General features: G+C 41.1%; 1 protein-coding gene and 2 long non-coding RNA genes across 9 annotated transcripts; all 3 read left to right on the plus strand.

Moving 5' to 3' along the window:
- The first annotated feature begins 134 nt into the window (after nucleotides 1-134).
- LOC123329083 lies at nucleotides 135-2,528 on the plus strand. Of its 2 annotated transcripts, none has more exons than XR_006544229.2 (3): nucleotides 135-270; nucleotides 534-686; nucleotides 2,296-2,528. It is a non-coding gene; the product is annotated as an uncharacterized LOC123329083 (long non-coding RNA). The 2 variants fall into 2 exon arrangements; XR_006544228.2 differs by having other exon boundaries at nucleotides 166-270; nucleotides 546-686.
- A 23,765-nt stretch (nucleotides 2,529-26,293) lies between these two features.
- On the plus strand, nucleotides 26,294-27,917 carry LOC123329226. The gene is made up of 4 exons (XR_006544588.1): nucleotides 26,294-26,424; nucleotides 26,987-27,168; nucleotides 27,419-27,532; nucleotides 27,862-27,917. It is a non-coding gene; the product is annotated as an uncharacterized LOC123329226 (long non-coding RNA).
- A 2,942-nt stretch (nucleotides 27,918-30,859) lies between these two features.
- Nucleotides 30,860-109,575, plus strand: WAC (WW domain containing adaptor with coiled-coil). Of its 6 annotated transcripts, none has more exons than XM_025264255.3 (14): nucleotides 30,860-31,036; nucleotides 31,976-32,012; nucleotides 33,529-33,742; nucleotides 74,962-75,068; nucleotides 79,335-79,450; nucleotides 80,009-80,121; nucleotides 84,490-84,798; nucleotides 96,516-96,761; nucleotides 98,128-98,250; nucleotides 99,068-99,216; nucleotides 104,103-104,221; nucleotides 105,399-105,585; nucleotides 106,760-106,887; nucleotides 108,138-109,575. In XM_025264255.3, the coding sequence occupies exons 3-14, from the start codon at nucleotides 33,604-33,606 to the stop codon at nucleotides 108,205-108,207; spliced, it is 1,806 nt and encodes a 601-aa protein (XP_025120040.1). In that variant the 5' UTR covers nucleotides 30,860-31,036; nucleotides 31,976-32,012; nucleotides 33,529-33,603; the 3' UTR covers nucleotides 108,208-109,575. The 6 variants fall into 6 exon arrangements, with proteins under 6 accessions (XP_025120040.1, XP_025120038.1, XP_025120042.1 ...); XM_025264253.3 differs by having other exon boundaries at nucleotides 30,861-31,036; nucleotides 33,547-33,742; XM_025264252.3 differs by lacking the exon at nucleotides 30,860-31,036 and adding an exon at nucleotides 31,166-31,602 and having other exon boundaries at nucleotides 33,547-33,742.
- The last annotated feature ends 34,604 nt before the right edge of the window (nucleotides 109,576-144,179 follow it).

A 144,179-nucleotide genomic window follows, 5' to 3' on the forward strand; every position in this document is an offset into this window, starting at 1 on the left:
CTGCCTCACCCTTGAATCACTCATATGGGAAAGTCAATCACCTGATCTCTGATAGGGACAACGTGGGGAGAGAATCACAGTGCAGGACTGTGAGTCTACTCCGGCAGCTGGAAGTGGTCCACACAGTGAAGAACGGGGACTCCTGCAACAGCCTGGGGTGAGGGTCGGGGGCATGGCAAGGGAGCCTCCTCCAGTTAGGTTTGAGATAACCACAGCCTAGAATCATCCAGCCACACCGATCCCAGAGTCCTGAACCATAGAAACTGCAAGGTAACAAATGTGTGTTGTTTTAAGCCATTAAATGTGAGGTAATTAGTTAGGCAGTGGCAGGTAACTAATAAGGGATCAATAACTAATAAAGGGGCAATGTTGGGTCAACAGTTTCACAAGTGTCTACTGGGCAGTTCTGCTGGGCAGTTCTGGGCACTGGGGTGACCACAGCAAGCACAGAGGAAACTTCAGGGTGTGAGTTCCATAGACCTTATATCCTCAGGTACCGCGTAACCTGATCTCTGCACACTTGTCTGAGACAGCGTCTGCTTTAGGTGGTGATGACTCCAGGACATTTGAGCACAAAGGGACTCTACAGGGGACTGGGTCGGCAAAATCCTCAAAAAGTCCGGAAAGGAATACTCTGGTGGAACTTTCAGAGCTAACTTCAAGACCAACATCGCAGAACTGGCCCCGTGAGTAAATTGCCTCCTCGGTCACCGTGTGAATCCAAGAGCCAGGGACCTGCCGCCCCACGTAGGTCCTGAGAGTGCAGGGCTTTTGCTGTCGCAGGGGATTGCTTTTGGTGATTCCCACCTCAGAGTGGGGGCCTTCAGCCCACGTCTCGGCTCCTCCCACCTCAGAAATATCAAATGCTTCCAGAAGCAGCAGAAGTGCAGCCTCTGTCTTCCCTCACCTTCTACAAGTAGCATGGGTGTGGCTGTTGGGTGGAGGCTGGGTGTGTACACGGGGGACCCCAGCTGTACACACAGTGGAGTATACGGTCTCCACCTCCTATATCTGCAGAGTAAAGCTTGCTCAGAGAGGCAGAGTAGGGCAGAGTGAGCCAGGCTAGGATCTGTCCTCTCACATGACCTATGGGTGGACAAACGTCCACAGATGCTGGTGAAAAAGTAGGACTAGGGTGGACATGCTGTGTTGATAAGTATCATTTGAAGAGAACTGAAAACAGGGGGCACAGCTATATGGAGTAGATGTTATGTGGCTGGGACTAGATTATGAAATTTGTGTTGTTGTTTTATTTAATACTCACAACAACCTTACAGAATAAGTGTTACTACCCCCACTTTCAGGTGGAGAAAGCAAGGCTCAGCAAGATCAAATAACTTGGACACAGTCCCATGATAGAGGGAGGTTAAAAAAAAAAAATGAACCAGGCATTTCCTTTGGAGCCTAGGGAACAGGATGCTGCATTCTCAGGGCCACAAGACATAATGATGTAGTGATGGGAGAAGTTCTTATCTATTGAGATGTGAGGAAGTCATTTTGGCTTATACATGATTAAACTTAAACTTTATGGTAACTAAAACAGCCTGTTTTGTGGCCCATTAAACATGCACTGTACATCTGCTTTAACCTTTAAAGGAAAGAATGCATTTGAAAATCAGACTGGAGTCACTGTGGTTCAGGCACCCAGCTGGAGCCGGTGACCACTGTGGATGTGATTTCAGGCACTTTCCTGCATTCGTGGGAACTTGAATTTTCTGAACTATATCAGACTCAAGGACATCACCAGCTGTTCTCATAACTGTGTCTGCTGGCAGATGCCAGCTGCAACCTTAGGTCTCAGGGTCTCCTCTTGTAACTACATGACCAATTCAGATCACAACCAATCCTTGCTTAGCAAGCCTCCTTACTTCTTGCAGCTCCAATCTTAATTCTTGATGAACAACTGCTGTGATTTTACAGTTTTTTCCTTTAAAACCTCCCCTGTTTTGTAGCCCAGGAGAACACATTTCAAGGGCTTTTTGAATCTATATCTCTCTGGCTGTAGTCTTCAGTTTGGCATGAATAAGACTCCTTTTCATTTCTATTATAGACCCTTTACTAATGATTTCCATCAACAGTGGGCAAGGCTGCTTGTTGCTGTTATTTTCATCTCTGTTTGAATCCCTCAAAATTCACATGTTGAGGCCCTAACTTCAATGTGATTCTATTTGGAGGTAGGGCCTTTATGGGAGTAATTAAGATTAAATAAGATTGTAAGCTTGGGGCCCTAATTTGATAGGGGTACTTCTTGTATGAAGAGACAAGAGAACTCTCTCTCTCTCACCCCCACCCCAGGAAAGAGCCCTGTGAGGACATAGTGAGAAGGCAGTCCTCTACAAGTCAACAAGAGAGCTCTCACAGCAAACCAACTGCCAGACCTTGATCTTGAACTTCCAGCCTCCAGAACTGTGAGAAAATGAACATCTGTTGTTTAAATTGCCTAGATGATGGTATTATGTTATAACATCTCAAGCAGACAAATACAGTCTCACAGCTATTATTTGCGAAGGTTATAAGAATAAAAGCATGAACTCCAGAACCTAACATTTTGGGTTTGAGCCCCAGCTCTGCTGCTTCCTGGCTTTGTGACCTTATGCAAGTTACCTTTGTGCCTATCAATAAGATTTACCTCCTTTGTAGGGTTATTAAGAGGATGAAATGAGTGAATATTTGTAAAACCTCGCTCATGGTAAATGCTATATAAGTATGTGGCAAATTAATAAGAAATTGGACTTCCCTGATGGTCCAGTGGTTAAGAATCCACTTGCCAATGCAGCCAACACAGGTCTGATCCTTGGTCCAGGAAGATCCCATATGCCAACGAGCAACTAAACCTGTGCACCCAACTATTGAGCCTTCGTGCTTAGAGCCTGTTCCGCAGCAAGAGAAGCCACCACATGAGAAGTCCACGCACCACAACTAGAGAGTAGCTCCCACCGGCTGAAACGAGAGAAGGCCCATGCACAGCGATGAAGATCCAACGCAGCTGAAATAAACAATAAATAAATAAAAGTTTAAAAAATAAGAAACTAAGTCACATGGTATTAGTCAGGAAAATGGTAGACACCTAAGTAGTTTTAGTGAGATTACTACTGAAATCAGGAATTTAGCCTCTGAAGATAAGGAAGATAGGAATGACAGGGATCAGAGAAAAGTTCCCACCAGTCCTTCCTTCCTGAAGTGGGGGGTACTCAGTGCACAGCTGGTAACCACAGGCAACACCCACAGCTGTCTGTGTCTGCAGGTGCACACTGGCTTCTTGGAATAGACATGTGTTTACCTTCCACCCACTAGCATCTCTCGATGCTTCTGTTGGCAGGGGAACGTGGAGGGTGTGGGTTTCAGACTGTCCACAGCCCCTGGGAAAGCTCAGGATGGCAGGACTGGCACCAAGGTCAAACTGATTGGGTTTCAAACTGACTGAAGATTAGAAGTTGGAGGTTTTACTTAACGTCTGATGACTATTATGATTGCTTTGCCTTCATTTCTTATTCAAATATTAAAGGAGCTGTGGCCTGGCATGCTGCAGTTCATGGGGTCGCAAAGAGTCGGACACGACTGAGCTACTGAACTGAATTGAACTGAAAGAGATCTTCTGTTTATAGCTATTATCAATTCCTTAATATAAGACCATAGATTACACTTCTTTTATCCTCAATATCCCTTTGTGCCTCAATAGATTATTGCAAACATAAGATATTAATACCATGAATGCTCAAGAAATGTTTAATTTATTGAAAAAAAACCTTTATAACAAAAAGGACTATAAGCAATACAACTCAAGGCACAACAGAGCAGCCTGAAATTCTTATAGGGGAGACTTGCATTTTTTTCAATTCACTTTTATTAAAAATTTTTTTCAGCAATCGTAGAATTTATTATTACAATGCAGGTTTAAAGAAAAAGCACCTATGGTCTGTCACAAAGACTCAGGAGCCAACTTGATGGGGCTTCCACAGGCTGGGTCCAGGACAATGTGAGCACCCCAATAACTGTGTTAATACATTGTAGGCCATGGGGAAAGTAGTAATCCATGAGTCCATATTAATAGGTAATAACCACAAATAAGTGATAAATAACTGGGGGCTCACTGGTCAAGGTAAAAGGTGTGCTGGAGCTGAAAGTTCACAGTAAAGCCTGGATCAGGGAAGAATCATCAAGATGCTCAATCCAGGCAATTTGGTGAGATGCTTGGTGTCTCCCCCGACAGACTACTTGTTGGTTGAAAGGGAGAAGAAAACAGCAAATCATATGCTGTAGATCAAAATCACCAGTGAGGAACAGAGGACTACCACATGCCTCCAGGAGTGATCCGAGAAGGGTATATTACCCGTGTAGTGTTTCGGTCAAGAAGGTACACCTGCATCTCATCACGAAGAAACTAGGCAAATGCACAGCAAGGAATGTTCTATTTTAAAAAGGGGTGAAGAGCTGCATTCTTCAAACACTTAAAGAAAAGCTACAGAAATGTTCTAGATTAAAAGGTGACTGAAAGAGATATGACAGCTAGATGCAACAACAGACCCCGGATTCAGTTGTGTGCTGGAGGGAATAAATTTTCTATAAAGGACATTATTAACTTAAGAAGACAAGACTGGAACACTGATACCGATGATAGATGGCATGCATGCATGCTCAGTTGCTACGTCGTGCCCAACTTTTTTCAAACCCATGGACTGTAGCTCGCCAGGCTCCTCTGTCCATGGGATTTCCCAAGCAAGAATACTGGAGAGGGTTGCATTTCCTTTTTCAGGGGATCTTACTGACCCACAGATCGAACCTATGTCTCTTATGTCTCCTGCATTGGTAGACAGGTTCTTTACCACTGAGCCACCAGGGAAGCCCAATAATAGATTAAATTAGATAAAAGCATACGTGCACGCTAAGTCGCTTCAGTTGTGTCGGACTCTTTGTGACCCTAGGGACTGCAGCCCGTCAGGCTTCTCTATCCATGGGATTCTCCAAGGCAAGAATACTGGAGTGGGTTACCATGCCCTCCTCCAGGGAATCTTCCCAGTTCAGGGATTGAACCCACATCTCTTATGTCTCCTTCATTGGCAGGCGGGTTCTTTACCACTAGCTCCATCTGGAAGCCCAGATAAAAGCATAGCATGGTGTTAAATTTACTGAAGTCAATAACTGTGAAACTGTTAGGAAGTGATGTTTATGGAGATAAAGAGCTTTAGTGTATGTAACTTACCCCCAAACAATGCAGGGAAAAAATATTAGAGCAAATGATAAACTGAAGGGGGAAAAATACTACTAATAAGGGAACAATTGGATTTTCTTAATACTATTCTTATTCTTTCAACTTTTCCATAAGTGTGGAACTTCCTTGGTGGTCCAGTGGTTAAGAATCTGCCTGCTAATGCAGAGGACCTGGGTTTGACCTCTGATCCAGGAAGATTCCACATGCCTCGGCAACTAAGCACCAACTGTGCAACAAGAGAAGCCGCTGCAATGAAGAGCAGCCCCTACTTGGTGCAACTAGAGAAAGCCCACACACAACAGTGAAGACCCAGTGCAGTCAAAAATAAATAAATAAAAATTTAAAAAGATAAAGTAATTAAGACACAGCATAAATACATCAGTGAAACAAAATGTAAGGTATAGACTCATAAGTGTACAGTCAGCTGATCTTCAATACAAATTTTAAGACAATTCAGTAAGGAAAGTCTTTCCAAACAAAACTTTCCTGTATGTGTGAAATTATTACCACAATTAAAAAAAATGGAAAACTTTTAGTCTATGAAATCATCTTTCACTTTTACCTATTTTAATGTTACAGATTTCAAACACATAGAAAAACATAAAGGCAACTCTAACCAAATCCCATATATGTACTTTTTCCAAAGAGAATTTAACAATAGATAAAGGTCAAGCTGATTCTTGGATATGGTCTGAAAACTTAGTAACTCAGAGAGTAGAAACATTGATGGGTGCCTGTGTTCCTAATATTGATCAGAAACAGCCAAATATTTCTCCTGCAAAGAGAAGTTTATTTGAGATCAGCAGAGAATTGCAATTTGAGGTCTGCAACCATGGGGGACTACATGCAAGTCACTGCACAAAAGGGGAGGAGCCTGATTTTATAGAGGGGAAGGGAAGTCAGATGGGAGGGCCATAGTGAACAAGGAGTTCAGGGCTTGTCATTGGTTGAGTCCCCAGCAGGAAAGAGAGGGAGTCTGTCTTCTTCCTGTGGGGCTCTGCTGTCATCACAGGGCGTGAGAACGCCCCCTGCTGGTCTCAATTCTATTTAATTGGGGTTTCTAACTGTTGATTTTTTTTTAATTTCACTAAAATTTATATTTTTAAAAACTGTTTTAATTGAAGGATAGTTGCTTTACAGAATTTTGTGGTTTTCTGTCATAAGGAGGCCACCTCCAATAATCTGATTATTATTATTATTATTTTTACATCAACAAAAGGGAGCTTGCAAAGTGGTGACTTGGAAAGGACTGCCTCTGTCATCCTTGTGGGCGAGCTTGCCGGGGAGCGGGTGCTCTGTGGACTTTGTTGTGTGGATGAGTGACTGGGTATTGAGGGCACAGCTTGTCCCTCTGAGCCCTGTCCACCCCCAGGCAAGCTTTGACGCGGTGTTATAGTTTCTCCATTCTCACATCACCTCGTCTCCAAGTTCACCCACTGCACGTAGGAGGAGGAGACCTTCTGGCCTCACCTCTTTCCTTGTGGCTCCTCCAATAACTCTTCTAATCTACAGGGCCTTGCTCTAGAGATTTTAAGTTACTCAGAACTGAAATGCTTTTCTGCATGTTTAGGTCAACAGAGTTCATTAGTCAATACAGGTAGTTCACATGCATATTCTTTCATGACTTAAGTCTTCCTCCTTCTAATGAATGATATTTGGACCTGAATTCAGGAAGTACTGCTGCTAAGTCACTTCAGTCGTGTCCGACTCTGTGAGACCCCATAGATGGCAGCCCATCAGGCTCCCCCGTCCCTGGGATTCTCCAGGCAAGAACACTGGAGTGGGTTGCCATTTCCTTCTCCAATGCATGCAAGTGAAAAGTGAAAGTGAAATAGCTCAGTCATGTCCGACTCTTAGCAACCCCGTGGACTGCAGCCTACCAGGCTCCTCCGTCCATGGGGTTTCCAGGCAAGAGTACTGGAGTGGGGTGCCATTGCCTTCTCCATCAGGAAGTACGTTTGGTCCTAAATTGCACATGCAAAACAGAATAGTTAAATAGTGATTTTGTGCAGGTCCTCTGAGAAGCGGATGCCAAGCAGGGATGGGATGGATAAGAGACGTACTGGGGAAACACCAGTGAGGGATGATGGGGAAGGAGCAGGAGGAGGCAGGAGAGCCAGCAGACCCTGAGGCAGGTCTGGCGCCCATGAAGGAGAGAAGGAAGGGAGATGGAGTGGGAGGAGGAATAAAAGTGCTGAGGAACGCCATGGACTGCTCTGTGGTTCTAAGAAAATTTCGACCAATCTGGAAGGGTCTTTTGAGCCAAGGTCATCCATCAGAACAGCCCCTTCCTCCCAGGAGTGATACCCCTAACGTGCCTGGTCACTGGCCAGTGCAGCCTGTAGGAAGATTAACCTGGCTGCCAGCATGTCAGCAGCCACGACTGGAGGCCAATTATACCTCCTGCCCTAGAAAATCTGAGAGGCACATTCTTCTGGCCACAACAGACAGTAATTTGCATGACTTAAAAAAAAAAAAGATTTATTTTTTAAATTTTTATTGATTTATTTTTTGGCTGCACTGGGTCTTTGTTGCTGCACATGGTCTTTCTCTAGTTGCGGTAAGTGCGGGCTACTCTTCCTTGTGGTGGACGGGCTTCTCATTGTGGTGGCTTATCTCGTGGTGCATGCAAGCATGCAGGCTTCAGGAGTTGCAACGACAGGGGCTTCAGTAGATGTGGTGTACAGGCTTAGTTGCTCTGTAGCATGTAAGATCTTCCCAGACCAGGGATGGAACCAATGTTCCCTCTGCATTGCAAGGCAGATTCTTAGCCACTGAACCATCAGGGAAGCCCCGGTAATTTGCATTATTCAGGCTTCGAAACCCTCAGATTCACCTGAAATGGTGGTTTGATGCAAGGCACGTTTGGGACTTAGGCCTTAATCTTCCTGTAAGACTTGCAGTTAGAGCATTGTAAGTGGAGAGCGAATAAAGGATCCACATCTTGCTGAAAACGTTAAGCTACAGCCCTGCTGCAGGGTGACTTCTGCTTTCATTTCAAAATGCAGTAGGTTCATCACTTCCCTCCGGTCTCAGAAAGACAGCAATTCAGGATGTTGGGTGTTGGATGCCAGTTTGACTCTCCAAAACTAGTGGCTGTCATGTTGAAGGCTTACTTAATTGTTTTTATAGACTGATGTATAGACCAAGAGAGCTTCAAATTTGCTTTTGCTGCCATATGAGAAGGGGTTTTCCTGGTGGCTCAGTGGAAAAGAATCCACCTGCAATGCAGGAGAGGCCGGTTTGATCCCTGTGTCGGGAAGATCCCCTGGAGGAGGCAATGGCAACCTACTCCAGTATTCTTGCCTGGAGGGACCCATGGACAGAGGAGCCTGGTGGGTTACAGTCCATGGGGTCCCAAAGAGTCTGACATGACTGAAGAGACTTAGCACACATGATATATGAGAATGGCACCTTCTGAAGGGCCACCTTTGCCTCCATGATCCACGATTCTCAGGATCTCTGCCACCAGTTGGACAAGTAGAGCTGACTTTTGCCCGTAAGGTGATGGTTTAGGAAGCCGGTATTCTCAGGAGGGCTTAGGAGTAGGTACTGGATTCATGGTCACTAATCAGTGATAGTCAAAGGCACAAGCCATGCACTCTCCTAGATGGGCTGGGGAGGGAGAAATGCCCAGTTTGTGGGGGCTGGGGGTAGAGAACCATGGAGAAAAGCAGCAACAAGTTCCCCACCTTCTTAAGGGAAATGTGAGCACTCAGGGGCAGACTGTAAATGGGGAGCCAATCTCCCAGAAATACTGGGGTAAATAGTCAGACTTCAGTAGTTAGAGTCTGATTTAATGTTGGGCTGGTGGTCTGTGGACTTAGGGCTCTTTGTGTAGTTTACAGAGCATCTGACTTAGTCCAGAGTCTGGAACTTTCCTGCTTTGCAGACAGGATTGCTAAGCAGGCCTGGAAGCAAACTCCTAGGGTTTAGAACATCATAACCTCAAGAAGCTAGAAGTATAACTTTATGTACTCACAATTTCAGATGAAAATTTCCCTAATAACACTATGTGATAGAAATAGATATTTCACACATTGAATGTCAATTTACTAAAAAGTAAGAGATTAAAAAAATAAAACACACAGTAGGGACTCCATTATCAACAGGAGACTAAAATAGGATCACAGAATAACTGTAAATTGGCCTGTACTCATGTGTCATCCAAACCACTGAGAAATTCTCAAGTTTTCATTACCTTTTGATAATCTGAGGAGAGTAAACAGTCCTTTCATATCATTGATGTGTTGGCTGCCATCTCCAGGCACAGGATAAGCACTAATGCTTCATCAAGGCTGAATGTAGGCTTCTGCGACATTCAGAAGAGAGTAGGCTTCTGCTATATGCCTGTTCCTTTATAGGAATTTAATCTCTATCTGATGAATTTCACAGTAGAGGCACTTCTTTAAAGATTATTTCTTTAAAGGTACTTAATCCTCTAATTAGCAAGATTAACAGAGATACTTCTAGTTCTAGGAATGCATGATAAGTTTAACAATCTTAATTTTTCTTTAAGCTTTTTTTTTTCCCCCAAAATATGGATCATAAAGTGCATAATGCAGCAACCTTATAGGGTTTTTAAAGGGAAAAAATAAAGCTTTATATTTAACTTACTCTTAAATACATAGGGAAAATTACTAAATCACATAGCTAAGATCAAGTTTAAGGAATTTGGGACTTAGGGGAAATTATACTGTGTTTTGTATATTTTGCCTTCTTCCCTGCCTGTAAAAAAATACTGATGGGATATAATGTAGTTAAAATTAGATTTTGAGGGGAATAGAGATGGGGAAAAGAGACAGAGAAAAGCAGAGGCTTTGAGAGAGAAACAAATAAGAGAAAAGCAGGTGTTGGTTTGGCCCAGAGACTGGGAGGCCACTTTATAGACTCATTTTATTTATGTGTGTCTGGTAGTGCTCAGGGTCCTTGTTTAGTATCAGCTTACTATGAAAGTGAAAGTGGCTCAGTCGTGTCCGACTCTTTGCGAGTCCATGGACTGCACAGTCCATGGAATTCTCCAGGCCAGAATACTGGAGTGGGTAACCTTTCCCTTCTCCAGGGGATCTTCCCAACCCAGGGATTGAACCCAGGTCTCATAGATTGCAGGAAGATCCTTTAGCAGCTGAGCCACCAGGGAAGCCCAAGAATACTGGACTGGGTAGCCTATCCCTTCTTCAGAGGATCTTCCCGACCCAGGGATTGATCCGGGGTTTCCTGCATTGCAGGCAGATTCTTTACCAACTGAGCCATGAGGGAATCCCATCAGCTTACTCTGATACATCCCTTTCTCTAATTCACTGCCTTCTTGAGTTTGGTGCTGGGCTCTCCGATGACTGTTTTGGTGTGTTTTACCCAGAAGTGGCTCTGTGCCCAGCATGTTCTTCTCTAATAAGTCTGACTTGTTCCCAAGGACATCTCTCTGTCATGCTGATTGTTAAGACAATGGATTGTTTATTAACGAGTTAGGAATCATGAAACTGTGTTTCTAGCTGCGTTATCTTAGACAAACCATTTAATCCTTTTGATTCTGATTCCTTGTTGTTGAAATGAAGAGGTTAATCTTTCAGCTTTAAGTGTTTGTCTGTATATTGATCTTCACAACCCAGATAATCACGATGGTGTGATCACTGACGTAGAGCCAGACATCCTGGAATGTGAAGTCAAGTGGGCCTTAGAAAGCATCACTATGAACAAAGCCAGTGGCGGTGATGGAATTCCAGTTGAGCTATTCCAAATCCTGAAAGATGATGCTGTGAAAGTGCTGCACTCAATATGCCAGCAAATTTGGAAAACTCAGCAGTGGCCACAGGACTGGAAAAGGTCCGTTTTCATTCCAATCCCAAAGAAAGGCAATGCCAAAGAATGCTCAAACTACCGCACAATTGCACTCATCTCACACGCTAGTAAAGTAATGCTCAAAATTCTCCAAGCCAGGCTTCAGCAGTATGTGAACCATGAACTTCCTGATGTTCAAGCTGGGTTTAGAAAAGGCAGAGGAACCAGAGATCAAATTGCCAACATCTGCTGGATCATGGAAAAAGGAAGAGAGTTCCAGAAAAACATCTATTTCTGCTTTATTGACTATGCCAAAGCCTTTGACTGTGTGGATCACAATACACTGTGGAAAATTCTGAAAGAGATGGGAATACAAGACCACCTGACCTGCCTCTTGAGAAATTTGTATGCAGGTAAGGAAGCAACAGTTAGAAGTGGACATGGAACAACAGACTGGTTCCAAATAGGAAAAGGAGTTCATCAAGGCTGTATATTGTCACCCTGTTTATTTAACTTATATGCAGAGTACATCATGAGAAATGCTGGGCTGGAAGAAACACAAGCTGGAATCAAGATTGCCAGGAGAAATATCAATCACCTCAGATATGCAGATGACACCACCCTTATGGCAGAAAGTGAAGAGGAACTACAAAGCCTCTTGATGAAAGTGAAAGTGGAGAGTGAAAAAGTTGGCTTAAAGCTCAACATTCAGAAAATGAAGATCATGGCATCAGGTCCCATCACTTTATGGGAAATAGATGGGGAAACAGTGGAAACAGTGTCAGACTTTATTTTTCTGGGCTCCAAAATCACTACAGATGGTGATTGCAGCCATGAAATTAGAAGATGCTTACTCCTTGGAAGGAAAGTTATGACCAACCTAGATAGCATATTCAAAAGCAGAGACATTATTTGCCAACAAAGGTCCGTCTAGTCAAGGCTATAGTTTTTCCTGCGGTCATGTATGGATGTGAGAGTTGGACTGTGAAGAAGGCTGAGCGCCAAAGAATTGATGCTTTTGAACTGTGGTGTTGGAGAAGACTCTTGAGAGTCCCTTGGACTGCAAGGAGATCCAACCAGTCCATTCTGAAGGAGATCAGCCCTGGGATTTCTTTGGAAGGAGTGATGCTAAAGCTGAAACTCCAGTACTTTGGCCACCTCATGCGAAGAGTTGACTCATTGGAAAAGACTCTGATGCTGGGAGGGATTGGGGGCAAGAGGAGAAGGGGTTGACAGAGGATGAGATGGCTGGATGGCATCACTGACTTGATGGACATGAGTCTCAGTGAACTCAGTGAACTCAGTGAATGTTTGGTGATGGACAGGGAGGCCTGGCATGCTGCGATTCATGGGGTCGCAAAGAGTCGGACACGACTGAGCGACTGATCTGATCTGATCTGTATATTTAACCCTGGAGAAGGGAATGGCAATCCACTTCTTGCTTGGAGAATCCCTATGGACAGAGGAGCCTGGCTGGCTACAGTTCATAGGGTCGCGCAGGTCGGATCCAACTGAAGCGACTTAGCATGGCACTATATATTTAACAGTTACCCTTTACAAGTATTTGTTCAAGGTTGATATTTCCACTGGGAGCTGGGCTGATGAGAATAACGTGTAAGTGTAATTAAAAGATTCATTAATTGCCACTACTGTAAAGAGAAGTAAAACGTATTTGTTAGAAGGGGATATTTTCATTTTGGAGTAGGCTGATACGAGTACTTACCCATTGTGGACTCATTCAGACTCAATTCAGAATCCACATATTTTAGTCCTACGCTGCCACTAGTTACTTTTGTTATTTATGAGTCATTTATGAAATGAGTATTCATTATTAGCCAACCTCTTTAGATCACTGGGTATGTTTCTGATAAGAAAACTTTTATAAAATTTAGGAAAATTATTAAGCATTTATTAATGTTTAAGGCTCTATTTCACTAATATATCTTAACTGTGACAAGAGAAATATAAAACATTGAGAATTTAAATATATCTGAAGCTGACTTCTTTTTATTTAGATCACTTTCATGAATTAAGAATCTAAGTCAACATAAATTTCCAGACAGATAAAAAAAGAAATGAAAGAAAATTTGACAGATTGAGAGAGATGTAGGATCTATCGAGGAGGAGAGACACAATTTCAGAAAGAGAATGTAGATAGTAACCAAAGCAACAACGGAGGAAAATGTAAGTTTGATGCAGCCATCATGTGCCAAGCAGAATACATTTTAAGAGACTGATATTTAGTGACATCCTCCTAAAATTTTACAAGAATGACAAAAAACTCTTAGAAGCTTTATGACATAAAGAAAACAAAATAAACAATGAGTTCTAAGGCAAGAGACCCAGGGATTTCCCTTGTTGTCCAGTGGTTAAGAATCCACCTTCCAATGCAGGAGATGCAGGTTCAAGCCCTGGTTGCGGAACTAAGATCCCACGTGCTGCAGGGCAACAGCCCACATGCTGCGACCACTGATCCTGCGTGCCACAACTAAGACATGGCCAAATAAATACATAAATGTTTCTAAAAGTTAAATACTAAGGCACAGGACCCATGGTTCCAAGTTTAAAAAATTTTCCAATTTTTATTGTATTCATTGTCATACACATTTTAGTTCTTGGGTCTATCTTCTCAAATCTTGTCACTCGTCAAACTCCTGTGTTTTCTCATACGTATTGTATATTGTCTCAACTGGAAAACTGGAAATGACTTTTTAGCTTATTAACTTTCTGGTCAAGAACATTCTTTAAACATAGGCTACTGTACTCTTTGTAGAAATACAGATTTAAGGTTTTTAGTAACAGCTCACATGGTCCCTCAGTTCAGTTCAGTTCAGTCATTCAGTCGTGTCCGACTCTTTGCGACCCCATGAATCGCAGCACGCCAGGCCTCCCTGTCCATCACCAACTCCCAGAGTTCACTCAAACTCATGTCCATCGAGTTGGTGATGCCATCCAGCCATCTCATCTTCTGTCGTCCCCTTCTCCTCCTGCCCCCAATCCCTCCCAGCATCAGGGTCTTTTCCAATAAGTCAACTCTTTGCATGAAGTGGTCAAAGTATTGGAGTTTCAGCTTTAGCATCAGTCCTTCCAATGAACACCCAGGACTGATCTCCTTTAGAATGGACTGGTTGGATATACTTGCAGTCCAAGGGACTCTCAAGAGTCTTCTCCAACACCACGGTTCAAAAGCATCATTTCTTTGGCACTCAGCTTTCTTCACAGTCCAACTCTCACATCCATACATGACCACTGGAAAAACCATAGCCTTGACCAGACGGACCTTTGTTGGCTAAGTAATGTCTCTGCTTTTCAATATGCTATCTAGGTTGGTCATAACTTTCCTTCCAAGGAGTAAGCGTCTTTTAATTTCATGGCTGCAATCACCATCTGCAGTGATTTTGGAGCCCCCAAAAATAAAGTCTGCCTGTAAAAAAATACTGATGGAATATAATGTAGTTTTCATTCTTGCCACGTCTTTCCACGACCAGGCCAAGACCAGAGCCATATAGTTAGTTAGCTTAGATACATACAGACCCTGACTGCTACTAAGAGGATTTAAAGCAGCTACTCAATTTCTTGTTCTGTTCTCTTGCGTAGTAGAGAAACACATTCCTCTCCATCTGAGCCCAAAGCCTGGCCTCCAGTCTAAGTAAAAGATGCACTCTTGATGGCCAAATATACCCCTACCCAGTTTAACACTAAAATGTTCTTAACTCCAGTTCCATTTTTCTGAGAATTCGGTGTCAGGCTTCTCTCTTTTAAATGGTAGCTCTTGGGCTCTTAAATCCTTGCAGAAAGCATGGTTGCTCTAAAACCTTAAAAGTATTTTGATTTTTCTCAGGGTTTACCAGCCCATCTCAGTGACACAAGGCTCGTACTCTGATTTTCTTTGAAACCATTGTCTTCTGCATTAAATATTATCATACGCCTATCACCCAATTACCAGGATAGACTGCCAAGTCTATATTTATTTTCAAACAGAAGTTGTGAAGTCTACAACTCTCCTTTTTAAGGTTTTGGCTTTTCCTAATAAGTGCCAACATGTTTATTAAACAAGTCTCCAAATAAAAAAAAACCTTTTCTACATGTCTGCTGCTCTGTAACAAAAATATATGCTAAATTTAAGAAAAATACATGCTATAAAAAGCATATGCTATAAAATGAAGCCTAAATTGACCAATTTTTTATTCTTCCTCAAGTCTTAGTCTTGATACAATCATTCCTCTTTAAAAGCTTCTGTGCTTGCTATCACTGATAGAAAAACAAAGTTGATTTACAAAATATAGCAGAACTTGGCCAAAGTTGAGACAAACTGTTAATATGGAAAGGGAGTTAACAGGGTAACTCCCAAAGAAGGGGACAAGAAAAATGCTCTTTTGAGAAAACAGAGTAGGAAGATTTTATCACAATCTATTTTTTTCTCTCTACCTCTTCCTACTTTGGACTTGAATCACAGTCTTAGAGTTGCAGACAAACATCTAGGAGTATCCCACTCGCAAGACTTTTCGTATTTGTCTGATACAGTATTCATTTTCAAAGTAGACTATAATTTGGGGGCGGTTCGGACTTTTCAGGATTTCTATAACCAGTGATCATGCTGCTGGAAGTTTTTGGTTAAGAGCAGTCCAGTACCTGAGCAGGATCCTATGGGGCATTCCAGGGACAGATCCCCCACTGTGTCCTCTGTCTGCCTCTTGTTTATGGAAAAAACTTTAGTCTCTGAGGCCTTCCTGAGTTCCAAAGAACACATTTAATCAGAGAAGTAAGAAAATGCAGAAACAAAGGAAAACAGTCCAGTAAGACACGATAATGATAGTTTAGCCATTAAAATCAAGGACATTTAGCTCCTCTTCAAGGGCTACAGATAATATTCTGAGCCATATCCTTGAGCTATTTTGCAGGTACTAAAACCCCCACCAGGTAGAAGTTAAATGCATACTGATCACCAGCTTGTAAACACCAGACCAGTTGGAATTGGAAGGTTTCTGATTTTCATTCCTGATTACCTCATCACCAACCAATCAGAAGAATGTTCATGAGCTGATCACATACCCTGAAGCCCTCTTCTTCACTCTGTCCTTAAAGACCCTTCCTTGAAAGCCTTTGGGGAATTTGGGCCTTTTGAGAATTAACTGCCCATTTTCCTTGCTTGGCCCCACATTGGGGCCAAGCTGAAACAGAGGCTGGGAATTTAGAGAACAATCTTGAAAGGAATGACATAGCCTGAGGACATAACATAGACTGATTAGCATCAAACAGATATAAGATGGCAGACAATTGACTTTCACTAGACCTTGAGTCTCAGTGTGCACTCACTGTAACATATCAGCAAGCTAAGTAATAACCCTACAGACATCATGATAGTTTGAAGCCCATAAAGGTCATAAAGGTGGGTCGTGGCCCAATTTCTGAAAACCCCCACCCTTTCCCCAGGTGGTGTCAGTACTAAAGAATCCATCTGCCAATGCAGGAGACCTAAGAGATGGGGGCTCAATCCCTGGGTTGGGAAGGTCCCCTGGAGAAGGGCATGGCAACTCACTCCAGTATTCTTGCCTGGAGAATCTGATGGACAGAGGAGCCTGGCGGGCTATCCATTGGGTTGCAGAGCTGAACATGACTGAAGTGACCTAGCACATAGCCTTCCCCAAGATAGCTGGAATACCCCTCCCACTCACCAGCCTAAGAAATGACCCACCTGTATAAAAACTGACACCCTCCTACTGAGCTGCAGCTCTTGCCTTCTGAGGTGGCCCATACTTTGTGGAATGCGTTTCTCTCTAAATAAATCCACCTCTTACCTATCATTTTGTCTTACACTGTACTCTTTCTGCGATGAAATATCAAGAACCTGAGCTCCATTAAGTCCTCAGAGCAGGTGTGTGATCTCAGTTAAAAGACTTGGTTCAAATTCCAATCTGGGTTTTGCCTGGGTTCAAGTTTCAATCTGAGTTGCACAGTTTCAAAATGCTGCACTTTCCTTCACCAGACCCTGGGGTTTTTATGGCCTGTAGGTGAGTGGACCCAAGTTTGGTTCTGTAACAGTCCCTTTTACTTAAGCTCAACAAAGAAAAATGTGAAAACCAAAGAGGTAAACCTAAGATTTTGTTTTAGCTGATTTGAGGGAAAATGTAAAGCCTCGCCACAAAGTACTTCTCAACAAAGCATGCCTCAGTGAATTTCCTGGTGAAATTCAGGCCAGAGACAGACGCGAGTGAGCCCTGGTTTGCTGCATTGGATTCCCCTAGTGAAGGGTTCTGTCCTCCTTTGGAAGAGCTTTGTTTGGAAGGGATCTGAAGAAGAAAAAGGGAGGAACAGGTTCTGAAGGTTATCTCCGTCCATCAGATTTCTGTGGGAGCCCCTCCAGGGCTGCTGCGCCCAGCACCTGTGGCTTTCTGGAGCTCCTGTGTTGATGGTGCAAGGAAGCTGCTCTTGGTAGGGATTGGTTCTCCTGACTTCCTGAGATCTCAATGGGCTCTAAATCTCTGTAGAGTGTAGGTTTGTCTGTAGGTGCAGGGAGCTCACTGGAACTGATGGAAATAACGGTGTCAGGAAGGGAGGGTGATTAGGAATTCATGGTAGCAGATGGAGCAAGCCTGAAGGAGGAGCTTGCCAAAGGCTTGCACCCATGTTTCTCTTGACAGCCTCCCTTTCTTTTCCTTTGCAGGGTGTGTCTCTTCATCTCTTTTTCTTTTTTCCTATTTCTTCCTTCTTTTGTTATTGACTATTCACAATTTCTTTTCCTTATTGTACTTCTTTTGGTATTGCTTGTGTGCATGCTTAGTCATGTCCAGCTCTTTGTGACCCCATAGACTGTAGCCTGTCCAGCTCCTCTGTCCATGGAATTTTCCAGGCAAGACTACTGGAGTGGGTTGCCATTTCCTTCTCCAGGGGATCTTCCTGGCCCAGGTATTGAACCTGAGTTTCTTGTGTCTCCTGCATTGGCAGGTAGATTCTTTACCACTGCGCCACCTGGGAAGCCCATTTTATAGAATACACTTATTATATTTTTGCTCAGCATAGGTAACTAAACTAAGAAATTTGACTAAGACATTTCACATTTTAATTTCCTTTCCTAAAAGTTATACACTAAGAGCCTCGTGTCAGTGACCTGTGGATGGCTGCTTGTGGTGGAGCAGTTAGTTACTGTTTGACTGCCTGATTTGGTCTCTCAGCCTCTGTTTTGAGAACCCTTTACTGTAAGTCACTTTTGGAAGAAGTGGCTTCTTTCCTTCATGGGAACAAAAGGCTGTAGGACCAGGCAAATAGCAGGCAGAGGAGTATTGAGCCTGTTATTGAGGACTGGATAGTTAGACACTCTTGAGACTTAACGTTGAATCACTGAAGCACTGGGATGAAACAGTTACCAGCTGAGAAGACATTCTTACTGCTGCAAGAACTTTGCTGACAACTTGCTTGCTGACCCTTGAGAGCAACTTGGTTCCTGTTCTTTGTCCAAGTTGGGGGACCCAACTTTCCAGGAATTCTCTAAGCTCTTCTAATAAATTCCATCTTGCTTATTATAGCCAGAGTCGGTTTTTGATCTTCTCAAGAAAGGAAAAAAAAAAAAAAAAAAAATCCAGATTCTATTGCCAGAAATGCTCCAGGATACCAACTCAACAGTGTTCTCTGAGGATCATGAGTCACTCTGGATACTTCAGGGACATATTTACCATTTCTAAATGAATTTTGATATTTAAAGTGAAAATTTAGAAAATTCAGCAAAAAAATAGAAAAAAAAAGTTCTCACCAGTTCAATGCAGCTACTTAAAATTATTTGTAGTTATCTCAAAATCAAAAAGCACATATTTCTACATATCTACCCATCTATTTAAGCATGAATAAGTTAGAAATTCTTTTCTCTTTTCGTCTTTGTTACTTGGTCTTTTTTTCTATCTGTAGCCAGTTCTGTATACAACAGATCTTCCTCAATGTTGGAATATTTCAATTCAACCACAGAAATTTCTATGACATTTCTGCTAAAGACGAGTATTTTGTTTGTTCGGTTTGCAGGAAAATAAAAGTCAGGAATGTGTTCAGGCCATATTGTCTTTTACAGCTCATTTGTAGTGGATGGTAAACACTTAAATTGCCCAGTATGAGATGAGGATTTTGAAGCTTGATTTTGAAGCCCTGGGTTCATTCCTTGCATTTACTTGCTGTGTAATCTGAGGCATATTATGTGATCTTTATGCTTTAGTTTCTCTATTTGCAAAAAGGGGATGAGAATATCTGCCTTCAAGGTGAATGTGAATATTAAAGATAACATATGAAAAATGCCTGGTCATTCATTGTGTGTGGAACCTCTATGGCCCATGTGTCACCTATAGAAAGTAGGCTGTAAACTACAGGTAGTGTTAAATACAAAATGAGAGCAGCCCATTCCAGTTTTTCTCCTCTTACCTATTGCCTTAAATCAGTAATTCTTTTTTTAAAAGTAACTAATATATTTATTTGGGTAACTGGGTTTTAGTTGCAATATGTGGGATCTAGTTCCCTGACCAGGGATTGAACCCAGGCCCCCTGTATTGGGAGTTCGGAGTCTTAGCTACTGGACCACCAGGAAAATCTCACCTTAAATCATAATTCTTTTTTTGAGTACCCCTTGAGACCAAAGGAAGCAATGGGTTCTCTGAAAAAATAAACATCACAAGCCCAGAGTTTTGTATAAAATCTAGTGGGATTCTCAGACTATCTTAAAGCCATTTCATGGACTCAATATTAAGAATTCCTGCTTTAAATCAAGTGGCTCTTTTAAGCTGCCTGTTGTGCCAGGTAGTGTCATAAATACCCATGTTTCCCGGAAGGTGGGATGGGGCTGCAGAAACAGTTCTGGCCCGAGGGCTTTGAGGGGGAAGAACATAGGACTATAATAGGCAGGTGTGAGTTCTGTTTTCTTTCCCATTACGGAAGCTGGAAGTATGAATAAAGGACTTTAAGGTGGAAGAGTTGTAAAATGTAGGCATTCCACATCCCCAATCCCATGTCTCTCCTCTCAGTAGGAGGGCCACCAAGGAGACCCACCTGACCCACACTGGATTAGGAGGGGATGGAGGGATAAATCTGTGTTGTGCAAATTTCCCAAGAAGTCAAAGTGCCTGGAAAGGCAGCTAGTACTGCTTAACCCAACTGATACACCCCCTCTGCTGACAGATAAGGCCTCAGAGAACTTGGATCAACCTGGACCATGTCCATGTTAAGTTGTTGTTTTTCAGTTACTAAGTCATGTCTGACTCTGCGACTCCATGGACTGCAGCACGTCAGGCTTCCCTGTCCTTCACTATCTCTGGGAGTTTGCTCAAAGTCATATCCACTAAGATGGAGATGTTATCTAACCATCTCATGCTCTGTTGCCCTCTTTTCCTTTTGCCTTCAATCTTTCCCAGCACCAGGGTCTTTTGCATTGAGTCGGCTCTTCACATTAAATGGTTAAATTATTGGAGCTTCATCTTTAGCAGAGTTCCAGAGAACAGCAAGGAGATAAGAAGGCCTTCTTCAATGAACAGTGCAAAGAAACAGAGGAAAACAACAGAATGGGAAAGACCAGCAATCTCTTCAAGAAAATTTGAGTTATCAAGAGGACATTTCATGCAAGGATGGGCATAATAAAGGACAGAAATGGTAAGGACCTAACAGAAGCAGAAGAGATTAAGAGGTGGCAAGGATACATAGAACTATACAAAAAAGGTCTTATGACCGGGATAACTATGATGGTAGGTCACTCACCTAGGCATCCTGGAGTGTGAAGTCAAGTGGGCTTTCAGTTCAGTTCAGTCACTCAGTTGTGTCCGACTCTTTGCGACCCCACGAATCGCAGCACACCAGGCCTCCCTGTCCATCATCAACTCCCGGAGTTCACTCAGACTCAAGTCCATCGAGTCAGTGATGCCATCCAGCCATTTCATCCTCTGTGGTCCCCTTCTCCTCTTGCCCCCAATCCCTCCCAGCATCAGAGTCTTTTCCAATGAGTCAACTCTTAGGAAGTATTATAACAAAGCTAGTGGAGGTGATAGAATTCCAGTGAGCTATTTAAAATCCTAAAAGATGATGCTGTTAAAGTGGTGCACTCAGTAAGTCAGCAAATTTGGAAAACTCAGCAGTGGCCATAGGACTGGAAATGGTCATTGTTCACTCCAATCCCAAAGAAAGGCAGTGCCAAATAATGTTCAAACTATAGAACAACTGCACTCATTTTGTGTGCTAGTAAGGTTATGCCCAAAATCCTTCAAGCTAGGCTTCAGCAGTATGTGATCTGAACCCGATGTGTAAGCTGGGTTTAGAAGGGGCAGAGGAAAAAAAGGTTAAATTAAATCTGTATATTAGTAACAATAGGTTTATGAAGTGCTTGTTCAATGGATGTGCACATATCTCACTGTATTTTCACAACTGTAGGAGGGCAGGGATTAGTATACATCTTCTACGGATATAGCAAACTAAAACTCAAAATCTAGTGTCTTGTCCAAACACACTAGTGGAGACTAACACTCTTTCACGATGCTGTACTTTTACAGAAATATGTCTTAGAATGTTACTGCACCTGTAATAAAATCTAATCTAGCAATTCATTCATCCTAGGCTTGTTCTACAAGATATGAAGTGGTTCTATTTAAACTAGATTCTACTTATTAAAGGGTTTGGCTAAAGTGGATGTTATATAGAGAAAGTCTGCTAACTTTCTGGAATTATGTAGTTAGTTCAATTACTGAAAGGTTTCAACAACAACAAAAAAACCACATATACTTGATAAAAATTGTTAATCAAAGCAATATATTATTGAGGAATTTGTTAACAATAATATGAATTTTATATTTTACATTTCTTTTTGTCAAAAACAAAATATTTGCTTCAAAACAAGTGAAAGGTGTATTTTTAAAGAAACCACAAAATTCACATCTTTAATCCTTTATTTTTATGAAATATATTAATTCAGAAAAGCACATAAACATATGTACAGTTTAATGGATTAAAAATAAAGTAAATATACATGCATCCACCATCTAGATCAAGAAATAAGGTACCAGCCCTCTAGAACCAATCATCTTCAATACAAACTTCACTTACTATTAATTCAACATTAATTTCCTGAATTCATTGAACATGAATTTTCCACAAATGCAACAGACACAATAATTGAAAATAAATACAAGAGTCTGTTTGTTAGCAAATTTAAACTAGCAAGGTATTTTGCTTTAGATAACCTATTTCACTTGTCAAGACGTATTATTCTTTCAAAGGAAGTGAACATCATGGTAAAGGTACCAACATCTTTGGGAAGAAAAACTGAAGTGAGCTGTATTGTGTTTTTTTTGTTTTTTTTTTACTGTGGGGACATTATTCAGATTTGAATTTCTTCATCAAATGGAGATGCCATGATCACCCACCCCAAATTAAACAACTTAGAGCACAGTACAACGTAGTTTCAGATCATTTCTTTCCATATTTGAGAGTAGACTTAGACTGAGCTACGAGCAAGAAGAAATCCTGTGTTACAGTGGCTTACCAAAATAGCAGATTATTTTCTCTCACAGAAAAAAAATCTGGCTGTCGGTAGTCTCTCTTGGGCTGATACGCCTGTCCATTGTGCCAGGAAACCATCCTTAGCACACGGCTTCCACTTCACAGCTCAAGATGGCTAGTTAAGTTCCAGCCATCACATCACGTTGTGCCAGAGAAAGTAGAGGTGGAATAGCCCTTTCTCTTGAAGGATTCCCTAAGTTCCATGCACTTCTGCTTATATCCTGCTAGACAGAAGTTATCACAGGGCAACCTCAAGATACAGGGAAATAAGGAAATACAGTCTTCTGGACAGGGACAGTCCCACTAAAAATCAAGCGTTCTCCTAAGAACGAAAAGATACTGGCAGGAAGTCTTTTTTGCCACAGACAGCTTTCATATTTGTAGTGTTCTGTAGGTAAATCTATTCACTATATAAACAGGTCAATATTCAGTCAAATAGGGTATTTCCCTGGTGGTCCTATGGCTAAGATTCTGTGCTCCCAAAGCAGGGGGCTTGGGTTCCATCCCTGCTCAGGGAACTGGATCCCATTTGCCACAACTAAGTGATGGCATTCTGCAAGGAAGATCTCGGGTGCCCCAGCTAAATCCTGGTGAAGCCAAATAAGTAAAAATATACATTTAATATTCCTTCAGACAGGAAAGTCACTTTCCATGCAGAAAAACACCGAATATCGATTTTACAATTTTGCAGATGAAATTTTTCAGATGTTGATGTAAGATGGCTTTTAAAATATATAAATGATGAATATCCCTTTTTCTAAAAGTATACTTCATGATGCAAGAAAGGATGAAAAGTCAGATGAAAAACATTTTAAAAGGAGGGAATTTGGTACCACAGAGTTGCACACTACCTATTTCAAGCAGTCAACACTAATACAAGTTTGGAGCTGTGCTGATGGAGTCATATGGCCCTGCTGCGCTGGGCTGGGCTGCGAGTACAGACACCTGCTCAGAAGTCCCGTGTGCTCCCTGCTGCCATGGGTTTAATGCAGTGGCCTAAATGCACATAATACAGGCCGACAGTGAGCTTAAAAGAATATCCCTACCGAAGTTATCCTATCTAGAAATGAAGCTTAATTAGGAAATACTGGACACTGACATGAGTGATATCACAGTATTTCTCTAAATTCTGCATGAAAAACTGGGTACCATGTTAAATTCTATCCTAAGCTGGCTTACACTATACTTCTCGAAGTGACGTGAAAGTCGCCGAGTTGTGTCCAGCTCTTTGCAAATTCTCCAGGCCAGAATACTGGACTGGGTAGCCATTCCCTTCTCCAGGGTATCTTCCCAACCCAGGGATCAAACCCAGGTCTCCCGCATTGCAGGTGGATTCTTTACCAGCTGAGCCACCAGGGAAGCCCAAGAATACTGAAGTGGGTAGCCTATCCCTTCTCCAGTGGATCTTCCTGACCCAGGAACTGAACTGGGGTCTTCTGCATTGCAGGCATATTCATTACCAGCTGAGGTACCAGGGAAACCCACTATACCTCTTATGATTTCCCCAATCCTGCAATATCCCAGGAGTTCATGGAACAAAATATCTGTATGTGAGTGTTTGGAAGGTTTTGCAGAAATGATATCCTGTAGGGAGAGTGTTGACAGGGGTAGCGACTGCTATCTGCAGGACCTGGAGAAACCTTTAACAAGAAATCATTGCAAACTGCATTAGAGCCTCTAAAGTCCACCAGTCTTTTTTTTTAATTTTTAAAATTTATTAATTAATTTTGGCTGAGCTGGGTCTTTGCTGCTTTGAGCAGGCTTTCTCTAGCTGTGGAAAGCTAGTCTTCGTTGTGGTACGTGGGCTTCTCACTGCAGTGGCTTCTCTGGTTTTGGGCTCTAGAGCCCAGTTGTGGTGCATGGGCTTAGCTGCTTTGAGGCATGTGGGATGTACCTGCATCAGGGATCAAACTTGTGTCCCCTGCATTGGCAGGTGGCTTCTTGATGCAAGAAAGGTCTCCCTTACTGGTTGGATGACTGGCTGTTTTGGGGTAACTTCCTGGTAAAATGGAGTGCTTCCTTTTTGGATCCAGCCTGCTTTACTGTAATCTGAAGTAAAGCCTGGGACTTCCCTGGCAGTCCAGTGGTTAAGACTCTGTGCTTCTACTGCATGGGGGTGTGAGTTTGATCCCTGGTTGGGTAGTTATTGGCATCCCACATGCCTGGATGAAGCCACAAGAAAACCTCCCAAAACCTAACATGGGAAACTTTAAACAATGTTTTTGTCAGACTACAATTTTCATCAGTGAGTATATGTGCTTATATACAAGCAGTGTCATGCAAATTACATTGAATACTATGGTATTGTGAGCAGGGACTGGTCCATAACTTGGGGTCACCCGTGCAGCATGTCTGAGTATCCATTTCACATGAGATGCACAGTATTATGACTCAGGTTGTATTCTAAGTTCTGTGGGTAATTCCTCACACAGTTTTGTTTTTTTTTAAAGATTGTACTGCAGCATGTATATGCCATGTGGTGCTAAGTTATTTACCGAACCTCATTCACTTTTTACAGACAGCCCTTTACCCAATCAAGCCAATTTTGGAGACAAGGAAGCATAATCTTGGAGACTGTGGTAATCCGCACAATGTTACACTGCTAATCAGTCAACCTTGTAGCCAGAGTGCTAGATCATGTCATTCTGATTTCAAAACCACACTCTGAGTCACTACACTGTGTCAAGGCACAGGACAGAAAGGCAAGGAGAGAAAAAAAGAGAAATGAGAAAAGGTAAGTAAAAATTTCAGGGACTATATTTATTTTGTGACGCTTTAAAAATTCTAGCAAAACCTTTTAAAGTCTCTTTTACAACTAGAGGCTTGAGGACATGAGTTTTTTATTCTTCCTCCACGAAGAGGATGGTGTTAAAATCAGGGTCACCGATGCCTTTTGCTGATAGTTCTCCCCTGTAGTGGCTGACATATATTAATTTATTGGTTGAAATACAGATCTCCTGCCCATTTACAAATTTGAGATCTCTCATTAGAAAGGCATGCAAATAATCTACATAAGATTAGCTACATATGCAAATTTATATACATTTTCAAATGTTACCTTTTATAGTATTTTATATTAGGGATAATCCAGCTTTTCCCCATTTAATTTGTGACAGGACTGAATTAATAATCCTGTTTGTTTTAGAGAGCAAGCAGAAATAAAAGTATATACTTTTTCTCTTGAGACTTAACAATATTTTGCTACTTTCTTTGCACATTTTTGTAGTTAAATCTTTCACTCAACAAATATTTATCTCACTCTATCACCTAGAGCCTTCACTCTAGTGAGAGCCAACCATTAAATGAAATACACAAGACATAATAGGGCAAGTGGTATAAAGGGAAACTGAGCAGAGTAAGGAAGAGTAAGAGAGAGTAAGTGGGGTGCTGTTTACATAGTTCTCAGAGTACTGACCTTTTTGAAAGATATCTGAGGAGAGACATAGCATAAGCATAACTGGTGCCAAGGGGAAGGGCACTCAAGCAGGATACTAGAGTAGAGGTCTTGAGACCCAGACATGCTTGGTGTAGTGGAGGAAAGTGGAGGGTCGAGAGGTGGGAGAAGACCGAGCAAGCAAAAAAGTTCTGAATGCGAAACTGGGGATAACGTGGGTGGGAGTGGTTTATGCAGGGCCTTGTACACCATGCTAAGGTTCAAAGTCCACGGCTTTCATTCTGAGATGGGAAGCCATTAGTGGATTTTAAGATAGGCGAGGAGCCAGCAAGGAGACTAAGGAATCATTTAGAAAACAGGAGAGAAACATAAGAGAGCCGAATTCCAGCAGGCAAGAAAAGGAGCTTCACGAGGAAGAGAGTAAGTCATCAGCTATGAGTTATCAAATGCTGCTCACAGGTGAAGTAAGATGAAGACTGAGAAATGAAAAGTGGATTTGAGAACACGGAGGCTCCTGAGGATCCAGAGAGTAAGTTTAAGTGGAGTTTGGGGATCAAGTCTGACTTTCAGGTTTAAGAATGAGTAGCAGACATGCAAGTTTTTCTGTATAGGAGTGGATCAGAGCAATGGGGTCGCATTTGGAGGGAGACATGATCAAGATTTTTTTTCCCCCAGAGGGCGGTTATTAAAATGTTTATAAGTAGACAAAAATGATCAAGTTGAGTGGGGAAACTTTTACAAGAGGACAATTCCAAGAGTAAAATGGAACTCGATGTAAAAGTAGCCATTCTGGTCTTGGATAGGAATTTGGACTGTCCATCCAGTTATGGAGGCTAGTAGTACATTCAGACGGAGGAACGTTGCTAGATGCAAGGGTGGGAGTGGGCCGGAGCTGTTATACATTTCTGATTCCATTTTCTTACAGAAACAAGAAGCAACACAGCAAAGACTCAGGATGTGATGTCAGGTTTGGAAGATGTTAAACAGCTGGGTAGGGTACACAGCTAAGAGAAATTAGGGAGAGGTGAAATTGAGCAGGGCCCAGTCAGGCTCCTGGGCATAGAGGCCTTTCTATTCCCTATTTCTTGTAGGAGAGACTCCAGCCTCCACGACCTTCTCTAAGCTCCAAATGGCAGACTAAGGGAGAAGCATACAAGAAACAATCTGAGGCAAGATTAAAGAGACCATCAAGATTAGGAGACCGTCCACCTGAGATGAAGGGCTTCCCAGGTGGTAAAGAACCCGCCTGCCAATACAAGGAGATATAAGAGACGTGGGTTCTATCCCTGGGTTGGGAAGATTATCCAGCATTCTTGCTTAGCAAGTCCCATGGACAGAGGAGCCTGGTGGGCTCACATCCTAATCTTGTTAGAGACCCCAGCTTTAAACCACTGTTATAAAACCCCAACATCAAGTTCTCTGGGGTTGGGACACAGTTTTTCTAGGCAGAAACCTGGTGTGTTTCCCTTTGCTTGGTGAAGTAATAAAGATATTTTCTTCTTCACCCTAAACTCTGTCTCCAGGATTTGATATGGCACCTGTGCAGAGGCTGAGCTTTCACTAAGATAAAGGGTGAGGAATACTGGCAGCTCATTTTCCTCAAGCATACAGTGAATTCAGCAGGGTATACGGGTCAGGTAGGTAAAGTAGAGGAAGAGAGGAGTCATAACAACAGATAATGGAATTAGATTCTCTTACAGAGGTGAAATTTTTTTTAAAAATGGGTTTAACGTTTAGATATGTACTTTAGTAAATAGTTGATTCTCATCAAGAGGCAGCTGTGTTCTGCAGTCACTGGGAACACTGAACTGCTCCTGGGGAAATAAACACATGGATGGGGTCCTGAGATACTCTGACCACATTTTTGTCAACTGATTCAACTGATAACTTTATGTGTATTTCTGTTTAGGCATGTGGTGGTGGTGGTTTAGTCACTTCCATGTCTGACTCTTTTGCTTCCCCATAGACTGTAGCCCACCAGGCTCCTCTATCCATGGAACTTTCCAGGCAAGAATACTGGAGTGGATGGCCATTTCCTCCTCCAGGGGATCTTCGAGACCCAGGGATCGAACCTGCATCTCCTGCACTGCAGGCAGATTCTTTATTGCTGAGCCACCAGGGAAGCCTCTGTTTAGACATCTTATCTAATATATTGTTGATTCATCAGCACTGACCTCATCATGGGCAAGAGTACTAATGATATACCTAAATCAACCCGATGTAGTACACATTTTCTCCACAAAAAACATCACAGCCGTCTTGTGCTTAGGGGTACTAGATAATAGTTCAGCACTGTGTTTGGGGTGGGAGTGGAGGGGCACTTAAAATAGGAAAATCACCAGTAAAAAACAACAAAAAAATGCTAAAAACATGACTGTGTGTATCATGAAAACCACATTTGTTTACAGTATGAGAGCTGAAATAAGACTGAGTGTTGCTTTTACCCTCATCAGTGCCTATCAGGCAAGTCACATTCTCTACCATGAACGTCCAGAAATACTATGGATATTGATCTGGGGATTACAAATAAATTTTAGTGAGAAAGTGAACTTGCCAATGCAGTATCTGTGAATAACCAGTATGGACTGTACACTGCTAAAGCTGTTTCTCTCTGTAGCTCAGCCCAGTTTGCTGTTTTGATCAAAGGGCGTATAACAGGCTCAGCAGACATCCAATCATTAAACAAGACATTAGTAATAAATTTTGCTGCCAGTTTTCAAGATGTTTGTGCATGAGACTTCTGTACTATTTTCTGTGCTGTTCCAATGTGATGTCTTGTTACAAAAGTGTCAGAAATTGCACTTAAAAGACTCCAGTTTTTCTTTTTTCTTCCATTTCAGTCACTGGCAGTTTTCTTCTTAGTTACTGACAGCATCTGAGGGCTCTAGGTAGGCCTCTATTGGTCCTCCCAAACAGCAATAATCTGACCTTTTGACAAATAAGGCTACCTGATTAAAAAAATTTTTTTTCCATCAGTTGTGATTTCTGGCCCTTTCCCCCTACATCGTCCCATCTCTTGATTAGGTCAGCAATAATGTAACCGGTTAGATACCATTTAAATCAGTTTTTTGAAGGGATCTTGTTTCTTCTGATTTGTTTCCTACCTTGCCTTTTTCTTCCATGTAAATGGCTGTATATTTGGTTTACGTTTATTACTATCCTTTGTAGTTAATGCTGTCTTACAAGAAATAAAACCACCTGAATACTATCACCCTCAAGTAAAGGCTGGGCTTCTCATGGTGGTGATAGTGGTAAAGAACCTGCCTGCCAATGCAGGAGACAAAAAAAACTTATGCTTCCATCCCTGGGTCGGAAAGATCCCCTGGAGAAGGGCATGGCAAGCCACTCCAGTATTCTTGCCTGGAGAATCCCATGGACAGAAGAACCTAGCAGGCTACAGTCCATGGGGTGGCAAAGAGTCTGACACAACTGAGCGACCAATACACACACAGACACCGCCCCTCCCCACCCTTTAACTGGGAGGTAAGCTTGGATTTTTTCACTCTTCCAATATGCTTATTTGTCACTGTGTAGTGGCAGAGTCTGACACCACTGAGCGACCAAAACACACACACACACACACACAGATACACTCCTTAACTGGGAGGGTATACTTGGATTTTCCTCCTCCAAATATGCCCATGTTGCCACTGAGTCTGTAGCAGTCTATAAAATTCAATTTGTAGCAAATCATTTAGCGCTCGGCACACTTTGCCCCGAGGCCTTTATTTGTGCTTCCCTGGTGGCTCAGTTGGTAAAGAATCCACCTGCGAAGCAGGAGACCTGAGCTCCATCCCTCGGTTAGGAAGGTTCCCCTGGAGAAGGAAATGACAACCCACTCCAGTATTCGTGTACCTGGGAAACCCCATGGACAGAGGCGCCTGCTGGGCTACAGTCCATGAGGTCACAAAGAGCCGGACACGACTTAAGGACTAAACCATCACCAACACACCCACACACACACACACACACACGTAAAGCTTAATTGGGGAGTATACTTGGATTTTTTCCCCCTAAATATGCCACTGTGCCTGTAGCAGTCTATAAAATTCAATTTGCAGCAACTCATTAGCACTTCCCAGGTCTTACTGGAACTTCTCTGGTGACTCAGTTGGTGAAGAATCCGCCTGCAATGCAGGAGACTCAAGTTCAATCCCTAGGTTGGGAAGATCCCCAAAGAGAAGGAAATGGCAATTCACTTCTGTATTCTTGCCTGGAAAATCCCATGCACAGAGAGAGGAGCCTGGTGGGCTACAGTCCAAGGGGTCGCAAAGAGTCGGCCACGACTCTGCGGCTAAACCACTACCACCACCACCACCACCACCACCAGGCCTTAGTTCACCTGCGAAAAACTCCAGATGACTGGATCTGAGCGCGGACGAGCTAAAAGAGAGAAAAACGAGAAAAAAAGGAGACGGAGGGGAGGGCGCGGCTGGGGGTGGAAAATATGAGTGTCTCCCTGCATCAGTAGGCTCATCGGGTGTTTCAAAGCAGCGGCGCTCGCCCTTCCTCCGCGGGTCCTCACCTTGGTCTTCGAAGGCGCACGGGATTCGGGCACAAAGCACGGTGATCCTGAACACCACCGGCCCTTTCCCCGCGCTTCCGGGGGTGACTTACTTCTGTGAGGCCGAAGGCCTAGCTCCGAGTCTGCCCGCCGGTCTGAGGCGGGAGCGAGGCCCCGGCTTCGAGGAGAGGGCCTCGCGGGAGCTCGCGCCGCCGCGCACGGAGCGAACACCTGGGCCCACCACCGTCCGCCCGCCGCCCAACCACGGGCTTCCCGGCCGGAGCCCGCAGGGGCAGGGGCGGGGGCGGGGGCGGGGGCGGCGGCCGGCGCGCTCCCCTGCGCGCCCCCCGCCCCCAGCGCCGCCGGGCGCACGCGCAGCAGCGCAGCCGCCCTTATTTAGTCCGCGATGGCTCCTTGCACGCCCCACCGGCCTCCTCCCATAGACGCTGCCCGCCCCGCGCGCCCCGGGGCCCCCGGGACCAGCCTCGGGCGGCTCCCCGAGCCCGACTACCCCTAAACCGGAACGGCGGCGGCCGAAAGGGCGCGTGCGGACCGGTACCGGCGACCGGAAAGAGCGGACGGGTCGCGAGGAGGCGAACCAGGCCGCGGAGGAAGAGGAGGGCCGGGACGAGCCGAGGTTTGCCGAAGGCGGCGTTCCGGCGCGCGCGATGGTGGGAGAGGAGGGGCGTGGCGGAAACTGCCGAGGGTTTCCGAAGGCCGCAGCGGCCGAGTTGCCCGGATGTAGTTGGTGGAGCGGCAGCGGCGGCGGCGGCGGCGGCGGCGGCGGCGGCAGGAGGAGGAGGCGGCGAAGGACCCAGCGGCGGCGGCGGCGGCGGGGGGAGGTGGGGAGGAGGCGGCGGAGCGGGAGGAGGAGAAGGCGGAGGAGGCAGTCGCGCTGTCCGCGGGGCGAGCAGGACGCGTCGTGTTGCCCCCCTCCCCCCCCCCCCCCCCCCGGTTCGCCGCTGCCCGGCCTGAGCTGAGCGTGAGCGTGGTGCGGACGGAGGAGATGGCCCGGGAGCGCCGGCGCCAGTGACGGGGAGGTGCTGAGCGTCGCCGAGGGCGCGCCGGGCCTGCGCCGCCCGCCGCCTGCGCGCCCGCCCGCCGCCGCCGTCTCCCGCGGCCGCTCCCCCCTCCCTGACACACGCTCACAGGCCGGGCATTGATGGTAATGTATGCGAGGAAACAGCAGAGGCTCAGTGATGGGTAAATCGTCTTTTCGTTTCGAGGCGGCGGGGCGGGCGGCGGGGGGGCGCTCCTTCTCATCTGGGCCGGCCGCGCCGCCATTTTTGTTGTTAACCCCGATCCGGAGCGACCGGGAGGGGGAGCGGCCGCGCGGGCGGCGGCGGGCGGAGGGGGGAGTCGAGGGTGGACGGCCGCGGGCGGCGGCGGCCCCTCGCCGGCGGGAGCCCGTGTGAGTGCGTGTGAGCCGTGTGAGAGCGAGAGCGTGTGCGCGCGGCGGGAGGGCGGGCTGCCGGGGGCCGGAGCGCCGCTGGGATTCGGGGCGGGGGGCTTTCTGCGGGCTCCGCGCGGGGGGCCCGTTCTCCTGCCTTAGGTGGCCTTTTCTTCTGTTTTCCAGCTGTCACGACCGGCGGGGGGACGCGCAGCCTTACCAGGTACCACGGGGCGGGCGCGGGCTGCGGGGCTGGCGGGGCCGGCGGGGGAGGGAGGAGCCGCTACTCGAGCGCAGGCTTCACAGGTCGCTGCAGGCCCTTCGGGGCCACAGACGCGAAACCCGCTTGGTGGGGCCGGAAACCCTGCACTCGCTTCCCGGGGCGCTCGCAGGCGAGGGGTGGGGGCTTATTTTGACAGGTGACGGGAGGAAGTTCAAGTTCTTTTTGTGGGGGGGGGTGGGGGTGGGGGGGAAGGGAATAAAAATTGATTTTCGTCCAGGAAGGACCTGACTCGGTTATTCGGGTGTGCGGGACTCGGTAGGACGAGGTGTTAAGTAACTCTGGAATCACCTTCATTTGTTGTTTTGGGGGAACTAAAAGTTAAAGCAGAGGTATCAGAATTAGACGGAAGGGCAGGAAGAAGCCACTAATGGGTTTGCAACTCTTTAAGTGTGTTGTAAACCATTACCCCTTCCCAATTTGTTTTCGGTGCACATAATTGTCTTGAGTGAAAGATGGCGCTTTTCTTTCTGTAGAAATTGAGATCTTTGCGTACTTGGGTAATTCATTGTTATGAAAGGAGTTCTAGGTACATAGTTTTCTATTTGTGACAGCTTCGTGTAACATTGTAAAAAAATTTTTGAAAGAGTTGGCCCCTGTTTTCCTGGGGAGGGAATTTGATTAATTTGCATCTCTGCGGTGACCCTAGAAGTAAATACTTCTTGCATCTGACCACTTAAAGGATAGGAGAGCGGGTTTCCAAGCTAACGGTTGTGTTTCTGGATAGCATGAGTTAAAGTTCTAGTTAAAAATCTAGGTTCCTTGACGGGTAAAACATTGTGCATTACATTTGGATAGGTCAGCGATTAAACTGTTGAATCACACTCTAAAACATGGTTAATTATGCATTTAAGAAGACAGCTATATCATGGTTGTCTTAAATATGTTAAATGTTTTTTGAGGGAGTTCCATTAAATTCCATTAGGATAGGTCAGAAATAAGAGCCTACATTTCTATACCTTAAAATTGTTTCCCATGCCTGCAAGAGTAGTTAAACTAGATCTGAAATGCCTTACTTACTTGAATCCAAGAATTGGAGAAATTCTGATGAGGATTCTCTGAATTCTGATGCTTTTTTGGGGTCAGATTGAAGAAACGTGTTTATGCTTATTTGTATTTGTGTTTAGCATAGTTGCAGAGCAAAAACATTACAGTAGTACTCAGTGAATACTTTAGATTAAACTTTTTAACTCCCAGAAAAGCATGAGTTAATTTGCCAAAGGGTTGATTTCTTGTGTTTACAAGATGATTAATGGAAGGTTTTTTTAAAAAAACATATTTTGGTATGTGTAAGGAGCCTTACAATAACTCGTGTTTAGGTCTTGTGTAAATAACTTAAAGGCAGAATTTAAAAAAATTTCAGTTTTACCAATTCATAAAACTGAATGTAGTTAATAGAGCAAATTTTATGATAGAACTAACTTACGAAATTAAAAGTTTGATTTCTTTTTTATTTTGGGGGGGTGATGTTTTACAGGCACTTAAGTATTCATCGAAGAGTCACCCCAGTAGTGGTGATCACAGACATGAAAAAATGCGAGACGCCGCAGATCCTTCACCACCAAACAAAATGTTGCGGAGATCTGATAGTCCTGAAAACAAATACAGTGACAGCACAGGTCACAGTAAGGCCAAAAACGTGCATATTCACAGAGTTAGAGAGAGGGATGGTGGTGAGTAGCTTTTTTTATTGAAACTTACATTTATTAATAATTCTATGTAAGACAAAAAGTTTGTCATATTTCCAGCTTGCAAATGTTACTAAATGGTTATGTCATCAGAATATTTTGATTCCTAAACAGATTATGTAGAAATAAGATGCTGACCCCAGCATCCACAGCTCGACCCCAGTGGGTGATAATTAGAGGATGCATTTATGAATGTAGCCTACCAGTGCTTTATTAATGGTGAGTGACATGCAGGACATTTCTCCAAGAAAGGAACTTTAAGCTTTTCAACTTTCCAAGATTGCAGTTTGGCTTGGTTAATTTTGAGATCCTTGTTTCTACTTGAATTTATTTTTTAAGGAGTTCAGATGTGTGTTCTTGTGGTAAAGTATGAATTTAAAAATTTAGAAGGTTTTTTGAGACAGTTCGTGGGTTAAAGTCATTTGTGATACAGGAAATTTTTGTTAGGTTTTTTAAGAAAAATACTATTTTTCATATTTTCCAGGGTCTTATTAATGTACCTTTTATATCTACTCAGATACTCACCTTTTTAAAAGTTCATTTCAGTGGTTTTACCCTTCAGCTATTACTTTGCTTCAAGTTTTTTGTGGTAGGAGGCTGAAAATAAATTGTTTTCAGATTTAATGTATCCAAAATTTACCAAAATAATCAGATTTCCTGTCTACATATGGCATTCATTAAGGGACAAACCAATTTTACTAAGTCAGTCATCTCTATTATTCATAAGATCTTAAATTGCATAATAGATAATGTGTTTGAAATAAATACAGCATTTTGATTGTGCTTCTATAAGCTTATAAGGAAACTCAGAGTCCCTCATGGCTTTCTGTCTCTGATTTTCAACTATCTTCAAATCCTGCTGCTTCTTGTTCTCTTTTTGCCTCCTGGGATAGAAATCAGCTATATTCAGTGTGATGAGATATTGGAAAACATTGACCTCCTCTGTATATAATTGCTGGGTTGAGAAAGTTAATAGTGGTCAGAGATTGCATGGGAAAAAAAAAAGATTGCATGGAGTTAGAATATTTGGATGGTTATTGAATGGGAGGGGAATATAGTTCTCTGTTAAATATAGCATAGCTGCATGCTACTTACACATATAAACATATTTGTTTGGAAATAACAGCTGGTGGATTTGGTTAATAAGTGTTAGAATTTTGGGGGCAAAATTGATATTAATCTTCGGGGTAAGTTTTGTGTAGTGTTATGTTTAGCCTGAGATTCTATTACCAGTCACTATTACAGTGAATTTCATTTCAAATGTTAGATCTTAGAAGGCAGTACTGTTTGTACTATATTGTGCTTTGTCTTTTTAAAATTTTGGTGACTGTGACTAAATAGGATGTGGCACCTCATCTCCTTAAAGATAATAAGTATCCCAGGTTCTCTTTTAGTGATTATGATCTGGTTAATCTGTCATCTACCCCCAAATCCAGAAAAGGGTCATTTTAGGTGCTCTAGGAAACTTATGTAAATGCTTTCATGCATTTACAGTGAACTGTGTCTGATTAAGTTCTTTTACAGGTGAAATACTTGCAAGAACATTCTGTTGCTTAATGCTTAAATATTGAGCAAACATTGGGCGTCCACTGTGTGTCAGCAGTTGTGTGGTGTGCCTGGAAGTAATGCTGAGATGTGGTCCTGTCCTTGAAGCTGTTGCTAAAAGCTCTGACTCTGGAGAGCTACTTGTTTTTAGCTTATTGCTTTTTTTTCTGTATTCCCCCCCCCCCCCCCCCCTTCATTTTGATTTTCATTTTCCTTCCTCTTGTTTGCTTTTAGTTTCCTTTTTATTTGCATCTGCTTGCTGATGTTTCTTTAGTTCCATTTGTAAGAAACTTATCTTTCTGATCTAGTCATTTGCTAAGGTAAGCCCCTTTTCTGATTTGCTTTTTAGCTATTTGCTTGTCTTCTTCTGGAGGCTTTTAACTAATACTAACTTCATCTCTGGTCTATACTATCTCTCATATACTTGGCTGCCATATTACTTTACACCACGGAGGAATAATAACAAATACTATAAAATGAGATCTGTATTCTCTGAGTGCAGAGAGCATTTTGATGTTAATTCTGTGTTTTAAAGATGTGAAGTGGTGATTCTTCCTCAGTTAATTCTTAAGATATTTAAGTCATTATACTTTGACTCTAGCTGTTTTTTTCTTAACAATGAGTTTGAAACTAACATTTTAAAGTGAATATGTGTAATTTCATTGTAGGTGTTTGTATTCCCTGATATTTTTATCTTTATAAACTCAATTGTATATGTAGATAAAGATCAAAACCATTATTCAAAGTCAAATGCAAGTGAGCTGGATTCTCTGTGTACTCAGCATGTGTGAGTAACAATATAAGAACAGGTTACTATATTATTGAACTAATATAAAATTGATTTTTATTTTAGGATTTTAAAAAATCTAATGATTTTAGTAAATGCCTAACTCAAGTGTCTATATACCCCCTACCCTACCCTACCCTACACTGCCCCGCCGGGCTTTACTGGCATCTGTCCACATCACAGGTTTTTTTTTAGTTCTTCATGTCACCTTTGATTTCCTTTAAGTGCCAATTTAGAGTAATACATAAAAAGACTTTAAGACATACTAATACTGTAAGAAATCAGAAAGTAGGGATTGAGGATTGTCACTCCCTGCAGAAGATTGAAGTCTGCAGTTTAAAAGGATTTATTCCAACTAAGTTTGTACAGTTAAAGGAATTAGAGACTTTTATCCCGTAGGATTTATGCAAGGGAGTTCAGATTATTTATTGTAACTAAGGGAAATTTTGTGACATAATATTACCTAAAAGTTAATTACTTGGTGGAAAGTTATTTTTACATATATGTGATCAACTTGCAAAATATAATCTTTTGTTTAAAAATAACCAAAAGCAAGAATCTAAGGTACAGTCATTTGATTTTTTTTTTTTTTTTATAGCTTAGGTTGAATTTGTACTTAATGGAATTTTTAAGCTCTTTCCATTTCATAAAAGTATGTTTTTCTTGACTAGTTCTACCGATAATTTTACCAAGTAACTTTCAGGATGATGCTAGTACCATTGAGTTTAAGAATGAAGGGTAGCTTTATAGGAATTATGTAAAGCTGTTCCACAAAAGTTCAGCCTCTTGGGGGTTGTCCCATTTTTCTTATCTTTCCTCTAAGAATTAACTGTTAGAAACATCTTTTGGGGGGAGATAGCTTAGCTCAGTTGGTTAATCGAAATCGAAAAAAATTATTCTTTATTCGTTCCCTGAATTGTGGGAATTAAGTGATTTTCTATAGCTTTTAAAGTTAGTATTCAAATATTTTTGAGTACAAAGGAAAAATTGCCTTAGTGCTTACATTGCTAAATTTTTTTTAAAGTTTTTCACTGCATAATGGAAGTACCCCCGCCTCTTTTGGGGTCATTTACCCATATTTGGAGAAACTGGGAAATTTAATCCAATTTTCAAGCGACAATTACTGTAACATTTGAAGGAATTGTTATTCAGTAGGAAGTATTTGGGGATAACTTGTTTTTATAGTTGTTAAAATATAATTTAGTAATATTTTAGTATTCTTACATTAAATAGACTGATAATTGCATAGTATGACTTTTGTGGTTCTTCGAATAACTTTACACTGGAATAAAATGAAATATGCTTTGCATTTGTTATGTTAGAAAGTACTATAAAAATGAACCGTCTCATTTGATCCTTGCATTGACCCTGGAAGGTAGGTAGAACAAATAATATCCCTGTTTTATAGTTTATAGATGAGGGAATATTTACTTGTGTGAAAGGAACCAATAGTAAGATTGGTCTAGAAACGGGCTTCCCAGATGGCACTAGTGGTGAAGACCCTGCCTGCCAATGCAGGAGACATGAGAGACTTCCTTCTATCCCTGGGTTGGGAAGATCCCCTGGAGGAGGGCATGGCAACCCATTCTTGGTATTCTTAAAGAGGTGGTTATTATGATATAATGGATTTAAGTTCACAGTCAAAACTATTTTGGTATGGTTTACTTTAAGATCTTAAATTTTAAGAAAGAAAGTGAAGTTGCTTAGTTGTGTCCACCTGTTTGCCACCCCATGGACTGTAGCTTGCCAGGCTCCTCCATCCTTGGGATTTTCCAGGCAAGAAGACTGGAGTGGATTGCCTAAGGCAGTATTAATTGAACTGATTCAGTTATGCAAGATGTATTTAAAGTTCTTGGTGAACATGCTTAGGATTTGGGGTTCATAATTCACAGAAAATATGTATTCTAGATGGTCTTTCTGTTACACCTCTTCTTATTCTTTGGCGCAGGATGGTTTGGGTTAAGTTGTGAATCATTTTGTTTCGGTGCTGAAAAGAGTGGAGCTAGCAGTGAGCTGGGGTATCTTCATACCCCACATATGTACCTGGACTCTGCTTCTGGGACCTTATACTAAGTATTGGAGTTGTTGTTTGTCAGTCATTTCAAAACCAGTTTTTTGGGGCTTGAAAATATATCCTACGAAGAGTCTCCTTTTTATGATTTATTTGATGCCTGGTAATTTTGAAAGCCCTTTTATATCTGGTCCCACAACCCTTTGAATTAGGCTGATCAGAATTATTCCTGTTTTACAATGAACATATAATCCAATTATGTAGCCTACTGTTAGCTATTGAAAGTAGAAACAAGTGTTTTTGCTATATGTAGAACCTTATCTCTACCTTACGGTTGTACTCCAACTATAACCACTTGGTTACATCTCAATAAACCCATCAAAAGTTGAAAATTCCGTAAGTTGGGAATGCATTTAATACACCTAACCGACCTTAAATGTTCTGAGAACACTTACATGAGCCTGCAGTTGGACAAAATTACCTAACACGGAGCCTGCTTTATAATAAAGTATTGAATATCTCATGTAACTTTCTACTGTACTGAGAGTGAAAAGCAGAATTGGCTGTAAGTGTAGGAGTTGCTTCCCCTTCTAATTACATGGCTGACGGGGAAGTCCGTCTCCCTGCTGCTGCCGCCCCATCCTTGGTATATCACTAGCCTGGGAAGAGAGCAGAATTCACAATTAGAAGTGTGCTTTCCATTCTGCATGCCTGTTGCTTCCACATCATTGTAAGGCCAAGAGATCCTAAGTTGAACTGTGGTATATACTTAAAATTGCTATTCTCTCCTCTTACCTGGGCTCTTCAAGAGCCTCTCAAGTGGTGTCCCACATCCTTTTTGCTTCATACTGTTATTCACAACACATAGCCAGAGTGGTCCAGATAAAATGCCACTCAGCTTACATCACTCAAGCTCAAGACCCTCCCTTGACCCTCTTACTTACCAATGCCTGTAATAGGCTCTTTGTAAAATCTGGTGTCTGGGTGTTTGGGCTGCTCTGTCCGCGTTGGCCCTCAGGAAATTTGTTCTGGTCTCAAGAGTTCCGCTCCTTGTTTCTGGGATGCTCATCTTTTTGAATGTCCTCCTGATGCTGTCTCATTCCAGTAGGGTGTCAGCTTCAGCACCCCCTCCCCTAGAGGCCCACTTACCCTTCTGATGACTCAAACAGCTCCCTGTCATCCTCTGTCCTGTCTGCTGCTTTGTTCCTTCCTTGTACTTAAAGTGACCTGATGTTATTTATTTCTAGTCATTCTGTTACAGCACATGTTACTGAAAGTTACCATGCCGTGCAAAGTTGCACCCTGGGATTTATAGGGAAAATGTGATAAGGGCACAGTATTCAAAAACATTGTCAATGACACATTAAAAGAGGAACTTTACAAATATTTTGATATAACTTTGTTAAATGGTTAAGGAGTAAACTAACAATATAGTTAATAGCATTTTAGTTTGCTAATGACCTGAAATTAGCTTGTGGAAAGGTTGCAGTTTATGAGTTATTGTGAAATGATGGAAGGAAGGTTATCTGAAGTAACCTTCTGAACATTTTAACCAACTGTGGGTGGATATGACTCCCAACTGGAAGAACTGGGGTAACTGGCAGGTATTTGAGGTGTGTGTCTGTCCTGTGAATGTGTATGTAGCTTGGTCAGCTGGGTGCAGCTGGTGTTTCTCAGCAGATGAAATTGTTTGTAGGTAAGTGGGAAATTTGTGTTACGCTCAGATAGTTTCCTGATAAATCAATAATACTCAAACAAACTAGATTAAAAAAAAAAAAGCAGTGTTATAGCAGAACTGACAGTTGCTTGTCCTCTGGAACACACTCCACCAGAATAGGGAGTGAGTTTCTTAATGATTTTATCCCCTAATATCCCAGTGGCCTAGAACAGTGCTCCACACTATGGAGCGTTTTAGTAAATGGGTAGATGAAAGAATACTGGGTTTGTCATTACGATTTAAGGAAATGAAATTGCGGTTTTCTGGAACAGTGTTCCTCAAACTTGTATGTGTATACGAAACATCTGGGGATCTTGCTGAAATGCATGTTTTAGTTCGTCAATCTAGGGTGGGGCCCAAGGCTCTGCCTTTTTAAGAAGATCCCAGATGTTGCCCATGTTGCTGGTTGCACATGGGTAACAGGGTGCTAGAGCACACTGCCCACTGGAGATAAAATGTGAGCCACAAAGGCAGGTCACCTGTGCAGATTTCTGGTAGCCATGTTGAAGTAAAAGTGAAGTGAGTTTTAGCATATTTTATATAATGTATATAAAATATTCATTTCAGCACATACTTGATTTTTTAAAAACTAAAGATTCCAATTTTTTGCAAAGTCTTTGAAATCTGTTGTTTTGGCGCTTATAGCATAATAAAGTTGGGACCAGCTTCATTTCCTGTGCCTACTTGCCACATGTGGTTAGTGACTACTGAATTGGACAGCAGAGTTCTAGAGAATATGGTCACTCTGTTGACATATTTAGCTTTACACATATTCCTGTTTTTCTAAAATTTTTTATCCGCTTGAGTTCTGAAATAGGACGTTTATGCAAGGCGAGGTTGGAGTTAATGGGCCCTTGGACTGTTTGCTGCTTTTACTAAAATTTTTCTTTGTTCTTACAAATTTATTATAGTAAAACCAGGAAATGCAGAGGGAAAATGACATTGCCTCAAATCCTGTCAGTTTTTATAGGACTCCTTCTTGTGCCATAAAATACCAGAAGAATTCTATACGTAGCCTTTGTCGAGTTTCTATTAAAAATGGTTACATTTTATGGTTTTATTTGACTTATCTTTAGTATATTTTCTCAATGGATTCAATACTGGGTATTGACAGTATCAGTCTGAGAGGCCTGAGGAGGTAAACTTTGAGTTAGTGCTCAGAGAATGTGCATATTTACCTTTCATCCTTAACCAGTGGGTGAAGCCATTTTTCAGTTAATTGTTTAAGGCCAGGCGCTGATACTTGTAGTGGGGTGGTGACTTTAGGCCTGTTACTTAATGTGTGTTTTTGTGTCCGTTCCCTGAGCATTGTTGTGGGGCTGAATGAAAATTATGGTATCTAAAACACTTGTAAAGCATTTAACTGAGTGTTCAGACTGACATAGTGAGTTATTAGGTTTATTCTTATTCCTGTGACTAATTAGGAGTTGGTGTCAGTCAGATCAGCAGCCCCAGGCCTCAAGCTACTCTTGCATTCTTTCTTCTTCCTTAGAAAGGAGCATCCTAGATATTTCACTTGGCAGTTGAGGGAGGAACCTGGTCAGTGAGAGCTGCATGAAGGGGCCTGCACGGCTGTGCTGACTTGCTCCCTGCTCATACCCAGAACTCTGCAGTTGAGAGATTTTTAGGATTGATGAAAGGGGAAACCTAAACACATGTTTATTATGATTACCCCAAATTGGGCTGTCTGTTCAAATCACCTAGGAAGCTTTTAAAGCTGGAAGTTCCTGAGTCCATCTGAATTACCATGAATCAGAGCAATGGAGGAGGATGGAGCGTAGGAAACTGAATTTTTAAAAACAAACACTGGCTTAATTTCATATTTACCAACTGCATATGTAGGGAGAGTACACACAAGAGGAGGATCCTTGGAGAAAATGAGATATTAAGGAATGTGAATTTTATCATTAGGACTCTAGAAGTAGGGTGGTTGTTTGCCAAATCATACTCTGCTTTCTTGAGTTTCAAAGAATTCTCTTCTGTCACCTTCTGTCTGAGTCACAGATAATAGTATAACTTGTATGCACTTACACATTAACTAGTGAAGTTAGCATCCTGTGGTATCTAATGTGGTAGTTAATGCCCTAGAGTAGAACTGGTATGGCCACTAGAGTTTCTCACTAGTATTAGCAGCTCGACAGACCAGTAGGGTCTATTTGGGTAGTATCTGAAGCCACTGCTATTTCTTCAGATGAAATGTCTTTGGCACATCATGTCTCCCCCCAACCCTCACATTCCCATGCCATCAGGCTTTCCTGAGACAGTTCAGTGCTAAACTTGATTTAGTTTTTGTCTATTTGGAAAGTAAAGCCTTTATCCAAGTTGGTATACTCAGATTGACTTCAGGTGTTAGCAAACAGTTTTCTTGAAATTGACCTTTAGGAGTAGGATTGACCCTTGAACAGTATTTTGAGTTGGGATGGCAACAGACCTCCCCCACTCCGCATTGCAATTCTGCGTATTAACTTTATACAGTCCATCATCCTTATCCATGATTCCACATTTCAGATTAAACTAACTTCTGGTCATGTAGTACTATCAATGCATTTATTGAAAAGACATCTATGTGTAAGTTGACCCATGCAGTTCAAACCTCTGTTGGTCAAGGGTCAACTGTAATTGCTTTTTAAACAAAACTTTAAAAATTTAAAGAGGCCACTTAAGTCTTCCATAAACTATGTAATGAAAATTAAAATCATTTAATTTTCATGAGCATGGCTGATGTATTTAGATAATGCTAGTCTTTTGGTTTAATCTCTGATTCCTTCTGAGTTACTTGACAGTATGCCCAAAAGAGCATGGCATTGTATTGGCATCTTCTGAAGGGTTTTGACTAAACTGTATTATATTCAGAACTGGTCCTTTCTGGTAGCCAAAAAGCAACTCTAGTAAAAGATATTATTTTGGAATGTTTGGTCAGATGAGATCATGGTGAATATTTCTGCATTTAATAATACACTTAAGAAGAAAAAGTTTTCTGACTTTTCAAACTTTTTTATAAAGTGTGCGCTGGTTGATTATGGAAACTTTTGTTGAAGCCCTGAGGGAAACATGGGATCTGTGACACAGTAAGATGGGCAGTTAGAAGTGGTGTTTTTGCTGTCCTACAGTCTTTTCTGTGATGATTTGTCCCTGCTGATTGTTAGCTCCTTATTCAGGTTTTAAAGCCTTCTTATTTAATACTGTATTTGTAGAGATTAAGTCTTGTTTATCATGAGATGTTTAAGTTATAAGGAATATTGTTAAGGGTTAAGTCACAAGGCTATTCTTTCTAAAGCTGAAGACTAACCTTAACTTTGTATTTTTGTGTAATTATGGTAGTTCCTTTTTAATATAGCTTAAATGTCAATGTTCCTTATTTTGCAAAAGTAGACCAAGTTACTTGGTCCTTCAAAATCTCCTCTTTGATTTGGGCCAGTTTTATTTATTATTTCCTCGACAATCAGTTTAGTAAGTGACGCTAAAGCTGAAACTCCAGTACTTTGGCCACCTCATGCAAAGAGTTGACTCATTGGAAAAGACTCTGATGCTGGGAGGGATTGGGGGCAGGAGGAGAAGGGGACGACAGAAGATGAGATGGCTGGATGGCATCACTGACTCGATGGATGTGAGTCTGAGTGAACTCCGGGAGTTGGTGATGGACAGGGAGGCCTGGCGTGCTGCGATTCATGGGGTCGCAAAGAGTCGGATACGACTGAGCAACTGAACTGAATACGGACTTTAGAATTGGGGTGTTCTTGATTCTTGGGAAGAACAGATTTTTAAATGTAGCACTCATTTTAGTATTTAAATGTTAAACTATTATTTTTAGTGCAGACATTGATAATTATTACTTAATTTATATATAAGTTGATTTTCATTTTCATTACATAGTGTATGGAAGACTTACGTGGCCTCTTTAAAGCAAGAGAACTACTAGGGGCCCTTATTTGCTAGTTGTTCAGTTGGACTTTGTTAGCTCAGGAATCACATGCTTGTTCACGGCTTTTCCCCATTATGTCCTTGTTCATGGGCACACTGTGTACAGTTACGCTTTTTAAAAAAAATTTATATTTGGCTCTGCTGGGTCTATCTTTGCTGCATGTGGGCTTTCTCTAGTTGTGGAAAGCAGGGGCTACTCTGTAGTTGGAGTGCTTGGGTTTCTTGTTGCGGTGACTTCTCATTGACTTTTCTTCGGTGACTTGGCTCAGGCTCTAAGGTACCTGGGCTTCAGTGGTTGCTGCATGTGAGTTCAGTAGCTGCAGCACATGGGCTTTGTTGCTCCACGGCATGTGGGATCTTCCCAGACTAGCAATGGAACTGGTGTCCCCTGCATTGCAAGGCAGATACTTAATAACTGGACCACCAGGGAAGCCTTACAATTAGGCTTTGAGGTTGTCCTTTTGTGTACTGATTTGGGGCACATTTGCCAGCCTTTGGTTATATAAAGCCTTGTATGGTTAGCACTGCTTGTTGTACTGTAGATTTGAGGTGATTAGGTTTTGGCTTAAGGAGGTAGAAGTAGAATTTAAGAGGGATTGCACTTGATTGTATTTTGAAGGAAAAACATTCTGGTGTCAAATCTAGATAGATCAGTTTGGACATGTATTTGTCATTGGGTGACCCATTACAGTCATGTTTGTGAACTCTTATCAAATTTCTCTAGTAGGGAAACTTCTGAGTCATACTTTGTAAAGTAAAATGGATTGACCTGTAAATTTTCTAAACTTTGCTGCTTTATTCATATTGCATTGATTTTAATGCAGAATTATAGAATGATTTCATTTTAACTCAAGCCTAAATGTGATTTCAGTTTTGATTTTCCTTTTTTTAAAAGCCAAAGTATGTTTAAAAAGTATGCTTTCAAGTTTCTGAATGAATTTTATAAATCTGTATTTTAAAAATTGTTTGACTTTTTGCTATTCCAATTTTATTGGCTTTTTGAAATTAAGATTTTTCCTGTTATCTCAGAATACTTTAATTCTAGTAGAGATTTTTGAAATGTTTGAAAATAATGTATTTTTCTCTTTAGATCTAGTTTAGAACTCTTTAAATCAAGTTCTAAAATGGATGCAGTAGATTACTATTGCTATACTATATCGATTCTATCATATAATACTATGCAGTAGAAACCCTTGTATTTTTAATTTTTACTTGATCTGTTTTTGACAGGTGATAAAGTTTTCCCGTACATGATAGTTGATTGTACTTATTTTTTAAAAGAATTTTTTGCTCTATGTGTTCTATCTTTCTGTACACGTAAAGATTCATCACTTATTTTTTTATGGGTGGTAATCTGAGGCTTTGCATGCTCAAACATGTCTTCATTTTGTTTCTATATATGGAGAAGGATCTTTTTGCTAGATTAAAATCATTTTTCCTTGAATCTTTAAACATTTTATTTTTTGACGCTACTTCTAAATTGATAACTGATCATAGTTGCAAATGAGAAGTTCAAACCTAGTTCTTGTTTATAAGTGGCTTATCCTTTGGGATGCTGTGTCTTTCCCCTGCTCTCCTGTCCAGCTTGAGAATCTTAGGATTTCACCTTCACCAGCCTCTCCCTGTGTGTGGTCTTGTTTGGGTACTTTTGCTAAGGGCTATTTTAGCCTGAGGATAGTCCTTAGAAAGAGTCTTTGCATCCTTTCTCCTCTTCCTGCCACCCTCCCCTACTCTTTAAAGTTATTTCTGATTCATCTCCTTTTGGAATCGGTGTTAGATGTGTTTTGGTTTCATTCTTACCTCTTGCTTGGTAAAAAGTAGATGTTGGGAAAACTTTTTGAGTGAGAACAGAGTACATTATACTCGGGGGAGAAGACTCCCATGACAGGTTCTTCTAGTGCCATGCTGCTGCTGCTGCTAAGTCGCTTCAGTCGTGTCCGACTCTGTGCGACCCCATAGACTGCAGCCCACAGGCTCCCCAGTCCCTGGGATTCTCCAGGCAAGAACACTGGAGTGGGTTGCCATTTCCTTCTCCAGTGCGTGAAAGTGAAGTCACTCAGTCGTGTCCAACTCCCAGCGACCCCATGGACTGTAGCCTACCAGGCTCCTCCGTCCGTGGGATTTTCCAGGCAAGAGTACTGGAGTGGGGTGCCATTGCCTTCTCCATCTAGTGCCATAGTTATACTGAAAGCTGTGTTCATTTTATTCACTTGTTAAAAGTTCTATTTTTTGGATGATTTACTTTTAATTTTTAAATGCCTTCTTATAATTTGATTCAATAGAAACTCTTGAGATTTTATATAATATTTTAGGTTTTTTCCATGTCAAATATATGACCGCAGAAAGTTTTCTGTCTGGGTTTGCTGCCTCTCTTGTATGTTACCGATTTCCTCAGGCATTTGCTGTTTGAAGTTGTCTGTTCATGTTTGAAAGGAGAGTTTAGGTTAGTTAGTCACTGTCCAAAAAAATGTGTAGTTGAAAGTGTTGAATATCTGAGCTGTCCAGTGTGGCAGCTACTGACCACATGTGCCTATTGAGTATTTGAAATGTGGCTAATGCACCGAAGAAGTTTTAATGCTTTTAAATTGAGCCCATTGCTGTTACGGCATTTTCTCTCTGCAGTATTGTGATTTCTCCTTTTGCAATTGCTAATAATCTTTTGGCTGCCAAGTCCACTGAAAACCTTCCAGATGTTCTTAAGACCTTTGAAGTGATTTTGCCTTTCTTACTGATAGCTTCTTGATGTTTAATTTTCTTGGCTTTCCTTTCGTTGCAGCTGGTAGCAGCTCTTCTTGAGCTCCTGAGTCTTATTCACCTGCACTGACATGTCAGTGTTCTTTGCATTGTTCTGTCTTTGCTGCACCCTATCCTTGGATTTCCAGGCTCACAGGGTTTCTTGCTTATTAGGCATATTTCATGTGATGTTCCATGGATTCCTGAAGTCTGTTCTTGAGTATTCCCTGACCTGGGTACTACTTGGGAAGTTATCCTTGATTCCTTTTCCTTTCCTTTCCTCATGTGTTTAGGAGGAATTCTAGACCGCATTACTCTCTTCCTAACTCGTTTTTACAGGTCTGTCTGTTGTCTCTTTCCTTATGCATTGCTGTCTGAGTAAAGACTTGACACTAGAAATATACATACTTAAATTTATGAAATAATATAATAATATACATAAATATAATATTATGTGTTAACAACATGATTGTCCAAATCTGTGAGTTTTCCTCCCTAATTCTTCATACGCTAACTTACCTGGATAGTCTTCCTATGTAGTATACATAGAAGACACTGAAATGAAAAGAAAAGCTTTTACGTTCATGCTGGAAAGCTGGCAACTGAGAATAAATTTTCTGCTTGTAATGGTAGCTAGAAAACTTGAATTAAAAATCATCTGGGAAAAAAATATTCTGAGTCACCGTGGCCAAGAGTCCAAACTTTTCTCAGCCACCCTCTCCTCTCTAGTACAGTTGTGTCCAGTCCTAGAACATCAGATACTGTTGTCCCCCTTGTCTATGTGTTTTATAGCAAAACTGTCCTCTGGTCACTCCACTTGGCAAACCTCTTAATCCTTCAGGATCCCAGTTCTTTATTGTATGAGCCTTCCCTGAACCTTTTTCTCTTAAAGTTCCTGTCCAGTGAATTGTAATTGTTTACATACATGGTTTGCCTACTCTTAAGCTCCTAGAAGGCAGAGACTATGTTTAATTTTATTGTATCAGGGCCTGGCATATAAATGTAGGTGCTCAGTAATGTTACACTTACATGCCATTTGACACATATAGTACATGTGAGAAACAGGTGAATGATGGTAAACTACAGTTTGTTTTCAGGTGCATTTAAGAGTAAATTAATAAGAATTTACTGTTCCAAAATTCTTAAAGTGATTGGATTGAAGTTGCTTTTGTACTGTTTATGAAGGAAACAAATAATTCATTGACGTTTTCAGGAAACTAAACTTTAAACAAATTGTGTACAGTAATTGGTATGTTAATTCCAACACATTATTACCTGTTCTTTAAGTTACCTTGATAGTTAGACTGGTATCAGTTGCTTTATTCTCTTTAATATATTATATTTAATTTGAATAATGACGTTTACATTTTTACAGACTTTATTTATTTTTTATTTTTACTGTTCCTCTTACAAATCATTGTTTCTCAAATCCTTTTAAATTTATGCCCCATTATTTAAGAAGATCTCTTACAGTTTAACTTTCTGTGATATATTACGCAGAATAATAATTTGGTTTTGTTTTTGAGGGGCTTTACTTCCCCCTTTTTTGGTTGTTGGTCTTTTTTCCAAATTTTACTGTATTTGAATATTCAATAATGTTTTTGAAGCTTATTGAAATTAAGAATTTTCCTAGAAATTCTCACATGTGGTGCTCTATATTTTTCACCCTTGAGAATTACTGCTCTAATTATTTTTAATTAGTGATTCATTGTGTTGTGATTTTATTCCTTAAAGTGACTAAAATGTTAACTGAAGATCATTTTGTATCAGCAAAAAAAAAGAATACAGCTATAATATGGCATACTTTAGCTCTTGACAGTAAAATTTTGAGAGAATAATGACTTTTAAAACTCATTTAAAGAATGTAAACTATTTCAATCCAGCAATGGATTGAAAATCAGTTGAAGTCTTCAGGGGTTGAAATCAAGAGCCATAGTAACAGATTGATCTTCATTTCTCTTAAATCCCATTTGGTTTTGATCTGAAACAATACTGACCAAACAAGATTGGCCAATTTTACTTCTACCCTTTTCCCCAGTATTTTCATTGAATTACTAGTTTTTAATAGGCAAATTCTTTAATGATTAAAGAATTAGCCTATTCACTTCAGTAAATATACTCCAAGCTTTCAAAGGAGAAGTTCTTAAGTGCTAGTTTTCATCATTGGAGATGCCTTAAAGGTGAAGGCTTTAAAGGTTCCTATCTGACTTTTTTTTTGGTATATGTGTATTCTAATGTTTATTTTTTTTTTAAATTATCACATTTGTCACCTTGATTTTTTTCTCTCAGTGTTTATTCTTAAGGATATGTGTGGTTTTTGAAAAGCTGTCTTCTGGCTTTCAAGCACTAATTTATGTTGGAACACTGTATCAATATGCTTTCTCCCATATCTAGACTCGTGCTTGGGTGCCTGCTACCTTGCTTCAGTCATGTCCGACCCTTTGTAACTGTTTGGACTGTAACCCTCTGTCCGTGGTATTCTCCAGGCAAGAATACTGGACTGGGTTGCCATTTCCTCCTCCAGGGAATCTTCCTGACCCAGGGATCGAACCCATGTGTCTTAGGTCTCTTGAATTGGGAGAAGGGTTCTTTACCATTAGCACCACCTGACTCAGGATTGATCAAATCAGGCGGAGAAAGTCAGGATTGTTGGTCAGAGTGGTGCTTAAATTTTGGTTTGTTGACTGTCTATTCTTGGACATACTAGATATTATCTCTCTGTAAACCTTTCAGTATCATTAAGATTGGTGTTAGTGGAGGAAGCCAGGGATGCGTGTGGGGAGCTTCTGTTTTGCATTCTGTAGTGTCCCACTCCAGTGTTCTTGCCTGGAGAATCCCAGGGACGGGGGAGCCTGTTGGGCTGCCGTCTATGGGGTTGCACGGAGTCGGACACGACTGATATGACTTAGCAGTGTTATATCAGAAGATCCTTGTTGATTGGCATTTGGGTTTTAATACACATGTCAAAGCATCATGTTAAAGAACTACTACCTAATAAAATTTGAAACCTAAAAAAGAGAAAATGTTTATCATAGAGCCGGAACCCTTTGGATTGAGTATTAACTGGATTTAAACTGCAAAAAAGTTCCTTTGTACTTGGGTGTGTGTATCTTTTAGAATGGCATGCTGTTAGAAGTAGAACCTTGTTAGCTTGGTAACAAGGGTTAAGGTGAGAAAATGTACAGTGAAAAAGAACCAGTCCTGAGGTCTGGATTTGTAGTTTTTGTTTGCTGATTCTTAGCTTTTTGATTATGGGGAAACCTTACAACTTTCTGGATGCTTTCTCTTTCCTTTCCTTTTTTTTAAACAAGATTGAATTAATAATCTACAAGGTACTTTCCAAATAAATGGCTTGAAATGTGTGTAGGAGAGCCTTCTGAATTTTTGTGCTTTAATTTATGCTTTTAAATATTTGCTGTGTGTCCTGCCATTCCATGGTTACCAAAACTCTCTCCCTGCCGGAAGTATAGACTACTTTTGTTTGTAGAGACTACTTTGGAATATTTTTCTCTGATGTTCATTTAATATTTTCATTACTGTTTAGGGCTTCCCAGGTGGCGCTAGTGATAAAGAACCTGCCTGCCAATGCAGGAGATGGAAGAGACACGAGTTTGATCCCTAGGTTGGGAAGATAACCTGGAGGAGGGCATGGCAGTCCATTCCAGTGTTCTTGCCTGCAGAATCCCTGTGGACAGAGGATCCTGGCAGGCTACAGTTCATAGGGTCACAGAGAGTCAGACACAACTGAAGTGACTTAGCATGCACATGCACGCATCACTGTTTATAGCAGGATTGAACAGCATGATAGCTGGAGAAACAAGGTTGAGCGTTTTCAAGACTATTACAAACACAAACCCTGAAGTTTTCACTGTATGGTATATTATTTAAAAGTCAATTTTGTTTATACAAGAAGTGGTTTAGTTTGTAGTCCTGTCATACAGCTTCCAATTTAAGTCTTAAGATGCCTGCCAAATAACAATATTCATTCTTTTGCATTGTCAGGATAAAATCACTGTGACTCTCAAAACATTGAGTATTAATATTTTTTATTTAATCTATTGGCCAAATACCATTTTCTGGTGGGTTTACTTTTTAAAAAGGGAAGAAACACTAATTTCATATTCCAGAAATTCTTGTGTATTCTGAACATACAGCCTTTTCTCATTTTTACTTTATAGAATTATAAAACAAAAGTGTAATGCAATTGCGGAGTGCCATTTAAGGTTGAGGGAAGAGTCTTAGGTTTAAAGTATATAAGTAGAGTGTAAATGTTTATACCTAAATTTGGCAGTTTGTTTTTGGTAAAAATGAGTATTTCAAAATGCACATAATTTAGCATGAGTATTTATAATGCTATGTAGGTAGCTGTGTGATTCAGTGAGGTGTGGGTGAAGTATCCTGATTGTCCATTTACTGGTTATATGGACTTAAGTTCTCTTTGCATCTTGGTTTCCTTTCCTTTGCTCTTGACTTCCTTAATGCTGTTATCCTTCCGTTTCCCCAGTATCCACTTACTAAGTCTCTTAGATTTTACCTCTGAAATAGCTCTCAAAGCCACTCATTTTTTTTTCTAACTGGGATCACGATTCCCTCTTGCCTAAATGAAAGCAGTGGTCTATGACCCCTTCTCTCCCCAGTTCATTATCCACCCTGCTGCCAGAATCGCCTTCTAAGAAAAGCACATTTGCTCATTCTTTATGTAAAAATCTTTCAGTGTCTTCCCAGTGCCCCTAAGATAAAAGTATAAGTGTTTCTGCCGCATGTCTGTTTTTCTAGCCCTCTTCTAGTTGTTTGAAGATAATAACTGGAGTTCTGTCATACATGCTGTCATACATGCTGTGTCTTTTTAGAATACTGTCTCTCCCTGCCTCAGTTTGCCAAGTTCATTCTTTGCTGTTTTTCATCTTCAGTTTAGAGGTTGCTTCTCCAACCTCTCAATCCCCAGTCTGGGTTAGTTAGCAAATCAGATATCCCATAAAACACTTTACTTACGGTGGTAATATCGTAGTGCCCAAACTGAGCTGCTCCTTTTCCCCCCTCAAGCCTGCTTTTCTTGCTGCTCCTAAGTCGCTTCAGTCATGTCTGACTCTGTGCGACCCCATAGATGGCAGCCCACCAGGCTCCCCCATCCCCTGGGTTTCTCCAGGCAAGAACACTGGAGTGGTTGCCATTTCCTTCTCCAATGCATGAAAGTAAAAAGTGAAAGTGAAGTTGCTCAGTCGTGCCTGACTCTTAGCGACCCCATGGACTGCAGCCCACCAGGCTCCTCCGTCCATGGGATTTTCCAGGCAAGAGTACTGGAGTGGGTTGCCATCGCCTTCTCCATCTACATTTTGTTAAGTAGAAACTATAGCCTTTCAGTTAGTCTGACCAATAATCTCGAGCCTCCTAACCAGTCTTTCTCCTTTCCTACCTTCTGACTCTACAGTTTATTAGCCGTGCGGCAACCTTATCATGTTACTCCTTTGCTCAGAACCCTCTCAAATGTCCTCAACAGGGGCCCACCGGCCCATGCGATTTGTAACTCCAGCATTGTCCCCTCTCTGACCTGTCTCTAGATCTTACTGTTCACTTGGAAAGATATACCGCACTGGCTTCCTTGTCTCCTCAAGCATTTCAGGTACATTCCTGCCTCATGGTCTGGGTATCTTCTATCACTTAGCTAGTTGACTTAAAGCTAGTCCATTATTTAGGGTCTACAAAAGGGCTTTTTTGAATAAAAAGTGACCATATACTATAAAATATACTGCCAGTAATTCTAAGTCTTCTCCGTTTTTCAGTCTTCTTCAGAATGTCTCAGAGAAAGCTATATTATGTTTTAGAGAAGCATTCTGTTTTTTTTTTTCATGGTCAGAAACATGTACCATTGTTTTTCACAGTGGTGTTCATGGACCACTTGCCTCAGAATCACTTGAGGTGTTTAAGAATGCCACTCTGTTCCACCTGAGTCAGAAACTCTGGGTGCTGAGACCCGAATGTCAGCAAACCTGCAGGTTGGTGTGCATAAAAGTTTGACAGCCACTGCTCTGTGCTGTATGAATAATGGAGTTACAGTGACTCCCATATTATGTTAGTGGCAGAAAGGTCTGGGTTAAGCTTTAATTAAATTTTTTAAAAAATATTTAAATATATTTAAAACTTTATAAAGAACTATAACTCAAAACTTTGATACTAAGCAAACATGAGCCCTGTAAGTCTGCAGAAATGGCCTTCATTTTTTTCTGGAAGCAAGTGTGACCAACTTTGGGACTGAATAGGATCCAGTTGGAATTGTCAACACTTGCATGCCTTCTAATCCTTGGTAACGTTTTATCTGTAGTGTGTCACACTGAGAACTTTGGGATAATCTTTTGATTCAAACCACAGAAACATACATTCAGTGTGTAAAGATTTTTGCATACCCTGGCTTTCTGGGCTTCCCTTGTGGCTCAGCTGGTAAAGAATCCACTTGCAATGCGGGAGACCTGGGTCCAGTCCCTGGGTTGGCAAGATCCCCTGGAGAAGGGAAAGGCTACCCACTTCAGTATTCCAGCCTGGAGAATTCCATGAACTATTAATATAGTCCATGGGGTTACAAAGAGTCGGACATGACTGAGCAACTTTCACTTCACTTGCTTTCTAGGGAAATGTCTCTCATGTTAGTGCTTTGGTTGCATCAGGCAATTTCAGGTGTTTGTTACAGTGATTGTGAACTGTTTTACATTAGCACTCAGCTTTTGGCCTGGATGTGAATGGGTTATTTTGGGTTGTAGAAGACTGTTTCCTGTCTGCTACCAGTTGTTTTGTTAAATGAAAACTTAGCACTTTTGTCATTATATGAAATGTATAACAGTTTTAAGATGGAGATTGCCCTAAACATTTGAGACTGGTAATTGCTTACTTCTAGTCAAGGTTATTGAACTTGAAACAGTGTTTTCCTAAAAACAAGTAGAAATTTGAGTATACTCTTAGGCATAATTTATCGCGTTTTTAGTGCCAGTTAAAATCACATATTGATGCAGTATAGCAGCAGTGTTATAAAACTGTATAAATGTTACACATCAACATTACCTATATAAAGAATATGAGATTTAGCAAATTTGGTCTTTAGAACTTTATTTTTGTGAAATTATTTTTCTTCATTTTTTTTCCTGCTGCCACCTGCTTTGTTCTCTAATGTTATGTGCAACAATCTACCTTTTATAAATACAAACTGTAAGAAGTTCTATGTAAGCGAACCAACCTAGGTGAGTTCAGTTTTACATTTCTGGCTTTATTGTTGCACTTTACAGTGTCCAAGACAACAGTTACAGGTATTAGTGAAAGCAAGTAAGATAAAGAGTTTGCTTCAGAATCAGTAAGATCTGGTACACTCAAGAAGTTCAGGGACTCCCAAGGTGGGGCTGTCCTGGGGAATAAAGATACTCTTCAAAGAGTAAGACTTGATTTTTATGCAGTGTAGGCTTTTTAGTTGATATCATTGGCAGGCACCTAAAAGTCAAAGGTTGATGAGAAGTGAAAGGTTAGAAGATAGCAGAAAACTGTATAATTAAGAATGTGTAGTTGGAGAAGGCAGTGGCACCCCACTCTAGTACTCTTGCCTGGAAAATCCCATGGACGGTGGAGCCTGGTAGGCTGCAGTCCATGGGGTCGCTAAGAGTCGGACACGACTGAGCAACTTCACTTTCACTTTTCACTTTCATGCATCGGGAGAATCCCAGGGACAGAGGGGCCTGGTAGGAGGCTGTCTGTGGGGTCGCACAGAGTCGGACACAACTGAAGCGACTTAGCAGCAGTAGCAGGAGCAGTTGTACAAATCAATCAAGGTGAATTTGTTGATAAAACAGATGAAATGTGTAAGGTAGCAAACCATTGCAGGAGCATGGTAATTTCCCTGAGGCATTGATAGAGAACGCGTAAATACATTGAGCACCTCCTGTGTGTCTGGCTCTCTGGATATTGCAGATAGTTGACTGTGTCCTGACAAAACTGACACTGTCTTGCGAGAGATAATAAAGTGGTAATATATGAGTCAGAGAAAAGTGCCCCTTGTAGAAAAGTAGAGCTGAAGAAGAGGAAATAAGATGATCTTGGGAAGTAGGGGTTGCTATATGGAAATGTTGGAAGTAGGGAAGGTAATGATTGCTGTATAGTAATGAGAAAGGTGAGCGTATGAATATAGAATGAAAGTGAAGATTGCTCAGTCGTGTCTGACTCGTTGCGACCCCATGGACTATACAGTCCATGCAATTCCCCAGGCCAGAATACTGGAGTGGGTAGCCTTGCCCTTCTCAAGGGGATCTTGCCAACCCAGGTCTCCCACATTGCAGGTGGATCCTTTAGCAGCTGAGACACCAGAGAAGCCCAAGAATACTGGAGTGGGTAACCTGTCCCTTCTCCAGCGGGTCTTCCCTACCCAGGAATTAAACCAGGGTCTCCTGCATTGCAAGTGGATTCTTTACCAACTGAGCTATGAGGGAAGCCCTGTGAATACAGGGAGTGTATTCCAGAAGAGTGTCAGGGCCTTCTGATGAGAGCAATTTAGATGTGTTAGAAAAACAAGGTGGCTAACCTGTTTTCAGAGTGGGGAAGTAATAGGAGATGATCTCAGAGAGGTAGCAAAGGCCAGATCATGGAGGCTTGGAAAAGGATTTAGGCTTTTACTCCGAAAAAGATGAAGAGCCATTGGAGGATATGGAGTCATTTAATCTCTGAATTAGAGAAGCAAGATCACTTAGTGTATAAATTAAAGATTGGCAGTAGATTGGTGCATTAACAGTTCATTGATAATAAGTAGGAATATACACACACACACACACATGCTATTATAGTATCTATACATATTATTTACCGTTTACTTAACTATAGCTGGAGATAACATTGTAGTACCATTTTTTTGGTTAAATAGAAGGATTAATTTTAAATAACTGTCCTCATTTTGATGTTTGTCATGAATTTGACTGTTTTGGTTTGGTTTTGTTTCTTAAAGACACCTGTATACATCTTCTTTTGACAACTACCTGAAAAGTTCACTTTTAACTGGTGCTTGTAATAAAAAATAGTTTAAAACAATTTATTTTTGGATATGTGGATGTGTGTATTTTAATGGTGGGGGGAGGGATGGACTGGATTACAGAACGTGTAGTTTTTTCATTAGGTGGGATGGTGGGTGAAATAATTACAGCTTCAGTAAGGATGAGAGAGTATATGAGGGCAGGGAACAAGGAACTGGGAGCTGATTGTGATCTGTGTTAGGCTGTAGACATTTGTAATGACTTCTGTTTTCTGATAGATTTTTCTAAATGTTTTTTTTTCCCTCAGTTCCTTAAGGGCAATGATGTTAATTGAAAAACTGATACAAATAGAGTAATCTGATCATTTCCAGTGTGCTTTTTGGTCTGGTACATCTTGTTCCTGAACACAGTAGATGCTGAATAATATGATTTAATGAGCAAATAGTTTTGGTTGATAGTTGTTTCTGAATTTGAATATAATTTAAGAATATACTTTTAGAAGATCAGAAAGGTAAGAAAAATTAATAAAATTGACAGTATTTGGGCATTTCATTCTGTCCTTTATTTGAAGAGATTAAACTGATTCAGTATTGGCTCTCCTGTACCAGCTGCACTTGTGTAGATTGCGCTGCTCTAGCAGTGGGTGCTGTGGTACAAAGAAAACAATGTAAAATTAAGACTGTCAGGGCCAGGGCTCTAACCCTTGTCTTCCACACAGTGACTCTGTAGCCTTGGGCTCATTATGTAAAACTTTTCCATTTTTTTGAACTGTAACATAGGCATTTTTACTATTCCCTCAAAGATTTGCTTGAGAATTAAGTGGAGTGATATGCTTGAAATTGAAGGCAAAGGAGAAGGGGTCAACAAGGATGCAATGGTTAGATAGTGTCACTGACACAGTGAACATGAATTTGAGCAAACTCCTGGAAGATAGTGAAGGACAGGGAGGCCTGGTGTGTTGCAGTCCATGGGGCCGCAAAGAGTCGGACACGACTTAGTGACTGAACACCATGCATGAAATCTGTAACAATTCCTGCCGTATACAGGGTAGTCAAAAAATGTTCTTTTTTCTGTTTTATGATAGTATTTGATTCGTGTGTGTGAATGCTCAGTTGTGTCCGACTGTTAGTGATCCCATAGATAATAGCTCACCACGTTCCTCTGTCCATGAGATTTTCCAGGCAAGAATACTGGAGGTTGCCATTTCTTCCTCCAGAGGATCGTCCCAACCCAGGATTCGAACTCGAGTCTCCTACATCTCTTGCATTGGCAGACAGATTCTTTATGCTGAGCCACCTGGGAAGTCTTTTGATATGAGTAAAAATGGGGCGTCCCTGGTGTCTGAGACAGTAAGGAATTTGCCTGCAATGCGGAAGTCTGCCTTTTCTTAATTTTGGCTTATAGCCAAACCATAGTGGTTGTATTCTAGAGATTTTGGAGTTGAAAGAAAGGAGGGAAGTTTTAAATAAGTCTGGGAATTTTTCCACACTTAATGATAATTTAATGATAGCAACACAAGACATATTTTTAAGCAGAACATTTGAACAGGATTTTCTGTCTGAAATGGCATCAAATCTGGAAGTGTTAACAACAACAACAAAAAAAACCTTAAAAATTAAGGAACAAGAACGGGGGAAAGAAAAGTGTTGTGTAGAGTTCATTGACAGAATTGGCTGATGTTGGGGTTGTCTCTAGGAGGCAGAAAGTTTTGATGGTGACTGATTCCAGGAAATGAGAGAAAAGCCATGGAAGTTCAGCGAGTAATCAGGAGTGATTAAACATACATTGGTGGAGATTAGGAAGTTTAGTGGGGAGAGTGAAGGGCAGTGATATTGAAAGAACACCTTCAGCAAGAATGACTTTGATTAGGGCAGTGAGAGAACAAAACCACACCACCCATACTTGTTAACAGGCAGAATAGGAGTGGTCACACTTGGGTTCTAATCCCAAACTATTTGGTTTTGGCTGGCTACCTTAAAAATTTTTATTTATTTATTTATTTATTTGCATAACTATTAGTATACTAAGTGTACCGTCACAACCAGGAAATTGACGTTGGTATAATCCCTAATCGCTCAGATGTCACCGATTTTATTGAGTACATGCACTTTTTGGGTATGTATCTGTTCTGTGCAGTTGTAGCATATGAGTAGGTGAATGTGACGACCGCCATAGTCTGGATATAGAGCAGTTCAGCAGTTTCTTGTGCTACTCTTTTTATAGGCACAGCCACTTCCCTCCTTCCACTCTTTCCTAAGCCCTGGCAATCACTGATGTCTTCTCAATCTATAATTTTGTCATTTCGAAAATGTTATATAAATGGAATCACGATATGTAACTGTGAGATTGACTTTTGTTTTTTTACTCAGCTTATTCCCTTGAGAAGCAAGGGACAGCGTGTCCATGGTGTGTTTCTGTTTTGTTGCTGAGTAGTAGTCTATGGTATAATGTACTCAGTTTGTTTAACCATTCAGTGTTGAAGGACATTTGGGTTCTTTCCAGTTCTGGGCTATTACCAGCATTGCTGTACACTCATGTACATATTTTGGTGTGAAATAACTTTATTTCTCTATTACAAATGCCAGAGTAAATGAATTGCTGCTTAATGACCGTTAATGAATTGCTGCTTAATGACCGTTGCAAGTAGAAAAATCTTGTTGTCACCAATTATCAAGCTATTGCTGTTGTTAGGACTTAATCTTCATTTATTACCCTCTCTTTAATCACATTTTTCTGTAAGTCATTACACAAATATCTGAATTTTTTAAAGGAAAGATGTGTAATTATTGTATGCTAATTTAATGTTTAATATTTGTATCCAGCGTGAAGTGCTGGTAAATGTACCAGATTTGCTTTTCATTTTGCTCAGATAATAACAGACATTTCTTCTAGATGACCTGTGCTACCATTGTCAAAAAACTTAAAGTACAGTTAACAGTGAAGTTACTCTGTATTATTTAATCTGCCTTTGAAGATTTAAGCGACCAGGAGAGGTTGCAGTGCATTTAATCCTTGAACAATGCAAGGCTTTATCCTGGTGTGGTGTGATTTATAGGTGGCCCTTTATCTCCTCGGTTCCTCCAAGTCATCAGATTCAGCCGATCACAGACCCTGTAAGACTGTAGCATTTACTGTTGAAAAATATCCAAGAGTTCAAACCCGCCTTGTTCAAGTGTCAGCTGTAACTGGCAGACCTGTTGTTCTTCAACCTGGTATCTGTCAGGTTGACAGAAAATACTCAAATTATTAAAAGGGGTGAATGCGAATAGGTATTTTTCACTGTTTAAAAAGCACCTCGATTTTTTTGGGGGGGGATACATAAAGTTTGGAAAACTAAGGTTCAGAGAAGAATGATTTCTGTACTGTTAGGTCTTGCACTGCCTTTGACATATCATAAATGTTCAGTAAATGAAACATTTGTTAAATGAATGCTGTGTGTGTGTGTGTGTGTGTGTGTGTGTGTGTATAATGTTGACTGCTTTTAACAACAAAGGGAAAGTTTAAAGAGTGTGTTTTGAGTAAATTATTTGCTGTATGTCATTTGGTGCAAAAAAAAGTATCAAAATAAACACTTTGAAATAAGTGGTGTTGATCCCAGGTATTAAGGAGATGAGTTTAGCTTCATTCAGTGCACACTGCCTGTCTCGAAAGTACAGCTTCTAGCTTCTTCGTTTGTGCATTGGTTATTTTGAATTTTCTTAGGATTGTCTGTGTTAGTCTGCTGACACCATCATCTCCCAAATTAAGACTACCTTAAGTTTTAAATTCTTAAAATATTTGAGTGTCCTCTTTCAGTTGTAACAGTCTACTTGGAAAAATAATTCTCTGGGTCATATCAATTTTTTTTCTCTTAACACATTGTCTTTTCTGTAGAGTTCTGAGATTTGTTGTGTAAGTGACAGGCTTCTGCCTGGATGATTTAAGAATTCTCCTTCCTTTTCTTGTCTGACATAGTTCTAAGATATGTATCCTAACAGACTTGAGAGGAATTGGATGTTGGCTTTTTAGTATTTTTTTGCGGTTGAGCATGGATTTAATTTTCCTTGAAATCATTTGTCAGGACCAGTTTGTTGGATTACTTGTTGGATTTGTTAATTTTTTTCTTGAGTTAATTTTGATAGGTTTTTATGGAGGGCACACGTAGAAAACTTTTGCTGCCTTGCTTCTGGGTTCTTCCTTCCCCAACCAGGGGATGGAACCTGGGCCCTTGGCAGTGAAAGCACAGAGTCCTAACACTACTCATCTGAAAATCTGCTTTTAGTGTAATTTTCATTGTCAAATTTAATGATGTCTGAATCATTTAGTTATTAAAATATCTTATTCCACTCATTGAATTAATGATTTTTAAAATTTTGAAACACTCTCTTAAGATGAATTTTACATGGTTCTTTTTAGATACTGCCTATTCCATTTTAGCATGGATGGGAATTCCAACACCTAGATGGTAAATAGAGAACATAAGTGTTCTTAGGATTACTTACATTATGCAGTGCAATGGGGAATATAATGTTGCTGTTAAAAATGATGTAGAACCACATTTAGTGAAGATGTTCTTGGATATTAAGTAGAAAAATCCACATGTAAGATAGGATGATTCTATGAGTATTAGATCTACATGTGAGAAAAAACCTAGGAGGATACAGTTACCCTTCTTAATGCTTTCCTGTAGCTTCTGATTATAATATTGATATCTGTTCTTGATTTTAGAAAATCAATAGCTATTGCAATTAAAAAATAGTAAAAGACTCAATCGGAAATACGGTTCTTGGGGTATTAAAAGGGTATTGCTTGATGATGGGATGATCATTATGTAAAGACCGTTCCTTATTTGAAGCTTTTCCATCTACTTGCTACAGTTAGTTGTTAACACTTTATTTAAGTCTTTATTTAAGTTTGTCAAATGTTCTCATTATTTGTTGACAGAATGTTTAAAAAAGTTAAAATTTAAGATTCATATTCATGCAAGACTTTTAATATTAAGCTGTTGTGCATTCCTGGACTGAGGTGTGTATATAGATGTGAATCCTCTTCTGGTATTTTTCTTTGATTTTTGTTACTTTTGCCAGGATTTTCTGGTTGGTTACTTGAATGATTGAATCTGATTCTGGAACAGATGATGTACTTTTTCCTTGAAAGTTTGAAACAGTTCCTCAGTAACACTGTAATATCTGAGTCTGGCTAGAGCTGTGATTGGACAGGGTGGGTGTTGAGGAACAGAGAGGGGAACTCAAGGAAGAGGGAAGAGATAACATAGTAATAATCTCTGTAGAAAGCATGTTGTGGTAAAATTGGTATGCAGGTTAAACATTATCAGCAACGTTATCTGTTGCAGCTTGTCTTATCCCTAATCATTCTGAGCTTCTGTTTTTAAGATACCTGGTAGTATTTTGCATGCACCATTTAGATGTTTATAAAACTGGTTTAGGTGATACAGCAGTATTTACTTTTCCCTTTAATGTACAACCATGTCCCAGTTGGAGAAGACCTAGATACAAGGTGGGAGAAGACCTAGATAAAGGTATCCAATCTTAGATCACCAGTACCCCACCCTAAACTGCAGACCTGTCTAAATACAAAGCAGGATAAGCACACAGCAAAAACAGGTGGGGTTTTTAGAGTAAATGCTGTTTGTGTGTATATGGCTGTATTAAGAGACACAGTTCAGTTCAATTCACTCACTCAGTCGTGTCCGACTCTTTGGGACCCCGTGAACCACAGCACACCAGGCCTCCCTGTCCATCACCAACTCCCAGAGTTCACCCAAACCCATGTCCGTTGAGTCGGTGATGCCATCAAAACATCTCATCCTGTGTCGTCCCCTTCTCCTCCTGCCCTCAATCTTACCCAGCATCAGGGTCTTTGCAAATGAGTCAGCTCTTCGAATCAGGTAGCCAAAGTATTGGAGTTTCAGCTTCAACGTCAGTCCTACCAACAAACACCCAGGACTGATCTCCTTTAGGATGGACTGGTTGGATCTCCTTGCAGTCCAAGGGACTCGCAAGAGTCTTCTCCAACACCACAGTTGAAAAGCATCAGTTCTTCGGCGCTCAGCTTTTTTTATAGTCCAACTCTCACATCCATGCATGACCACTGGAAGAACCATAGCCTTGACTAGACGGACCTTTGTTGACAAAGTAATGTCTCTGCTTTTCAATATGCTATCTAGGTTGGTCAAAACTTTCCTTCCAAGGAGTAAGCATCTTTTAAGAGACACAGTACAACAGTATTAAAACTTCTCATCCATAGTGTTTTCCTTGAGGTAACTGCTGTAATATGCTGCCTTTTTTCTTTCATATAGCTTATAGGTTTGGGGAAAGCACTTTTCCTAGGTAATAGAATGGAGGGTGTCAGTTTTAAAGTAAGTTTAAGTCAGACATTTTTAGTGAATGTTTCAGGTCATGAATGTCTTCAAACCTATTTGCTGTGTCATATTTAACAGGTGGACTTTGTATTCCTGCTTATGATACATAGAACTACTATCCAGCCTTTTCGAGAGCTAAACTCTAGGGATTGTCTATGTCATTTCTTTTTAAATTGCACTGTATAGAGCCTAGAGGTTCCAAGAATGTGACTGAGCTATTTACCCTTAATCCCCCACTACCACCATTATAGCAAGAGGCACTCCTGTTTGAGGTATTGGGTTTCCATTCATGTGTCTATTGAGAAACTCAAGCATTGTTGTAGTTACATCAGGGATTGTAGCATGGCATGGCAGCAAGGTTCCTATGCACAGAAAGTTTGTCTCTTTGTGGAAGAGACATAATATAAAGTAGACAAGGAGGGTAACTTCATGTTGTGATTTGTGTTATAAAGAAAATAAATGATAATGGCAGGGAGGAAGGGAGGCCGGTGTAGGAGGTGGTCAGGGAGAGGCCTTTTTAGGGAGTAACGTGAATTGACATCTGAAGGATGAGCAGGCAGCCACATAAGGAAGAAATTCTGTGGCTTGAAGCTGGGAGAGAATACTAGATAACCATTTCTCTAGAAAGAATCCTCTTAATCTTATTCTTTAGTCTTTCATGTTTTCCTTAAAGACATATTTTTAATCTGTATTTTCATGATACACCCAGTACTATTCAAAAGTACCACCAAAAAACCCCCCAAAAGCAAAGATAAAAATCTCCACACACACCCTCTTTGTTTGATTTCCAGGGTCCTTGATGTCTTTAGCTTAATTTAGCTTAATATAGTTTTATCTCATTTGGGAACCACATGTTCCTGTCAAACTAGTTCTGCTCATTGCCCTCTGAACCCTTTCATTCTGTGCTCATATCCTTTTATGCCGTTTGCTCATATTGTTTGCTTTGACAGAATTTTACTCTCCATTTCATAGAGGACATGGCACTTAGTTGAAGATTCCTTTGTTCATCTGTTCATAGATTGAGGAGGTGCCATGAGGCTTCCAAAGTTGAACTCTGCCACTTCTTGTCCAGTTGATTAGAGTCAGGAGATGTAAATACCTGGAGACCTAAAGGCATGCCAGCCCCTGTCTCTTTCTTTTGTTTGCTGTACTGTCTCTCTAAAGGCATCAGCTTGGAAGAAGGGTATTTTAAGTTTTTCAACTGCATTGTCTCCTACTCATGCTTTTAGAGTCTCACGATAATTTTATAAATTTAACTAAAAATGCTTGTTATTTTTCACACTAACCTATATTTTTCTTTCAAAGGAATGCATTTTGTCTTAGACTAGCCAGTCAGCTAATATAAAAATAAGAAAGCATAGGGAGCAATGTGAGATGTGGTTTAATTACACTGCATAAAAATAACTATAAAGGACAGATGTGCTGTGATGGAGGCTTAAAAAAAAATTTTTTTTTAAACTTTTTATTTTGTATTGAGATACAGCCAATTAACAATGTTGTGATAGTTTCAGGTAAAGAGGGAAGGGACTCAGCCATACATATACATGTATCCATTCTCAGTGGGGACTTGTTTTTAGATTGAGGAATCAGGGAGGGGTTTTCTAACAACTTGGCATTTAAACTGGAACTGAAGGATGACCAGGAAGTAGTACACAGACAGCAGTGGGAGATAGTGGTGAGCAGGTAGAGTGTATGAAGGGTCTAGAGTAGGAAAGAGCTGGGCATATGTTCAGAGAAATGAAAGAGGCCAGTGTAGTCAAAGTGTAGTGAGCAATGAAGTTTGAATGGCTTCCCTCTGTACTCATTGAAATTCAGAAACACATGTCATGATCTGAGATACATGTTGAAAAGATTATTTTGATTATTCTGTGGTGAGTGCTTTGAACTGGAGATACGAATGAAAGTGGGAGGGAAGTTAGCTGTTATGGTGAACCCAGTGAATTTCTACTGGAGTCAATAAGAAGAGGTGCTTTTAGTCCAGGATTCAGCCTGCAGGGCCCTGTAGTGCTCACTGCCTGTTTACTCTGTGTGGTATTAAGGCCAGTGCCTGAGATCGCTGAAGAGTTGAGAGTCCTGTGTTGATAATTTTTTTTAGGAATGTAAGTATGAGGCACTGAATCTTGAGGGCATAGGCAGTTTGAAGGCCCTGGACTTTTCATGGTTACCTTGTTAATACAGCCCTCCCAAGAGCTAACAGAGGGAGGATAAAAATCTTACTCTAAAATCTGCATCAGTCGCCTAGTAAAAAGTCAGGTGGCAGAGGTCAAAAGACGTTACTAATATGCATTTCATATTTAGTTGTCATTTTTTGCAGTCTTGCACACCATTGCCTTATTTGACAAGTAGAGGTTACTACAGAAGTTAGGTGACCTCTTCATTTTTATTTAATGAAGTGTAGAGGCAAAATTTTTACTGAAGCCCAGATTGCCTGAATGAGGCCTGACTGAGTACTCTTCACTAAATGAGTGATTCTTAACTTAGTTAGACCCAATGTCCCCACCCTGCAAGAATTTTTAAAAGTTATTTAAAAAAACATTAAGATATAACTCACATTCCACGCAGTTATCACCCCACCCCCTAGGGGGAAAATTTTTTTTCCGTACCTATTAGCATCATTCCCATTTTTCTCCCTGCCCGCTCCATACTGCTGATCTGCTGTCTTAATAGACTGTCCTGTTGTGGACATGTGGTCTTTGTGACTGGCTTCTTTCACTTAGCATGGTGATTTTGAGGTTCGGTTCATATTGTATCAAATATCTGTACTTAATTCCTCCCCCTGCACCAGGTTAAAGTTTATTCACCAACAGTTCTCAGTGCTTTTAAAGTTCATTTAAGTTTTCTGTAAGACAGTATCATGTGCAACTTTTTCCAGATTCATGTGACCACAAGAGATTGTTTATTCAAAGCATTTCATGGAGTAGGATTTGAGAAATGATGGCAGACTTCTAAGCTAGACAAGTAAAAGTCAAATATAAGATATATAAGACTTTGGTATCCTTTTTTTGATGTGTAATTCACATTTACAGCTGTGCAGCCATCACCACAACCAATTTTAGAACGTTTTTATCATTGAGAAAGAAACTGTAGCTGTACCTGCAGCCCCACTCCCCTGTGCTACTGTATGTCAGCAGTCCTTCATCTCCTTTCTGTCTCTATAGAAAGGAATTGGCCTATAGGGACGTTTTATGTAAGTGAAATCCTACAATGTATAGCCTTGTGACTGGCTTGTTCACTTAGCTTAATATTTTCAAGGTTCATTGTGTTTTAACGTGTAGCAATTCTTATTCCTTTTTGTTGAATAATATTCCATAGTATAGACATAGGATGTTTTATTCATTTATTAATCATTTGTGGGGCATTTGGTGTGTTTCTGTCTCTTGGCAGTTCCAAGTAGTGTGCAGTAAACATTTGGGGCCCATGCTTTCATTTTTCTTGGACACATACCTTGAGGTGTAATTGCTGTGTTATATGATAACTCTGTATATAACCTTTTCAGGAACTGTTTTCCAAAGCAGCCGAGTGTTTACTTTTGTAGCAGCAGTGTGTGGGAGAGTGCCAGTTCTCTACATCCTCACCAACACTTGTTAAGTCTGTTTCTCTGACTGTAGCCATCCTGATGGATGTGAAGTTGTATATCATTGCAGCTTTAATTTGTATTTCCTCAATGGCTAATGTTTAGCATCTTTTCATGTACCTTTTGGCCAGAGAGTTCCTACTAGATTTGCAGATACGTTCTCCCATTCTGTGGATTGTCTTCTCGTTTCTTGATGGTGTACCTCGAAGCATGAAGTTTTTTATTTTGACCAAGTCTAATTTTTCTGTTTTTTCTTTTTTGCTTGTGTTTTTGGCAATGAGTATGCCTTTAAGAGTTTTATAGTTTTTGCTCTTATATTAATTTCTGTGATTTATTTTGTATGATGTAAGGAAGGGATACAACTCAGTTTTCCTTGTTGCATGTGCACCTTCTCAAGTGTTTTGTAAACTCCCAGTTTCTAGCCTGTAGACAAGTGTGAGTAATACATACCACCTGCACATGTTAAGAGTAGGAAATAAAAGGGCAGCTTCAAAGGAAATGATGTTAAATGTAATTTGCACAGAGTAGTTGGTATCATGGAGAAGGCAGTGGCAACCTACTCCAGTACTCTTGCCTGGAAAATACCATGGACGGAGGAGCCTGGTGGGCTGCAGTCCATGGGGTCGCTAAGAGTCGGACACGACTGAGTGACCTCACTTTCACTTTTCACTTTCATGCATTGAAGAAGGAAATGGCAACCCACTCCAGTATTCTTGCCTGGAGAATTCCAGGGACTGGGGAGCCTCGTGGGCTGCCGTCTGTGGGGTCGCACAGAGTCAGACACGACTGAAGCGACTTAGCAGCAGCAGCAGTTGGTATCAATGTGCTGAAAATATTTAGCATATTCATTTGTTATAAACATACAGGATAGCAGTACTCTTTTTTAAATAGTCTATATTAATGAAAGGGAGAGCTTTATTAATCAGTGAGAGTTGTATCTCTTATTTATGTCTAAAGTTTAATTATTTTTGGTCCTAACTCATGTCTCCTTGATGCCAGCAGGTGTAGTATATGACATTATTGTTTGTGATGAGATTTTTGTAAGAGTTGAACATTTTGGTAAAAGTTCAAAACAAAACTCAATACAGTACAATGTGTGCAACAGTTACATTTCTAGATAATTCAAGTTGAATAAAGCAGAACCAGGTTCTAGGCTCAGTTAATTAGGAGCTGATTTTTTTCAGATATAAAATGGTTCTTTGAAAAATGTCCTGTGCAGAGTAGTTAAGTCCAGTTAGCTACAGCTTTGACTTTTCATCACCAGGTAGCTCATACACAGTCAGTAAATTGGAGAATGGCATCAGTATAATGAAGTTGTGTTGATTCATACATGAAAAATTTTTTTCTAGGAAATGCAAATCAGAATAGCAGGAATAGGATATAACTTTCAGATAGAAAGGGAAAGCCCTTATCTAGCTGTACAGGCAAGATCTCTAAAGAAAATTCAAAATTTCTAAAGAAAGCTTTCCTCGCTTTGCTTGGCTTCCTCTCTGTGGCAATTTATACTTTTCTGTCCATTTTTTTTGATGGTAACCTTGTTACCCAGAATCCCATTTCCATGTTCTCAACCCCAGTAATTTAATATCCCTTGAAGCAATCTGCAAACATACTGAGCTGCTTATCAGTGTTCAAGTTTTTGTTAGTGCTCCAGTTATGATAAAGTGTAGTTTTGAGTGATTTGCTCCTACCCTATTTTCCCCATAAAACTTCTATTTTTAGTGTGCAATTTTGCAGAATTTAAGGTGTTTCAGGAAAACATTGATTGTTACGCAGAAATGCCCATTACAGGTAAATGAGTTTTTTTGTGCACTCCCCCTGACCTTTAAGCATAAGTCTTTCTCTCTCAAAATATTTATGGCTGCATTGGATCTAAGTTTTGGCACTTAGATTTTTGTTGTGGCAGGTGGGCTTTCTAGTTGTGACGTGCGGATTCAGACCAGGGATGGAGCTCTGTCTTCTTCATTGGAGACCTGGACCACTAAGGAAGTCTGAAATCCCCTTATGTTTAAATATCTGTGGTCTCTGATTCTAACTTATGAGAGGAGGACACTTGGAATAAAGTGTGGCTGGATGCTAATAATATATGTGTGCATGCTCAGTGTGCCTGAGTGTCGTGTGACCCCATGGACTGTAGCCTGCTGGGCTGCTCTGTCCAAGGAATTGCTGAGGAGGGGAATACTGGAGTGGGTTGCCATTCTTCTCCTCCAGGGGATCTTCCCAACCCAGGGATCAAACCCGCGTCTCTTATGTCTCTGGCACTGACAGGCGGGTTCTTTACCACTAGTGCCACCTGGGAAGCCCTGGTCTGGATCCTGACCACCAAAACCATCTTGACAGAGAAAGTGCCTGTAAAAAATTCAAATCTTAAGATCCCATCTCATAGAGTGTGAATCACTGTGAAATTAACTTGGAATTCTACATTTTTTACTAGATTGATATTTGAGGTCCACTGCTGAACCTTATTCAGTCATGCACATTATCTGCTTGTATTAGTTTGAATAGCAGTTTGGGGTGGTGGATGTACTTGTGATCTTCATTTATTATAGGTGTACCTTACATACTCTTCCCAGTTTCTTGAAGAAAGCATTAAGACTTAATTTCTAAGTCTGAGGATGTCGTAGGGAATTCTAGTGGTTACCATGTTCTGAATAAGGACACAATGCCATATTTTGCCCCTGAATAGACTGGAAACTTATTTCATCTTTAGAAAAGCTAGTTGCATTTCCTAGCCTTGTTTGTTTATATAGAATTGTATGTACTTCCCACTTTCCATTTAATATCCAAGTTCCCTTTTCTAAATGGGAGGGCAGTCTAATTGCTTAATGCCCATTTCTTGCTGAGTTAGGTGAGTTTCCCTACATTTTTTGTCCCATTTCCCATGGTACTCTTGGGACTTCATCTTTCTCAGACTGTAGGTTATAGCCTTCTCACTCTTAAGATCTAGCTTCTGAAGTTTAGAGGTTGACAAGTAGGAGGGGTTATTCTGCCCTTTTAAATAGTGAAGATTCTGTCAGGGAGGAGGGCAGCATCTTGCACTATTAACATGAACTGTCTGTCATTTGCCTGGTCCAGGAGTTGGCAGACTTTTTCTTAAAGGGCTGGATAGTAAAAATTCTAGTTTAACGGTCCACACAGTCATTGCCACAATTAAGGGAATAAAAGTAACTGTAGATAATACTTAAATGGCTGGCTGCACCTGTGTTCTGAAAGTCTCGAATACTTGCTTCATCAGACTTTAATTTCTTAAGGTTGGTTTAAATTTGTGTTACTTAAAACAGTTTCATCCCACTTAGTCACAAATTCTGCTTTTCTCAAGGAGATCATTTCTTTTTCTTTGAAGTGGAGAGCCTTTTTCTTGGTAATGTAAAGAAAGCATAAAGGTCATCAGACGTGTAAACAGCTTTTGCTTCCATTACTTTGTTGAGCCAAGCAGCATCTATGAGACAGTCTCACCAGCATATACATATGTATGTCTCTGAATTTAGCACTGAAAGTCTGAGTTCAAGTTTTATGTGTGGCTGTATTTTTCTTTGGATATGTTACCACCCACAGGTCATTTATTCTTTCTCTCGGCCTGAGACTATGCATTATACTGCTATTACCAAAATAAAAAACACTTCTTATCCTGAAACATACAAATCCATCATGGAGTGGGATATAAAAATTTATGGGAGGTTTTAAGATGAAGTACGAGTTTTCAAAGAAATACTGTTTGTAGCACTCCATAGGTAATGGCAGTAGAAAATCATAACCATAATCATTGCTCTGACCTTGCTTTTCTGCCTGCTTGATACTTCAGTTTGGAAAGAACTACATGGAGAAATTAAAAGTCTCAATGGGATGCTCACCACCCCCGCCCACCCCCCCCCCCCCCCCCAAATACTTTGGAAGATAATATAAACTGTAGCTTTTGTAATAGTTACCTTTGGTTCAGCCAATTATAGTCATATTATTCAGAGGTAAATCTTCCCTGCCCTGAGTTCTTAAGTGCATCCTTCTGACCCTAATCTAGAGAGCCTGTTGCCTGCTTTATCATGCTTCCTGTACAACCTCTTACTTATTTTGGGTTCTATTTAAGAATATCAGTTTATTCTTAGTCTTTTGATAAAAGATCTGTGTCTTAATCTTGCTCCTCACTGTTTTAGGGAGCCACACCTTTCTGCTTATGGGATCTTAGTTCCCCAACCAAGGGTTGGAAACCATGCCTTCAGCAGTGAAAGTGCAGAGTCCTAACCACTGGACCACCAGGACATTCCTCCTCACTTCTTTTTTTAAGTTGGTAGTTTTGCTAAGTGTTGTAGATGAATCTGTCTCATAGAATGTGGAATCTAGTCCCTATCAAAAAGCTCCTGTTTCTGAAAATAGCTGTCCTCCTAAAGGCTGATATTTTCTCTGGATTCTATTAAAGTCTTAGACTCGTGTGTCTTGATGCTTATGGTTTTTAATTGTTATGTTGTGCCCTCTGAAAACACTTAACAACAGACCTAAAAGCTATCTAACATGTCATTTGTTCAGAGGTTAAGCGCTTTAGTACTAATTATCACTTTTTTTTGAATTTTCATTGATACGAAGAATAACACTAAAGTGAATTCCTGTGTCTTAAACACAAGAGAGATCAGTAGATTTCATTTCTGATATATCTTAGGCTTATAAAGGACTCTGCCTAACATGTCTGTTACCACATCTTTAGTGTGGCACTATTGTTTCATAGATTTACATCTTGCTCAAGAACGTATGCAAATAAATGTCAGGGCATCTAACCCAGGCTTCTTACAGAAGTACTCTGGGGATCATTTCAGTTGGTAAGATTGGCCATTCTTTCCTTCATTATTGCAACATTTATGGAGATTTCCATGGGATTCTCAACTCATAGGGTATAAATGTGGTGTTCTCTAGGCCATATTACTAGTTCTCTTTCACTTGCATGCAACTGTAAAGCTGAGTTTTTAAAAATAGTTTTTAAGTTTACACCTGAAAAGTACAAATTTTGGTGTAGATTTGAGATTTTCTTTTTAAAAGTCTTAATTTGGATTTTTTTTCTTTTTAACTGAATGTGTTGGGGTCCCCAGATCACCCCCCAGGCTTGGTGATTGTCTTAAGAGGAGTCACAGGACCTAACATTCATTACCACGGCTTTGTCTTAATAACTGCGAAAGAACACAAAGTGACGTCGGCAAAGGGAAAAGGCATGTGGTGCAAAGTCTGGAGGACACCAGGTGCAGGCTTCTGAGAGTCTTGGCCCAGCAGAGAGACACAGCACACCCTTCATTCCTCCAGCAGCGGATTGTGACAACACTGGTGAAATGTTGTGGACTGTGGAAGCTTATTAGAGATTTGGTACCCAAGGTTTTTATTGGATTTGGATTCTTATGCAGGCATCTCTGCCTGATTTGAACCAGAAGTCTGGATTCCCAGTAGGAAAGCAGGTATTCAGCATAAACCATATCGTCTGCAGAAAGGCTTAGGCACAGTGAACCACTCTTAACAGTTGCTGTTGTGGGAACCCTCCTGAACAGTCATTGTGCTAGCCGAGGACCAACTGTGCAAGCAGGCTTTTCTAAGAATAGCAATCTCAGGCTGGCATGTTAACATCCCTGTACACGGAGCTTATCCTTGACTGATTGCTTCTTTCGATTGTGTTTGGTCTTAAAATGTTTATTGAAGAATTTATTTACTGTATTTTTTAAAAAGTTGAGGATGTTTTACATAAATACATACTATCCAACAAGGTACATTTAAACAAGTAGATGAAGAAACCACTAGACATCTTAAGCAGCAGTCTTGTTTTGTTGGGAAATTTTCCTCTCTTGTATCCCTTACATTTTCCTAGGTACATATCTTTTGTCATATCATTAGCTTTATTGGGTCTCTGAGTCTGCTTCTAGCTTCCCCAATAATCTGTGTTCTAGCCAACGTTAAATCTTGGTTATTCCCTTTCCTCTTGCCTTGCTGTACTCATTCTGAGCTCATAATGCTTGTTTTTTACATTACGCTATGCAAGTCTCCTACCTGTCACCTTTCCAATGGAACAGACTTCTTGCTCCACTTCTAAATTCTTAGAATCTGCTGACCATTCCAGTTGAGTATGTGAAACCTTAGGTTGTCTTCTGTCCTAATCCACCTTACCCATTTGGAAGCATACCTTGGGGAGATTGCCATTTTGGTTCCAGACCATTTCAGTCAAGTGAATATTGCAATAAAGTGAGACACAAGTTTTTTTATTTCCCAGTGCATGTAAAAGTTTATATTATACTATAGACTGTTAAGTGTGTAATAGCATTATGTCTTAAAAAATGTACATACCTTAAGTCCAGTACTTTGGCCACCTGATGGAAAGACCCGACTCATTGGAAAAGACCCTGATACGGGGAAAGATTGAAGGGAAAAGGAGAAGGGGACAGCAGAGGATGAGATGGTTAGAGAGCATCACTGACTTTGGTGGACATGATTTGCATAAACTCCAGAATGATAGTAGGGATAGGGGAGCCTGGCATGCTGCAGTCCATGGAGTTGCAAAGAGTCAGACACACCTAAGCGACTGAACAACCACCTTAATTTTAAAATACTTTTATTACTAAAAAAGAATGCTATTTTGTGAGCCTTCAGGAATCCTAATCTTAAGGTCTTGCCTCTATGTTGATGGCTGCTGACAGATTGGGGTGGTGATTACTGAAGGCTGGGCTGGCTGTGGCAATTTCTTTAAGACAGTGCAGTTTGCCGGCTTGGCTCTTTTTTTCACAAATGTTTCTCTAGCATGCAGTCCTGGTTGATAGCATTTTGTGTCTTTCAAAATTGGAGTCAGTGATTTCCAAGCCTGCTGTTGCTTTTACCAGTCAAATTTTTGTAATATTCTAAATCCTTTGTCATTGCAAACAGTCTTCACAACATCTTTACCAGCAGTAGCTTTGCTCTTTAGAAACCTCTTTATTCATCCATGGGAAGCAGCTCCTCATCCATTCAGGTTTTATCATGAGATGCAGCAGTTCAGCCCCATCTGCAGCTCCACTTCTAGTTGTCTTGCTGTTTCCACCACATCTGCAGTTCCTTCCTCCACTGAAGTCTTGACAAGTCTCAGAGTCACCTGTGAGGGTTGGAATGCGCTTCTTCCATACTCCTGTTAATGCTGATATTTTGACCTCTTAACGTGCATGAATCATAAATGTTCTTGCTGGCATCTAGAATGATGAATTCTTTCCAGAGGGTATTTAATTTACTTTACCTAGGTCAGTCAGACTCATGTCTATGGCAATTATAACTTTATGAAATGTATTTCTGAAAAAGAACAGGAAGTTGAAATGACTCCTTGAACCATGGGCTTGCACAGTAGATGTTAGCAGGCATGAAAACAACATGAATCTTGTATGTTTCCGTAAAGCTCTTGGATGACCAGGCAAATTGTCAGTTAGCCCTAGTACTTTGAGAGGAGTCTTTTTTCTTAACAGTGGGCTGAAAACATGTTGTAAACAGATGTGCTGTCATCCAGGCTTTGTTCTATTTATAGGCAGAGAAGATTTAGCATAGTTCTTAAGGGCCCTGGGATTTTCAGGTGGTAAATGAGCATTGGCTTCAACTTCAAGTCACCAGCTGCCTTAGTTCCTGAGAGAGTCAGCCTGTTCTTTTAAGCTTTGATGCCAGGCATTGACGTCTTCTCTCTGTGAAAGTAATAGAAGGCTGTTTCAATCTATGTTGAAAAATTTGTTGTTTAGTGTAGCCACCTTCATGAATGTAAGATTTTAGCTTGATCTCCTGGTGACTTGCTGCAATTTCTACATCAGCACTTGTGGCTTCACTTTGATGTTAGAGAGGCAACTTCTTTGCTTCAGCCTCAGGATCCAACCTCTTGGCCTCAGACTTTTCGCTGCAGTTTTCCTCACCTCTCTCAGCCTTCATAGAATTGAAGAGTGTGTGTGCTCTGCACTAGGCTTTGGCTTAGGGGAATGTTGTGGCTAGTATGTATGATCTTTTCTCCATCTGAACTCAAACTTTATCAACATCAGCAGTAATGCTGTTGTGCTTTCTTCGTGTGTTCACCGGAGTAGCACTTTTAATTTTCCTGCAGGAACTTTCCTCCTGCATTCACATTGGCTAACTGTTGGGTGCAAGAGGCCCAATTTGCTTTCTGTCTTGGCTTTCAGCCTGCCTTCCCCAGTAAGCTTAACCATGTCTAGCTTTTCAGTTAAAGTGAGAGAGATGTGACTCTTCCTTTCACTTGAGCACATAGAGGCCTTTGTAGGGTTATTAACTGGCCTAATTTCAATACTGCGTGTCTCAGGGAAAATGACAGCCCATGGAGAAGGGGAGACATGGGGGAGCAGTCAGAACACACACATTTATCATTTAGGCTTGCCATCTTGTGTGGGTGTCGTTTGTGGTGTTTCAAAACAAATTCAGTAGTAAATCAAAGATCACTCTCCACGGATTGCTGTAACAAAGATAATCACAGTGAACAAATTTGAAATGTTATGAGAATTAACCAAAATGTGACACAGAGATAAGTGAACCAGTGCTGTTGGAAAATAGCACTGATAGATGTAAGATTGACACAAACCTTCAATTTGTACGAAACTCAGTATCTGAAGTTTAGTAAAGCAAAGCCCAATAAAACAAAGGTAGGTCTGTAGTTCTTGTTGATTAAAATAGTTAATTCTTACTAAATTATTCTTATAACCACCCTGATTCTGACTGCTAATTAATTTCCAGGGCCACTGGACCATCTAAATTGCTCTTCCTGCTTCCAGCTTTTGTTCATTATCTTGTAGCCCCCATACCACTTGCTAGTTCATTTTTTGGGACAAGGAGTAGGTGGGAAGTTGAATTATGTTACCTTTATGATGAAAAATTGATGGAATGAGACTGAAATACTAACAGTTAGACTTTGGTAGTGGAGCTTTTTGTATTACTAATCAAGTCTGGATTTTTAGATCTTGGCTTTTCTTAAGATAAAACTGGCATCCCTGATGGTCATGGTTCATAAAATTCATGAGTTACTTTAAAGCAACTGTCCTGTTGTGAGGAGATATGATGTCATTTTCATCATCTTGAAAGCAAGCACCTTTCCTGAAACTTAACTTTTGAAAACTTTATACTGTTTTAGTTAAAATTTGTCAAAACTTTAAAAAGCAAGTGTGGAAACTGTTTAAGAAGTTGAAAAGTAATTGCAAAAACTTAGTAGATAATTGAGGCTTCCCTAGTGGCTCAGATGGTAAAGAATCTACCTGCAATACAGGAAACCCGGGTTTGATCTCTGGGTTGGGTAGATCCCCTGGGGAAGGGAATGGCAACTCAGCCCACTATTCTTGCCTGGAGAATTCCATGGACAGTGGATAATTGGGTAATTGTCACTTTTGTTCTCTCATTAGTGGAACTTTTGGCCTTTTTTCTATGTATGTTGTGTCTTTAATACAACTTTTAATTAAAAAAAAAAACCTACAGTTTGCTAGAAATGATTAAAAATTGAGGTTTACAATGATGAATTAGTGATATATCTGTAGTATGACAGAAGCCCAGTATAAACATCAGCTATGACTTACTTAAAATTGTCTTTGCTTTTTATTTTTTAAAGGGACCAGTTACTCTCCCCAAGAAAATTCACACAACCACAGTGCTCTTCATAGTTCAAATTCACATTCTTCTAATCCAAGCAATAATCCAAGCAAAACTTCAGATGCAGTAAGTATATAAACGTTTGCAGTTTTGTTTTTTGAATATATTGCAAAATTTTTAAAAATCAATGTTGATCTTAAAGTACCTGAACTAATGAGCTAGCTTTAATATTGAAACTGAGGATAGTCTGAATATGCCATCTTGATATTGTTTCATTAACATTCTTTTGTGGAGCAAAATTTACTGTTGTGATACTTGAGATACAAAGAACTTCAGATTATGAAACTTGTGTTTTGACTTGAGCTTTTTTTTCCCATCTTTAAACTTTTGTTTTTAAAATCTATAAGTTGAGTATCTACTATATATTATATACCCTATAAAACATTAGTGATAACAGAGGTCTCAGTCCTGAAAGGCATGAAACCCAGTGAGGGACTGTAGGTTTTTCTAAAAATGAAGTAATTGTTAATGAAGTAGTTTGAACTTTTTAAAGTTAGGATTCAAATGAAAGTTCAATACATTCATGCAAAAATAAGATTTCAACTTTCCAAGCAGATGCTAGATTTTTTATGTATAGAACAAAAAAAAAACGGAGACTGACTGTAGGTCCGTAAACCATTAGATCAGTACATGTTGAGGTCCTGGGGGAGCCCTCAAGAGGGGACTGAGCCTGGATGAAGAGGCTGTGCTGGCCAACAGGCTGACTGTAATCCATGTAGTGGAAGAGATCTGGAATTCGTGTAGCATGGAAAGGAACAGCACCTACAAAGACATAGAAGTGTGAAAAAGCACTTTGTTTGGAGAACACAGGTTTTGCTGGTGTGGAGAAATGGTAGGAGTTCAGGTTACAGAGAGAATGGGGTCAGACACACAGCGTTTTCTGCTTCCCAGGGATCATGGACTGTACGTGAAGGTAGTGGAGAGCTCCTCAAGGGCCTAGTCAGGGAAGTGCTATATTTGCAATTTAAAAACCATCAGATAGCAGTGTGGAAAATCCATTACACGAAGGACAAAAGGACAACTAACTGAAAGGCCAGGGAAGTATTGGTTGAATCCTGCAGCCATTGCCTTGGTTATTCAGGTGGTTTTCGTACCTTAAGTGGTATTGAAAACTCTTGGGGTTTATTATTTTTTGTTTCTTGCTGAATCAGTGTTATTAGTACATTTCCAGAGAAAATTGGGACATCAATAATTTTCATAAAAAACACTGTGCTTAGTTTTAAGTATTAGGTTCTATTCATGAAAACAAATCATACTGGTTATTGCAGCACAGAGAATTTCAAACACAGAAAACAAAAAGTAGCATAGATAGTGATTACCCTTGGGGACTGGAAACAAAAGGAAGAGGTTGGGGGTTATCAGAACCTAATGGCTCAGAGGAGGAGCCCAGCACAGTTCTCTGAGGGATATAATGAAAGTTTCTGATTCTGGATTGAGAGCTAGAAACTGGGATCCGCTGTGGCTGCTTTCTCCTGCCCTTCAGTCCTCTGATATCTGGTATTGGCAGACTCTTAACAGAAAGCCAGCTGGCTAAATAGAAAGTAATTTGCATTGTCCCAGCCTTAGCATCACAGAACATAGAAGGATGGTACTGAGATCCAGACAGCAGCTTGATAAACTTTCACAGGTGTTACCATCACACTGCTTCTGCTGAATCATTTTCACTAAGAAATATACTCAATATTTTACAATGAGTATCCATTTTTGTAAAAAATAGCCCCATTAATTTAACAGTCTAGCACTAACCTCATGTTCCCTTCATCACTGACTATTTAGATTTCGTATTCATCTGCTGTTAGGACAGAGGCGGGCCATGGGGACATTGTTTTGGCGAAAAAAAATTCTTTATTCAGGAAAAATGGTTTCTGATTATCTTGATTTTCAGGAAATAGATTGGCATAATGAAATCAGCATAAATAATGGGTATCAGAAAGTTTGCAACATCCAGATTCTAAAGGGTGTCAGGGGATTTCAGTATGTGAGTGGCAACAGAACAGGGATTAAATGTCATGTGTTTTTAGAATCAAGGTTCCCCTTGCTGTAAATTTCAACTCTGGGTATATAATTAACCTTCAAGTGGTAGTCTTTTTCATCATAATGTACCCAGTGGGCATGGCATTTTTTTTACAAACTGATTTTAATGTTACCTGAGAAGCTGGCTTTTGAACATTAGCAGTCTGAAGTAATCTGAAGGTTACTTTCAAACTATGTCTTAAAATCACTTCTAATGGACTTTTTTTTTGAGTAGTAAAGTAAAATATAAAATCACCATTCATTAATATTTGTGTAATGAAAGAGATGCATCGATGAATATTAGGTAGCCCAGGTTTAAAAAAAAAAGATTATTTTAACCCAGGTTAAATCAAATACCTTATATTTGTCAATTATACCTCAGTAAAGTGGAAAATAATACAATGGGAAAAACATTTAACACCTGCTTTTGCATATCAGCATTTAAATAATTTCCCTGTTTCTTTAAAAGGTTTCTTCCTTAACCTGTTTTGGGGATAGAAATAGGGTGGAGAAGATGAACTTAAATTACTAGTATGTGATTGTAATGCTGTACCCTGGAGCACATTTTGTTAAGTAAGATATTAACTTGTACTAACCTAGGATTTGATAGACCCGTGCTCTTCAAGCTTCTCGTCTGTGAACTTTTAACTCACTGTCCTGCAGGTTGTGCCACAATGGAAATTAGTTGTCATTAAATACACTCTTTAGTTGAGCTATGGTATATGTTTGTTTTTTAAAACAAGACCTTGGGCTCGGGAAGCAGTGTGTTGATGCAAGCTCCTTGTCTCCTCCACGATAGGTCACAGTTTGCATAACCATCACTTTTGAAGAGCACTGGCTTAGACCTTTCTGTTCTACTCTGTGTCCTCTGTCAGCCTTTAGACCAAATCTCCTTCAACCTCTTTAGACCGAACTAGTAAATTTCATGTAATCACCTGCCCAGCAAACCAAATCTTGCAAATACATCCATAGAGGGCTTTATTAGCATAATAATTTAGATCTAGGGGGTGGTAGATGGTAGAGAAGAACCCTTTTGAATTTTGCCTTCTGGATCGGGTTCCTGCAGCCTGGTGAAGCCTTCTCCTGGCTAGAGTCGGGTGGGGTGTTGAGAATTGACTCTCCCCTGATCTCTAGAGATTTGGAAACACTGGGCTGATTTCTAGCAGCTTCACAATTTTGAAATAGCCTGAGAGCAGAATCTGCAGTGTTTCTTCAGCTATGCTCAAAATTGTTGTGACATTTCCAAAATTGGTGTTGATTTAGTGGAAATAATAGGTACCCGGAAACCTGAGTTTTGGTCTTTTCTTCTATCACTCATTAGTTTTGTGATGTATGGACATGTTCTCTCAGCTTGTTCCTATGTGCTGAATTCAAGCTGAATACGCAGTGCATAAGAATTCATTTCCTGAAGTGTTCAAATTGTGTCCCTCTGCACAGTGGTGAGCAAGGAAGAAGGATGAACTCCCAAAGTATAACCCTTGCTTCATTTTAATCTCAAAGCTCCTTGGTAAACAGCTATCAATAAATTCATGTAATACTAGGATTTCTACCAGATTTCCTGGAGCCAGTGCAGGCAATTAAACATTACATTGTTGATATTAGTTCCATGAGAACTGGGCCTTTCAGGTAATTTTTAATTTCATGATAATTTTATAGTGTCTATGAAATGACCAGTAAGAGACTGTATCTGAGAACTAAGACAGACCAATTTTAGTTCTGGGAAAATGAGTGCTGCTGCTGATCCTGTATGTTGTGTGAGACAAGTTCAGTTAATACTTGACATGTCTTGTGTATTGTGAAGCTGGAGCAAATTCATAGCTTTAATATCCTGTGTTTATACTGAAGCTTTCTTGTGTATGCTTTTATCCCCCACTAAGTAACAGAGAATACAAGCAGGTTGTTCTCTGTTACACTGATTACTGTTGTGCCTTAAAGTGTTCAGAACTGATGTGCTTTCATGCCATCAAATCAGTCAGTTGAGTGGATTCTCTGTGTGACTAGACTTCAGCAGTTAAAATTGTGTTAATGGGGGTTTTGTAATGCTTTTCTAAGGTCAGTATGATACTAATTTCATGTCTTTCTTCTTGTACCTAGTAAAGATACCGAACTGTTTAATTTGATACTTTGTCGAGTGTTCCATTGTTACAGTTGAAGGTTTTCTTAGACTAAGAGCTCCTTAAGTGTACATGTAGGCGATTCCATCTCAGATGAGGGCACCTTTGTCTCAGGTCTTTTCCCCTATGTGTGCTTATAAAACCATTTACATTCTTGATATATCAAATGATTAAATTACATTAACATTTTCTAATTTTTTTTAAGCCTTACGATTCTGCAGATGACTGGTCTGAGCATATTAGCTCTTCTGGGAAAAAATACTACTATAATTGTCGAACAGAAGTTTCACAATGGGAAAAACCAAAAGAGTGGCTTGAAAGGTATTTGTGCTTAATTGAACAGTATTTATCATTCTCGATTCTACAGGCTAACATCTTAGGGTGCTAAACATTCTACATTTAGGTTTCTTAGTGTGCTCTTCATCACTTCTCTACTTAATTGAAATGTTGACCATTGTCTGTGTTTTCCATAATTTCTCTTAAAAAACCAAAAAACTAGGACAGATGAGCAGCTGTCCACAAGGTCCTTGTAAACAGTATATTTAATTTTAAAACATATTGATCTACATTTATTCATTTTTTCTATAATTTGTATTCGAAATCTTCATCTTGTAGGACAGTGTTTCCGTCATGTAGAATGTAGAATTATTGTTATTGTGTTGAGCTGTGGGGTTCATGGCATGTAAATAATCAGTGTAATGTTGCCGTCAGTGAGACGCATTACTGTTGTTGCTGTGTCCCAGGTCCCACACCAGTTACATGACATCACTGCCTTGTTCTTTGATGTTCAGTGTACTCTTTCCTTAAGCATTTGACCAGAATGTTGTGTAGATGCATTGTATCTGTTGTAATTTTTATGGGTTTATTTTTTATTTTTAGAGAACAGAGACAAAAAGAAGCAAACAAGATGGCAGTTAATAGCTTCCCAAAAGATAGAGATTACAGAAGAGAGGTGATGCAAGCAACAGCCACTAGTGGGTTTGCCAGTGGAAGTAAGTATTAATTTTTTTCTTTGAACTAATGTAGTGTTTGAAATATTCCAGTAGTTTACGGATATATGTGCATCGCCACTTATAATGTAAAATAGTTAGAAACATAACAGGTTTTTCTTTTATGCTGGATCTGTCCTTGTAACCTACATTATTTTGTTTCTTGAAAAGGGAAAGAGTATATAATAGTACATAGTAGAATGAATACACCTGTGTATTCATCACTACTCATAATGGCTATGATGCCACTGAGTTGGTTAAAAAGTAAAATTTCATGTTGTGGATTGACTTCTTAAAACAGGAGCTGCCGCAACACCCCCCTCCCCCCATTTAAACTGGACACTGCAAACCTTCCTGGATTTCAATCTAATAATTAAATCAAAGGTACACAGATAGTGACATGAAATGCTTGTTTTTGTGTTGCCAGTGAGAAAACTTGTTTACCCTTGTATCTGGAAATGGTTTCATAATGATCATAGATCTGTGTGCTATCTTGGTACTGTGGGCATACCTTCATGTTCTCTTAAGGTCAAATTTTGTCCACGTTGAACAATATGGGTAACATAAATTTATTTTTTTTAATTCAAGTAAAGTTTGAATTTAAAGATTTTACCACATATGTTCTATTCCCAGTGACTTGTCTTGCCCAGAATAAAATTTAAATGCCACATAGAATTCTTAGGCTCTTTATCAAGTTTTGAGAATTTTAAGATGTGTTTTGGAAATTCTTAGACTTAAGCATATTTGAGTTCTCATTCTGTAACTCAAAAAAGTAGGGATATATTTGGTCCCAATAAAGGATATTGAACTTTTGATGGGAAAAATTAACGGTGAAACAGATAATATAGTTCTGTAGGGCTGAATGTTTAAAATGTGTTTCTGGAAACATTAAATTTGTTATTAAATTGTACTTGAGTTTTAGAAAATAAAAATGGTTTAGGGTACTCTAAGAAATTAAGAATATTGTATTTTGATACAGAAGACTTTGGTTGTAGTCTCATTTTACTTAAGTAACTGACTTTTGGTGAATAACTAAAACTGAGTGGCTTTTCCTTCCAGATTAAAAAAATACATGTGCCCAGCTTGTGGTCCTCTTGAATAAATTATGGGTATCCAGGAAGAGTGGCTAGTTGGGTGTAAAGATAACATACTTTAGTTATTAGGGCAGCCCTCTCCACATAAGAGGCTGGTGATTCCCAGAGAGGAAAAGATTACCGTCTAGTGTGTCTGTTCCTCCAAAATAACCTAGGCACTTGTCCTCTCTTGCGGGTAATTAGAGATCTGATAGAAACATTGATAGAAGTGAAAATACAAGTTTTGTCTGCTTAAAAAATATCTTTAAGAAAATAAAACCATAGTTGTATTTTTAAATTATCTCTGTCTTGTTTTTACTTTCGGAAGTGAAGTCAGTTTTTCTTCTTTATGATTTCAGAAGTTAGATGTGTTTGTTACTAAAAATGAAAGAGGGAAAATATTTTAATCTCATGATTCAGGAACACCTGGAGACATAAACTTTTTTTCTAGCTGCATATAATAGTATATAAAAACTACATGTGTATGTATTTTATATCAAAATCAGATTATGTTACTGTTCTTAACCTTTTCTACTCAATAATGTTTCAAGGATGTGTCCCCCCCTCACCCCCAAATTCAAGGATATAGGACTTCCCAGTCGATCCAGTGGTTAAGACTTGTGCTTCCACTGCAGGGAGCAGGGGTTTGATCGCTGGTTGAGGAACTATGATTCTGCATGACTTAAGGCACTGCCAAAAAAAAAAATTTTTTTTTTTTTTTTCCAAACATATGTTTGCTTGTCATTTTATAATTTAACTTTTATTATGTTGACTGCATGCTGTTCCCTTTTTTGGACATGCTCATGTCCGGTAGATAATCCTCTGTCTGTGGAGACTGGTATGGTTTTCAGCTTTTTCCTACAGAAAACAGTGCTGCTATTCCTGTGTTTGCCCACTTAGCTGATAACTTAGTTAAATTCCTAGAAGTCTAGAGGAGGAGAGTGGGTCTGTGTTTGTGTTGAAATGTAGTCATATATTACACTTTTTGAGTTTTAAGTAATGTTTGAGAAAGGGTTTTAGCTGTATTGCTGCTTCTACTTCTGCTTCTACTTCTACTAAGCCTTTGAAGTACTTTGTCTGCCAAAAACTGCTGGGAGAGTTTCCTCTGTGTCTGGTACATTGGTATGCATGTAAGGTAGCACTTAAAGCTTTGTTCTTCCTAACAGCCCACTAAAGAGGTGTGGAGCAGGGAGCAGGGAGCAGGAGGATTGGGAACACTTTACATGTAAAGAGAGAAAGGTAGAAGAAAGGATTTTTAAGAGCATTTTGGGGTTTTGGTTTTTTTGGCAGTGTTGCAAATAATCCACAATTTGACACTGAAGTTGTATAGGTGAAATTTTAAATTTGATATCGCTGCTACTGTAATTGCACTGATGTGGTTGTATTGTGTTTTGTTTGATTTTTAATCTTTAATCTATGCCTCGTAGAGTGATTGCTCTGTGGTTAGAGAAACTTTACCTTGGTATTCAACGGTGACACTACTGACATTCTGGATCAGGTCATTCTTGGTGGATTCTGTCCTCTGTTGTAGAATGTAGAGCTTGTTCCCACCTCCACACATAAGATCCCAGTGGCACTCCTCTCCTCGCCCCAGTTGTGACAACCGTGTTTCCAGACACTTGCTTAGTGTTCCTGTTGTGGGGATGTGCAGATCAAGTCACTTTAACCGTGTTTCGTCTTGAGTTGTGAGTAATAGAAAGCTGTTGGGGCCATAGCATTCTCATTTGCTATGATTTTGCTGCTGTGTCCCCCCCTCACCCCCAAAGTTTACACATGTAAGAAGTATCTTTAATTTTCATCTGAATACTTAATACATTTTGGCTGTAGTCATACAGAACAAAGGGCATTTCCTTCATGAGGAAGGTGACAAGGTTGATGGGAATTGGGCATGTTTTGTTTTTGTTTTTTTTTAAACTGTTAAATCTATCTCTAAAAGCTTGTGGTAGTGTTATTTTCAGGAAGAAACTCTACAATAAACTTTTAAGTTGTATATGCACTCAAATTGATAGTTTACTGATAAGTTAATATCATGGAGCAGATGTTTGTGATCTGCTGTGGCAGCTCAGTCTTTTTCTGGTACAGTAATAAATTCATCTTTTGTAACCCCGATTTTCATTAAGTCTTCAAGTCAGAAGACCTTGTTTTGATAATGACTAAAGTTGTTTTTTTTTTTTCCACAGTATCCAGTACTATACCCAGTACCTTTTGTTTGGCTATAATGTTAGAAGGTGTACATTGCCAACTTGAAAACTGACTTGTAGTTTAAGCATACTTCCTTCTTTGTGCTCTTGTGGCCTCTAGACTTGGAGGAACCATGAATTGGAAAAAAATAACACTGCATTCAACAGGGAGGGCATCCTTTGGTAATCACGTGCTTGAATCTTAAGATGTTTTTCTGCATGGAAGTTGCTTTAATCCTTTAGTTACTGGGGAGACTATTGTAATTTAGGCTGGAGAATTTTTGATAAATATAAATTTTCTTTTAACTGTGATTGTTCAGATTTTCCTTCTTTTGTACTTATTTTGCAGAAGCAAAAGTATTTTGAGTTTAAAATTTATTTTTGTGGCTTTAAGTTGGAAGAGAATCTGTTTTTAACAAGTATATTTTTCTGACTTTGCTGCAGATGTAGGGCTTCTATTTTCAGATAGCATTATCTATACCTTGATTTTATAACTAACTCTGGTATTTGTTAGCATTTTTAAAATATGAGTTGATTCACTTACTGAATGCAGAGTTCTTCACAAATTCAGCCATCCCTAAATGAGGTTGTTTTAGCCCTAGTACCAACAACTTTAGAGCCCACTAGTTAGCTGCTTCAGTATTCAGAAAAATCAGGCTAACAAAGTAATAATTCTTTGCAGTTGAACCACTGTGGATGATACAGTCAATTATTAGAGCCAAGATCCATATTTTAAAAGAATGGATCATTTGCTTTTTCTGTTTTTAAAATATTTTTTTTTGAGTAAAATGTTATAAATCCATATATTGATCTTTAAAAAAATGTTCTGTTTGAACTATGGTGTGGTTCTAAAGAATCCCCCAAAACTAGTAGCCCACTTGAAATCTGAGTATAGAATTAATATTTATAGTCGATCTGAAATTCCTCTTCCAGTATTTGGATGTTTATATGCTAGTGGTAAAACTGCAGACACTAACTGGGCTTGCAGTTTTATAGAAAAGATGTAAGTACAAGTATGTTGCTAAATTAGCTGATGTTAAAGACAGGATTCTAACGTAATCTTTTTTCTTCCCCCTTCCGTCATTCCGACATCTCTTTTTCCGAACTCTGAACTAAAGTGGAAGACAAGCATTCCAGTGATGCCAGTAGTTTGCTCCCACAGAATATTTTGTCTCAGACAAGCAGACACAATGACAGAGACTACAGACTGCCAAGAGCAGAGACTCACAGTAGTTCTACGCCAGTACAGCACCCCATCAAACCAGTGGTTCATCCAACTGCTACCCCAAGCACTGTTCCTTCTAGTCCATTTACGCTACAGTCTGATCACCAGCCAAAGAAATCATTTGATGCTAATGGAGCATCTACTTTATCAAAACTGCCTACACCCACATCTTCTGTCCCTGCTCAGAGAACAGAAAGAAAAGGTATGCCGTTATTACTAGATGCTGCACGTTGAACTGTAGTGTGAGTTTCTGATTATATGACATGATTTCCGCCAGCTTCAGTGAGACTCTGAATTATAAATTCGTTTAAAAAGTCTTTTAGAATGTTACTGCATAGATTAGATCTTGAGTTAGCTGTAATTAGTTTTTTTCTCTTTATTTTTAATCATGGAGCCTCAGAACTGGTTTTGCATTTAACACTTTGAAGTCAAGTGCTTAATTTATAACAGTAATGGATAAAACAACTTACTAAAGCTAAATGAGTGTCCCATCACACTTGTATACAAGTAATTTTGGGTGTTTTGTGATAATTGCCTTCATGATTTACTCTAGAAATTGTCTCAGTATTCACTTAAAATTTAATACGAAGAGAGACATTTAAAAACTTGTCATTTTTCACATAACACGCAACTGTTGGTTTCAGTTTGTGAATTAGACAGCTGAGTTATGGGCCATAAGATAAGGAGTCTTATGTCTGAATTAGGACTTAGTTGAAAGAAGAGGTTAAAATTTGCAACCCAAATTCCAGCTCTGTGCTAATAACCATAGAATGTTCAAAAAAGTTAGAAAAAAAATTGGGAGATGATGGATAATGGGAAGCACGGTGATGGGATAAGCATATTTGTATAGGCCAGTCACAGTCCCAGACTTAACACTGTTTTATGAAACTAAGGAAATTTAAAGGCATTAAGTAAACAGATCACTCTAATGACTAGATTCATTAGCAGATTAGCATCGGTAAACCGTTGAGGAATTTTTCTTTCGTTTGGGTTTAGGAGATGTGACATGGACCTATTAAGTGTTTAAGCTTTTACTGTAATATCTGGCCCACTGTTTCACACTGACTTAATTTGTTGACAAAGGATTTAAGTATTTGGGTTTCTTTCGCTTCTAGTTTCTTCTCCTTTTATGTATGTTGTTTGAACTTCCCCTGTAGCAGTTTTTACATATTATTAAACCATGCTTTATCATATAGTGCATAGTACATAAGCAGGGTATTCCAAATGTTGTCAAATTCCCCAAAGATGGTGTATCAGAATTCATTGTACAAGTTGTATTTGCCCTGATGCAGAACTAAATTTCCAAGAGAATTTCTAAGAGAATTTCTAAGAAAATATGATTTAATGCATTAATTGTTAGTTAGTAGTACTTTCTAAAGGAAGTTTGGTTTTCCAGTTTTGTCAGTTTTATTTTGGTTACAGAACATTTTATTTTTAAAAGCCTTTCTCAGTTTGAAAAAAAAATCCTTTGGCCTTAAAAAAGATCTTTGGTATTTATCTCATTTTACCTCTTGTTCATTTAACAGCCTTTTTTTCAGCTCTTACCTTCATCTTGGAATTCTTTTCTTCCCTGACTTCTAGAATACTGCTGCTCTTTAATTTCCCCACTCTTCTCTTCTTGCTCCTTAAATGTCAATAGAGTTTAGTCTCTTACTGTGTTACTTTTTTTTCCTTCCCCCCTAACATGTTCTCATTTGCTGGCTGGCAATTCTTAGGACTACTTTGTCTACATAAGTAACTCCCAAATCTTTATTTCTAACTCACACACATGTCTGCTTCTTTATCTAAGTAGTTGGTATCCAGAAGTTAATGTGTACCAAATGCCTTCCTTTCCCCTAATTTGTAGGATCTCAGCGATAACACTATCCTCCCAACTACTCCGTGTTCTTTAACATTCTTGCCCTTCTACCCTTACCCATCCATCAACAACTCTTGGATTCTTCCAGATTTTATTCGTGTATGTCCTTCCTCTTGCTACTGCCACTGCCATGAGACTCAGATCATGGCTCTTGAAATAACCTCTGATAACTGCTGTGCTCTGGTAACTGTGTGTGTGTGATAACTGATAACTGTGATAACTTCTACCCAGTCTGTGCACTTAGCATTGACATCATTATACTGGGTTGTGTTCTTTCTTGGCTTAAAGTTTTCTAGTGGTTTTATCCAAAGGATCAAAGTTCATACTCCTCAGTAAGACAATAGCAAGTCCTTGACAGTCTGATTGCATCTGTCTTAACTAGCTTGATCTCCAGTATTTTACTCTTACATTCCCTATATAATTCATCTGCTAAAAACTTATACTTCTTTTTAGATCACATTATGCTCTTTCATGGTTTGATCGTTTGCAGAAAAGGATATATTCTTTGCTCCATTTCTATTCTCTTGAACTCAGGACTTTTTTTTTTTCAGAGCCAGCTATGATGTCCTTCTGTTCTCAGTGTCAGTTAACCTCTCAAACACTTTTCTTTTGGTCTGTTATTGCACTTACCACTTTATTATTTTAGTTCCTTCAATTAGACTGTCCTATGTAGGGTTAGACATTATGATTTATTGCTTTTTGGACTTTTTTCACTCCCTGCCCTCCTTCAAAGCACCATTCCTGAGAAACTTAACATAATAAAAAGTAAACTATACCTAGTTTGGTGCTAAATATTTTGATTACATTTTATTCTTTAAAACAACATTGTGAGGAAAAGAATTGTCTGTTAGCTGTGAAAAGCTTGAACATTGCTGAAGTCTAAACGTATTGTGTAAGATGCGGTTTCTCCAAAATCCATGTTCTTTCCAAAAATTGTACGTCATGAAACAGATTACAAGTCAGTTCATGTTTAAATTCTATACAGTGTCTTTGCTGATCTGACAAACTTTATGTGAGAATTTTACATATAATTTTAAGCTTCTAGAAAGCAACCTGATTACCTTGGAATTGCCTGTGTGTATAAGGAAAATATTTCCCCTTGCATGTGAATTGAAACAATATTATTCCCTTAAATAAATTGTGTAACAATTAGGATCTTTTCAGATTGTTTTCCAGTTAGTCTAAATTTGTAAAAAGGTCCATTAATTTGAAATACTTTTTTTTCCCTCAATTGAGACATCTGTGTTATTTCAGTTAAGCTTCCTGTTGACTCTTCTCATCAACATAGTGATTTCCTTGTTTGGATTTTCCTTAACAAATGATTAAGAGGTTGATGGTTCATGTAAGATGGGTCTTGGTCTTAAGTGCTAATAGTGTAACTAAGCTGTATTTTAAGGGTGTCCGCAATAGAATGCTTTAATAAAGAATACAAGACCAGGATCTCTGTCCTGACCACTTCTATATCCCTAGAATAGGCAGTCGGTATTTGTGATATGTGAATAAATAACTGAAAGAATGGTAATGCGCTGTTGAGGGCGGGCAAGCACCTGCCTTGGTCATGGTTTAAAAATGTATTTGGAGAAGAAGTGTTACATATGTTGTGATCTAATTAAAGAAACCAGAAATAGATTTAGATCTATGTAATGCCAGTGTATCTTCCATTAAAAAGAACGTAAGGCAAATCAGTCTGTGCTTGCTTGAGGGATAGAAGTGTGGAGGACCTATGAAGCTGTTTGGTTTTGCAGAGAAGAATAATTCTGGTGTTAGGTAGAGTGAAACAAGGGTATCAGGTTACCTCCTTATAGATTTATATCTTTGTTATAGTAACATTTGAACATCTGTTGGCAAAATTACTTTATTGGACAACAAAGTACAGAGAAACTCTGTGCTTAAAAAATGCTGAATTTTTACAGATTGGTAGCCCGTTGAACATTCTAAACTGGTCCTGACTCCACCCTCCTTTCCAGATTTGTGAAATGATAAAATAGGCAGGAGACATGGGTCCTTGTTTTTTGATTTGGCCAAACAAATGCCAATGTCAGAAGATATTAAAATTTCTTATTTAATAATTTTGAGTTATAGTTTATTAAAATAAGTTTGAAAAGTAAACAGTAGCTGCAGAAGCAGACCTAGTCAGTGGCCTTAAGTAATTTCTCAGAAAATTTAGCATGTCTACAGTCAGTCACATGCTGGTTCTATAGTCTTGTGCCTCAGCTGGTAAAGAATCCCCTTGCAATGCGAGAGACCTGGGTTCGAACTCTGGGTTGGGAAGATCCCCTGGAGAAGGGAGAGGCTACCCACTCCCATATTCTGGCCTAGAGAATTAATGGATTGTATAGTCCACAGGGTCGCAAAGTGTCGGACATAACTGAGCGACTTTGACTTTCTATAGGCTTAATCTAATAAGAAAGGGATTAGTCATTCTTAATATGAGGTATAAGTTAGTCACCTAAACTTCCTTTTTGTGTTCGATGATGATTGTCGACTGGGTGAAGTTAAAATGAACTCAAAGACTTTCCAGTGTATGTTAAGGCAGTAAGCCCACAGAGGAGGTCATAACTGGTTTTAAGTGGGCCACCATTCAGCCCTTCCTTGCTTTGCTTTAAACTACTTTTAGGGTTACTAAATATTCATATAAAATTAGACCAATTGGCCATAGAGGTACTCAGATATTTGAATAACTGGGGACATTAATGGGGAGGGGTGGTTAGTCTGATTTAGTCAGTGAGTTTACTAAAATTATGTTAATAAAGATGGCATTTTGAATAGTGGGACAGAGGGAATACTGGTGGTGAAAGAATATTAGAAAATATTTGTTTATAACTTGAGAGTCAAGGAAGATCTTTTAAATCAGACTCAAAACACATTTGCCTTAAAAAGTTCATAAAACTCTTTGACAGAGATACAAGAAACAAAGGTTGAAAGCAAATACTGAATTAAGAGAAAATATTTGGAACATATTTAAAACATAGTACGTTAAAGGATACATTAAGAATTCATCAAAGCAGTATGAAAAAAACAATCAGTTGAAAAATGAGCAAAGGATATGAACCAGCAATTATAGAAGAGGAATTTTAAATTGCCTGTCTTGCTTTAGAATAGTTAGAAAAATTTACTCAAAATGGGACAAAGGCCTTAACTTAGGAGATAAAAGCTATAAACCTCTTAGAAGAAAACAAGGTAAAATCTTTATGACAATGGATTTAGTGCTGAGACCTTGGATATGACACTGAAAGCACTGGCAACAGAAGAAAAAATAGATAAATTGGACTTCATCAAAATTAAAAACTGCCTCAAAGGAGGCTCTAGAGTGAAAAGACCACCCATGGAATGGGAGGAAGCATTTGTTAAGTCACATCTGATCAGGGGTTAATATCCTGAATATACAGTCGTATGACTCAACAAGAAAGTGAACAGCCCAGTTCAGAAATGGGCTGCTGCTGCTGCTGCTAAGTCGCTTCAGTCATGTCCGACTCTGTGCAACCCCATAGACGGCAGCCCATCAGGCTCCGCCATCCCTGGGATTCTCCAGGCAGGAACACTGGAGTGGGTGGCCATTTCCTCCTGGGCAAAGGAGTTCAAGACATTTTTCCAGAGAACATAATCTAATGGCCAGTAAGCACATAAAAAGGTGTTCAGCATCATTAGTCAACAGGGAAAGCAAATCAGACCACAGTGAAATATCACTTTATACACATTGAAACACAGCCGCTGTGGAATACAGTTTGGCAGTTCCTCAACGGGTGAAACATAAAATTACCGTAGGATCCTCCAGTGATTCTTGCTTAAGTGTAATCAGGAGAATTGAAAGCCATGGAATCAAATGGATATTTATACACCAAGGATCACAACAGTGCTGTTCACAATAGCCAAATGGTGGAAACAATCCTAGGGTAAACAAAATGTGATATATATATATATATATATATATACACATGCAGTATTACTCAGCCTTAGAAAGTAGTAAGAGTGTGATACACACTGCAGCACGAATACACACTGCAGCATGGATGAACTTTTAAAACCTTACGCTCAGCAACACAAAAGGACAACTATTGTGATCCAGTTCTATGAGGTACCCCAAATGGACAAATTCATGAACACAAACTAGAGCTGTGCCTCCTTAGGGTTTGTGAGATGGGGAGCTATTATTTAATTGTTTGAGCATTTGTTTGGAAAGATGAAAAAGTTCTGCAGGTGAAATTACGATGGTTGTGTGTCAGTGTGAATATACTTAATACTACTGGATTGTAAACCCAGAAATTGTTAAAATGATTAGTTGTATGTTGTATATTTTATCAGCATGAAAGTTCAAAAGAAAGATTACCGATTTGGTATTGGAAATTAAAATATTGTTTTCACTCTTAAGATTAATGACAGTTGGTAAAAGTGTGTAAGATGATTATTGTGGAGGTCACTTAAGTAAAATCTGTTAAGCTTTAAAGTAGGTTTGTCCTTTGTATTATCAGAGATTTCCCTGATTGAATTAAAAACCAAGTTGCAAAAGCATAATTGTTATAAAACATCAATACCATACTTATTTTTATGTACATTTTAAATGCTTAGAAAAGTTATGCACAGACATAAGATTTAAAATTATGAATTATAAAATAAGGAAAGTCACAGATTATATACCAGGTGTTGTTACCTAGCTATTTCATGGGTTTTTTTTCCTTACTATACTTGTACACACTTTGTTTTCCCTTATTTCTCCATGTTGAACCCCGCTGTGTAACCGTTCCTACACAGTGAAACATGCAGGCTGCCCTCGTTGCATCAGTTGTTGGAGCTTTGTTCCTGTGTCCTGTTCAGTATTATTGCAGCAACTGTCAGAACATTGTAGGAAATTGTTTAGTAATGTAGTCAGTATCTTTTATTCTTTAAGTGCAGTATCTCTTTAGAGATCTTTTTGCAGATTGAGGAGTTATTTGGCATACCAGAAAAATATGGGTCAGAAAATTTTGACTTTAATATATGCTGTCATGAGTATTTTGAAAGGGTATCTATAATTAGAAGAGGTGAGTGGATATTACTTAAGCCTTGAAAAGTTAGGTTACATTTAGAAAAGTTGATAACATTTCTATGTGAATGGTCTAGTCTTTGGTAGATTACTCCCTCTACTGGTAAAAATTGGAAATATAAATGATTAATTCATAAAGAGACAGTTTTATCAAAGTGAATATATCCAATTTATTTTTTTTTTTATGTCCAATTTAAAATCAAAGGGTAACATACTTATTTCATGGCTCATAGTAATTACTTGGTTAGAGAATTACAAATGATTGAAATATCAGTTACGAAAGTAACAGTTCATTTTCAATTTGAAATATGGTAGGATGACATTGCTACATTTCCTTAAAAAAGTCAGACACACACACAAAATAAAAATTTTGTTTCCTTTTGTTTTAAAATTAAATATCTTTTTTTTTTTCATAACCAACAAGGTGTGGCAGAATCACCCATAGAACTCTTGCAAGTTTACCATATTCTTGGACTTCCCCACCCCCATTCTGTTCTTTAGAACTGGGGTGGAGCTCTGGTATCTTTTTTTTGTTTTTAAACTTCATGAGTAATTCTGCTAAAGTCATTCTCAAAATCAAACCTTTTAAAAAGATAATTTCTGGCCTTTAGAGAGCTAAAATTAGATACCATTGCTTTGCCAACAACTGAAAAAAATAGGCTTAAAGCAACCTAAAAAATTAATGCTTGGAATCCAAGCTGAAAAGTTTCTCATTTAAAGAATGAGACTAGAGGCTGATGTTAAAAAGCAGAACAACTTTTTGAAGTGGCTTTGTAATGTAAAATGCTGCATTGATTTTCTTACTTAAATTCCTTATTTGTCTTTATTTTTTAAGATTCGAATTAAGTCTAAAGTTATATTTGTTTCTAAGATTACACAGTATTACTTGACTTTATGAAAAATAACATAAAGCAAGCTGGTCATTGTCTGCTTTATCAGTTGTTTTTGGAGATCTTAGGCTTTTCTCCCCCACTTTAAGGTTTGAACCTAGGAAGGTTCACGTGTTTATGTGGAAGAGGACCACACACACTTGAACCTGCGCCTTTCTTGCCGAGTCAGGCATCAGTCAAGAAACATGTGATGCCATTTTGGTGTTCGATCCCATTTTGCTACCAGAGCTACAGAGATAAATACAACAAACTTCTTTTCCTGAAAGAGTCCTTTTTCTGCTAAAAGGGAGAGATAATAAGCTACCTAATAGAAGATGCTGAGTAATACCTGTGCCTAGGGCATTCCAAACGTAGAGGAGCGGCACCCAACCAATAGCTTTCTTCTGTATTTTAGTGATAAGACTACCTTTCAGGGTAGCAGTTTATGTTTTCATGATCATGTATGATCTTTTGTTCTCAGTTATACTTCGAGATTGAGGCAAGTAATATTAAATATGTTAAAGATGTACTTTGGGAGGACATTTGTATAGGTGTGTCTTTTAGGAAGAGTAGGGTGAGTGGAGCTGTTTAAAAAAGTGTGAACATATAGCATGCTGGAAAGTAGCATGTTAAAGACCTACCTGGAAAAAGCATTTTAGCTTTCTTGTCTTTGATCATGCCCCTTCTTCATTATTTCTTCATGTTTGTGCTAAATTTTGTTTTGATTTTGTTTCCTTTTGTTTTAAAGTTAAATATCTTCTTTTTCATAACCAACAAGGTGTGGCAGAATCACCCATAGAACTCTTGCAAGTTTACCATATTCTTGGACTTCCCCACCCCCATTCTGTTCTTTAGAACTGGGGTGGAGCTCTGGTATCTTTTTTTTGTTTTTAAACTTCATGAGTAATTCTGCTAAAGTCATTCTCAAAATCAAACCTTTTAAAAAGAGAATTTCTGGCCTTTAGAGATGTTACTTGCTGAAGGTTCCTATAAATACTGAGTGGTGTCAACTGGTTTCCATACTGTTCATCAATAATCTCTTAAAAAACTGTGAAAGACATGTATCCATAGGATAAACAAACATTTATTTACATTATTACATTATCTCTGTGAGAGTGATATGTATTAGTTTTCTGTTTTGGAGTGTTCTTCTTTTCCTAGAATGAGGAATAACACTGAAGAATTTTCGAGCCCCTGTTAATTTTTCCAGTCTGGATTTAGCAGCACTATAACAAATGTGGAATACCTTCTCCAACTCCTGTCCTTGAAGGCAGAAGAAAACTTAAGTAAAAGCAACAAAAGGGTCATTTCGGAGGGATATAAGTACTGACTTAATTGTTCATAAAGGAAGTAAAAATAGAACTTGTTTCATTCTAAACATCATTAAGATATTTAAACTGTTTATTCCTTAAGCTGAACTTAAGGTATAATGATCTGGAGAAAACGGGTGCTATTGTCTAGAATTGCCTCATGAAATGTAGTAACTTTTCGCAAGAAAGATCTTATTTCCTACAAGTTTCTTTGTACTTGTTTATGATTCCAAACAAATGTTTGAAAGCAAAGCTGAACATGGTAAGCAGTCTGCTGAGACTTACAGACCCTCCTTTAAAATGTGTGCTTTGTAAAATGAAAATATCTGTCTTACAAAAATGAAGATGTGGAGACCGAAATGGATCATAAGAGATCAGCACATACATGAAATGTACTGAAAGCAGCTCTGAGTCTGTATTTTAGAGAGCTATTGTCCCTAGTTCTTTTGACCATTACAGCAGTGTTGTTAAAAGGCTGGTAGAGGAGGTTTGGTTTTTTCTTATTTTGCAATAAGCTTGCTATTAATTCCCAACTTCCTTGGGGCCATGAAGATTAACAAATGTTTAGTTCCTAGAATTGGAATTAAAGATTTGTACTTACTAGGTAGCAATGTGATATTCAAATACAGTGTTCCTGAAACTTTTATATACCATAGTAGCAGTCTTAATTCAGTTGTATAATGTATATGAGCTTGAAAATCTTAAGGAAATGGGTTTATAGGGGGAATTAAAACAGCCTTTCTGCCAGGATTGTAAGAGTGTATGGATATCTTGAATAATCTAGTCTAAACGTCATTACCTTCTGTTTTTAATTCTTTGCTTCATTAAAGTGACTGTATTAATAAAATATGACGATATAAAACTACCAGTTTGTGTTCCTTTTCCTGTTGGTAGACATATGGTTTGTTTCTAGTTTTGTGCTAAATTTTTTTTTTTTAATCACAATACCATTTCAAGAATTATTGAATATTCTAATTTACATACATTAATAGAGTTTCTCTAAGGGTGTATACCTAAGGTGAATTAACTGGGTTATGAATTGCATGTACCTCCAGTTTTTCTAGAGAAGCCAAATTATCTTCCAGTGTAGTTATATGAGTTTAGCTTCCACCTGAGATGCTGTTTCTATTACTCCTTATCAGTATTTGGTATTTGCAGACTTTTGGACATTTTTCTCAATATGAATGTAAAAGAATATTCTGTTGCTTTTTAATATATATTTTCCTGATTATCAATGAAGTTGAGGATCTTTTGTTTTTTAAGCCATTCAGGTTATTCTGTGAATTGTCTTTTCATGTCTTTCATTCCTTTTTCTATTGTTTGTGTTTCTTTGATTTGTAGAAATTCCTTAAAGTATTTTGGTTACCAGTCCTTTGGGTGTAATTATTTTGTTGTCATTTTCTGCATCCTCACATCAAAGTTATTTTTCTGTGTTTTCCTCTACTATTTCTTAAGACTTAAATGTATATATAAAAGTTAAATCTGCCTTAAATTGGTTTTGTTTTAAATTTTCACTAGCTGTGTTTTTTTTCTTAAAGAGTTTTGTGGCTTTTACTAACCCATACCTCTTCAAATGCTACCAAAAATGCTGTTGGGATTTTAATTTCAGTTACCTTAAATCTATGTAAATAATTTGCAATGACAGCTTTCAAATTATGATAATTTTTCATGCATGTTTTATACATTTTTTGTGTACATTGAAACACTGAGGTTGGGATTTTGTGGGAGGGGTTTGTTTTTTTGCTATTAAAAGAATCTTTTTTAGTGCTGATAACCTTCAAATGATATGAATAGAGATAGTTCATTGCCTTCTATATTTAATTCCAGAAGAGGAGTATGTAATTCTAGAACTCAGTTGTTAAGTATAAAAGTTCAGAGTAGGAGTCTCCTCTTATTTGTCACATCCGTAGTCCATTCTGGGGTTGCTCTCCGTCATGCCTATTCTGATTTTCATATTTAAGTAGACTGTTTTCATGGTGATGAACATTTTCACCTTACTTTATGATGCATATAAATTAATTCTTGGAGAATTGTATTGTCCCTTTATATCTTAATGGAACCTTATTTGGAAGTGTAGTCAATACAGGACAGTACCATGGAGGTATTGAGAGTTTGGTTCCAGACTACAACAGTGAAGCAAGTATCACAAATGAATATTTTGACCTCCTGGTGTATATAAAAGTTACCTTTGCATTATACTGTAGTCTGTTAAGTGTGCAATAATAGCATTATGACTAAAATCTGTGATAATCTCTAGAGGGGTGGGATGGGGGTGGGTGGGAGGAACACTCAAGAGGGAGGGGATATGTGTATATAGTATATACATGGTTGATTCACAGTGGTGTACAACAGAAAACACTATTGTAAAGCAATTGTATTCCAGTTTTTAAAAATACGTACCTTAGTTTAAAAAGAATGCTGTTGGGAAAATGTGTGGGTAGACTTGCAATACAGAGTTGCTGTAAAACCTTCGATTATTTGGGGGACATGAAAAAGGCAGTAACTGCGAAATGCAATAAAACAAGATGTGCTTGTACACGTATTTGAGACATTATTACTAACAAGCAGAGGGTTGCTTTGAAACGCAGATACAGGTTTGGTAGCATCACTGCCTTCCCTGGTGACTTTAAACAAGTTACATAGTCTTTTTTGTACAATTTTATCATCTATGAAATCAGAGTGTGACATCTACCTCATATCTAGTCAGCCAACTATTTCCTGAGTCCACTCTGTGGTACCTTGGTAATGAGATTACTTGAGTTAGGTGCCTGGCACATGCATGGATCCTGCTTGTTTGGTGTTGGTTCCAATTTCCAGTATTCAAGTTATGGTTTTCAGCCTTATTGTCTCTTTTGTCTTTAGAATCTACATCAGGAGACAAGTCTGTATCACACTCTTGCACAACTCCTTCCACATCTTCAGCCTCTGGACTGAACCCCACGTCTGCACCTCCAGCATCCGCTTCAGCAATTCCTGTCTCTCCTGTTCCACAGTCACCAATACCTCCATTACTTCAGGACCCAAATCTGCTTAGACAGTTGCTTCCTGCTTTGCAAGCCACGCTGCAACTTAATAATTCTAATGTGGACATATCCAAAATAAATGAAGGTAAATTTTCATGGTAACAGTTTCTCAAAAGTTCATTTGCAGTGTGCAAAATTACATAATTAGTAAAACCCCAGTATAATACGGAATGGTCTTTGTTTCATTTTGAAATTTACGTTGAACTGCATGCTTTAAAATATGATTGAATTAGCAATACTTTAATTTTCTGTATATTCTCCAAGATTTGTCTGTGTACCTGGTAGTTAGCAGAGATAATTATAATTGTTTTGTTAACTTAATGTTTATGGTGATTTTTTTTTTTTTTAATGAAAACAGAAAAAAAGAGTATTTGCTAAAATTGATAGAAACACTTAGTCTCTAACATATTTCAAAAAGCCTCCTGTATAATTTGAAGTATTTTAAATATGCTAATTACTAGGACTAAGCTAAGAGTAGGAATTCAGGTAGTTCTTGAACTACTTAAACATCTATGAGAAGGGAAGTAATGGATATGTTATGCTGTTCTACCTAGTTAAATTGCGTTGTTAATTGCAATTTTGCTTTTCAGTGTACTACTAAAGTATTTAGACAGCCACCTCAAAGAAGTCTGAGTAAAAATGGATATAGTTTGTAAGCCATTCAGACTGAAGTATTAAATCTTAGGAATATCGCAAAATTTTGTTTGCATACATTTTCATATAATATATTTAAAAGTACTATTAAGTGGTTAAGGTCTTCCTTTATCATAAAAATGGAGCTGTCTCAGGCTAGTTGGTCATTAGTCTTCCAGTCTTATTCTTCTCAACATTTCTGTATTCTCTTGTTTGATAGGTAAAGGTTTTACTAGACAAATTAGGACTTTTAAACAGTTTGAAGAAACCATAGCCTAAGAAAATGTTGATAATAAAAGATCTTACACTTCAAAAATACATAGTATTCCAAAGTACCCCGCTTTTTAATATCCATTTTTGAAAGATTGTTGAGGGTAGGTGTTGATGTAGGATTTCAGTGCCCAGCTTATCTAATAAAGCACTTGCATGAAACAGCTGCTGTTTATCCCGTTCATTCCAAGTAATGTACTAAGCACCTTGCCTATGTATGGATAGGTTCCTGGTATAGTCAGAAGTTCCAGTGAGTACTCTGCTGTTTTAAACATCTCAAGGAGTTTTCCTTTAACTGAACACCTAAATTTTACTGGAAAGGAAACTCTACTGTTTTATTGTATAAGCCCCTTCAGTTTCTTTGCCTCTGCCTCAGATCATTCCCCATGTCTAGACCTGTTGTATTATTCCTGTCTTCTAGACTTAATTTGGGAATTCTAGTATGAAACAACTTTTTTTCTGGGTTCTCATTTGAATTTTCAAGTTTTTACTAATACTGCATATGCTGCTGTGTTTTTATTTGATTTTAAGATGTACTGTGTTTCTAGTTCTTACAGCAGCTGTGACACAAGCCTCATTGCAGTCCATAATTCACAAATTTCTTACTGCTGGACCATCTGCTTTCAACATAACTTCTCTGATTTCTCAAGCTGCTCAGCTCTCCACACAAGGTATTTATGTATTTTTAGATACCTCTAGAGTTGTGTCTTTAAGGCAGGCAGGTGGGATTAATAACAGATTTCTTTTAATCTTTGAAGAAAAAGTAGCTGTGATAATTTTGAGTTTTTAACACTGCTTTATACAAGTAGTATTTTTCTTTACCTTTTTAGATGAAACAGGTTTTTCACATTTATCTTATGCTGTATATATATTTAATTCAGTATGTAAGTCGTTAATGAGGTATCCTGCTCCAAAGCTAAAATAAACTATGGTATGCTCTCAATCTTTGTGAATCATTGAATCTGTTTTCTGAGTTGAACTTTGGTTTCAGTTGGTGTTAGATGATTTTTGATCAGAGGATGTGGAAATGCTTTAGTCCTGCCTTGAGTTAGCCAGCCCTCTTCTCCGTGCAGGTGTCTAGTTAGAGGTGACACCAAGGAGCAGATGGGAAATAAAAGGGTCCCTTGATTTATCCCTGAGCCCCAGTGCAGAAAGCTGCTCAAGTGAGCAGGACTGCTGATCAACCAGTGCAGTGAAAAGACTCTTGAGAGACCCTTTGGGTAGTCTCATGGGGTGGGAATCTGAGGGGGACAAGAAGTAAGGCTGAGATCAGGATGCTTTCCCGGCGAGACTGTGTTCAGACTTGGAATGGGTGCTGTACTGGGTGGCTGTTCTCTGATGGGTCATGTGGTCAGTGTGGCCCCAGTGGGTAGAGATGCTGACATTTTCAGATAGGTGTTCTCTTTGGGGTTATGGGGCATGTGCAGAGTTGTAAAGATCTGCCCCATGTCACTTACAGAGGTTTCTGGTTTATTTTACTCTTCACAGCCCAACCATCCAATCAGTCTCCAATGTCTTTAACGTCTGACGCATCATCCCCACGATCGTATGTGTCTCCAAGGATAAGCACACCCCAGACAAACACAGTCCCCATCAAACCTTTGATCAGTACTCCTCCTGTTTCATCACAGCCAAAGGTAAGTTCTGACAAAACGTGGTTCACTGGAGAAGGGAATGGCAAACCAAACCACTTCAGTATTCTTGCCTTGAGAACCCCATAAACAGTATGAAAAGGCAAAAAGATATGACACTGAAAAATGAACTCCCCAGATTGGTAGGTGCCCAATATACTACTGGAGAATGGTGGAGAAATAGCTCCAGAAAGAATGAAGAGACAGAGCAAAAGCAAAAACAGTGCCCAGTTGTGGATGTGACTGGTGATGGAAATAAAGTCTGATGCTGTCAAGAACAATATTGCGTAGGAACCTGGAATGTCAGGTCCATGAATCAAGGTACATTGGAAGTGGTCAAACAGGAGATGGCAAGACTGAACATCAACATTTTAGGAATCAGTGAACTAAAATGGACTGGAATGGACGAATTTAATTCAGATGATCAAAATGTCTACTGCTCTGGGCAAGAATCCCTTAGAAGAAATGGAGTAGCCCTCATAGTCAACAAAAGAGTCTGAAATGCAGTACTTGGGTGCAATCTCATAAATGACAGAATGATTTCTGCTTGTTTATAAGGCAAACCATTCAGTATCACAGTAATTCAAGTCTTTGCCCAACCACTAATGGTAAAGAAGCTGAAGTTGAATGATTCTGTGAGGATCTACAAGACCCTCTAGAACTAACACCAAAATGATGTGCTTTTAGGGGACTGGAATGCAAAAGTAGGAAGTCAGAGATATCTGGAGTAACAGGCAAGTTTGACTTTGGAGTGCAAAATGAAGCAGGGCAAAGGCTGACAGAGTTTTGCCAAGAGAATGCACTGGTGTTAGTAAACACTCTCTTCCAACAACACAAGAGATGACTACACATGGATATTACCAGGTGATCAATACCAAAAATCAGATTGATTATATTCTTTGCAGCAGAAGATAGAGAAGCTCTATACAGTCAGCAAAGACAAGACCGGGAACTGACTATGGCTCAGATCATGAACTCCTTATTGCCAAATTCAGACTTATATTGAAGAGAGTAGGGAAACCACTGAACCATTCAGATATGACCTAAATCAAATCCCTTAGGATTATACAGTGGAAGTGACAAATAGATTCAAGGAATTAGATCTGAAAGAGTGCCTAAGATCAATGGACAGAGGTTTGTGGCATTATACAGAAGGTAGTGATAAAAACATCCCCAAGAAAAAAGAAATGCAAAAAGGCAAAATGGTTGTCTGAGGACTTCTTAAAAAGAGCTGAGAAAAGAAGTGAAAGGCAAAGGAGAAAAAGGAAAGCTATATCCATCTCAATGCAGAGTTCCAAAGAGTAGTAAGGAGAGAGAAGAAAGCCTGCCTCATTGATCAGTGCAAAGAAATAGAAGGAGACAACAGAATAGTAAAGACTAAAGATCTCTTCAAAAAACTTAGAGATACCAAGGGAACATTTCATGCAAAGATGGCCCAATAAAGCACAGAAACAGTATGCTGTGAAAGTGCTGCATTCAATATGCCAGCAAATTGGGAAAACTCGGTGGTGGCCGCATGACTGGAAAAGGTCAATTTCCATTACAATTCCAAAGAAAGGCAATGCCAAAGAATGTTCAAACTACCACACAGGTGCACTCATCTCTCACACCAGCAAAGTAATGCTCAAAATTCTCCAAACTACGCTTCAGCAGTTTGTGACCTGAGAACTTCCAGATGTTCAAGCTGGATTTGGAAAAGGCAGAGAACTGGAGATCAAATTGTTGACATCCATTGGATCATAGAAAAAGCGAGAGAATTCCAGAAAAACATCTACTTCTGCTTTATTGACTATGTCAAAGCCTTTGTGTGGATCACAACAAACTGGAAAGTCTTCCAAGAGATGGGAATACCAGACCACCTTACCTGCCTCCTGAGAAATATGTAGGCAGGTTCAAGAAGCAACAGTTAGAACCAGACATGGAACAACGGACTGGTTCCAAATTGGGAAAGGAATACACCAAGGCTTTATATTGTCACCCTGCTTGTTATAAGAGTAAATTTCACAGAGTACATCATGCAGAATGCCAGGCTGGATGAAGCACAAGCTGGAATCAAGATTGCAGAAGAAATACCAATAACCTCAGATACGCAGATGACACCACCCTTATGGCAGAAAGTGACAAGGAACTAAATAGCCTCTTGATGAAAGTAAGAGAGGAGAGTGAATAAGCTGGCTTAAAACTCAACGTTGAAAATACTAAGATCATGGCATCCAGTCCCGTCACTTCATAGCAAATAGATGGGGAAACAATGGAAACAGTGGCTGACTTTATATTTTTGGGCTCCAAAATCACTGCAGATGGTGACTGCAGCCATGAAATTAAAAGATGCTTGCTCCTTGGAAGAAAAGCTATGACCAACCTAAACAGCATAAGCAGAGATTTTACTTTGCTGACAAAAGTCTGTCTAGTCAGAGCTGTGGTTTTTCCAGTAGTCATGTATGGATTTGAGAGTTGGACTATAAAGAAAGCTGAGCATTGAAGAATTGATGCTTTTGAACTGTGGTGTTGGAGAAGACTCTTGAGTCCCTTGGACCACAAGGAGATCAAACCAGTCAATCCTAAAGGAAATCAGTCCAGAATACTCATTGGAAGGACTGATGCTGAAGCTCCAATACTTTGGCTACCTGATGTGAAGAACTGACTCATTGGAAAAGGCCCTGATCCTGGGAAAGATTGAAGGCAGGAGAATGGGTCAACAGAGGATGAGATGGTTGGATGGCATCACTCTTTCGATGGACATGAGTTTGAACAATCTCCTGGAGTTTGTGATGGACAGGGAAGCCTGGCGTGGGGTTGCAGAGAGTCCACTGAACTGAACTGACTGCAAGGTACATCTCCTCTGAGGGGAATTGGGAAAGAACACACTTGGCTAAAACAAGTTTTCATAGTGTTCTAGACTGTGTATGGAGGAAGAGCCCTTTTTTGGGAGTGAGGTGGTGGGATGCATGGCTGGTGACTGAGAATAGATGCAGGTTAATCTCAGCCAATGGAGGGCTTGGAGGAGTGAGTTGCACCGGTGCCCCTTCTCTGCATTGATGCTGTTTTCTCTTTATTGATTTCATGGATAAAGAAGGTTTATTAATAGTCTTATTTTTGTAGAATTTTTAGACTCCAAGCTGTGAGAGAACATGTTTTCCAGTGATTTCCCCGTACTTTTTTATAGAAATGAGTCAATTTCTGTGGCAAGAGCTTTGTGTCTAATTTTCACATTAGCTACTGTTTGCTTCATTTGATAGAAACTTAACTCTTTCATTAAGTCTGATTTTTACGGTCAAGTCATTTTTAGACCCAGGTCTTTCTGAATATAGAGCCCATTTTATGAAGCTATATTGCTTGTTTGTCCAAATAAAACCTTACGTTGTTGGCTCCTCACAGCACAGTTAGACTGTTGCTAGTCTCTGTTCTTATTGGGCTGTGAACAGGACCTTATGATACTGCTGTCGGATTTTACGTTGCATTCTTTGATTCTTGCTCACAAATTCATAAGCAGTTCCCAGTCATCCTCATTCTGTGCTTTTGTAGCATACCACCAGTAAAACTTGAGGTATTTGGAAGTTGAAATGTATGCGTTTTAACTTTTTTTGAACTCTTACTTAAAACTGTATGGGGAAATTGTTTTTCAAAGCTGTAAAACGGGGCTGTTTGACACTTTCATGGCAAAGAATGCCTTACTTAAATAAAATCATAAGCAGAAGCCTAAAAATAAAAATGTATTGAAATATGGCTTGAAGTGGATGGTAGGCCAGCTCTTAGGTCTTCCTGTTGGTTCATCCCTTCCCGACTTGAGTCATGTTTCTGTGTATGTTTTAGATTGCTGTTTTAAAATTTTAAATTACAGTTGTTTTCTGTGTAGTTGTATTTACTTGTATTTTGACGAGAGAAGAATTAAAATGTGAGTTTCAGCACAAGAGACCTATTCTTAGAGCTTATAACTTACCTTGTGGTATTCTAAGAGCACAGGGAAAGATGGCTGTACACGGCATGAGTGGTTGTGTTGGGTTTACAGTTGATCGTAACATTGTCACTTCAAATCCTGTAGGCAGATGGCTTGTAGTTTTTTGGATTATAAACCTTTCAGATTGTCTTTAAAAGTAAGTGGGCATTTGATCTTATATAAACCTTATTAAAATGTTCTTTATAAAAGAACATGCTTTTGTACATATTTTGGACTTACATTGAAAACTTCTTGTTTTTTGTCACACGTGTGTGTGAAAATATGTGTCCACAGTGGTAACCATGGACCTCTTGGTCTGCCTCTGTAGGGTGCCATCTCTTTGAAGCCCACTGCAGTTAAATTGCATATGGGCCATAGCTCATTCTCTGATAGACAAGTCTATACATTCTCTTCATTTGTGATTGAATTTTAAGCATCTTTTATTTGTATGATGTGGTGTAATATATTTATTTTTATTGATACAGAAGTAATAGTAAATCAGAAAAGATGTTACAGTATATTAGAAAGAAAATGGGGTTTAAAATCAGGAGAACTAGTTTCTTAAGCTGGTTGGCTTAAGTAATTGGCCCTGGGCCATTTTATGAAGAATTTAGATCTAAGCCTCAAAACTTTCTTCTAACTACATGACCTTTGGAAACTCATTTGATTCCTCTTCTTTAAATCTCCATATTTTATATTGTTCAAGATTCCTAACTAGACTTGGAGGGATCTGAAGATTTGGGCCCTAAATGACAATAGTTTACATAATTAAGTGTGGCTGTATCGCTAATACTAATCTTATTGTGAGCATTTAAGACAATTCTTATCTTTAAAAAAAAATCACTGAACAGAATAATTGGGGAGTTTTCATTGGTAGAACTTTTGCTCTTATCTAGTTTCCACTGCTGTTTGTCTGTGTGGTAGAAGCCTGTCTCACCCGATTCTGACATTCCAGGTTAGTACTCCAGTAGTTAAGCAAGGACCAGTTTCACAGTCGGCCACACAGCAGCCTGTAACTGCTGACAAGCAGCAAGGTCATGAACCTGTCTCTCCTCGAAGTCTTCAGCGCTCAAAGTAAGTTGATGTTGTATGTTGAGACAACACTTTTTTCCTTATATTACCATATTATTTGGATATTATATATGCATAGTAGAACTTGACCTTGGAAGAATCCATGGATAGCCTAACATAGTTTTGTGTATTATAAAATTTACAAAGGCAAATCTTACTAGATTGTCTCTAGTAGTGAATCCTGAGTTATTTTGAAGAAAGTCGCTCTCTCTTTAGAATTTTGCTTGATGGAATACAGTGGGAGTAACTATATCTGACACTTCACTTGTAGAGGCACATGATTTTATACTAGTTCATTCATTGGAAATGATAACTTCCCAATAGCAGTTTTAGATTTGAGTTTATTGATAAAGCCAAAAACCTCACATCTGAAACTTGGGTCAGTATTTTCCAGCTGATGTGTGTCAGACCTTCCTTATAGCCTCACCTGTGAACCTTTAGTCTTTAGTGGCTGCAGTATAATTTTAAATATCCTCAGTGATGAAAACCCTTCATCTTTTGGGAGACTTCATTTTTGGAAATAACTGAAATAAATTCAGAGCAAAGTCTGGTGTGAGGCAGCTAGGAAGTCAGCTTTGGGGTGTTACATTCTTTATTCTCACCACCACATATCCAAATCTGGCCCAAACCATACAGGTGAAAAGAAGATAAGAACCTCAGAGTGTTCCCCATTTTTGGTCTTATTTTGCCACTGAACTCATTCATTGTGAGGCAGTTACAATGTCTGTTTTGCTTCACATTATTTCACCCTCTGATTACACACTTTACTCTGATTTTAAACAGTCAAAACCTCTGAACTTTTCACCCTCCATGTCTTCATGTATTTAAGATATATTGATGTGCCTTATATCTGCAACTGTTCTAATGTGACCATTGCTTAGTCACATCCTTATTAGTGTTTGTAGTATACAGAGTCACAGGTTCCACTGTCAAGTTTGGTTGAGTACAGATATTTTAAATTCAGCCCTGACATTACTGTTCAAAGGGCTCTTTTAACCTCAGATGTGTATTAGGAATATGATATAAGTATTCTTTGGATTTGAAATTATACTTATTTAATATAAGTTATTCTTAGGAATTTGGGTATCTTTAAGTTAATGAAAGGTATTGACAGGCAATGTTTAGGATACCTAGAAATCACTTTTAACCATGCTCCACTTTCGGTTATCTTTTCTCATAGCAGCCAGAGAAGCCCGTCACCTGGTCCAAATCACACATCTAGTAGTAATGCATCAAATACAGCAGTTGTACCACAGAACTCCTCTGCCCGACCTCCGTGTTCACTAACACCGACGCTCGCAGCACACTTCAATGAAAATCTCATCAAGCACGTTCAAGGATGGCCTGCAGATCATGCGGAGAAGCAGGTACATCACAGTCACAGCAGGTGTTCTGCCTGTGGTTTGCTGGCAGCTCAATTCCACTTTGAGAAAGTCTAACCCAGACCCTGTGGATTCAAGCCGTCTTTAAAACAACTAATTTCTCATTAGGTTGTCTGTGGTCACTTTGTAAAATATTTGATATGTACTTACAGGATATTTGTGAAGTAACTTTCTGTGGTTTCACATATTTTAATTATCATTATAGCTCCCATTATCAAGTGCTCAGTGTTTAGCTCTGTGCTAAGTGCTTTATATTTATTTGTTCCATTTTCTAAAACTACTGACCAGTGCAGATCATGAGTTTTTTGTTCTACTAATGAGGCTCTTAAGACCAAATGATCTGTACCAAGGTCACTCAGTTACTAGAGTGATACGACTCAAAGCCAGCATGCTTTTCCTACTCAGCCAGCTACTCTGATCCTTTTAGTACAGTTGACCCTTGAACAACTTGGGTAGGGGGGCTGACTCTCCACACAGTCAAAAATCCAAGTATGGTTTATAGTCAGCCCTCCATATCCACAGTCCCTCACCCCCACCCAGATCAGCCAACCGTGGATCGTGTAGGACAGCGGTGTTGATTATTGGAAAAAATCCATGTGTAAGTGGGCCTGCCTGCACATTGTAAACCTCTTGTTCAAGGTTCAGTTAACTACTGAAAGTTAGAAAACACTTGTACTTGGGGATGAAGGACCAACCCTAGCACATTCCAGTTATTGCCACTGGCTGTTTCGTTTTATCAAATGACTAACCATCTGAAATGTTCTGTAAGCTCATGGTCATACATTGTGTATCTCTTGATACAGGGATACAGTAAGGCCCCTTTATCAGTGTTATACCTGAACTTCATTTTAGCTGATCCAGCATTTTTTATTAACCACAAATCATGAGTCCTTCTATCTTAGTGCTGTACTACCATGAGACTGAAAATAGTATCTTCTCAAGAAGCCTGAGGGGTGAAATCTTAAAGGAATACATTTCACCACTAGAGATGGGTTAAAAAAAAAAAAATCATTCCCCGCCACCCCCCCCCCCCCCGCCCAAATCCATGAGCATTTTTGTGGATTTAAAAGAAAATATTTATTCTGTAATCTTGATATAAAGTTACACTATTTTTGTATGTGAATGTGACTTTGTCATGAGATTTTCATTTCTTTTATAGGCATCAAGATTGCGAGAAGAAGCCCATAACATGGGAAGTGTTCATATGTCAGAAATTTGTACTGAATTAAAAAATTTAAGATCTTTAGTCCGAGTATGTGAAATTCAAGCAACTCTGCGAGAGCAAAGGTAAGCTTTTCACTGAAGTAAATTTAAAGTTCTCTTTGATATATCACATTCCATAATACTGTGAACTGTTTCATAATTTAGTAATATTCCTGACGAATGGTAATGGCAACTAGATTTTATTTCTCTTAACCCGTGGTATAAATGCTTTATTATTAAACTTTTTTTTCTTGGATAATGACGGATAATGACTACATAAGGTACTTGTTTTATTTAAAACATGAGATGTTGACAGCCACCAGTTACCAGGAGTCCCTCTTTGGTTGAGAGCAGTGCCCTCTTACTGAGAGTAAATGTCTCAGTTGGCATTCAAACTACTGATTACATTGTCCTTGAAGCATCAGTAGATCCCTTGGAAATTACATGAAGAGTTTAGTTGTCTAGGAAGTTTAATGATGTGTATGTGCTTTCTTTAATTGTTTTCACCTTAACTCTGTCTTGTATTTCTTAATGATGTAGTGTTTTATTCAAGTAGGGTTTCTATATTGTGTTAAATAGTATAGGTTATTTTTTTTTTTTCAATGCCTGTTACAAAATTGAGAACACATTTGAGTGGCTTCACATCCTGTCTGTGTTGAGTCACTGTGTCAGATGTAATCTTGTCATGAAACCACAAATGCCAAGTCATGGTTTATGGTAAACTTGGGAAAGTGAGTTTTTAACCTAACCTTTCAATGACTAAAAAGTCTGGAAACACTTCCTGAATATCAGTTGGGATTTTTTTTTTACTCGAGGATTGCTTCGAAAGTAGTTCTGACATATGTAAAACCTTACTTTGGCTTGCTCGACAGATGTGCAGCTACTGAAACACAGTCACAAACCACGTTTGACCATATAGATATCAAGCAGTAATTGTCACAGTTCACTGAAGAGGAATAGTGTTAACGAAGTTCATAAAGATCTAGTTAGCTGTGGAGTTTGTGTTTTTATATTTTGTTTTAAATATGCACGTCAGCTGGACTTTGCTCCATTTTTATGAACCTACATTTATATTGAGAATTGTTCTTCGTAATTATTGAGAAAGGGTTAGAAAACTAGGAAATATTTTAACTTTTGTCATCCCAATGCTTTAATACTTGTCATATTTTCAAATGGTTATTTTGTCCTAACTAGACTGAACAGTTTTAAATTACTTCATCATAGCTAGTAGTTACTCATTTTCTTTGTAAAGCTACTTTTATAGTTAAAGGTTTGTTTTTTCTGTAAAATTTATAATGACCGCATAGGCTCTAATGCCATCTTTTATTTTTCAGGATACTATTTTTGAGACAACAAATTAAGGAACTCGAAAAGCTAAAAAATCAGAATTCCTTCATGGTGTGAAGATGTGAATAATTGCACATGGTGTTGAGAACAGGAACTGTAAATCTGTTGCCCAGTCTTAACATTTTTGAGCTGCATTTAAGTAGACTTTGGACCGTTAAGCTGGGCAAAGGAAATGACAAGGGGTCGGGGTCTGTGAGATTCACTTCAGGGGAAAGATACAAGATTGATTTGTAAAACCCTTGAAATGTAGATTTCTTGTAGATGTATTCTTCACGTTGTAAATATGTTTTGTAGAGTGAAGCCATGGGAAGCCATGTGTAACAGAGCTTAGACATCCAAAACTAATCAATGCTGAGGTGGCTAAATACCTAGCCTTTTACATGTAAACCTGTCTGCAAAATTAGCTTTTTTAAAGAAAAATTTGGGGGGTTAATTTATCATTCAGAAATCTTGCATTTTCAAAAATTCAGTGCAAGCGCCAGGCGATCTGTGTCTAAGGATGCGATTTTGAACCATATGGGCAGTGTACAAAATATCATGAAACAACTGTTTCCACACTTGCACCTGATCAAGAGCAGTGCTTCTCCATTTGTTTTGCAGAGAAATGTTTTTCATTTCCCGTGTGTTCCATTTCCCTCTGAAATCCTTGATCTGATTTTATCCATTTTTTAAGGCTCCTCTTTTTCTCCTTTCTTAAGGCACTGTTGCTATGGCACTTTTCTATACCCTTTTCATTCCTGTGTACAGTAGCTTAAAATTGCAGTGATTGAACATAACCCACTTGTTTGTATAAATTATTGAAATCCATTTGCACCCTGTAAGAATGGACTTAAAAGTACTGCTGGGCATGTGTGCTGAAAGTACATTGATTGCTCAAATATGAGGAAATGGCCCAATGAACATTGTTGTGGGAGGGAAGAGGAAACAAAGCTAGTCAGATGTGAATTGTATCTGTTGTAATAAACATGTTAAAAGAAACAAATTGTTATTTTTCTTTACCTTCGGTCAATGCATATTAGAATTTGAACTACCTGGGGATTCTTTATCAAAACTATTCTTGTTGAACATTTATACTTCATTGAAATAATTCCTTAAGGGAGGTTTTGTTTAAAGCATATTAACAGGAAAATGTGTATAAGACTATTTAATGAAATAAGAAATTCAACAAGAACAATTAAGTCACTTCCCAAGTGGTTGTCATTTGTTAAAACCCTGGTTTACCTGTCTTGCTATTATGACATTTCATTTTGAAGGATGTTTGTGTTGTAGCTAACTGTTCAAGTCTGGTGCTGACTGCTGTTCTTAGCCATCACAAAATGCTAAATTTGTGTAATTGGAGCTTCCTGCTGTTACCTGGAGACGGTGGGAAAGCTCAGCTTTGTATATTGTTTCCTAAAGTATATTAAAATAAAAAAAGAAACTATTGCTACTATAAAATTACCTTGGCTTTTTTTTTTCTTTGCTAAAATATTGGTCACGTGGCCTTAGCATGACACTGCCAGTATTAAATCAGATCACAAGGGTTTCTTTATGCAGAAAAATCTCCTAATTCAAAATCTTATCCGATTTAGAGACTTTTTTTCCTGTTGAGGCAGATGCATTCATGTGCTTTCAGAACTGCCAGCACCAAGGGCTTATTTTGTGATGTTAGACATTGTTGCTACATTCTGGGATGCAAAAATTCAAAATGCTCTTGTGCTTTAAGCATATTTAAAGTATAGAAGATAATGCTCAGACTTCTTAATACATTTAAAAAGGTAAATTGTGATATTTTCTAAATACAAAAATATTCCAGTGTAATTAAGAATTAAGATCATACTGGAAACTGACTTTTTTTTTTATTGTAACTTGAGGATAAAATGTAAGAAAAGACAAATGTCATAAATTATATCGTCATGAAATGTTAATACCTGTGAGATTGTTAATATTTGCTGGGCTTGATTAGTGCATGTACATGAAATTCGGAAGAGCTTTGTTAAGTTAGAACCCTTACTGATGTAGTCCTGTGTCTTTTCTGGAAAGATGATGGGGTAGGCAGATACGTCCCCATCAGATGGCAGCTTGGCTTGTGGTTTAAGGTAACTTTGAATTTAATTTGCTAATTGTTTATTGATCTGTATCACCTTATTCTTTGGACTTTTAAAAAGTGTTTTTATCCCTAAATTAGGAATTGCTCATATATATATATATACATATATCTGTATATGTGTGTATATATATGAGAAGATGCCTAATTTGAAATTTCCCAGTGAATTTTTAAACAATTAAAAATTTTGTGGAAATATTTTTACACTATTTGATTCACTTATTCTGTAGTGAATTATTTTAAATACTGCACTTTAATACTAATACAGACTTGGTGTCCAGCTACTAACCTTCTTGAGGTAACCAGGGGATATTTATTAAAATGGATACTATACCCCCACAGAATATCCTTCAGTTGTCCTGTTGCCATGGCTTTGAGCATGTATCTCATTTTGTGGACACCCTGGTTCAGAGAATTTGAGAACAGAGATACAAATTGCCCCTAGGAAACCTCAGGATTTTATCTTAAAAGGGACATTAGTAGTGTTGCATTCAACTCTTAAAAAGTGATGTAATAAAATATTCTGTGAAGGTGGGTCTGTTAGAAAGTCTTAGCCTTGAAGAGCCAGCCTCCTGTTTTTCCCTTTGTCTTCTGCTTAACTAATTTGACTAACCTTTAATTTGATAACAGGCTGTACCGCCAGACTTCAAGCACACTGAAAACTCTGTGTCAGCCTTTTCTGAAAGACATTATGCTGCTTTTAATAGCCCAAATGAGTGATTTTTATCTTCCAGATTTTATATATCTGCTTCATAATTGTAAAATCTTGGAAAGGAGGTGCTTAACACTTTGCAAAAGAATTAATTGTTAACCCTTATCAGAAACAATCTGTTCTCTTTAAACACAACCTTTAAGGGATTATTTCAAAGGGGAGGGGGCAGGGGGCGAAGTCATTCACTGCAAACCAGAACTATTGTAGTTCAGGACTTAAAGCTACTGTATTTAGATGTGGGGTTTGAATATACGGATTTCTTTTCAATAACTGTAAATATGGCTATATTCTTGTATTTGTACTGGAGTGTACAAAATGACACTGAAAAGTAATAAATATGTTTTGACTATATTGTGCAGTTATTTCACAACAGTCCGTTTTGAAAGTCAAAGTGCATAAATTACGCACTTGAGGAAAAATACTTAAAATACCAGGTTACTACAAAATTTTTAATAGCAGTTGTGTTCCAGTCATGTTTCATATAATTTCTTAATCACATTTTAATGAAAAATTTGACTTAAAGTTGGGATTCTTTAGATCCTATTCTGATTTGCTGTACCCTTTTCCCTGATTCTGAACTTGGGGAGTGCCCTAAAAATGCAGTCCACCTCAAGAATCCCACTCTTTGGTCGATTTCACCCCGATTATCTCCAGCCCTTGGCTCTTGAGCTTCCAACAAGTGAGTTTAATTCTTGCCTTAACATGGCAAATTTTCTTAAAGACAGGGTGAGGGAGGGGGGATCTTTCATCCTCCACCCTTCCCATTCTCAGTAGCTAACAGCATGGTTGCCCCAGGTGCTCAAGATCCAAATATATTTGCTCTAATGGCATGTGCTCACCCATCACCAAGGACCACAGGTCTGCCTTCATAAGTGTGCTTGACACCTGAGAGCTCCCTGCCCCGAGGTTTCCCACTCCAGCCCAGTCCTCAATCCTCTAAGCCAGAGGCAACCTCACTGTCCTACCTTTTCATCTTGCTTCTAATGCCCGCCACACACACTTGCACAGGCTGTCTGTCTCTCTCTCTCTCACACACACACACGTGCACAGGCTGTCACAGAACAAAATCCAAACGAAACTTTGGCCCTGAGGTTTCCCACTCCACACACACACACACGTGCACAGGCTGTCTATCCTCACACACACACACACACACACACACACACGTGCACAGGCTGTCACAGAACAAAATCCAAACAAAACTTTGGCCCCGAGGTTTCCCACTCCCCACACACAAACACACGCTGTCATGGAACAAAAGGCAAAACTCCTTTGGCTTACATGTTCAAACACCAGTGTCACCATGATCTCATGTCAGGTTTCTCTGCTGTTTCTCCCTTGTTGGCTGCAGTGCCCCTTTCCCCCCACCCCCGTGGTCTTCTCTTCCTCTGTCCACAAAGCCCTGATCCCAGAGGCCAGTACAGCTGGCTGCCCAGTCAGTCTCATCTCAGAGGCCTGCCCTGACCGCACCCCACCCCACCATCCAAATCAGTATCCCTAAGCCTGCATGCAGTTTTCTTCGGAAGTGTCTTGTACAGAGTAAGCACTCCATAAATATTTGTTGAATGAATTATGAGTGTTAAAGGGCTATGGACAGAGTCAATTTACGAAGATAAGATTACTGAGTTTTTTTCTTCAAGTTGTGATTTTGATCCTCACCTTGAGAGACAAGAACAGCAACTAGCTTTTTTTTTCTAAGAAATCACTACTGATTTAGTTATCAAAACCTAACTCCAAACCCATGTTAATTGCTAGTGTTATGAAATGTTTCAAATGATCAGTCAACTGAATCAGTAATAATCAGAGCCTCCTGTAATACATTTGAGGAATAAAGAATCACCTGAGAGGCAAGGTGCTCTTTCTGATGTGATAAGCAGAGGGAGATGGACCGCCAGGAACTGTCTCTGCTGTAGGGCATGACTGCATGACTGATAGGGTTGGGGACTGGGTCCAGGATTCACAAGGTAGGAAGCCTTGATGGGGCCATTTGTTTGGTTTAGATGATGCCTTGACTTCCAACTAGATGCTTGTAACTTTTAGGATGGGTGTAAACCTACTACGTTCTAAGATGTGTCACTGGTAGAAAAATGTCCTTATTACATATACCCATCTTAGAGGACCCTGATGCTGGGAAAGATTGAGGGTAAGAGGAGAAGGAGGCAACAGAGGGTGAGATGGTTGGATAGCATCACCTATTCATAAATAGGAGTCTGAGCAAACTTAGGAAGATTGTGAAGGACAGGGAAGCCTAGCATGGTGCAGTTCACAGGTCGTAAAGAGACAGGCACGACTTAGCAACTGAACAACAGTCCTAGAGGGAAAAAACTGGGATGTGAGAATTCCCTGCTTTTGTGACTGGGTGTACTTTATAAGGGCTTCCCAGGTGGGGATAGTGGTAAAGAGCACACCTGCCAGTGCAGGAGACTTAAGAGACACGGGTTCGATCCCTGGGTCAGGAAGATCCCCTGGAGGAGGGGATCGTAACCCACTCCAGTATTCTTGGCTGGAGAATTCCATGGACAGAGGAGCCTGGCAGGCTAGTCCATAAGGTTGCAGAGTCAGACACAACTAAAGTGACTTAGCATGCACGTACTTCATAACTTAAACTCTGGGAGTTGGTGATGGACAGGGAAGCCTGGCGTGCTGCAGTCTATGGGGTCACAAAGAGTCAGACATGACTGAGGGACTGAACCGAACTGAATTTCATAAACGGGCATCTTTTTCCTGTTTTAATGTGCCTACTGTTTAATTGCCCAGTTTGACCAGCATATGTTGGTGTGAGAAGATTGTAAGTTTTCTCATCCTATTTAGGTAGTTTAGGGTTTTTACCTTAGTGAAAAAGGCAGGATGCAAGAACAAGGTTTTTTGTATTACGTATTCCCATCACCTAGAAAAATCAGCACCTAGAATGTGCTCAAGTATTTTTACATGAATGAATGAAATATACAATTTACGTATTTGCTTTCTAGGATCACTCAAATTTGTATTTAAATATAATGCATTCATTTAAAAATTTTTTAAAATTCATGATTAAAGAAAGATTGAGCATTCTGAAATATCAAGTCAACAAGCCACTTCATTAAATTTCAGGGTTTTTTTTCCACTTTGATACCTTGACATTTATCATGTCTATGAGCTAAAACTGTTAAAGTGATTCTGTGGTTGGAGAAGCTCTAAGTTGTAAAATGCGAATACAGAGTCTCTGGCTCCACCCATATCTCTCTACCTGTTTCACAAGCACAAGTTTGCCAAAGATAGGACGTAAAATACACGACAATGGAATTATAGGATAAGATAGCTGATAAGATATCCCCCAGTGCTTAACCAAAGTATTTGAAGAGCCAAAATATTCCTCCACAAACTTCAAAACAATGAACAAAGCACAAGCCTGTTCTATAATCTTTGAAAGGTAATGGCTGGGGAGAAATGAAGATAGAAACTGTTGGTGGAGGTCAGCACATCTAGTTACCCCTTACTTAGGGTCCAGTCAGAAAGAAGTCACCCTGGGTATTTCCAAAGGCGGGAATGTAGAACTGGCGGACGATACACCAAGGCAGGCCTAACTAGAGGAACCAGCAAGGCAGAGACCCAGGAGGATGCTCAGAGGGGCAGCTCATGCCCAGTAAAACATGAGTCCCCTGACTAGGCTGCCAATTGAGCAGGGTGGGAGAAACCCCACTTCCCCACCTCCCCTGCTTCAGAGCAGAGTTTTCGCAGAAGCAAGAGAGCCTGGCACACACGCTCTGCAGCCCTGAGATGGGAAGACATGGGAGAAACGGGGGCTTGAACACAAACAAGCAAATAACCAGCTTGCCCTCTGACCTCACTAGCAGAACCGAGAGAAAGGGTGCCGATTTCAGCACCGTTTCCTGACAGGAGGTCATGGAGCACTGGTTTATGACATTCTAAACAATGTTTGAGAAAAAGTTACCCAAGTGTTAACAGTTAGTGAGTTGTTCAAATATAAGAACAGCAGACACTCCCAAACAAACCAGGGTCAGAAACCTCAAAGAAAGCAATAACTGACCAGATCTAACCAAAAGGTGAAGGGAGAAGGTGGTGGAAGCAACTGAGACGTTGGGCCCTGATGACAGTCAGGTGATGTCAGAATAAGAAAATGGGAGGAAGGACAAGGGCAGAATTTTCTTAGCAGGGAGACAACTTGGAGTCCCATCTGTAGAAATGTGCTCTATACTGGGCGGGTCAAGTGCTTGCTCCAGGGAAGGCAATGAAGAAGGCATAAACAGATTGAAAATATAAATGCACAGAAAATTTAGAATTAATGCAAAATGCTTAATACCTACAGAAATAGTTGCTATGAAGGAAACAAAATCTAATAGATTAGAGACCCACAAGGGAGAGAGGTGAGGGGTTTTACATCACGGAGCCTGGAAAAAAAGCCTCCCTTACGATGAGTTCTTGAGCTGAGATGTGAGGAAGGAGAATAAGATAGCATGTCAGGCTCCACATGACATCGGGGCTCAGTGATACTACACCAGAAGCAGTCCCGCACAATCTCAGTCACAAAGAAAGACTTTTTATCACCTCTGTCACTTTCAGTCCTGTTTGGGAAATACTGCTGTGGTTGTAACATGCTGAAGCCAAGCTGAAGGGCGCTGACTGTGCAATGATGCCCATTTATTCCCAACTCTATGTTTAATGACTTTCTATCAGCCACTCGAAATTGGCCAGAGTGATAATATTGACACCACGGAAATGGGTAACCCTCCAACCAGGCTTCACTCCCCCAGACCTATTTTAAGCATTCATTAGTGCACTGATTGATGAACATTATTGCCATACACGATGTCCAGTTAATAAATACATGGACAAGTCCCCTGGCCAGTCATCCCCACCCTGGACACAACCAGAAGGAGGGCAGTGTGCAGGCAGCCCCTCCGGACCCTCTCTCAACCAGGACCAGCCACGCGAGGAAGAGAGGGGCTGCACTCAGTGGGGGCTTTCACAGTCTCCATCAGTGACCTTAGGTAAACCGCACAGCGGGCCCTGGTGGCTCACTGGTAAAGAATCTGCCTGCCAGTGCAGGAGATTTAAGAGTTTGATCCCTAAGTCTGGAAAAATCCCCTGGAGAAGAAATGACAACCCACTCCAGTGTTCTTGCCTGGGAAATCCCATGGACAGAGGAGCCTGGCAGGCTATAGGTCTCAGTGAGTCAGACACAACCAAACAATTAGACAACAATAACAACAGCAGGCCTCGGGAAAAGGGATGTGGATTGGGACATAGAGGCTTGCTTATAAAGCCCTCTAGAACTATCCCCTGGCAGCCCAGGGGTTAGGCCTCCATGCTTTCACTGCCTTTGTGCCCCGCCTCGATGCTGCTTCCAATTATGCAGAGTTGCACGTTTTTGTTTTTTAACCATTTTCTTTAGCTCAGTGTTTGTCCACAGCGAGAATGTTTGGGTGATGCGAGTGATAAACTTCAGGGGTGACACAGCCTCCGGCTCACGTGTTCCCATCACACTCTGGGAGGATTCTCCTCCTCCGTGTGCATGTCCCCTGTGCCCCCAGCCACACGGGAGAAGGGCTCAGCCTCCACTTCGGGGTCCTTCCCAGTGTCCCTGTTGTTACTTTCCGTGTTGTTTCTGACTCCTCTCCTGCGCTCGTGTGAAACAGAAGAGGAATGTCATCTGGATGGGAAAGCGAGCATTTGGGGGGCATGAAGCTACACATGTAATGTGCACACATTTGGAGGGCACACATGTTACACACATGTAACAACCAAGAAAGAGGGAACCTGGGCTCAAGCCAGGCGGGTGCTTCCCAGCAGGATCCTCCCCCTGCATCCTCTCTGCTTCCTAATCCTCACTCATGTCCCTCACCTCTGTCTGTAACGCCAGGTAAGGTTTACCATATTCTCTTTGGTTGGAGCCACCAAGGTTATCCAGCAGGGAAAGTCATTTTCATTGGCTGGAATCCAGCCCCCCAGGATCTGATTTGTCCACAAGCAGTACGCAGGCCCCGAGACCCACGCAAGGACACACACGGGGTCCTGAGTCTAGATATATTTTTTTTTAATGCACCATATACCTGTATTTTTATTATTGAATTCCAAATGTCATCATTGGGAATGGACAAATTAGGATATGACATCAACTGACTGTGACAGAGATCAATCATAGAGAAATTTCAAAAAAGGAAAATAAATTATCTGACGTATAAAAGTGTGAGCTAATAAGACAGTCAGGACTTCCCAGGTGGCGCTAGTGCTAAAGAACCCACCTGCCAATGCAGGAGACGTGAGACGGGGTTCAATCCCTGGGTCAGGAAGATCCCTGGAGAAGGACATGGCAACCCACTCCAGTATTCTTGCCTGGAGTATCCGATGGACGGAGGAGTCTGGTTGGGCTACAGTCCATGGGGTCACAAAGAGCCAGACGTGACGGAAGCAACTTAGCATGCAGCATGCAATAAGACAGCTTCATAAAGTCATCTGAAGTCCAGCTCCCTCTGTGTATGACTTCACGATCTCTATGGACTGTGTCTCATTTAGGTAGTAGAAGATGGCTGACCACCAGGCTTTGTTGTTGTTGTAAACTATTTTCTATTGGGGTATAGCCGATTGTGATGGTTTCAGGTGAGCAGTGAAGGGCTGAGTCTGGATATTGACACTGGGACCATGCTTGGCCGCTCTTCTCACACATCCCAGTAAAATGCTTGTGACTTTTTATTTTGAAAAACAGCAAACTTATGCAACATGAAGAGAACTGTTCACTGAACACCTGTGTGCTGCCTTCCGGAGTTAATCGCTCACAACCTCACCACCCTGTCCCCTACCTCCCCCCTAAACCATCTGACGGTCAGTAGTAGACATTGTGGCACCTTCCTTTACACACTCTTCCACGAATAAGGACATTACCTTACATAACCAGATAACACTGTATCACAAGAACAGATACAATGTGGTGGAGTTTGGGAGCAAAGGAAAATTAGAGAAATATCCATACAGCGGTCAAGTCAGGGCCCCTTTGGCTTTGCCCTGTAGAAGTCAGTTTTCAGAATCATTCTCTACAAGCATACGTGAAAGTTTTACAACAAGCATCTTCTTTTAGCATCTCAGTCATAGTGATAGTGTCAGTCATTCAGCCGTGTCGGACTCTTTGGGACCCTATGGATGGGGCTGTAGCCCACCAGGCTCCTCAGTCCATGAAATTCTCCAGGCGAGAATACTGGAGTGGATTGCCATTCCCTTCTCCAGGGGATCTTCCTGACCTAGGGATTGAACCCAGGTCTCTTGCATTGCAGGCAGATTCTTGACCATCTGAGCCACCACGAAAACGGTTACAGGAGGGAAACTGCAGCAGGACTTGGGATGTTCTTAGACACTCAGTCGTGTCTGACACTTTGGGACCCCATAGACTGCAGCCCACCAGACTCCTCTGTCCATGGGGATTCTCCAGGCAAGAATACTGAAGAGGGTTGCCATGCCCTCCTCCAGGGGATCTTCCCAACCCAGGGATCGAACCTAGGTTTCCGCATTGCAGGCGGGTTCTTTACCATCTGAGCCACCAGGGAAGCCCACAGCAGTTCTAGTAGATCTGTGTGCTGCGGGCTGGGCTGCCAGGCTGGTGACACTAGGTGGCAGTGTTGGGCTACATTCAGGCAGATCGGCCAAGCGGGCAGGAAGCTCCTCAGGCTTCAGGGCTGCGGTGAGAGAGAAGGTGGCTATGCTTTCAAATAGCTGCTAGAACTGTGAGTGGACACTGAAGAGACAGGAATTTATTTTAATGAACACACTTCCTCTGGGAGGATATTGGGTGAGCACTCCCTGGGAGTCTGACTTACTGAATTCAAATCCAGGCTCTCGGACTTCCCTGGTGGTCCAGTGGTTAAGAATTGCCTGTCAGCGCAGGGGACACAGATTTGATCCCTGGGTGGGGAAGATCCCACGTGCCGCAGGGCAACAAAGTCCATGGGCCTCAACTCCTGAGCCTGCACTCTAGAGCCTGTGCTCCACAATGAGAGAAGCCAGTGAAATGAGAAGTCTGTGACCCTGAACCATCCATTCAGGGCAGGATGGCACAACCTCACAGAGATTGAGTTTTTATGTATTTGTGGCCTCACTCCCTCAGCTTGAGGAATAAACTCCACAAAGGCAGGGCTTGTGTGTGTCTGTTTCCTGCAGGGTCCCCAGCCCCTAGAATAGGACCTGGCATGTAAGAGTTTAATTAATAAAGGTTGATTGAATGAGTGAACCCTCCACCTCTTAGCTGGAAGCAATCACAGCTATGGTAAATTCTCTTGCCTTTATCTGAGCTCTCCTCCTCCCATTGAATCTGATGCTTCTGGACCTGTTGGAATGGTAAACAGTGCCCACAACAATAGCTCAAATTTGCCTCCACTGAGATGCTCGCCTTATATACAGCAGTTCCTTTGTTGTTTTTGGCTATTTCTTTGTAAGTTTACTGTCTGGTGTTTAAATCATAGGGTTGGAGTTTTCAGAGCTGGAAAACACCCTCGGGGCACTATTCTGGTGCCCCTATGGACACATCACTTAGCTGTTCACTTGGAGATGAATGGATTGGGGTAGAGCCTGGGAACAAAGGGGAAAATTTATCTGAGCAACATGGAACCTTCAGGAAGGATGTGCTGTTGCCCGAAGCCCTCTGCCTACCCCCTCTATCTACTCTCAATAAATCCAAAGGCTGTGGCTGGCAGGGTTCAGGTTCTAGTCACCTATCACCCACTCTAATCACAAAAGTGAGCTTGACTGTCAAACGTGCCAGTACCCCTGGGCTGGAGACTGGTTTGGAGGAGAAAGAAACTGTGCTAACTGTAAACAGGAGAAGGAGAGGGAGGGAAAAGGGGGTCATTTGATGAGAGTGCCAGCAAGTGGGTGGGGCAGGTCAGGAGTCCAGGGGGACAGCAGCCCAAAGTGGAGAGTGATCCATTTATACAGAAAGATGCCAGCCAGGGCCTGATGGCAGGACCGGTCCTCAGGGATGGGAGCCCAGATGAACTAGGAATAACAGCTAGATCACAGGCAAGGACACCAGAGTCTAGCTCAACAGCCATGAACACTTAATGCCTTAGACCAGGGGCACGAGGCTCCTGGCTTGCAAGAAACTCACAGTGTGGTTTAGGGCTAGGCTCTCTGTTCTCAGAAAGGGTCTGGATTGGAAGATGAAGAAACTAAGGTGGCTGCGTTCCGAGAGGATATCGTGGACAAGCTGAGGCTCAGCTTGGAGGTTCCATTCAAACCAGGAATGTGTGCATTTGTTTCCTCCTCAGTCAGGTCTTCATTTCTGCCATCCTGTCAAGAGAAAGCATGATAGGGATGGGCAAACTGAGCTCATTAGTTATTTTTGCGTAAGTGACTGCTCTGGACACTGCACGTCTCTTGTCATTCACCTGCCCAGGTAGTGATGTGTGATTGGGGGTTAGACCAGGTCTGTGAACGAGACCAGAATGCCTCCTACTCTTCACCTTCTCTGACCTGGAACTACATCGAAGGGGCTGCCTCCAGCAGCCCTCCTGCCCTTTTTCATATTTCCTTCCATCTTTGGCTTAAACCGGTGATACCAGTTTAATCCCAGTTGTGCAGCACTGCTGAGAGTCAGACACACGTACAAATTAGCAGAAAGGAGTGTTCTCACGGGGGGCTCTGGAAGGTCCGGCAGCACCAGCAAGGGTGGCTTCAGGGCCCACATACAAGCTGTGATGTCTGTTGGTAAAGGGTGACATTCTTCTTGCCCATTCGGGAGGAAATATTGAGCTTCTTCTCGTATGCCAGAAAATGTCCCTTATATTTGGGACACATCACTGAACTCAAAATTCCCTGGCCTGTGGAGCATGCGCACTTCCACTGGGAGGCAGACACTAAATGGTAAACATCGTTGTTCAGTTGCTAAAATCATGTCCGCCTCTCTGTGACCTGGTGGACTACAGCACGCCAGACTTCCCTGTCCTTCACTATCTCCTGGAGTTTGCTCACACTCATGTCCATCGAGTCAGTGATGCCATCCAACCATCTCATGCTCTGTTGCCCCCTTCTTCTCCTGTCTTCAATCTTCCCCAGCATCAGGGTCTTTTCCAGCAAGCCAGCAATTCTCATCGGGTGGCCAAAGTATTGGAGCTTCAGCTTCAGCATCAGTCCTTCCAGTGATACTTAAGTAAATTACACAGTGAGTTAGAAGGTGATAAGTGGTAGGAATAAAGCAAAAGCAGAGCAGGGTAAGAACATCCAGATGGATGTGTGGTGCAGGGACGTAGTGCCATTAAAAAGATTTTTTTAATTAAAAATTTTTGAGGGACCAAGAGGCATGCAAGGTCTTAGTTTCCCATCCAGGGAAACTCAAGCTCATGTTTGGCCACCTGATGCAAAGAGCTGACTCACTGGAAAAGACCCTGAGGTTGGGAAAGACTGAGGGCAGCAGAAGAAGGGGGCAACAGGGGATGAGATGGTTGGATGGCTTCACTGACTCGATGGACATGAGTTTGAGCCCATGGCTCCTGCAGTGGAAGTTCCAAGTCTTAACCACTGGATTGCCTGGTAAGTCCCCTGTTATTGCCATTTTGAATGGTGTGGTGGAGGTTCAGCATGGTTGGCAAGAAACACAGTGTTGAGAATTGGAGGACAATGAGCTGGCCACATCTAGGGGGACATCAGGAAGAGTAAGCTTCTGTGAAGGCCCCCTGGTAGAGCAGGCCTGGGTGCAGTGGGTGGAGTGATCAGCAGGGGAGACTGGCAGGAGATGAGGTTGGGTGGGTGGCCAGATCCAGACCACAGAGGGCCCGGGAGGCCTCGTGAGGACTTCCGCTTTAACTCTGAGTGAAACAGGTCAACAGGAGGGTTTTGGTCAGAGCACATCATGCTGCCATCTTCAAGGTCTGTGTGTTGAGAACACCTGAATGGAGGTGGTGTAGCGGGAGAAGCATGGCTCTTGGGAGCTCCTGCAGTGGCCCAGGCTTGAGATGCTCAGGGCTTGGCAGAGACAGGACACAGGGTTCTGGGAGGACGAGGAAGGCAGCCAACTGAGATGCCTGATGGACCGGATGACAGCGTGAGGGGGGAGGGGTCAGGGTGACCTCAGGGTTCTGGGAAGAATCAAGGAGTGCGGTAGGGAGGTTTCTGGCTGTGGACGATGCAGGGTCACTGTGGGCGCCTGCCGCGCTGGCCACTGTGATCTGGTGGAAGGACCCCTTTGCCCCCACTTAGTCCTCGTGGCCCTCGGGCGGCTCAGAGGAGCAGTGATGTTGGCCTCTTGGGTGGGTCCTCTAGGAAAGGCCAGGGGACGTGCCAGGGAGGGGTTTCTGTCTTGGGCAGGTGAGAGCAGGGGTGTGACCATGGGTGCGGCTTCATTAGCGGCTAGGTCCTCTGGGGGTGGAGGGACCCCAGTGGGGCAAGGACACAAAGAAGCCCCATGGACCTGCCGAACACATCAAATGAGGTCACACTCCAGAAAAGCCTACCTTTGTTTCGTGGGCTTCCCTGGTGGCTCAGATAGTAAAGCATCTGCCTACAATGTGGGAGACCTGGGTTCAATCCCTGGGTTGGGAAGATCTCCCGGAGAAGGAAATGGCAACCCACTCCAGTACTCTTGCCTGGAAAACCCCATGGACGGAGGAGCCTAGTAGGCTACAGTCCATGGGGTCGCAAAGAGTCGGACACGACTGAGTGACTTCACTTTTTTTCGTGACCCCTTTATGGACCCCTGGTGGTCAGACCCCAACATGAGGTAGGCTGGCAGCCGTGCGGTCAGAGGAGGCAGGGCAGACGACTGTCCCTCTCTGTACCCTGGACCAAAGCTACCCCAGCCCATTGGAGGCTCGGCCCATGCTCGGACCACAGGCCTGGGGCTGTGCAGCTCACGTCTGCTGTCTTGGCGCCTCCGGTGATCCCGACCCTCATTCTCGGAGCCCCTCCAGAGTGGGGAGCAGATCGTAAGGCCACCAGACAGGTGTTCTCTGGCCCACCGATGGCTGGAAGAAGGTCTGAACGAAAGCGGATTTCATCGTTGAGGTGAAGAGACCAAGTCTGTGTTTTTCTTTACTTCTGCTCCAACCACTGAACAGAGTCCAACCAGCTGACTGTTTCTCAGGAGGAACCAAGCCTGCCTTGTTAGAGGGTCGGGGGGCCTCAGGGGTTGGGGGTGGGGCAGTAAGGAGATGGGACTCCAAGAAAGAAAGGCCTCTTCTGTGGGAGTTGTGGAGGAGGGGGGAGTCACAAGCAACTTCTATGTATGGAAGCCTCTAGAGGCCCACTGAAAAGATAGGCAGGTAGAAGGGAAGCCAGGGAGCACATAGAAGTCAGGGCCCCTGTTCTGCCCCCTCCCCTTCCCTTCTCCCCTACTCCCTACCCCCAGACCTAAGGGACCCCTCCTCCTCCAGTTAATAAGCTCCTCTAACCTCCTATCTGTGGGGAGGGGGCTGGGCCAGCCACCAGTGCTAAGGTGTGAAGTCTGACCACACTGTCATAAGCCAGGTTTATAGAAGGTGCTGGAAACTATGTTGAACCTTCACCCCACAGCTGCTCTGCCAGGTGCCAAATAAATATTTGGGAGGAACAATTTTCCTTCTGCAGAAGGAGGCCCCTTTCTTGGTCCTGGGTGCTCCCTGATGGGTGGGGTGGTGGTGTTGGGGGAGGCTGCTGCCTGGGCCCCTACCTCGGGGGTGAAGGCCCTTCGCCAAGGGCTGGGGGTGCCAGACAGGTGGGTTCTCCTTGTCCAGGGCCGAGTGGCCATGGGGGAAGGCTGGAAGAGGTAGGTGTGGTCACTGGCTCTGTCCCTCCTGCTCAGGGGGCACTACGGTCCTGGAGGCTCCGCGGGGACTGTGAGGCTGTGGCCTCTGCCTCAGGGAGCTGCCTGAATACCTGTCCTGTGGGGAGAAGGGCAGCCTCTAGGTGGACCCGGTGCTGGAGCTCCACACAGGAAGCCCAGGGCTGGGCATCTGCTCTTGTGTGCTCGCACCAAGGCCTTCTCATGCCCCTGGGGTCCCCATATGGACTCGTGTGTCCCACCACACAGAGACTTACCTGTTCCGGGATGCCCGCCTCCCACCTCTGCCACCAGCTCTGTGACCAGGGCAGGGGGGGCGCGGGTGGGGCTGCAGTCCAGCTGCGACAGCTGTTCTGCCCTGCCAGACCCTCACCAGGCCGCATGGTGTCCAGCCCTGGGCTCCAAAAGCCCGGGCTGTGCCAGGCAGGACCAAGCACTGGAGAGGACCTGGAATGACTTAGGTAAGGAGAGGTTCAGGCCGTGACTTCCTGTGGTCCCCAGGCAGGTGGAGGGACATCACCAGAGGGATGGTGCTGAACCGTCCTGTGACTCAACTAAGGATGCTCCGAGGGGAAACGAGACCGGACGTTCCTGTCACGTGTGTAGGTTTGGCAAAGGAAGACTTCCCAGCTGGGAGGGTGTCTGAGCCCTAGGAGGGCTGCTGAAGGGCATGGGGACTCCTGGGCGGGGGTGGGGAAGACACGGTGGGAGTGCAGAGCTCTCCTCCAGCCTGGGGAGGGCCTGGGATCTGAGTTCACAAAGAACTGGGTTCAGGGGAGGGAGAACCCTCAGCAGACAGCTGAGACTCGGGCGTGTGCAAAGTGTGCAAGGCAGCTGCTTGAGAGTCGATGCTGACACTTTCTGACTCAAAGGAGGAGTGAGGAATCCGAGTTCTGTGATGATGGTGTAATTAGACACTCTCTGAGCCTTGAACAGTCACTGTTGCCAGTGACACCCGAGAGGACCTGTGGATGGGGCCTGATATTTCTTCCAGGGGCTTGTGGGTACCTGATTCAACATGAGCTCTGGAAGCCTTCTGCTGATGCCAGATGAGGTCTGCACTCAGCAACGTTGCAGGATCAGGGCTGGGAGGGTTTATTTTTGTAGAAAACTGAATTGGGATTGGGCGTACAACCAGAAGACGGTGACGTATCTAGACTGGAGCTGGGAATACCTCCACCGTGTCCAGAGCCTTCTTGTGGCATCTCCTCCCTCGGAGTTTATTTGGGGCGGTGATGCTGCAAGTTCTCGGACTTTGCAGAAACCTCCTGTATTTTGTGGCCTTCCTGCACCAAGCTTCCAGAAATTTGTATTAAAGCCAGCCTGCATTTACAGTATTGGAGGGTTGCCATCTGCTCCGAGTTCTGCTATAGTCCGAGCAGCTTGCCTGGAGAAATTTGGGTTTGGGAGAGTTGGAGGTAGGACCCTGCGATAAGCTTCCAGACCTTCAGTCATTTGGTGAGAGCTTCTCCCTTGTTGAGGAAGGATTTACTGCTCAGAAGCACTCAGAATATACAATAGGTGTCCTCTCCGGCTCTTCCCCATTGAGCTACCCAGCTCACTCCCTCACCTCCCCCAGATCTCACTAAGATGGTCATTTGTAGAGAGGTATCCCTTGGTCGGTCTTCCTCAGCTGGTAAAGAATCTGCCTGCAATACAGGAGACCCCGGGTTGATTCCTGGGTCAGGAAGATCCCCTGGAGAAGGGATAGGCTACCCACTCCAGTATTCTTGGGCTTCCCTGGTGGCTCAGATGGTAAAGAATCCACCTGCAATGCAGGAGACCTGGGTTCGATCCCTGGGTTGGGAAGATCCCCTGGAGGAGGGCATGGCAACCCACTCCAGTATTCTTGCCTGGAGAATCCCATGGACAGAGAAGCCTGGGGGAGGGGTTTGTGCAGCTACAGTCCAAGGGGTCGCAGAGTCAGATACGACTGAGCGACTAAGCACAGCACAGCATCCCTTGGTTACTCCTGACAATGGCTCATGGCTCCCTGCTTCCCTCCCCTCTCTATTCTTCCACCTGAGTACTTGTTACCACCTGGCATCTCCTTATATTAGTCAGCTATGTTTTGCTGTCAGTCTGCCTTCACGAGATTGCAAGTTCCAAGAGATATTTGAGTTTCTCGCTGTCTCTTTGATCTGGTCCGGTTCCTGGCATATGGTACCTGCTCTGTTAATACTTGTTGAGTGCATGCATGCCATGCTCACCTGAGTGTACCCACCTTCATTGTGTGACTCCATTCTCTGGGTTGTCCTCTTTTCTCTTTTTCATCTACCAAGTCCTGTCTTTGCTTTGAAGCCCAAGTCAGTACCAATTTCTCCCTGGTCCTTTTCCTGGTTTTATGTTCCCAAGAGTATTACAGAGTTCTTTCGCCACCCTCCCCCCACCCCACCCCACCCCCACCACTCCTGGCAGGAGTTACGGAATTAGAATCAAATACAGAAACCTGAACTTTTTTTCTTTCTTCTTGGTCTCTGCATATGTGCTTAGTCGCTTCAGTTGTATCTGACTCTTTGCGCCCTCACTGGTAACCCACCAGGCTCCTCTGTCCATGGGATTCTCCAGGCAAGAGTACTGGAGTGGGTTGCCATGCCCTCCTCCAGGGGATCTTCCCAACCCAGGGATCGAACCCACCTCTCTTATATCTCCTGCATTGGCAGGCAGGTTCTTTACCACTAGCACCACCTGGTCTAATCAGCCTCACAACTTCTCAGTGACTCTTTTAGCTCCAAGAGACACTTAGTTGTTCCTGAAACTATGTTTATATGCCAACAAAAGGCTAAGTTGGGGTGAGGCAGGGTCGCCTTCTGAGTTAACTGTGTGGACATAAAGAAAGGAGAGAAAACCATTTGGTCTTTAGGTTGATTAACACTGTTGAAGTGTGCTTTGGGTGGATTCAAGTGTCCTGGTGCTACTGGAAATAAGGAATATATTTTCTTGCTGGTTTTCACTGCATTAGATCATGTTGTTTTAACCCAAGGGCCTCAGGAAGTGCAGGGTAAATTGAAACACTCAATCAAGTTTAAAAAAAAAAAGACCTTAAATGGAGTTATGGTTGATTGTGCCACAAATGTTAAAGTTCAAGTTGACATTCCAGCCTGAGCTCGTAATGTTATTACTGAGGACCCCGTAGCAAGGGGAGGGAGAGAGGGGGTATCAGACTTCAACACACTGGTCGTGACTTTTGTTACTTTAGAAGAAAATGAACCTTGTGATAACCTAACTCTTCTGTGTTTATTTATTTTCTCGCCTGTTCAAAGGTCAGTCCAGGCTGGACAGCAACTGTCCATATACTTTGCCATTTGCTCAGTGGGCCTCAGCTGGTGGAGCAGAAGTGCCTTAGGGGAAAACTGCAGTCCCCCTGGCCCCTGCCCTGGCCACCCCATCTCCGCAGCGCTGGCTGACTTGGAGTGGGATGGGTGGTCCTGTAGCCTAGAGGACACGCATCCCAGAGACTGTAGCATCTGGCATTATCTCTGCATGCTGTTGACCCGGGAACACACACAGCGAGTCTGCAACATCTCAGTTCAAAGACTGACAGTAAACCATTGCCTGTGGAATGAACCAGTCCCAGTAACACCACTGCGTATTGGGGAGCTAGACTTTTCAAAGATAGCAGGTTGCCTTTGGGCATAAATAAGGGTGGGAGAAGTCTGTGACAGCATCCTCCTGGTTCTTCTTCCTTCATCCTCATCCTCCTGGTCATGGTCCCTCTTTAAATGTCAGCCCCTGTTGTTCAGTTGCCCGATCGTGTCCAACTATTTGCAACCCCATGGACTGCAGCATGCCAGGCTTCCCTGTCCATCACTATCTCCAGGAATTTGTTTCAACTCATGTCCATTGAGTTGATGATGCCATCCAACCATCTCATCCTCTGTCACCCCCTTCTCTTCCTGCCTTTGATCTTTCCCAGCATCACGGTATTTTCCAGTGAATAAGCTCTTCACATCAGGTGGCCAAAGTATTGGAGCTTCAACTTCAGCATCAGTTCTTCCAATGAGTATTCAAGGTTGATTTCCTCTAAGATTGACTGGTTTGATCTCCTTGCAGTCCAAGGGACTCTCAAGAGTCTTCTTCAGCACCACAGTTTGAAAAGCATCAATTCTTCCGTACTCTGCCCTCTTTATGGTCCAGCTTTCACAACTGTATGTGACTACTGGGAAGACCATAGCCTTGACTATACTGACCTCTGTTCACAAAGTGATGTCTTTGCTTTTTAACTCACTGTCTAGGGTTGTCAGCCCCTTAGAATATAGTAACTGATCGTCATGGCTTATGAAACAGCCTCTTGGGTGATACTTAGTTGATCCTTGTGACGTTCCCAGGCGGCAGGAATTATCATCATGACCTCTGTTTGGTCAACAAGAGAACACAGGGAGACCCTGAAGCAGGAAACGCTACTTGGTCTCATTTCTCAGATCATATGACCCGGGCAGCACATAGCCCCTCTCTGGAGCCCCTGGAGTCCCAGGGTCACCCTCACCAGACAAGGGCAACATAACAAGGAAGCCAGGTGCATCTCCCACGATGGGCATTGTTTCAGGTTCTTGGCACACAACGCCTCGTTCTTCTTCCCAGTAACCTTATAAAGCAGCTATTCTAGTCTCGTTTTTAAAATAAAAAAAAATAAAGGCTTAGGAAGACGTGAAGACTGCCACCAAGTGTATGACAAACAAACAGCTCCATTAAATCCATCTATATTAAAAAAAAAAAAAAAAAAAAAAAAAAAACTGGAGGAATCATGACCCCAGTGTGGCGTTGCCAGGAGGCAGGTGGTGTTTGGAGACTAGAGTGCACCTGTCCACAGCCCCCGAACCCTGGGGGAGAAAGGCTTTGGGTGGATGTAGGGCCAGGAGGTTTATAAGCAGAAAAGCATTCCTGTTGGACCATTAACTCAAAAGCCAGAAATTTGCATCTCAAACCAATGCAGTATTGAAGAAGAGGTGTAGGTGCTGCCAGATTTAGGTGAGAAAGTCGCTGGTTGAGTGCGTGAAACCCCAGCCAAGGAAACATCAAGGCAGAGCTCCACTGGCAGCTCTGGATGGCCCTCAGTTTGCTAGAAATCATTTTGCCAAAACCTTAGTACATGTTTGTTAAACGCTTATTTCAATGATTTTTTTCTCCTTTTACTATGGCTGTTTGCACCCCAGTCCACACACAGACCAGCCTTTGCCCTTCTCTGCTCCGTCACTGCCTTCCTTCTAGGCCCAGCCTGTCTCTTGCCTACTGGGACTGGGAGGCTAGTAATCCAACTTTCAGGTTGGCCAGAAAGCCATTGATAGCTGTCCTTCCCTTTGCCCTTAGAATCTTGTCACAGGGCCTCAGGCTTGCTGGGACAGGAGTTTGATGATCAGACTGACTGCTCAACTCTTGTGGTACCAATCAGAACTCATGCCCCGACCCCACCCCACACCAGCCTCACAGCATCGCTAATAAGCGATACAGGGCCCTGTGACAGGTGAGAACCCTGGGATGAAGGGGCAAGGATTTTTTATGGTATTGATGATCAAGTATTTTTAATTTATTATTTTTAAAAAATTTTTATTTGAGTGCAGTTGATTTACAATGCTGTGTTTGTTTCAGGTGTACAGCAAAATGAATCAGTTATACATAGACATATGTGCATGCCAAGGTGCTTAAGCTGTGTATGACCTTTTGTGACCCTATGGACGATAGCCCACCAGGTTCCTCTGCCCATGGAATTCCCTAGGCAAGAATACAGGAGTGGATTGCCAGGCCCTCCTCCAAGGGATCTTCCCAACCCAGGGATCGAACTTGTGTCTCTTTACATCTCCTGCATTGGCAGGGGGATTCTTTACCACTAGTGCCTGGGGTGGGTCATGAGTCCCTCCTCCACTGCTTTTTGGCTTTTTGATATGATCAAAGATGGGATCACTAGGAACTACAGTTTCCTCTTCTGAAAATATGGATAATAATATCTCTTTTCTATGTGTCACAGGGTAGTCAGGATGAAAAAAAGTATAGCAGAGCTCTTCAAAAACTGCAAACCACTCTATTAGTTATCACTATGTTCTCCTCTGAGACTAACCCCAGGAGACAGGCTGTGGCTATTTGGAAACCTGTTGGCAGGTGCAGGTCTTGACATCTATCTGGAGGAGCCCTGGTCTTGCTGGTAGAGCAGGTGTACAATCCCTCAGCCATCTCTCAACACATCTCCTGAGGACAGGGGGTGGTACTTGGTGTCTCTTTGAAGCTCAAGGCCAAAGGTTCTCAAAGTGTGGTCCCCAATCAGCAGCATCAGCGCCACCTGGGAACTAACTGAAATGCAGATTCTCAGGCCCCATCTCTGACCTACTGAATCAGAAACCCATTAATCTGCTTTAACAAGCCCTCCAGATAATTTCCACACTTGTTCACATTTGGGAACCATGAACTTGATCTTGGAGCTGCTGTCGAGACCAAGAACAAGGGCCCCACTTTTTTTAAAAAAAGTATACTGAAGTATTAGTTGATTTACAATGCTGTGTTAATTGCAAGTGTTGGCTAAACAATTCAGCTATACATGTACATATATCCACTCTTTTAAGATTCTTTTCTCATACAGGTTATCACAGAATACTGAGTAGAGTTCCCTGTGCTATATGGTAGGTCCTTGTTGGTTGTGCTAAGTTGCTTCAGTCGTGTCCGACTCTGAGTGACCCCATAGACGGCAGCCCACCAGCCTCCCCCGTCCCTGGGATTCTCCAGGCAAGAACACTGGAGTGGGTTGCCATTTCCTTCTCCAATGCATGAAAGTGAAAAGTGAAAGTGAAGTTGCTCAATCTTGTCCGACCCTCAGCGACCCCATGGACTGCAGCCTACCAGGCTCCTCCGTCCATGGGATTTTCCAGGCAAGAGTACTGGAGTGGGATGCCATCACCTTCTCCATGGTTGTATATAGTAGTATGTATATGTTAATCCCAAGCTCCTAATTTACTTCTTCCTACCTTTCCCCTTTGGTAACCAGAAGTTTGTTTTCGAAAGCTGTGAGTCTATTTCTGTTTTGTAAATAAGTTCATTTATATCCTTTTAAAATAAGATTCCACTTAAGAGTGGTAGCCTGTGCTATTTGTCTCTCTCTCTCTCTGAAGGCCCGCCCTCCCCCCGCTTGCCAACCTGTTACTGGCCCTCCACAACATGAGCAGGCATCACAAGGAAGGTTTGTGGAATTCTAGAGCCTCGAGGGACTCCAGAAGCCAGTTTTCAGGTTGGCTCATTCTGTAGCTGAGGTTCCGCAACCCCAAGGGGCTTAGTGACAGCTGATCCAAACCCAGACCCAGAGCTGGGGTCAAGGTGATGCTCAGCAGGGCTCCCACTGTCTCTCCTGCATCCACATCACAAAATTCCATGCACTTGCTACTCAGAGCAGGAGGGAAGCTGGGTCCCTGGAGGGCAGGGCCCGTGGGGTGATCCGGGCTGTGTTCCTGGATGGCCTGGAAGATGATGTCATCTCCAGGAGTGACTGTGTTGGGGGAGGGTCCTTCCATTCTCCTGAAGATGGAATCAGGTGTGGACCTTGGTCAGAGCCCTGAGGGGTCCCTTCCCTGGAGGCCTTTTTCCTTGTGGGCATGAGCATCCTGGTTGGTAGGAAGGCTGTGATTCTCGCTGCTGCTCTTTATGTATGGAATGATGCCAAGGTCAGGGTCGGGGTCAGGAAACATTTTCTCCAGGAGAAGGCCAAGGTCGGACAGAGCAGAGGAAGATTGCAAATAAAACCCAGCATCAGGGAAAACAGTCACTGCCAGCTACCTAAGCTGGCTGGTTCCTGCAACGAAAGTTGAAATCCTAGAATGACCTAAAAACTTCCCAGAAATCCTTACTTCAAACTCCTAGGAAGTAAGGGAAGTCTGAGATTAACGGTGATTCAATTAACTCATAAACAGCCTGATTCTCAGCAGCAAAAGTTATCTCTTTTCCTTTTCCCCTCTCCTTCAAATTGCTCCTTTGGTCCAGAGGTAATTCAACCTCTTAATAACGCCAAAATGTTTCTATGGAATCACAGAACACCAACAATTTCATCCCACATCCTGGTTCAAAGAGAAGTCTACCACAATTTAACAGTGACTGCAATGTCCGGGAATAACTTTCCAGCTTTGAGACGGCTCTACAGTAATGCCCTGAGCCCAGAGTCTCTGTGCAGCTGCTTGGTCCTGGGGTGGGTGGTGGGTGGGCATCGAACCGCCTCTCGGTTTCCTCAGCTCTAAAGTCAGAAACTTGAGTGATCATTTTCACGATGAATTTTAAAGGTGGCTGACAAGGCCTCATATAGCTCTTAGGACAGAGGAACTATTCGATTAATTTGATCAATCTAGACTGGCGACTCAAGTGGAGTTGGAGGGCGAATTACCCTGTTAGTTCCTTGGCTTTGATCTCGACCCAAACGAGAGTCAGGTTGCCAGGTCACGTGAGCGGGTGTAGCCCTCAGCCGTTTCCTCCAACACTGCCACCCTCAGTACAGAATCAGGATGGTCAGTCACCTTCCTTTGGTGTTACATAAATCAGGAATGGAGGATGGCTTTATTTAATTCATCTGCTTGGAGGTTTTCTGTTTGCTTTTGAAAGCTGAAGCTGGCCAAAACAGCTTGTGGGCTTGTAGGAACAATGCACGCATTTAGAACTTAGAGGTTTGGGGCGATGCCTCTCCTGGATTCTGTTCGGTAAACACATTTCCATCAAAAATATGAAAAAGCAAGAAATGAACCAGGGTCACCCAGAATATGAACTCCTCCTCAGGAAGCGCCCTGGCTTGTGTTGGGCGACACAGGCTCTTGGAGGAATTTGAAAACCAGGTTATGGAAATGGGCCTCATCGCACCTGGACCTGCTGCTACCATCACCTTCCCTGGTCTCATGCACAAAGGAGCCTGTTCGTTATTGTCTAAAGCCCTATGAAGCTTCTGGAACCAGGCTCACAGCCCTCTTACTGAGGTTACCGCGTGATAGTGAGACAGGGTCGTTGAAATACTGAGCCTCAACTTCGCCTAGAATGATCGCTTCCCGTGTCAGTAGCAAAGCGCAGCCCATCTTCCCAGGTGGGCGCGCTGCTTCACTCTCGCCACTAGAGGGCGGGAGAGACCCACACCCAGGCCCAGGCCCGTTCTCCCCGGCCAGAGAGGACACCCCTCGGAGAGGGGAAAGCTGCACAACAGCCCCATTTAATTCTCTGAAAAACAAACGTGACAATGGTTGTCAAGTTCCAGTGTTGGGTTAGGAAAAAAGGGTCACCCTGGTGTTTTTTTTTTTTTTTACTTTTTTTAACTTTTTTTTTCCATTCTCTAAAGAGTGAAGACATTATTTTGAATAATTTGTACGATGCACATGTAAGAATCAAACGTGTGATAAAGGAGTGGCTGGTGACTTAGGGCAAAGGCCCTATTCCCGGCTTCGATACTCTGGCCCCAGGGCCCCGAGATGCAAGCTGGTTCCATTCTTTCTGGAGGGTCTGGTCCCAGAAGCATCTCAAGGGGGACTTTTCAAGAATTTAAAGTAATATGTTACAAATGAACTTATCTATGAAACAGAAACAGACTCACAGACATAGTGAACAGAGACTGTGGCTGCGGGAGCAGCGGTTAGAAGGATGGGGGGAGGGGAGATAGAGTGGGAGTTTGGGATTAAGCAAACTGTTACATATAGCATGGATTAAACGACAAGGTCCTGCTGTTTAGTATGGGGAATTATATTCAATATCCTGTGATAAACCATAAGGGAAAGAATATTAAAAAGAATGTATATATATATGTGTGTAACTGAATCCCTTTACTGTATAACAGAATCTAACACAGCATTGTAAATCAATTTTTTAAAAATGGAGAAAATAACATGTTAGCAGAAGTTGGGAAAATAAACTAGAATGAACCAGGAAGAAAGATGTAGGCTCTCTCCCTCCATCCTCCTCTGCCTTTTTTTCTTTTTTTCAGTCTGGAATTATGATATGGATGTGAAATGATTTCTGAGGAACCTTTTTAGAGTCTGCTGAGTCTTTATTCCCAAAGTTAAATCTGTCCAGTTGGTGAGGGAAAGAAGATGGACTCCATCAGGACAGAAAGAGATTCAGGTTTGGGAGAATTTCTATCAGTTTAAAATGGTTCTGAGATTTTCTCCTTGGTCTTGTGTGGATCGCAAACTTGACTTGAGAGCCCAGTTATCAGCTGTCTTCCTGTGGGCCATCTGCTGTTTGCAATCCACACTGTAATTCTCTGCCAATGAACCAGACCTGCCAGATTAGTGAGGGTTGGGCTGTACTCTGCTTTTGTGTGTGAATTAGAAAAACTCTCAAGCAGTCAGGGCCAGCCCAGGGTGCACGGTGGTTCTGAGAATGGGAACTGAACTTCAGCCCTCACTCAGCCCTTCAGCGGTGTGTCCTTGGTCTGGAGCAGCTTGGGACAGTCTGAGTTGATTCTTAGATCCTGAGTCCTTTCTGATGAGTTCCAGGGCCCAGCATTTCCCCTACTTTTGGAAAATGACACATTTCATCCATAACTAGAAACTGTGGCTGAAACTACAGCATCTTCGTGTTGAAAGAGATTTTAAAGGGTCACCTCTTCCAACCATTAGTTCACTCGTCCTTCACTGCTCTTCCCTTTAAGTGCCCAGGAATCACAGCCCTTCCGGGCTCCTGACAGCAGTCATGCTAGGAAGGTCTTCCTTATTTTTAAGCTTCCCTGACAGCTTGCAGCTGGCTTCTACTGGTCCTTGGTGTACCCCTGCCATTATACAAGCAAGTCTCCTTTTTTACCATTGAAAGTTTCCCCTTCACTTTTATTGTTAAGCATAACATAGAGTGCCTTTATCAACTTGATCACTCTTTCATCAGACACCTTTTAAGTTGCTCTACCTGCATCAGTTTCCAGTAAGACAGGCATTGTTTGGTGCAGGCCTTTTTTTTAACTTGCATTGGCATCAAGTTGCCTTGTCAAATATGTCTGTTATTATCTGCACTGGTTTTTTTGTTTGTTTTTTTCTTAAAGATCTTTATTTATTTTTTGATGTGGACCATTTTTGAAGTCTTTATTGCATTTGTTAGAATATTGTTTCTGTTTTATGTTTTGATTTGTTTTGGCCATGAGGCCTGTGGGATCTTAGCTTCTTAATCAGGGACTGAAGCCTCGCCCCCTGGTTTGGAAGAAGTCTTAACCACTAGACCACCAGGCAAGTCCCTCCGCATCTTTTTTTTTTTTAATGTTTGGTTGCCAGGCTTCTTATTGCAGTGGCTTCTCTTGTTGCAGAGCACAGGTTCTAGGCACACGAGCTCCAGTAGTTGCAGCACTTGGGCTCAGCAGTTGCAGCTCAAGGGCTCTAGAGCTCAGGCTCAGTAGTTGTGGTACATGGGCTTAGTTGCTCCACAGCATGTGGAATCTTTCAGAACCAGGGATTGAACCCGTGTCCCCTGCATTCACAGGCGGCTTCTTATTCACTGGACCACTAGGGAAGGCTTGCATCTGTTTGTAAGGGACAGCGCTCCTAAAGGATAAGGTTAGATGGCTACTTTTTGGAGGACTTCTTAAAGCATTTCTTGAAAAGTAGTAACCACGACCGGATAGAGAAGGTGGCCTTCGCACTGGATCTAGATTTCACTTTTGAGGGTCTTCCACAGAATCTGGAGATGATCTTAGAGATCATCTACTGGTCCTACATGTATATTTAAGGTAGGTCCTACCTGTTTATTATATAAACACGTGTGGGGAGGTGTCTCCATGTTTGGCCAACATGGCACCCTGCTGGGCTGAGTCCCACTTGGAGCCCCAGGAGCAGTGCCCCCTGCCGCCTGTCCCAGCCACAGACACTTCACACTGCTTTGCCGTGTGTTCCAAGTTTTCTACAAGGATGCACAACTTTTGCAATCGGGAAAAAATATATATATATTACATTTATATTATATTTATATAAATGTAACTGTGGTTTTTCCAAACACATCTCACTCTCCACCCCTAAACTCCCCTGGCCTCCTCTCTACACCTGCAGGGGGCCAGTCGGTTCTGTCTATTCCATCACCCCTATCAGCTTATCATGAATGATTATAATACATAGTTCCCGATGCCCATTTTGATCGGTAGTTAGACAACAATAAAGCCCTTTCTCATCCCATTCACCACCTTCCCTCACTCCCCTGCTTCATAAGCTCCACAGCTTGTTTTGAAGACCCCAGGGTGCAAAGGGGAAAAGGGAGGGAGGTTCTGGGGTGATGTTAAGACTAAGATCTCCAGCCCAATGGGGACGCAACGACACACGGGTCGCGTCTCCACTCCCTGCAGCCTCTAGCCTGGGGGGTGCGGGGTGGTGGCTCTGAGCAGACCGGACCCTCGTTTATTTTGGACAAAGTCAGGGAGGAGGCGGGGTGGCAGAGAACAGCGGGGAGGAGCAGGCAGGTGAGCAGGTGAGCGGGGCGGGTGAGTGGGCACCGGGGGCGCAGGGGTCCTGACCTTGAGGCTGCGCGGCAGGACTCCGGAGGACCGCGGCGGGTGCGATGAGCTGGGATGCTCCGCGCCGGGGCCCCGTTACCTGCAGTTAAACTAACTGGGCGTCTCTCCGCGCTCGGGTCCCCGGGGCCTCGCTCACTCCCGCTTCCCAGCCTCCGACCCCGCCTCTCCCTTTTCTGGGCCGGGCCATCCTCTCCGGCCTCGCCCTCCTCTCTTCCTTTTATCTTTACCTGTCTGACCCTCTCCGGCCCGAGGCCTCTCTGGTCTCCCATCGAAGGGCCCAAAAGACGCTGCTGCTGCTGCTGTTTTTTTCTATTTGCAACGGAAACTCAGAGAAACCTGCATTAAATGCATTTATTTTCTACCTAAACGCATATCTCCAGGTACACTTTTCTGCTTGCAGTAAACCGGGAACCTTTCGCAGGCCTGTGTGGGGTCTGGGGTTAACTTTCCCAGATTTCCTGGATCTGTCGGGATGAAAGATGCTCCTCCCCGCCCCGCCCCATCTCTTTATCGCCTTTCTCTTGCTGAACTCCTGAGAATGACGGAAACAGAAAGATTTTAGATCTGAAAAGTCTTTGATAACACCTCCAGGCAAAAATATGGAAACCTAGGCTCTTTTTTTCTGCCTTATCTATATCTGTCAGGGGCCGAATTCACCTATTTCCAGAAAAATTGCAGGGCTTCCCTGGGGGATGACTTGAAAGATTAGGGAAAAGTAACGTCAGCACCCTCCCCGCTCCCAGTTTCTACAAACTTTTGTTAAAATTAGACAGTCACCTATGTATACAGTGTGTGTGTGTGTGTTACTCGCTCAGTCATGTCTGACTCTTTGCGACCCCATTAACTGTAGCCCCCCAGGCTCCCCCGTCCCTGAAATTCCCCTGGCAAGAATATTGGAGTGGGTAGCCATTTACTTCTCCAGGGGAGCTTCCCAACCCAGGGATCAAACCCAGGTCTCCCATTGCAGGCAGATTCTTTACCGTCTAAGCCACCAAGGAAGCCCCTATTTATACATAGGGGCATGAAATAGATAACTAATGAGAACATACCATGTGGCATGAGGAAGGAACTCTACTTAATGCTCCGCGGTGACCTGAATGGGAAAGAAATTCAAAAAAGAGGGGATAAATGTACATGTATAGCTGATTCACTTTGCCATATAGCAGAAACTAACAGAACATTGTAAAGCAACTATACTTCAATTAAAATAAAATAAAGTTAGACAGTCACCAAAAAGAAGGATGGCAGGGTTGTAAGCATTTTAAGGGCAGGAGGCTCTTCAGGAAATTTATTGATCATCCATGTAAGAGAGTGTGGCTCATGAGTAGTTCATGGCAAGTGTATCCATAATCAATCAGGGTTTTATTGGGAAATGCAGATAAGCAGCATCAGACTTTTTTGAAAAGTGCTGTTGAATTGGAGATGGGTAATCCAAAGGAGGGGGTTCCCTGGTGGCTCAGTGGTAAAGAATCTGCCTGCCAATGCAGGAGACACAGGTTCAATCCCTGGGTTGGGAAGAGCCCCTACAGTAGGAACTGGCAACCCACTCCAGTATTCTTGCCTGGGAAATCCCATGGACAGAGGGGCCTGGCGGGGCTACAGTCCATGGGGTTGCCAAGAGTCAGACATGACTGAGCGACTAAACACCAACACACCAATAATGGTAAAAGGAAGGACCTCCATATTCAACGCATGTATATCAATCATCAACTCTGTCTTCCACATCAAAGGAAGTGCAAAGACATTTAAGACATGAATCTCATGTTTACAAAGCCCTTTCACATTTATTATGTGACTTCCATACAAGAATAAGCTGACCTCTTCATGAGCAGCATGCACATGGTGGCTTCCAAGGAAGCCTTGAATCTGACCCTGATGGCGATTTGCTCCTTGGCCATCTTCTGGCTCAGAAGGCAAAGCAGGCTAAATATTATGACTGGAGTCCAGGGGTCTAGAAACCTCCACTCAAGACATAGATTGAAGGAAGCCCACCCAATGTCCCCCATGCATTAATTAAAGAAACTTTTTTGACTGAGTGTGCACACACACACACACTCCAAAGGAAACCTATTCCAGGGTAGAAGATTCTTCTTGTTTTTCCCAGAAGACCAGAGGCATGAATTATGGCTCCTGGGAGCAGCTAAATCTCTTGTGTAATGATAAGTTAGCTGACCAATTTGTCTCGGCTAATTCTTGGACTATCACCAGTCATGGGAGGTAAGCTTTGTGGCAAGATTCTTGCTGTTTTTAGGGAGACAGCATCACCCTGCCAGCCTGACTTGGCTGCGGCCTCGTTTGTGCCCCAGATCCTCAGCTCCCAGGAGAAGAAAATCCTAAAACCACCTGGGCAGCCCTGAAGCTATTGTCAATGCATCTAGATGATCAAAAAATGGATTTGATTTGCATAAAGCCTGTGATTTTAAGGAAAATCATGTAACACTTCTATAGAGTGTCAAACTAAAACTTGATAAGATGGTCTCATGTTCCTCTCATAGGAATCTCAGAGGCAGCCTGGTCACCTACCACAGCTGTCCCTTGTGGGGAGGGGGTGGTGAGATACAAAGGGGAAGATTCATCTCTCCTGGTCACCTGCTGAGTGATGGAGGGTGGGTTACAATTCAGGTCTTCCGTCTCCTGGTTAGTGCAGTTTCCTCATCTGCAAGGTTACCTCGTTTCCACTGGAAACACCCTTGTTCACGTTTACTTATTAAAAATAAGACGTATTCAGGACCACACTGTGCAGGCGTCCAAGGGAATAAACAAGTGATAGAAAGGATTCCTGGTCCTTCAGGGTTTACAATCTCTTGGGGAGCCTGATAGAAAAGGAAAATTTAGTAATGATGCAAACAATGCTGCTTCTTCAGAGAACTCTCTTCATACTCCTGTGATTTTATGAGGAACAGCTAAGTGGTATAGGGTGGGGCAGAGAGGGTGGAACTGTGAGGAAGCCAGTGACTCCTTTGGCTTCTGGGTTGTAAAGTTGATGGTTTTGGCTTGTGTGTTACATACAGACTGGCAGGCACTTTGGTCTCCAGTATTCAAACTACATGTGTGGAAAAAGCCAGATGACTATTTATCCCGAATACTCATCTTTCTCAGGCTACTGCATAGAAAAGCTCTTTCAGCTGCCATGTGTGTGGCGTGCTAAGTCACTTCAGTCATGTCTGACTGTCTGCAACCCGATGGACCATAGTCTGCCAGGCTCCTCTGTCCATGAGGTTCTCCAGGTAAGAATACTGGAGTGGGTTGACATTTCTTTCTTCATTAGTTGCCATAGTCAACTGAAAAGACAGGAGAGTTCAGACTGCTGTCTATTAAAAATAATCCAAGTTCAAAGTGTTTTTTTCAGTCCTGGATTCTGGAAATGTTCTGTGTCTTTTGTTCACATAAGATGGGCCACCTTTATTTGGTTACATTTTTTTTTTTTTAATTTTTGAAATTTGGACATTTTTCAACTTTGATTTCTTTAATTACTTTTTCTGAGCCCCTCTCCTGGAATTTTGGTTACATGTATGTTAGACTGCTGGACAGTAACCACAGGGGCACTGAGGCTCTGTTCGTTTTTTTTTTGGCTGTGCTGTGCAGCATGTGGGATCTTAGTGCTCTGACCAGGGATTGAAACCGTGCCCCTTGCAATGGAAGTGAGGAGTTTTAACCACTGGACTGCCAAGGAAGTCCCTTAAGTTTATTTTTGATGAAGGAGTTCCTTGGCAGTTCAGTGGTTAGGGCTTGGCTCTTTTACTGCTGGGGCTGGGGTTTCATTTCTAATCAGGGAACTAAGATCCTGATGGCAGCAAACACTAAAGTGATAAATTCACAAATTAATAATTGAAAGGAATAAGCTTAATTCCACTCACTCATACTTTTCTTATTTAAAAGGTGAGTTAAATGTGAGGGGAAAGTTTCTCTTTACAGAAGTGTTCCAGCCAATAAATGAAGCGAAAACAATAGGATATCACTGTTTTGCACCCCCCAATGAAACAGTGAATCTAGGCAATAGTTATAAATAACTTCATATCACACAAATATGCAACAGAGTGAACTTCTGAGAGACAAACATATCATCACCTAGGAGACAGTCTTGCCAATTGAGTCTAAATCTGCTCAAGCCTTTTGATCTAACAACCAATTCATAGGAAATAACAGCAGGAAAGGGGAACATGTTAAGTGACACCATGGAGATGCAATCTCATGGAGAAGCAGATTCCAGACCACAGAAAACTCTGTAGCACATGTGATTTGATTTTTTTCAATAAGTAACCAGCAAAGAAAAGAGGAGGGGAGGTGCAGCTGATAATTGTAAAGAGTTTTAAGGACATATCAATCAGTCACAATGTATGAATCTTTTTTCAAGCCTAATTCTAACAGCAACAAAATAAAAATAAAAAGGAGAGTTAAATGATAACCTCATTTGTATCTGTTTATCATATATACATATGTCATATGGCAGGCCAGCACCATAAGGCATAATATGGCATATGTATGTGATATACCCTCTAGTCTTCCTGGTCCATGACCTTCATGAGGGGCAGCAGCTGTGGGCTTTTTTTTTCCAGCCATCCTTGATATTAGCCAGTACCCTGTCCTAGCTGATCGTACGATAAACTGAGCATTTTGAAATTGTCTCTCCATAAACTGAACAGCAACCTCTCTAACGGGGGCTTCTGATTGTATAAAAGCAAACAGAAGTTATGAAGAGCAAAAACTAGAAATGGGGGAAGGATGCCAGCTGTCCGTTAGAGAGGCAAGAAGCAAGGAGAACCCTGGGAAGAGGAGACCCAAAATGTTCTAATTTCCAGTTTCAGCGTTACTGGCTTCCAGGGAAGATAAGTAATGCTTATAAATGACCGACTAGCCATATACTTACAATAAACCTATTGTGTCTTCCCAAGAAACCCCTCCTAAAAGAACTCATCTTTAAGTGTGTCTCTTATTCTTCTAATTTAACAAATTTGACTGAATTATAAATGTGCACATTTTAAATGAGATCTTTGAAATCATAGGCTAAAAATCTAGGCAAGTGACACCAAACTATAAATGGGCCAGTGCTGGGGGGAGTTACTTGTGTTTAAACAAATGCACAGCAGAATAGGAGCTGATGTGTTAGGTGACCAAGGGGAACAAAGGAAGATTACTGAATATGGGGGAAAACGCATTGTAAGTTCTTCCTCTGATATCAAGGATGTGAGCAAGAATTGTTCAGTGATGTTCTTAGGGCAGCTCAGGGCTCTCTTCACAACCTCTGCCCATAGGGTACATTTCCCTGAAATGCATTAAATATTAGAAGATATGTTCATCTGGATGGCATTCCATTTCACGGGTTGAAGGCATACATCATATTTAATGTGTATCTTAATACTTTGTAAATGGTAAAACAAATGCTGTATAGCTCATTATTTCCTTGGAAACTGTTATGAAATAAGCACAGTGGCAGGGACAGAAACATGATGGCAAATATTAGTCATTTCAAAGTTCTACGGCAAAAGACATCATTCTGTTCTGGCAATGAGATTTCAGTTTGGAAGATCCAGCATTAGAGGAGAATAACTGGAGGAGAGACGTCATTACTGTAGTCCCCGCCTCGTCTGCAATTCTGATATCCACCCAAGGTTTTAGTTACCTGCTGAATTGTCCAAAAATATTAAATGGAAAATTCCAGAAATAAACAATTCAAAAGTTTTACCTTGCATGCCATTCTGAGCAGTGTGATGAAATCTCCTGCTGTCCTTCTCACCCTGGGATCATTCCTGTGAATTATCCTCTAGTTTAGGGTGTCCTGTCTCTTAGTTACTTAGTAGCCCTCTCAGGGCTTCCCAAGTGGCACAGTAGTGAAGAATCTGCCTGCCAATGCAGGAGATGTGGGTTTGATTCCTGAGTCAGGAAGATCCCTTGGAGTAGAAAATGGCAACCCATTCTAGTATTCTTGCCTGGAAAATTCCATAAACAGAGGAGCCTGGCAGTCTGAAGTCCATGGAGTTGCAAAAAGTTGTACACAATTCAGTGACTGAGCACACACACATACACACAGCCCTCTCAATTATCGAATGGACTGTCATGGTCCCAGTACTTGTGTTCAAGTGATGCTTACTCTTAATAATGGCCCCAAAGTGCAATGAGAGTGATGCTGGCAATTCAGATATTCTCTTACTGTGCCTAAATTGTACATTAAACTCTTTTCTAGATATGTATGAGGAGGAAAAAAATCCCCATAGTCTGTATTGAGTTTGGTACTATCTAAGGTTTCAGGCATTCACTGAAAGTCTTGGAAGCTATAACCCATGTATAAGTTTGAATAAATGTAGAACCGTAGAAATACAGGTGGGTTTTGGAGAGTAGGCAAAGATGCCAAATGTCAAGCAAGAGTCTAAATGTTGGATTGTCTAATGAAAGTATCAAAGCTTTGAATTTCAGTGTTTTGCTATTGTTGTTTAGTTGCTCAGTCATGTCTGACTGTTTTGTGACCCCATGGACTGTAGCTCGCCAGGCTCTTCTGTCCATGGGATTTCCCAGGTGAGAATACTGGAGTGGGTTGCTATTTCCTTCTCCAGGGGATCTTCCCAACCCAGTGATTGAACCTGCGTCTCCTACATTGCAGGAGGATTCTTTACTGACTGAGCCAACAGGTAAGCCCTCAGTGTTTTGTACATGAACAGTAAAAAGAAAAAAGAAAACCCCCAAAAAAGGCAAATGAAGTATTGCCAGTTGAGAAGATAGAACCCCAAATACTATTCATTGAATGAATTTGAACAGCGTTCTGGGTCAAGGATGTTCCTTTAAGCAGGAATTTAAGGTAATTTCTCTGCTTTAAAAGATTAATTTACCATTTTAGTTAAAAGAACAAAAGGGATCAATCTGGTTATTTGACATCAGGTAGGCAAAACCAGTATAAATTTTTGAATAACTTCCAGAAGTTCTACTGGCTGAAGTGGAGACTATATTAATATAAGTCAATAGAACAAAGACTGTATCAAGGATCACACAGAATATATTTGATACTATTTGATTATAAACAATGTCCACTGTTAAATTCATAATGTTCTTTTAATCTGTTTCTCACTGTATTCTTTCCTGTAAGTCTTTATTGAATTTGTTGCAATACTGCTTCTGTTTTGTGTTTTGATTGTTTGGTCTTGAGGCATGTGGGATCTCAGCTCCCCAACCAGGTATCGAACCCTCATCCTCTGCACTGGAAGAAATTGCAACCACTGTATGACCAAGGAAGTCCCTGTTACTTACTGTATTCTAAACTTAGTTGCCTTAAATTTTTTTTAAGAAAACCTCAACTCAACAGATACTCCATGGATACTTTATAGAAATAAAGTACACAGTAAATGTACTTGAATCTTCTTGAAACCATCCCTGCCCCGGCCCGTGGAAAAATTGTCTTCCACCAAACCAGTCTCTGGTGCCAAAAAGGCTGGGGACTACTGCTCTAGATTATCTATAAGATCTATGGTATTTGTAAGACTCGATAGCATTTTTGCTAGTTTGTGGGAGAATGGACGTTTGGGAATCTTCTCCTTTTTGTCTAGGCCCTATCACACTACCTCCTGGACTCTGCACTCTGTTCTCTATCTCCTTTTCCATTTTGAAAGAAAAAAGAAAAGAAAAACTTTACACTAGACAGTCATTCTTTTGAGCCGGGCTAATCTCTCACCTTTGACCATATTCCAAAGAAAGTAAATTTTAGCTCTGCCCTCCTAACTTCTGAGAACAAAACTTCAAAAAAAAACCCTGCTACTGGGAATTCAAAGTGTTATCTAACCTCCGTGGATTGTTGGTTGGTAGGAGATTTGTATAACAGGCAGAAATGTTAGATTCTATCTCTAGACTGCAATAGTTTGCATGCTAGCCAGGAACTTGAACACAACTGCTTCTGGACAAAATGTACGAAGTTATTTTTCATCTGCATCTTGGAGAAAGGCATTGCTGAAATGGGGGATCTCGTATAATTTTGGGAAACAATGGCGTTATTTGTGTAAGCATAGATTGCAAGGGTACTTACATCTTTGTTAAAATGAGTTAGGACATAAAAACCCTCGAGGTTTTTTTCTTTTTTCTCCTATTTAAT

The sequence above is a fragment of the Bubalus bubalis genome, chromosome 14 (assembly GCF_019923935.1).
Source record: "Bubalus bubalis isolate 160015118507 breed Murrah chromosome 14, NDDB_SH_1, whole genome shotgun sequence".
Classification (NCBI taxonomy): domain Eukaryota; kingdom Metazoa; phylum Chordata; class Mammalia; order Artiodactyla; family Bovidae; genus Bubalus; species Bubalus bubalis.

Excerpts from the sequence above, each read along its gene's own strand:
- WAC (XM_025264251.3), top strand. The coding sequence starts at position 31,562 with ATGGTAATGTATGCGAGGAAACAGCAGAGGCTCAGTGATGG. Across the intron at positions 75,069-79,334 it reads CAAGCAAAACTTCAGATGCA|CCTTACGATTCTGCAGATGA; the intron begins GTAAGTATATAA and ends ATTTTTTTTAAG. Across the intron at positions 99,217-104,102 it reads CTGTTTCATCACAGCCAAAG|GTTAGTACTCCAGTAGTTAA; the intron begins GTAAGTTCTGAC and ends CTGACATTCCAG.